This window comes from Cryptomeria japonica, chromosome 9 (assembly GCF_030272615.1).
Source record: "Cryptomeria japonica chromosome 9, Sugi_1.0, whole genome shotgun sequence".
Classification (NCBI taxonomy): Eukaryota; Viridiplantae; Streptophyta; class Pinopsida; order Cupressales; family Cupressaceae; genus Cryptomeria; species Cryptomeria japonica.
In genome coordinates this window covers 28250343-28394521 of record NC_081413.1, presented here as the reverse complement: position 1 = coordinate 28394521, position 144179 = coordinate 28250343, and the positions used below count along the sequence as shown (strand labels likewise).

Genomic DNA, 144179 nt, shown 5'->3' with positions numbered 1-144179 from the left:
AATTGACGATGTCCAAAATGATGACAAATAAGCACGCACATTGATGCAATAGGATAAGATCGATTAAAATCATGACTGGATAGTGTTGTTGACAAGACCAAATTTGAGAGCGAGACAAATGAAGAATGTAGAAGAATGACTCGATGCTCGCAAATGATAAAGACCAAGTACGAATCATAGGAGAAATGTTAATGTGACGCAAAAACCTAAAATGAGGCAATGCGCAAATGTTAAAGTATGACTCCGCAAGCGTTGACCATTTTTAGGTGTCTACATTTTGCCCCTCTTTGAGACAATGCGATTGTAAGCGTTGTTTCAAAGAACAATAATGAAAATGCCCCAGACAATGATAATGACATATGCATGAGTGGACCTATGAGACCACCACAGCCAGGACTAGGAGGGACATCATCCGTGAGACATGGCAGGGATGAAGAGGACAGAGGGAGCACCCAGTGACAGAGGCACATGCTCCTTATGACTGACAGTGGACATCATGTAGCTTGACATTTTTGTAATCAGCCTACAGGCCATACTTAGGACAGACAGTCCAATTTTGTACTCCAATATTGTTGTGATATATGATATGATATGCATCGATATGATGGGATGTAAATGTGTTATGACTGATGTTACTTTCTATGTATGGATGACTTATGCATTGTTTATGTACCATTGTGGAACATGTATGGATGCATATTTTGTTTTATGTGTTTTGATGCATTGATAACATGAAATGGATAAAATTCTTGATATGATGCTTAATGTAATGCAAATGTACTAACCAATGAATGCAGGATGCAGCATGTATGTTTGGAGATCGGAGCACTAGACTGAACTGACTATCCAAACTGACGGAAGAAATGTTAGTAAGAAGAAAATGAGATGGAGGATAGTTAGAGATGAAGAAAAACTTGCTTTCACAAATGCACATAAGTAGGTGAGAACCTTTATTTGATATGGCAAAATGGATGCGTAGCATCATGGCATTGAAGGCCAGAGCTGAAATGCAACCCTTTTTGCAAAAGACAGACACATCACAAACAAACAACAATCACAACAAAAAAGAAAAGGACCATGAACCATCCCGGTCACTCTAAATCACTCAGTTACATCATCGAGCAACATAGGAACATGACTGAAGCCAAAGATAAATCGGTAAAAAGATAAGATGCACAAATTCCAACAAATCAAACAAACATCTTGATCTTCATTGTCAAAAGTCGAAAGTGTTGATAGGACAATCATGCTGTCTGGTTTCAGGACATGCGGTACCCCGTCTAAGACAGGACACAGTCTGGTTTCGAGTATACCACACCCTGTATAAGACCCATGATAGTGTGCCAAGGACAAATTGATTTTGAGGTTGATTGATATGACAATTCTGATCAGTTTGAATGTCTGAATTGATTGAAAAAGTTCATCTGTTTAAGCGTGATTTCATTAAAGCACAGTGTATGATTGCGAGTGTCATTGGAGGGATGCTCAGTGATTTGTCTTATACACAAAAGGGATCATTTATTGACAAAATGCTTGTTTTTTTGGATTTTAATGTTTTGAAATGTTTTTGTTTGTTTTTCAGGACTTTATATGACTTTTTAAGAATTTCTTCAGGACAATTTTTTCAATTTTTTTAGAGATTTTTTCAGGACATTTTTAAATGTTTTTTATGATTTTTTTCAGGACATTTTTCAATTTTGATGATCTTTTCTTAGGACATTTTTCAATTTTTATGATTTTTTTAAGGACATTTTTCAATTTTTATGATTTTGCCCCCAGTGTCTAGCAAGGCAAGGAATATGACAGGTGAATAAATAGGCTTTCTGAAATGATGGTGGATAGAGAGAAGACAAAGGCCTTTTATCATGGAGACAATACAGATGCAATTTTCAAGGGCCATTGCGTGATGGGACAAGAGACTGGATATGACAATGTAAATCAGGAACATGGCATGAGGGACATGTCAAGAGGCTTTTGAAACCATGTTTAAATTTTTGCGTCCTTTATGTCAGATCAAGATCAAGGAATGAAAAAGAGTGTATGGATAGTGATAAGATATGGATAGGATAAGCAAGACCAAGAATGGATAAGGGACATGGAATGAAGGTCGGGATAGGATACGTGATAGTGGCAAAAAGTTGCAATAAGCCAAGGAATATGGATGAAAGGTTATAATAAGCAAATGGATAAATGACCAAAAGCTATGATAGACTAATAGCTGCAAACAAGATGCATGATGCTCATGAAGATCGTCAGCCTTGTCAAGATCAAAGGTGGAAAGGGAAAATGGACATGAGGGACAATAAGATATGAAGGGTAATGACAAGGGTTCGATAGGATGATGAAGGGCAATAGGATATGAAGGAGGAAACCTGCCCCCAAGTGTGGTGTGCAAGAAGTTCATAAATTACGCATGACGCCTGTTTGCCAGGTTTTCATCATGGTACTTGCCCAAAGTGCCTGTTTACCAGGTTTTCACCAGTGGATGAATTATTTTTGCTTTACTTTTTTTTTTCTTTTGTCTTTTTTTTTTTTTTTCTTTTTTTTTTAATTTTTTTGACTTTTTCAATAGAAGATGGACACATGATAGGGGATGGAAGAAGGACTCAAGCGTCTTTTTGTTTGGATAAGAGCCTTGAAAAAAAAAATGGACCATGACCTTTAAAAGCATGCTCAAAGACATTGGTAGGATAAGGACATGGAAAATGAGATGAAACTAAGGCAAGGATTTATGCAAAGGATTGGATCAGAGGGATGGAAGGATGGAAAATATGCATTGGATAATGCATAGGGTATTGGAAGAATTGTACTTCACTGGATGGAAATGAAGGCAAGATCGACATTGGCACACACCTTGATGGGTGGTGGATTGATGGAGAAAAAATGTATTTTGGATATTGAGATTTTGATGAAGGAATAGCTAGGTATTTGTGGACATAAGGGCCCAAAATGGAAGAAGGAAGTGATGGAGGAACAAATTTGAGAGGTTTGGATGGAGGAATAGCAATTTTGGATGCCAAGTTGGATTTTTATTTTTGTGCTTCAAGAAGCTGCTTAGGGATCCACATGGTTTTTGATTTTTCATGCTTTTGTGGTTCCTTGGAGTGCATTGCTTGCACAAGGGATTTAGGAACCCATATAGATTTTGACTTTGCTTTATTTTTCTCAGTGGGCCTTTGTGGCCTTTTGGATATTTCTTTTTCTTTATAGATCATATTGTTCTTTGCTTTGACATGTTGATCCTTGAATACATGTGGATTGCTAGACTTATGACTTTTATACTTGGCATCCAAATTGCTTGGAGGGGGAAAGGAATGCATGGATGGATATGAATGAAGTGGACTTCTTTTGGATTGATGAAATTTACTCAAGGATGTGTTCCTTTGCTGATGTTGCATAGGAGATGGAGGGATATAGGGACCTAGAATGGATGGAAGCGATGATGGGGAAGGTGGACATTTGGATTTTGACTTTGAAGGGATACCAACGCCTTGAGTGTGAGCTCTATAGCCATGACCATTAGTATATTCTTTCACATGAAGGGATTCTTGCTTATGGAGATCTACTCCTTTGCCTTTATGAATATCTTGACTTGTAGGATACTCTTTTCTTTGGGAAGAAGACGTGAGTCCATTATGAGGTGGATAGGATATGAGAGAAATAATGAGATCTTGAAGTGGATCGGATTGCACCAAAGTGGAAGAACCCATTATGCATGTCGAGGGTTCATGAACATCTTGCACTGACACATTAGAATCATGAAGGGGATTAGGATCATGAGGGGGACTAGGATTGTGTAGTGGACATGGTTCAATGACAGGCTCTTCAAGAGATGGAATGGGAGGAATAATGGGATCATCAAAAGAAATGCGATCTTGGAGTGTATATGGAGCATTAAGACGTGGAGATGGAGGAACAAGTGGATCTTGTGGAGGATCTGAAGGAATAATTTGATCTTGACAAGGAGGAAGATCATTAGATTCCTCTTTAAAGGTGCTTTGCTCTTGACTTTTAATGGGATCATCGGAAAGGATGGAAAGGATATCTTGATCTTTCTTAGGAAGTGGAATGTCAATGGGATTTGAAAGGACATTGTGTTCTTGGATAGAATGGACAGGAATAATGGAATCATCATGAGTGTCTGGGAACATGGGGTCCTGGTCAACAATTGGATGGGATGATAAGGTTTTAGGATCTTGATCTTGATCTTCTTTAGGACTCATTTCTTCGTGCTCTAGATTATCCTCTTGACATGGGGTTGGACTTTGGATATGCATGGAGGATTCTGAAAAGGAATCAATGTTTTGGCATGAAGGAAATGCACTTTGAACATTTGTGATTGATTCTGGCAAGGAATAAATGCATGAACATGAGGAAGAGAGACTTTGAATGGGTCCTCTAAAATAGGTAATGGCAATAAAGTGCATGGTGGCATTGGGTCTTGTATTTCTGAAACATGACAAGGATGTGCATCATGAATTGGATTATCTTGGCAATCAATTATGGATAGCCCATGGATAATTGCATCCTTGGGTGTATTGTTTGATGAGGATAATATGGAAGGTTCTTGTGAAACTTCTAGAGGTGTAGGGATAGATGCCACTAGAGAGTCAATTTGCTTGTGGGGGGGTGAGGCATTGCTAGACATAGTTGTATTATCTTGATCTTCCTCAAAGAACTCACTTGGTAATTTCCTGAAGAGCATTGCAATAAAGCCACCTTTCTTTCAAGGTTTTGACATAGTTGTATCTGGAATTTGAACTTGTTTGGAAATGATTGGGTCTTGGTTTGATGTCATGTTTTGATATTGGACTTGGTTCAATTCTTCCGACATGTTTGAAACTTGGCTAGGTGTGTGCTGCAACCTTTGTTTTTGAATGTTTGGTTGTTGTTGTTGACATTGATATTCCACCATTGGTTGTATTGGTTGTATATGTTGGATCATTGGTTGTGATGGTTGAAAATCTGATTGATAGTAAACACCTTCTTGTTCTTGTTGTGGAGGCATATAATGTCTAAATTGATGTTGTCTCTTTTCTTGAAATTGTTTCATCATCTCTATTTGGGAGAGGAGAGCTGGTATGTCTGATCGTTCAAGAAGAGATCTTACATCAATTGGCTTAATCTTTAGATTTCGACCTGGAAGTTTTTGAAACATTTTGGACATTTGTGATCTATTCTTTTCAATGTTTTTCACTCTTTGTTCCAATATCTCATTTTCTTCAGCTAGCCTCTCCTCTAGTTTTTGTATTCGAAGATTTGTTTCATCATAAAAAGTTTGATCAATGTTGCTTTGTTGTTGGGTTGGATAGAATTATGATTGCCTTTTCGGTTGATATGTCAAACTTTGTTGCATCATTGGTGCTTGGAACCTTGTTTCAATAGACATGTCACTATGCAATGCAATATTTTTGGAACTTTTCAAGGGCAATATATGATATGCAACTAAATGCGAACTAAATGAATGAGAATGCAATCTATGGCAAGAATGCAACCTATGTTTTTGGTTGTTTTTCAAGATTTTGACAAACTTTTTGGAATGCAAACCTAAAGACTCAACCTTGGGAAGTTGGAATGAAGCCAAGACCTCAAAGGACAAAAGGACCAAGTGACAAAAGGACAAAATGACAATGTCTCCCCTAATATGCTTGGATACTAAGCTAGGTTTGACCAAATGATATTGAGGACAAAAAGACAAAAGTTTGATAAGGTCTAGACTTCTTAACAATGACTTAGGGTTGTATCAAAGATTTGCATTACTCAAGTATGACAAAACCTAGTTTTGGCACTATATGCAAAGGGACAATTACTATGCCAGTGACCCTAATATGATATGATAATGACCTAAGCTTAATGAAGAAACTTAGGGTATGCAAATGCAAATGTATGACAATGGTATTACTCTAATGCAAGAAGACACATGCAAATGGATGACCCTTATTGATATGCAAAGGAGTATGACTTAGGTGAAACCTAACCTTGGTAATTGATAATGAATTTGCAAAATGCAAACCTAGGATGAACCTAAATCTAAGTGACATGAATGTTGAGACAAGATTTTGAAAAATGTTTGACAACCATGTTTGAAGGTGTTTTGAACTTTGTTGGATGAAATGTTCTTGTATTTAACCTTGTTCTGAATCAATTTGTCTTGTTTTTGAAATGAGACACAACTCAACTTTTGACAAGCAAAGAAGACAAGATATTTTAACTTAGACTCAAGACAATCATGCTCATTCACACATTTCTTATGGTAGGTAAGGACAGTAGGTACTTGAGAGGTAGACTCGTTATGAGATTCAAGGAGAATACAGAGATGCTTGACCCCACGGGCTCCCCTCCATGGCACTCACTTCTCAGGGCAGCCAAGCATCAGTCCCCATGGAAATCTCCCCATGGCAAACTTAGTATCTCTTCCAAGTATCCGAACTTGTCCTTCTCAAGCAACTACAAGGGTTTTTGGCCTCTAAAAACAAGGTGTTTAGTAAGGATTTATGTTAAGCATTACTCCTTGATGTCACGCAAGCATGATTGAGACATTAAGCCCATCAAGATACCAAACAAATGTAGTCATGCAAGCACAATTTAGACCGTGAGGTCCTACTTAGATGTTGATATGAGAAAGAGTCCAAGGGTCATCACTTCCCAAGTAACTGCAATTCCCACGTAACCCTTCCTTCAAAGCATTCGCTCATCGGGTATTTGTTTATAGTGAGTTAGAATGCCAAGGAATTCTAGCCGTACTCACTTTGGTTCATTCCCTTCTCACGATTATCACTTGCTTGCAAAAGCAAAGTGGTCGGGAAGGTAGGCCCTCTAAAGGAGACACACAATCAAAGACACAAGCATGGTATCGAAGATCTGGATTTCTGATCACCCTAAAAAGGATGAGAGCATACTCTCCTACTCCAATGTCACACTCAACAATCAAAGCAAAAACATATTCATTCCAACCTATTTAAAAATCACTAGGTGCCTAAAACATTAATGACAAACACCAAGTTTAGTTGTTTCTCCAAGGCAACCTGCAAAACCCAAGTTAGAAGTTTGAGGTATTTATTCTTTGACTATCGATTCTGCATAACACATGTTAGTAGTTTGATTTGTTGTCTTTGCCATGCATACGCCAAGATGCTGCACAGATAATTAGTACCAAAAACCAAAACACAGAAAATAGAATGCAAAATCAAGACAATTTTCAAGTAAAACACTGCATTTTTACCTTTGTTCTGGACTTTACACAGGCGTAGAACTCAGGACACAGGTGTAGAATGCATGACACAGGCACAGAGTGTCTTCAACACAGGTGCAAGTTAGTTCACACAGGCGCAGAAGTCTCCAGAAAACCCTGCACGACCCTGTTTTTGGGTTTTTTGGCCTGCAAATCAACTCAAAAGCACTCAAAGACACAGTAAAGGGGTTAGATGGTTAGTGTTCACATCAGGTTCACCAATTAATGTACGTTAGGAAATAGGAAATCATCACAAACAAGATAAATATTAATCATTAGCTCAATCACAAAAACTCATTGCAATGATCTATCCTAAACAACACTCAATAGAGACATGAAATAAAAACATTCAAAACTAGAAATTAAGCAAACCAAAGGTATGATTTGAATGCTCCTTCATGCAGCTCCATTGTCCTTCTTTCTTCTCCAAATAGTTTTGTTGTGGATCTCACCTATTAGTGCATGATCATGACATGAAAGCAAGTAAATAAGATATTGCTCAAGAATACTCGAAGCGTGATTAACTAGAAATTCGATAATCTGATTAGGGGAATTGATTGAAGAAATTCATCCAATTTATAGACAAATTGGAGAAATGATCAAATTAGCATGATAGTGATTCGAATGGAAATTCAAATCAAGAATAGCAAAATTATGACGTGTGTATGACAAATTGCTATGCAAGGATTTATGACAATTTATGACAAATTGCTATGCAAGATTTATGACAATTTATGACAAATTTCTATGCAAGATTTATGACAATTTATGACAAATTGCTATGTCATTCCCATGAATTTAGGAGAGAAATAGGAGGAATTTAAAATTAGATGAATTAGAAAATTAGGAAATTAGAGAATTAAGAATTTAGGAATTAAGAAATTGATGGAAATTAGAAATTAGGTAAATTAATTAATAATTTGTCATTTATTAATTAATTCACAAAGAGAGGAATAATTAGCCAATTAAATGAACATTTAATTGTGACAAGAAGACTTAGGATAAATAAATAATTTATTAATCCTAAAGGAGGAAATAACAAACCAAGTTAAATGATTAAATCACGAAACCCTAGAAGATGAATTAGGCCTTGATGAAAGATAATTGACTCGATCATGATTTTGATTAACAAAGGACCAATGTGATAAAATGATTTGATTGATAAATGCACCAATTGACGAGGAACAATGACTAATTGATCCAAATTGACATAATTGAGATAGACAACGATCGATGATAAATTTATCGCAAGATGACAAGATCGAACAAGAGGACAAGAATCGATGACAAAATAGATTGCAAAATGACAATATTGAAAATGACCACGATCGATGACAAATCGATCGCAAAATGACAAGATCGAACATGACAACGACCGATGACAAATCGATCGTTAAAACGACAAGATTGAAAATGATAAGAATTGATGATAAATCGATCGCCAGATGACAAGATTGATAAGAGGACAACGATCGATGACAAATCGATTGCAAGATTGACAGGAGGACAAAACCCTAATTAGAATTGACGATGTCCAAAATGATGACAAATAAGCACGCACATTGATGCAATAGGATAAGATTGATTAAAATCATGACTGGATAGTGTTGTTGACAAGACCAAATTTGAGAGCGAGACAAATGAAGAATGTAGAAGAATGACTCGATGCTCGCAAATGATAAAGACCAAGTACGAATCATAGGAGAAATGTTAATGCAACGCAAAAACCTAAAATGAGGCAATGTGCAAATGCTAAAGTATGACTCCGCAAGCGTTGACCATTTTTAGGTGTCTACAACTAGAATAATGGACCAGCAGCAAGTTTTGAATCAATGGGATGCATATGAGGCACAAAACTTAGGACCTGCCACCCAATTCGATGTTGCCCTTATGGATAGATACACACAGTTGATTACTCAGTGTCAAGAGGTGGCAGATACAGTAAAGGAGTTAGAGGAACAAGGAGGACATGCAGATGAGGCATTGAAGAAATATAAATTTGGAATTAAGCATGTAGCCAATCTGCCAGTCCAAGTAGTTGCATGTATAATTGAAAATTATAAGGCATTTACCAAGAAATAAAGGATAGGCACAGAATTGCTAAAGATAGCAAATCTTTTTTTTTATTTTAAAACTGCTCCTCCTACTCAAGTCCCAATTTTGAAAGAAATCATGCATGGTTATGAAAATGTGGCTCACCCAGGATGGTTTTTGTAATGCTCATGTAGCGTCCGTTTTGTAGTTGTTAAGTGGAGTGTCCAGGCAGAAACTTGCAAGTTAACTGCGACTCCTAATTTTAGTTCTTCATTTAGGGTAGAGTTATTTCCTAAATAATAGGGTGAAAAAAATTCTATAAATTGAGAAGTTGAATTCATTTGTAAGGGTCCCAAATTGATGATTTGTGGACTACTTAGAGATTTTTAGAGATTTTTGTAGATTGTTAAGAATTTTGAGTTATTTTTGTTATACATTCATGGAGATTAATATGAAAAGCAGCTTGTAGATTGCCTGATTTACATCTATATTCTACCAAATTGTTCTGTGTAATCGGTAACGTCTATTATTTTGAGTTAGCAACGTGGTAATCTTTTTGTCTATTATGATATGAACCATATTGCGCACGTCAGTGGTGTATGGGAATTACTATGATAGGCCATATTGTTGATGATTCTATGTCCACAAATTTGTGAAATTGATGATTTTGCAGGTTTTATGGAAGTCCGTTGTTGAATGCTAACTTGGATAATATCTGATAATTGCTCAAATTGCAAAGAACTAATTGAATAGTTTATTAAGTTATCATTGTATTCATCTTTATTGTTATTTTCTTGTTTCCCTTACGCTTTGCATTTTATTTCCCCAGAGAATCTTAAATCATAAAATACAAAAAAAGAGGAAGTGCAATTGTTTGTAAACCAACGAGATTTAGTTCTAACAAGCAAGGCCCTTTACAGGTATAACCACATCAACCATTGAGCTATCCATCACCATCGAGACCTGACTACAGAGACCTTGGGGTAGTGAGTTATTCTAAACTTGTTAATTTTTAGGAGAGGTGGTGAGTGTTTGCATAAACTACCTGACTGTTAGTGGGTGTGTCAAAACGCACATCAACAATACTAAGATATAGGATGATCAAGGCAGCCTTGAATAGGTATAGTTCTAGGACACAAGATAAAAATAAAAGAGAAAAGATCAATCTTACAAATAACATACACATGGCCAACTGACATCTCTTGCCAAGAGTAGGACATGGATTTGGATAGACTACAAGACATGGGAAGGATACATCTTGGTGGACAGGTGATGGATTTGGATAAACTACCAGACATGGGAAGGATGCATCCCAATGGGTATGATTGGTGTAGGAGCACCCTTCCAAGCTCTTCCTCCTTTGTTTTGTTGGTGTTATGCTTCTTTTGAAGCCATTGTATATGAATAAGAGCCATGAGCTCATTTGTTCTAGACTAGGTCCTAGTTTTAGGTCCTTAGTGTTTTGTTGTTATTTCTTGTGCAGGAGAGGTTGAGTGTGCCTTGGATGTGTGTGTTAGGCCTTATTGGCATGTTACTATCTTTAGGATAGCCCAAAATAGGCTTAGGATTCATGAAAAGCAACAATGGCAAAGTTTCTTAAAAGATGCAAAAGTTGCATGACAACTTTTAAAAGTTGTCAAGCAACTTTTCCACCCAAAATGGTCAAAGACCCTTGTTGAGCATGGAGAGCCCTAATTTTGGCACACCAACTGAGGTATGGGTAGTATAAGTATTTCCAAACCCTAAATGAATGGGTTGGATGTCATACATTGTACGCCCTAGCAAAAAGATCAGACTGAGACTGTGAAACTGTTACCAGTCAATTTGAATGAAGAAAACAAGCCAATTAATGGATTGAGAAACATCTAAATATGTGTGGAATGTTTGTCATGGTGTAAATACTTTCATTTCAAGAAAATAGTTTAGGTTTTTATTTGCAGATTGAGTGTGTTTGTAAATAGTTTGTAAATAGTCTTCTTACTGTGCAATTTTGGATAGGATTGCGTAAATGGCTGCATAACTCCATTCCCCATTGTGGAACCACCATGAAACCATGGGGAATGAGAGTACAGGCCTTATACCATACTGAAAAACAAGTAGGGCCCCTGAAAATGCAGGGAGGCCATCAAGAGACCCAATCCTAGGCGAGACTGAATAGTGCCCGACTAGGAAAGGGTAAGTTGTAGAGGTCTTGGAGAGAAAGGTTGGACAGAGGAGAGTACACCCTTTGGAGGAGGTGTAGAGGAGTGTTTGAAGCATCATTGGTGTGAAGGAGGAGCCTCCACCAATCCAAACAAGGTGGATAAAACACAAAACACTCACTGTGACCCAGGCAGACCATAAAACCCTCACAAAACCCTTAAAAACCCCAAAATTCGCCCTAGGCACTGTACGGCCACTTGGAGGCCCAAAACCTAGAAAATCCTTGAGCCCTTTCCAATTGAATGGCATTCAATTTTGGGAGTTTGGGTTGATTGTGCATTGTTTGTGAGAGGCAGCCCTAAAGGACTGGGTAGGAGGCCTAATTGGTCCTAATCCTTGTAGCCCTATTTGAAGGCAAAAACCCAAATTTGTGAAATCGGTAAGGGGTTAGAATCTTGAAACCTCTTGGGGGAACATGAATGGGTGGAAAGACCATGAAATAGACCTATTACAACCTTTCTAAGACCTTGGAAAGTGTGGAGCAAGCCTAGCCCTTATTAGCCATAGTAAGGGGTTTTGAGTCTCATGAGTAGGTGAGACCTTAGGAGCAGCATAGCAACTCATTGGTGGGTGGATTGGGCAAGGTCAGGGGATTCCTCAAGCAAAGGGAATTCCTAGAGACCCTAGGGTGTGGAGAGAACACCAGGTGATCCTATGGAAAGATCCAGGAACATAGACTAGGCTAGTCTATCCCAAACCCCATCCCATCAGATTGGTATCAGAGCAAGTAAAAGACTTGTTGGACTGTGTATGTCTCTATATACTGGTGAATCAGTAGGGGAGAGCAGAATGGTTACTAATGCAGAGCTGGCTAGAGAAGTAGAAGAGCAGAAGGAGAAGAACAGACTCCTTGAAGCAACTGTGAGATAGATGAGGGATAAACTATAGGAAGTGGTGGATCACAGAACACATGAACCTTGGGATGAAGACACCAAGGGTAAAGGAAAGAGAACCATTGTCATAGATGACATTATACCTAAACCAGATCCCTTGTTTAATGAAGAGCCATTTGTGAAGGCTATCAAGGCTTTGAACACCAAAGCTTTTGAAGGATGGACATAGACACTGTTATGGAATGGATTGAGGGTATGGAAAACCACTTTGAGTGTGAAGGAGTGACAGAGGCTCAGAAGGTTAAAGTTGCCAAATCAAGATTAAGGGGAGCAACTTTGACATGGTGGAAGTACCTGCAAGAAGAGAGGGTTAGTATGGGGAAGCTACCTATTGAAAATTGGAAGGCCATGGTGAGCAAGATCAAGGAGAACTACTTACCAGAGGATTATGAAGTCCAACTTCATAAGAAGAGACAAGGTTTGAAGCAAAAAGATCTTGATGTAACCTCCTACACCGAATAATTTCAAAAACTTTGTCTTAGATCCAAAGTTCAAGAAGATGAATCTATTAAGGTGGCTAGGTATCTAAGCGGCCTAAAGTGGAACATTCAGGAGGAGATAAGCCTATGGACTCCTACTACTGTCCAGAAATGTCATCAGCTTGCTGCCAAGGTAGAAGAGAGGAACAAACGGAAAGGAGACTCCAATAACAGGGGTAGAGGCAGAGGTAGAGATCAAGTGAATCACCGAGGTGGTTATCAAGGCAAGTCAAATGAGCAGAGGAACCAAGGAGAAGCCAAACTGACTGAGCATGGTAGTGAAACCAATCTCAGAGGAGGACATACTAGAGGAAAAGGTGCACAAGGTGGTCCAAGTAGAGGTAGAGGTACCGGCAGAGGTAACTCCTACTTTGCAACTATGAAGTGTTACAATTGTGGACAATTGGGACACCCGGCATATAGATGCCCTGACAAGCCTACATCATCAAATAGTGGAAAGAGGGTTGCTTATGCACAAGAGGACTCATCAAGTAGCAAGACACTAGATGTGGACCAGATTGAATCAAAAGTTGGTGAGAACTTGATGTTCAATAGGATTTTGATCAGACAGCCGATTAAGGAGGAACCCAAACATAGGAGAGCATTGTTTAGGGTGAGATGCAAAGTTCTTGGTAAAGTGTGCAAGGTGATAGTTGATACAAGCTCAGCTAACAACATCATCTCAGAAGAGGCAGTTAGGAAGTTGAAACTCACAAGAATACCCCACACCAATCCTTACAAGGTGAGTTGGTTGAACAAAGGACAGAGTGTGCTAGTCAATGAACAGACTTGGGTAGAGTTTTCTATTGGAGGATACAAGGATAAGATCCTTTGTGATGTGTTACCTATGGATGCATGTCACTTATTGCTAGGAAGACCCTGGCAATTTGATAGGAAGGTGATCTATGATGGAGAAGAGAACTCCATTTCCTTTAAGAAGGATAGCAAGACTTTCAAGATTCAATCTTTGACAAAGGATGAAGAGGGCACTTCAAAAACACCTAGTGTTTTAATGGCTATTGGTAAAGAATTCTTAAATTTACTACATGAGGAGGAGATAGTGAAGTGTGCCATCTTTGTGAAACCAAAGGAGGAAGAAGACAAGTTGCAGGCAGAAGTACCCAAGGAGGTGAAGCAAATGTTGCAAGAGTATAAGGATATAGTGAGTGATGGAACACCTGCAACACTCCCACCTAGAAGGTCTATAAGCCATCAAATAGACTTTGTTCCCAGTGCATACTTACCTAACAAGGCTGCATATAAACTCACACTTGATCAGAATAAGGAAGTAGCAAGGCAAGTGCAAGAGTTATTGGAACAAGGACTGATTAAGAAGAGCATCAGCCCATGTGCAGTCCCGATAGTGCTAGCATCAAAAAAAGGAGGTAAGTGGAGACTTTGCACTGACTCAAGAGCAATCAATAGGATTACCATAAGGTATAGGTTTCCTATTCCTAGAATAGAGGATTTAATGGACTGTTTAGGAGGGGCTATGTATTTTACCAAGCTAGACCTTAAAAGTGGTTATCACCAGATTAGAATCAAGGAGGTTGATGAGTGGAAGATTGCTTTTAAAACCACACAAGGTTTGTATGAATGGCTTGTGATGCCATTTGGGCTTACTAATTCCCCAAGCACCTTCATGAGGTTGATGAATGAGGTGTTGAAAGACTTCACGGGCAGATTTCTGGTAGTGTACCTAGATGATATTCCCATCTATAGCAGAACCAAGGAAGAACACCTTGAGCATTTAAGGTTAGTTTTAGAGAGGTTGCATGAGGAGAAGTTATCCATCAACCTAGAGAAGTGTGACTTCTTGAAGCAAGAGTTGGTTTACTTAGGATTTATGGTGTCTAAGGGAACCTTGAATATGGATCCAAGCAAAGTGGAGGCAATATTGAATTGTCATACACCTAAAACAGGGACTGAAGTAAGAAGTTTCCATGGATTAGCTCAATTCTATAGAAAATTTGTGAGGAATTTCAGTGATATATGTGCACCAGTCCTTGACACCATTAAAGGAGGTCTTAAAACCAAGTTTAAATGGACTGAGCAGGCAGACAAAGAATTTCAATTGTTGAAGCAAGAAGTAGCCACAAAACCTATCCTTCTCCTACCTACGTTTGATAAGCTATTCACTTTGGAGTGTGATGCAAGTGGAATTGTAGTAGGTGGTGTGTTGAGTCAAGAGGGAAGACCTGTGGCATTTTTCAGTGAGAAGCTTAATGAAGCAAAGAAGAAGTACTTAGCCTATGACCTAGAGTTGTATGCATTAGTGCAGTCTCTAAAGAAATGGAGGCATTACCTACTCCCAAAAGAATTTGTGGTGTTCATAGGCAACCAGGCATTGAGTTACATTAATACTCAAGAGAATCTTAGCAATAGACATCTAAAATGGATGGAATATCTCCAATCCTTCACCTTCACTATTAAGCATAAGAAGGGGCAACTTAATAAGGTGGCAGATGCATTAAGCAGGAAGTTGTTGACAGTTCGAGAACTACAGTTGCAGAGCATAGGAAGAGAAGGTTTCAAAGACCTCTATGAAGGAGATGAAGACTTCTCAATAGCTTACAAGGTTTGCAAAGAGTTTGAGAACCATTTCCATGCTGAGTATGCAAATTACACTCTCCAAAATGGTCTCTTGTTCAAGGGTAATTAGCTATGTGTACCAAGAGGATCCATGAGGGAGAACCTCATCCAAGAAAAACATAATGGCAGTTTGAGTGGATACTTTGGAGTCAACAAAACCTTGGATTTAGTACAGAGGTACTATCATTGGCCAAAGTTGCCAAGAGATGTGAAGAGATATGTAGAGCAATGTGGAGTGTGTCAAAGAGAAAAAGGTGGATCAAGCAATGTTGGTCTTTATCAACCATTACCGGTCCCTAACAGACCTTGGGAATATATAAGCATGGACTTTGTAGTAGGACTCCCCAAGAAAAAGATAGGTATGGACAACATCTATGTGGTAGTAGATAGATTTTCCAAGATGAGCCATTTTATCCCATGCAAGACTACACATGATGCAAGCTATGTTGCACATCTCTTCTTCAAAGAGATTGTTAGGATTCATGGACTCCCTTTAAGCATTGTTTCAGACAGGGACAACAAGTTCATGGGCCATTTTTGGCAAACATTATGGAGGAGACTAGGAACTAACTTGTCATTTAGCTCAACTTACCATCCACAAACAGATGGTCAAATTGAAGTCATCAATAGGGTGTTAGGTAACTTGTGGAGGTGTTTAACTAAGGAGTATGGCCAAACATGGGACCTAACCATTCCTCAAGCAGAATATGCATATAATGACAGTGTGAATAGAACCACTGGTAGAAGTCCTTTTGAGGTTGTCTATGGCAGACATCCAAGAGGAGTATGTGAGTTGAGAGACCTTGGTAGTTTGGAAATGAAGAGTGGGCAAGCAGAAGACTTCACTCAAACCATCAAGGAAGTTCAAGAGCAGGTTAAGAAGGCCATCCTTGAATCCACTCAAAAACTGAAAGCAAAGGTGGATGAGAAAAGGAGAGAAGTTTAGTTCAAGGTGGGTGACTATGTGATGGTCCATTTGAGCAAAGCTAGGATGCAAGGTGGTAAGCCTACCAAATTGCAGATGAAGAGGGTAGGACCTTGTAGAATCCTATTGCAATATGGTAAGAATGCCTACAAGGTTGACCTACCTTCAGATTTAGCTATATCACCAGTCTTTAATGTAGCTGACCTAATCATGTACAAGGGTGAGATAGAAGGGCAGACTGAGAACCAAGCCAAGGTACTGCAAGACCTTGATGTTAATGTCTTACCATAGGTGAAGAAGCCTATAGCAGAGGAGATCTTGGAATCAAGAGTGAAGAAGTCCACTAGACATCAAGTCTACAGGGAACACTTAGTGAAATGGGCAGATCAACCAGTATCTGAAGCGACATGGGTGGAGGAGAGCAGGTTCAAGACACTTGGAATAGACCTGGCTCTCATCTCTTCTTCTATTTCTTAGTTGTGTGCAGAGAGGGAGTATAATGTAGGAGAACACTTCCAAGCTCTTCCTCCTTCTTTTTTTGTTGGTGTTATGCTTCTTTTGAAGCCATTGTATATGAATAAGAGCCATGAGCTCATTTGTTCTAGACTAGGTCCTAGTTTTAGGTCCTTAGTGTTTTGTTATTATTTCTTGTGTAGGAGAGGTTGAGTGTGCCTTGGATGTGTTTTAGGCCTTATTGGCATTTCACTGTCCTTAGGATAGCCCAAAATAGGCTTAGGAGTCATGAAAAGCAACAATGGCAAAGTTGCTTAAAAGATGCAAAAGTTGCATGACAACTTTTAAAAGTTGTCAAGCAACTTTTCCACCCAAAATGGTCAAAGACCCTTGTTGAGAGTGGAGAGCCCTAATTTTGGCACACCAACTGAGGTATGGGTAGTATAAGTATTTCCAAACCCTAAATGAATGGGTTGGATGTCAGACATTGTACAGCCCTAGCAAAAAGATCAGACCGAGACTGTGAAACTATTACTAGTCAGTTTGAATGAAGAAAACAAGCCAGTTAATGGATTGAGAAATGTCTAAATCTGTGGAATGTTTGTCATCATGTAAATACTTTCATTTCAAGAAAATAGTTTAGGTTTTTATTTGCAGATTGAGTGTGTTTGTAAATAGTTTGTAAATAGTCTTCTTACTGTCCAGTTTTGGACAGGATTGTGTAAATGGCTGCATAACTCCATTCCCCATTGTGGAACCACCATGAAACCATGGGGAATGAGAGTACAGGCCTTATACCATACTAAAAAACAAGTAGGGCCCCTGAAAATGTAGGGAGGCCATCAAGAGACCCAATCCTAGGCGAGACTGAACAGTGCCCGACTAGGAAAGGGTAAGTTGTAGAGGTCTTGGAGAGCAAGTTTGGACAGAGGAGAGTACACCCTTTGGAGGAGGTGTAGAGGAGTGTTTGAAGCATCATTGGTGTGAAGGAGGAGCCTCCACCAATCCAAACAAGGTGGATAAAACACAAAACACTCACTGTGACCCAGGCAGACCATAAAACCCTCACAAAACCCTTAAAAACCCCAAAATTCGCCCTAGGCACTGTACGGCCACTTGGAGGCCCAAAACCTAGAAAATCCTTGAGCCCTTTCCAATTGAATGGCATTCAATTTTGGGAGTTTGGGTTGATTGTGCATTGTTTGTGAGAGGCAGCCCTAAAGGACTTGGTAGGAGGCCTAATTGGTCCTAATCCTTGTAGCCCTATTTGAAGGCAAAAACCCAAATTTGTGAAATCGGTAAGGGGTTAGAATCTTGAAACCTCTTGGGGGAACATGAATGGGTGGAAAGACCATGAAATAGACCTATTACAACCTTTCTAAGACCTTGGAAAGTGTGGAGCAAGCCTAGCCCTTATTAGCCATAGTAAGGGGTTTTGAGTCTCATGAGTAGGTGAGACCTTAGGAGCAGCATAGCAACTCATTGGTGGGTGGATTGGGCAAGGTCAGGGGATTCCTCAAGCAAAGGGACTTCCTAGAGACCCTAGGGTGTGGAGAGAACACCAGGTGATCCCAAGGAAGGATCCAGGAGCATAGACTAGGCTAGTCTATCCCAAACCCCATCCCATCAATGATGATGGATTTGGATAAACTGCTAAACATGGAAAGGATGCATCTCGATGTTCAGGATGTGGATAGATTGATGGATGACAAAAGACAAGTTGGTTGTGAAGAGCCTATAGATGGGAGGAATTCCACTTGGATCTGGTTAATATGTTGTGGATGGGTGGTTGGATTACACAAAAGTCAATGTAAGCGCAAATAGATAGGAAAAGCTCAGTGTGATGGAGATCATAAATAGATTGGATAAGATGGGAGGGGGATTAATGATTGAATATGATTGGATGGGATGGGTAATATGATGGGATTGGTTTGTGAATATAGGATAAATGGATGGGGACCAATGACAAGAGAGAACCAAGGCTTGGTAAGAGGATGGATGGAGGAAGAGATTGCTTAGATAGGACATGGAGGGATTAAGTAGATGGATAGTGATAGGATATGGAGGAGTAAAGGATGAAAGATAGGTGGAATGGGGATCCAAGAACTATGGTGCAAAGGAGTGCCATGCCTCACATTAGAGGTAGTTCAATTAAGAATAGAAATATGGTGGATAAAGACGTATGAGATGGAAGGTTAAAGTGTAAGAGGTATGGATGGAGGAGGAATGAAGGCTTGCAGTTTCCAAAGCATGCATTATCTTTTTTTGTTTGCTTCTAACTATTTTTATCAAGATCAAAGATAGTAAGGAAGGATGGGTTTGGATAGGATGAGGAATATGAGATGGAGGATATGGATACGATAGTCAAGATCAAAATTATGAAAGGATGATGGACATAGATAGGATGCAAATAAAAGATAAGGAATATGGTTGATGTGAATGGTATGATGACTTGGATGAATCTTGCCCCCAAGTTTAGAATGTAAGGGGGCGAGTGGATTACACATGATGCTTGTTTACCAAGTTTTCATCATGGTACTTACCCAAGGTGCCACTAGAAGTGGTTTTCACCATTGAATGGTTTTTTTCTTTTTTTTTATTTTCTTTTTTCTTTTTTCTATTTTAATTTTTGGAATAGTTTGGATGGATAAGGATGATAAGAAGTGGATGTGGAAGATAATGGATTCATAAATTAGAGTCAAAGGGAGATGCAGGGAGGACTCAAGCATTGAGTTCCGTGGATATCATCCCTTGAAGATGCACTATAATATACCAATACAATTGGAGACATGCTCATAGATGTTGGTAGAAATAGAAGGGGAGATGGAATGGATGGAAGATGGAGGGGGTATAAGGATTTATGCACAAGCTTGAATTAAATGGATGGGATTATGGAAAATGGATGGGCTTGTGAAAGACTTGTAGATAAATGGATGGGGATGTTGGGAAGATCAACATTGGCATACACCTTGAAGGGTGGTGGAGTTGTGGAGGAGAGGATTTTAAATTAGATGGATGATCAAATATGGGTTTTGAGACATGAGGACCCAAAATAGATGGAGATGATAGACTTAAGATAGTGGATTTTGAGATGTAAGGCCCCAAAGTAGATTTTAAAGATGGAGGATTGGAGGACTTATGAGTGGAGGGGTCTTTTGGATAAATAGGTTTGGATGTCAATTTGGATTTTGCTTTGAGGTGCATTTCTTCTATGAGTAGCTTGGGAATCCACATAGTTTTTTATTTTTCCTTTTTGGGCCTTTGTGTCCTTTTGGATTTTTCTTTCTTTTGGATCATATTTTGCTTTTCTTGAGCATGTCTTTTTGAGGGTACATGTTGATCCTTGGATTTTTGGCTTTATGCATTTTAGATTTGGCATCCAGATTGCTTCCAATAGCAATAGTATAATGGGTACATGAGGATGGATGACTTAGAGATTTTATAGATGGGATGATGGAGGGAGAATGTTGGAAGGAATTCAAGGTGTGCCTTTATTTATCTTTCTTAGGGATCATTTGAGGTAATGGAGTCGTGGATGGAGGGATGTACGAACCCAAGATGGGTCGAAGGGATGAAGGGTTTATCTTTGTAACATAAGGACCCAAAATGGATGTGGATGATGAAGGAATGGACTTTATGACATAAGGACCCAAAAGGGGTTTGGAATATGGGTGATGGAAACATTTGGATTTAGATGAAGGGATTTTAGATTCAGATTAGATGGAAGGTATACCAACATCTTGAGCATGAGACTTGTATCCAAGGCCATATGAACTTGTAGTTTCTTTGACTTGAAGGGGTTATAATATGCCTTGTTCATGGAGGCCTAACCATTTTCCTTGGCAATTCATTTTTTGAAAAATTCTTTTTCTAATAGGTTACTTATTATTTTGGAAACAAGATGCGAGTCCATTTTGAGGGGGGTGGGAGGTGGAAGGAATTGTAAGCTCTTAGAGGAAATTAGAGTGGATGAAGGTGGAAGAGCCAAGTTGATAGGTATGGGATTCATGGATATCATGGATAGGAATGATGGTATCTTGTGGAGGACTTGGATCACATGTTGGATTAGGATCATGTGTGGGATTAGGAGGAATATTAGGATCTTGAGATGGATTGGTATCATGACATGGAGATGAAGGAATACTTTGATCTTGACTTGGGATGGGAATATGTGGTGGAGTGGGAGTGATGATTGGATCTTGAGATGGAAGGAGATCATTTGATGGAGGAATTATTTTTTCTTGATATGGAATGGAGGGGATGGGATCGTGAGAGGGACAGGGATCATGAGATGGAGTGATTTGATCTTGAGGTGGAGAGAGATCTATGTTAGCAGGCTTTGGAACAAGGTCATGACATGTTGGGGATTGTGGGGATGGTATGATGGAGGAGGATATGGAAGATTCAACTTGGATATATTGGGGGATGGTAGTATAATGAAGCATAAGGGAGTGAGGTGTGTCTTGATGGGGAGAGTATGGAGATGGATGCATGACATGAGGAGATTGGGAAAGTTTGGTTTGAGGTGGGTATTTAATCTCCTTTGCTAGTATTTCTTGGATAAAATTATGGAGAAAGAAATTAGAGGATGTTCATGATGTGGATTTAAGAGGATTAGGATTATGTGAATGTTTGGGATTAGACAGAAGATTGGGATTATGGATCAGGGAATTAGGATTAATGGTGCATGGGCACTTAGCAATTTTTGTTGAGTTTGTTTCCAGGATGTTGGAATCATGTTTTTAGTTTTGTAATAAGGCCAAGAGACCATTAAGTGTGTGCTCAAATGATTGTAAGGGCCTTAAGAGTATTTGTGTATCCAATGTTGGCGTGTGAGCTCTTAAGGGTGCCAAGTAGAGCACTTAATAGGATAAGTTATTTTTGGGTTAATGTAGGTTGGTTGATGTTGTTTAGAGTTTTTTAAGGTCACATGAGTCATTTTAAAGTGACCAAGTTTGGGTTTGAGCAAATTCGCTCACCTATGCAACAAATTGCAAAAGTTGAAAAAGTTGCTCACAACAACTTTACAACATTTTTAGACACCAACGGTTAGTTGGTTGACACATTTGCTTATGAGCATATGTAACTACTCCAAGGCTAGTATAAGGCTTGGAAATACCTAATATAATTGGTTGTTGAAGTTGGTTGAATATCTGAAGCAAATAAACAATTTTGGTTTCCCATTTGTGTGTGTTCTTCTGAGTTTTTGTTGTTCTTTGCAAGTTTGTACGGCCTGTACGGATTGACATTTCCAAAAAGGGTCATGGATTGTTAGACTGGTGTCTTACCTTCATTTTTTTTTTGATTTGGAGTCTTGAAGTGCTATAGGTTGTGAATAAATTTCATTTTTGTTGCAGGTGGGTTCAAGAGCCCTAAAAACTAGGGTTTTGAGAGCAAAATGGCTCCAACCTAACATTCCACAGTGGATACCCACTCTAAAACTTTTTTGAATATTAGGTTGCAATGTATTCTATGTTTTCTTTTTGGTTTTGAGATAGGGGAAGCCAAATCAGAGATTTGCCACCATACCCTAAGCTTGACACGTTGAGTTGGCAAGCATTACGAATTATGGATAACAAGCCCTAATTGGGTGAGTTTGGTGGGTGGAGGTGAAGTATCATTGGAGGGGAATTACATATGGAAGAATAGACCCAAAACTATCATTGGTTTACTTAGGCAATCGGACTGGTGAAGGATTTTTGAACAATCCCTATTTTTAAGGCCTAGAAAGGGGCAATTAGGCCTAGTTAACTGGTAAGGGTTAAATATGTTAGTGACAAAACCCACCTCTGGTTTTGAGATATTATATGTAAAACCCAAAAGGGTGTCTATAATGTAAAAGAGTTCATAGGGTTGTTCAGGAATTTTAACCGGTAAATGTAGAATACCTCGCTGACATGGCTACTCGAATTAGGTCTTTGGTTAGGCCTAAAAGTGCAGTTTGGTTGTAAAACACCAAACCGGTAAGTGTAAAATCTCTTGAGTAAGGAATAGGGTTGGGAATCCTTCCACAACCATCCATCCTAATGTGGGTAGTATGGGGAATGAAGATCCTGAGGTAGAGGGGTTGAACTCTCCAGTTGAGTGTGAAAGGGAGTGGGAAAAACAAGGTCTCCTAAGCAGGAAAATGGAACTCACAAAATAACAAGTGCTTATCCTAACCTAAGGACCTTGGGAAGGTCAAAGAGGGTAAGTCTTGCAGACCCTTAGATGGTGTGAGGTTTAGAATCATTGGATGGTTCTTGTGTAGCTTAAAGGAGATACCTAGATAAGGTAGCACAAACCGGTGAGAGACAACTCACTCTACATCAATTAAGGTTGGGAGAACTATGGTGTAAAGGATTTGGCTGGTGAGTGGATATGCTAGAGGTGTTGTAATAAGATGAGGATTGGGATGTGTATGGGGGAAAGATTCAGGTATACATATTGAATTGGAGTTATATGTGGATGAGGGATAATACAAAGATATGGATGAGGAATAAGATGGATTTCCCTTGTCAAAGGTAGGGGAAGGATAAGAGATGTGATATGAATTGGGATTGACTTGGTAAGTGAGTTTGGGTGGTAGATATGAATAGGTGGAAGTTGGATAGAATTGAGGCATGCATGAGCTAGATGGGCATGGTTGATAGGGCGATCCTTGAACTTCCGTAACAATTTCTTCAAACCAACCCATGATGTTTGAATGTGGGTTTTGGGCAGCCATCTTTTTGCTTTTATGAGAGTATGTAGACCATGCAAGGGTAACCTCAAAATGACAAGAGTGGAAGATGAATTGAGATTGGACAGGTAGATTTGGTCAAGGGATAGAAGTGGATATGATGTGATAATGAGGGCTAGGACTTAGCAAACTTGGATTATATTTTGGACTGATTTAATTTAGATTGGATTGGACCATGTCCTTTAATTAGGAAAATATTGATTTGGATATCTTAGTCCCTAGATTAGGACATAAATGAGGTGTAGGGGTCAATGATACAGGCCACAAAGAAAGGTAACAACCAAGCCAGGCTAAACTCGGACCTTAGATTAAGATTAGACCAAGTCTTTTTCTACTTAGGATATAATTCATTCCTAATAAAAATAAGGCAAAGGATTAGGGTTTTGATCTACCCAAATAATTAGGATCCATTAACAATATAATTGAGATATATTATTTCTCAAGCACGAGGCTAATTAGGGATTTGACAAATAATAAAAGGTCTAAGTCAAACTTTGCAAAGTGTTGACCTTGGATTGGGAGGTTGATTGATTGAAACTAGATTAAGGTTGTTGATAGGATTGATGTGCTAAGTCCTTGGGGATGGAATGAAAATGATTATGGTAGAATGGATTGATGATAGGCAGAAGAAGGGGAAGGTTACCCAAGATTGGATTGATGATTGGCTAGAGATATGAGTTGGGGATTGATGATCATTAGCATGGATGAAAATCGATTGGGGATTTGGTTAAGGCAGAGACATTGAAACAAAATCAGAGATGTTTAATCTCAGAGATGCAAATGCCATTCCTCAGGGATGGAGACATCGAAATAGAGGCAGAGGTGTCAATGTACAAATGAGATGTTGCTTCTCATGTTTTGATAATTTTGGGATAAAATTTGGAAATTTGGTTAAAAGTTTGGCCATTTTGGAAAATCTTGGATTGTTCGTCTTGGTAAGAGATGCCAATCAATGAAAACATGTTGGCCAAGGTAACGCTTGAAACAAGCGTGAAAGTGAGGAGGGCCTATATTAGCTTGATGTTACAAAATTCACTGGTATAAACATTGAATACACACAAAAGACATACAACTTAGGCAGGAAAGTGGAAGCCATTCAATGGAGCCTCTGCAACAATAGAATACCACAAGAAAGAGGATAGATAGTGATTTTGGTAGCACTGGCTCGCCCACCACAACACTCACTTCTTGGGAATACTAGATTCTCATACTTCAAAGATCCAAAGATCTTTTGACTGAGGAATTCCTATCTCATCTTGAATGGGTACATGAGAGGTATCTACGAGGTACAATCTACACACCCTGAACCATCAAATGTAAGGATTTTTAGCTACTACAACAAGGTTTCTAGTAATGTTCTGAGAGATCTTTGATCCAATGACATATTCTTGAAGAAAGCCACTTAAGGATCTAATTGAGCTTATCGGTGTAGAGAAGGCCTCCACATACATCGAATTCACTCAACACTTTAGCCACTTGACCAGTATATTTATATAGCAACTCATAAAACTGGCTCGAGATCACGTTGGGAGAAACAATATCACTGACGTGTCACAATTTTGAACTACTCTCCTAGGGTGATGAGACCCCCAAGAGGCATTTATCTACTCAAAATAAAAAAAAGTGGGTGTAGTTAATCACCTTTCTCTTACACCCAAGGTCCATGAAGATGAGGGTAGAGGATACTAGGTGTAATGGTGGGTCAACCCTACCAACATGCAAGTGCACAAGACACATAGAACACATGTTCATTTTAACCCCAAAATATATGCTTTTTAATCTAATGCATGAAAGAAATCTAATTTAGTGGAAAACCAAAAGTCTTTGACAAACGTTCTGCAACAATGATTAGTAGTTTGATATATGTCTTGGACAAATGAGAAAAAAGCTGCAAAACCAAAACCTAATTAGTAATACTTAAAAACTACTTCCCACAACACAGATGCCAAAGGCTAGGCTCATACACTAACATATATGTAGAGGTTGGTTTAAGGCCCTGACACAAACAGGTCATAAAGCAAGAAAAATTTCAAAATTTAAATTTGAAAACTAGCGAGATTTATACCTTTGCGGAGACACCAAAGTACTAAGTGCAAACGTCAACATCTGCATAGACACAAAAGCATTGAGCATAGATGTTAGTGTCTGTGTAAACACCTAAGCGGGATTCCAAAAAGCTTTTGTTAATTAGACTAAAAATAAGCAAATAAACTTAAGTTTTAGCTAAATGTGATGGAAAATAATAGAGCTAACTATTGTTTTTTTTTAACTTATATTTAGATTATTTTTTGGGGGTTTTTGATCAAATTATTAAACCAAAAATAAAAAAATAAAAAGAAAAATTGTTAGAAGCGAAGATGTTGATTAGCACTACGAAGACGTTGATTTGAATTCTTGCAAAAACAAAGTCAAGTGAGATATTTGAATTCAAATGTAGACATTGATTAATCTCCGTGAAGATGTTGAAACTGTGTGCGGAGACGTCAAAGTGTAGTCTGAGAGGCTGTTCTACAAACCTATGAGAAAAACACTAACAACAACATGAAAAAATGTGAAATTCTAGGGACTTGGTGACTGCTCTTCTTAATGGCTCAATAATTTAGACCTTGAAATCATGCCCTAGGGATTGGACATCCAACCAAGTAATTATCTTTCACCATGAAGGTTCATTTAATTGTCAACCTGAGGCTTATACTTGAAATGGGTTTGCAAGGTATATGCATGAGAAAGACTAAAACAACCACTTTTCCTATTGTTGGAATTAGAATGTTGGAAATGAATGACTGAAATACTTGTAAAGAAAGCTAACTACCTTCTAAGAATCAACTAAGGAAAACATAATTTATCCATGATCAACAAATAGGATTCTACCCAGTTCATAGAGGCTACAGGACCAGTCACAGGAAATGTTCCAGTGGCTATAGGAGCAGTCTGTGATCAGAATAATACTAAGTACATAACAAAAAATAACTGATAAAAGAAACCAAATGAGTACTCACTAAGTGGGCCCCCTTAGCAAGCATCTAGATAACTGAACCAAACGACTGGATCTTAAACCATCATCTTTATTGATTTCAAAGTACTTGACAACATAACAATTTGTTGAACGTCTATTTCTTTCTAATTCATAACTGTATTACTATAGCTAAAAACTATCTTTTTCTCAACCAACACACAAGAGAGGTGAGAGGTTTATTTAAAGCATAAAATCCCTAACTAACTAGCATACCACTCCCAAGGTTCAAGGAGGATACTTTTATTGAACAAGGAGAAAGAAAAAGGCGGAATTACAAATGATGAGAATTAGTCAAAGTTTGTTGGAACATCAGAGAGAATCTAGTATAAATTCAATCCTAAATCTACTCCTTCAACAAAGGAAACCATTAAGTCTTCAAATAAGTCATAATGAACCACTTCCAACCACCAGCTGACTTCTTCAACAATGATCCTTTTTGTCCCTTCCTTGGCCAACGACTCCAACATCTTTATTGTTGAACATCTTGGACCAGTTCAACATCCTTCTTTAATCCTGCATGAAGTCATTAACGTGCACAAATATAGGCTTAATTATTCCTATTAGAATAACATTCAAAATCTACATGTCACATTACCACGGATATCCCTCATAGCACTATTATCTCTCATACTGCATCAAAAAGGAACATATATCAAATGAGTTTATGTCATATGACCGTATCATTAGGACATATAAAATAACATCACTTTAGCAAAAGGTTCTAAAATCAAAAGACATAAATAGACTCCTAATGTCCCAGAAAAGGCACATACACATAGACAATAGAGCCATTCTTTTTGGCTCATCATTTCCCCCCAACTTAGAATCTTGTTGGTTCTCTAGAAGATGAGGATGTTGCATTCCTTCCCTTTGCCTGTGCTCTGTAATTAATAACTTGAGTATCTCCTGAGCCTCCTGTAGCAATATTCTAATAAAATCCCTTGTTCTTTTCGAGCCTATCCCATCTAACCTTTTATGTTGTCTCATCAAATGAATTGGCATACCTGTTGCAATCTAGTATTGGCCATAAAAGGATAGGTGGCTAAAAGAGTAAAGGAAGCCAATTATTCATTTTTGTTCATCCCAACTAGAGGTACCATGAAGTCCTTTTCAAAGTTGCATACTAGTTTTTCAAAGAGTGTGGCTCTTCCATTTGTAGTTCTTATGTAAGATTGTTCCATCTTCTTGCCACATGTCCTAAAGCTGACTGTGCCTCAGAGGCCCTTATTGATTCAAACTCCTGATATGCTTCTTCCCTTAAGGCTAATATTTTGGGCCTAAAATCAGGATGATACAAAATTTTCTGCCAATCATAATACAATTGCCTTGGATTATTACTCTCTACTCTTATCGACAGGGGAATCTTAAGTTCTTCTTGCTGATAGGTTTTAGCTTCTTCACCCCTTGTATGCTCATTTTGAATCCAGGACATTAATACCCTCAAATGTATGTCACCAATATACAATAAAGGATTCCATTCCCTATCATTAGGTACTGTATAGTTGTGTAAGTAAAATTCACAAAGTGAATTTCTAATTATAGCAAGAGAGTTCTAGTAAACCTAATAAAATTCTTGAGCAGTTTCCAAGGAATGATCTCTATCTGAAAGAACACTGGACATTTTAAAAGTAAGGAAGTCTTCCTTTAAGTACATAGAATATCTACCCTAGGTGGTGGTCTACACTCAAGAATATTGGGCACCATATTCACCACAGTGTCTATTTTCCCTTTAAGAGTGATAATATAACTATATTTCTTTTCAATTTTCTTTTGCAGCTGTCACTTCTCATTTTCCACTCTGCCTCCTTATCCATCATATCCAGGTATAAATCAAATGCAACTGACATCCATGAAAAAGGAGTGGGACTATGTCTAACTACTAGAAGAATTCTCTCACCCTTCCTCTGTTCTTTAGTTGATTTTTCTTGCTTTGTCACTTGCTCTTGTTGTATTTCTTTTTCAATGACAGAGTTTTTCCCTTCAACTACAGGAACTTCCTCCTATTCTATTATCTTCTCCACTACTTTTGCTAAATTATTCAACCCATCCATGTTCTCTTCACCACAGTATTGTCCTCTCTGAATTTCTTGTTGTTCTACAATGCTCTGCTCTTCCTTAGAAGTCTAATTTTTTTCAGAAGTTGCACCTATTTCTCCTTCCAACTCAACTTCCTCTTCTTTTTCTTCATAATCTGAGGTTTGAGAGGCTAATCTTGAGGAATCAACCGGAATAGGTCCCATGTATTTTACGTCGGAGTTTCTTTTGAGCTTCCCTTTAAGCCTATGACTTCTTCTTTGAGACTTAGCTGGAACACCCTTATGAGTTCTAGAAATTTCAGATTCCTTTGTACTCTCTTTAGACGAAAGAGTTGCAACAAGAGGTTTTGCAACTCTTTATTTCTTTCTTCCAAGGGCCTAAGTTTCTTCTTCTAATTTCTCATCAAGTTTTCGCTTTCCACCTTGCTTCTACTGTAATCTCACAGGGTTCTTCATACTATGGTTTTCTTTTTCACAAATTTCAACTTCAGTTGACTCTATTGGTTTATCCTTCCCCTTTCGAGTGGAAGCCCTAATTTTTCTAAGAATGTTCATTAAAAGATCTCCACTAGTTCCTACAGGAACTAACTCAACATTACTTAGAAATTATTTTGTTGCAGGAAAATCTGCAGCAGAGGAATCTTTAGAACTTGAGGCTCCAAGGGTCATTTTCCTTCTTTTTCTGTAAACCCTAGTATTTACTTTTGCAATTCTTTCCTAAACCTGATAATTTTCTGCCCTAAATTCATGAAGTGACACAAATTCCTCCCAGGACAACTGAGATACATACCTTAATTACCGTTCCACTAATAATTTAATTAAATAATGGTGGCAGACAAAATTTGCCCTGCCTTTCTGGGTTTCAACGGCCATAATCATCAGGAGATTATATAGCACATTTGGAATGTTCATCCTCATTCCATGCCTGAGATTACTAAGAATCTTGAAGTATATTGAATGTAAACAAGACACTCTCCGTTCACATGTTAAATCTTGATTATGTGAACAATTGCTGCCATCCATTTATCTGGCAAAGAAATTCTTCTGACCCCTTGTTTATCAACAATTAGTGGATGATCTCTAGGTCTTGTAAATTCTACTTGGGCACTCCTGGCATCCTTTGATTTTGGATATTTCTCTCCTTCAGTAGGTAAATCAGTTACTTTTGCAATTCTTTCTTCAGTGGCCAAGACTCTCAGTCCTTTAACATTTGCTTCTTCATTAGAGAAGGTCATGGCAAATTCAGTGGTTATTTCTTCATTAAAATCTTCCAACTTCAAAAAGTAATTCAGCCATCCACTCTGAACAAACTCCTAACCACATACTTGCTCTTGCATAATAGAGGTATGGACTGTGGGTTCATGCCTTATCAAAGATCCCCCCATTGTGCTCTTTTAGTGTGGTTTACATAATTTTATGAAATCTTCTATTTTATCTGCTTACTAGTGTCACTTGTAGCTCTTAACTTGTTATTTTCAAAGAAAAACACTTCTTGAGTGAAAATAATTGAGGATGACTATTGGTAATCACAAGGGTGACAAGACAGTGCAATTATGACTCTTAAAGGTCACAAAATTAATCAGAACAACAATTCGTACAAGGTTTTCAAAAAACAACGTGCATAAATGTCTTATTCGCTCAAAATTTGATTTTCATGAAAAGCAATATATAAAAAACAAAGTGATGCAAAGTATTGATGAAATAGGATATGAAAAAAATAGATCACATGCAAGAAATCAATCACACGTAGGAGATCAAATTATACATAGGAATGAATCAAATCACGACATACTCCCCCCAACCTAAATTGTGCCAAGTGTCCTCACATGGTAGAAGAGAAATAATAGCAATGCAATGAGGAATATACATGGCAATTTGAATGCAGTGAATGATTGCATCTAATAGGAAATAATTGAAGTGTCAATTTGTGACGTAGCTAGAGTGATGTGGTGTAATGCATGTCAGAGTCCTTTTCATATACATGTAGTTAACTTAATGATTAAACTTGAAAAGTGGATAAAAAATGAAGTGAAGTGAAGTGATATGAAATATACGAGGGTGAAGTGGAGTGAAATACGAATGTTATTACGAAGAAATAACTTCTAGGAATATGGAAGTTTTTATTATGAATCATCTTTTTTTAATCAGAAGGCAGGGCTGAAGGCCCACCATCATCGGCTGCAAGAAACTCCAAGCGTGAAATTGTAGGAGAACTAGTGGTTGAAGTAAATTGTTGCATGAAGGCTTCTTTAGATGAGGGCTTGCAATATAATTTCAACTTGTGCCCGTTAACCAACAACTTGAATCTTACAGGATTAATTGTTGTGAGTTGAACAACACCATTGTCAAACACCTATGATATTTCATATGGCCCTAGCCATCTGATGTGAAGCTTACCCAAATTATCTTGATATCTGGAATCATATAGTAGAACCCAATCTCCAAATTGAAATTTTTTTTCCTTGATATATTTACCATGTTATTTGATTCGTTGATTCTGCAGGAGTTATGTGTGTTGCAGGACAATTGTTCAGAATTCATTTAACTCATTGAGTTGCATAATTCTTGCTTGTTCTGCATCATTAATGTCCATGCCCAATTCAACTGGCGTTCTTAAAGTTTTGAGCTCAAATTCAATTGGCATCATTGCTTTCTTTCCATAGAACATCTCAAAAGGAGTAAACCATGTTGTTATTTTCTATGATGTCCTATATGCCCAGACTCCTTCAGGTAACCGAGCTGCCCAATCTTTTCTATGAAGATTAACAATCTTGGTTAACATGCTCTCAATTTCCCTGTTTGTAACTGCTGCTTGTCCATTGGCTTGAGGATGATATGGTGTAAATTTCCTATGTCTGATGTTCTATTCATTTACTAATGTTGTAACAAGTTGAGAGGTGAACTGTGCTCCTTGGTTTGTAATAATTTCTCTAGGAACTCCATATCTTGTGAGGATTTCTTCATATAAAAATTTAGCAACCTTGTTATCTCTAGCATGTGTCATTGACTTAGCTTCTACCCATTTTGTGACATAATCAGTACAAACCAAAATGTAAGACTTACCATTAGAAGGTGGATCAATTGGTCCTACAAAATCCCCATGTGTCAAATAGTGTGACCACCACTTGAGGATGAAAGGGCATTTCATCTGATCTGGTTGGTTGTCCCATCCTCTGGCATCTATCACATCGCCTTGTATGCCTCGATGCATCTTTATGAAGGGTTGGCCAATAATATCATGTGTTAAGTATTTTGATAGCTGTTCTTTTGGCTACAAAATGTCCCCCACAGGGTTCATCATGGTATGCATATAGTATATCATAAGTCTCATCTTCTCTCACACATCTTTGCATCACCTGATCTGGTCTTGTATAAAATAAAAATCTTACTATCCAAGTGAATTTAAAACTTTTCTCAACAAGTAATTTCTTTTCTTTTGGAGAAAAATGAGAGGGTACCTTTTGAGCAACCAAATAGTTGGTTATATCAGCATACCATGGTGTTTGGACAGTAATAGAGAATAGATGCTCATCTGGAAAGGAATCATCCAAAATGGGTGATTCTCGATTTGTAGCGAGAAAGAAAATCCGCAACTACATTTTCTCTTCCTAGTTTGTCTATGATTGTTATATCAAATTCTTGCATTAAAAGAATCCACCTAGCAAACCTTCCTGATATTGATGGTTTATTCATAAGATATCTGATTTTTGCATGGTTAGTGTGGACATAGACTTTATATCCAGTTATATAATGTTTGAATTTATTGAGAGCATATATAACTGCCAACATCTCTTTCTCTGTTACTATGTAGTTAAATTCAGCACCTTGCAAGTTTTTGCTAACAAAATAGATTGCATGTTCTATTGATGTCTCTTTTGTTGGCAGTGGGCCAACATCCCTCGCAGGGATTCACGACATGGTTTAACAACCTCCTGTGGATTCTATAAGTCTAGTAGTTGTATCGAGCATTGACAGGTCAATCTTTTAGTGCAAATGCAACCCTAGCTTGTAACAAGTGGTATCGGAGCTTGGTCATGGGTTCGAATCACATAGGCCGCGACGAGTGATGTTGGGAGTGGGATTGTTGGCAGTTGGCTAGCATCTCTTGCAAGGATTCACGACTTGGTTTAACAAACTCCTGTGGATTCTATAAGTCTAGTGGTTGTATCGAGCATTGACAAGTCAATCTTTTGGTGCAACGACAACCCTAGCTTGTAACATCTTTTTGTCCTAGAACAACTCCAATTGCATGATCAATTGCATCGGTATGTATATGGAATGGAAGTTCCCATTTAGGACCTTGAAGCACCGGTGCATGAGTTAATGCTTCCTTCAACTCAGAGAATGCTTTGTTGCATGAATTTGTCCACTAGAATGTTGCATCTTTAGTGAGGAGTGTATATAGTGGTGCTGCAATTTTACTGAAATATTTGATGAATCTTCTGTAATAACCTGGATGACCTAAGAAACTCCTAACATCCTTATGTTTTGTTGGTACATGCAAATTATAAATAATTTCAATCTTTGTTGGATCTACTTGAATTCATTTATGACAAAGATAGTGGCCAAGAACAACACCTTCTTGAATCATCATAAAACACTTCTCACTATTTAAAGATAAATTATGATCCACACATCTCTGTAGAGTCTTTTCTAGGTTACTCAATGTTTCTTCAAAAGTACCACCATAAGTAGTGAAGTCATCCATGTATATATCCATGCAGTCATGAGAAATATCTGAGAACATGTTGATAACTACCCTTTGAAAAGTGGTTGGGGCATTGCATAAACCAAATGGAAGAACTGAGTAGGCATAGGTCTCCCATGAGAATGTGAAAGTTGTCTTGTCTTGGTCCTTAGGGGCTATTCTTATCTGGTTGTATCCACCAAAACCATCTAAGAAGGAAAAATATTCCTTTCCTACTAAGGAGTCCAATACTTGGTCAATAAAAGGAAGATGAAAGTGATCCTTCTTGGTTGCAACATTAAGCTCCCTATAATCTACACAAACTCTCCACTTTATATTTTTCTTGGGAACAATAACTAGAGGCGATATCCATTCACTATCAGAAATAGGATATATAAATCTTGCATTGAGCAACTTCTGCAATTCTTGCTTAACAATTTCCCTTAATGCAACGTTGGTTCTTCTTTGAGGTTGCTTTACTGGTTTACAATCTTCTTTGATGTAGATTCGGTGTGTGCATAATTTAGGATGTAAACCTTTCATATCTGTGTAGTCCCAGGAAAATGTTTCTTTGTGGGACTTTAATATTCTTGTTAAAGACATAGTAAGTTCTTGGATAAGGTGATTATTGACATTCTACCATTTTTTTAGTGCCACTTCAACTTGCTTAACTACCACCATAATAGATGTTGCAGGAAAATGTGGAACTGTTATTTCATGGGGCAACAATGTATGTAGTAAATCTATGGCTGCAGGAGATCCTGCAAAAGTGGCTGACAATAATGATTGTAGAGAACATGCATTTTGTGCATTATAGTCACAATTTGATCAGGAATTCCATATTGATTTTGCAAAACATTAGAGAGCACATCCTCTTCTTCTTGAAGTTGCAAGAAGGGGTCTCTCCTTATCATCATCAATTATCGTATTGTATCGACTTTATCAAATTCTTCTTCTATATCTGGCCAAACTAAATGCTCGTCCCCAAGTTGAGGTTGGGAAGGTGAATATAATGCAAGTGTTTTAGTTTTTGTCCCATCAGAAATGGCCATGTCCCCTGATCTACGTCCTATGAAAGCATCTGTTGTGGCTAACCAGTGTCTACCCAAGATAATAGGATAGCCTTCTAAAGTTGCTTTGGGTGAGAAAATGACAAAGTTAGCTAGATATTCCCAAGAATCCAATGTTTCTACAAGATCTTCCACCATACCATCTTGTGTAATAGTAGAACTATCTGCAAGTTGTAGGGCAGTAGTTATAGTCCTTAGGTTAGTGATATTGAGTTTCTACATCACATCCTTTGTCATAACATTTATAGCTTCCCCAAGGTCAATAAGAGCATTCTGAACTTGAACTCCATTGATAACTACTGCTACAAGAGGACTTCCTGGATCTGAATACTTAGGGATAGAAAATTTCCCTAACATAAGGTCTGCTAATTGGCCTACAACATGAACCGTAGGTAGATCTTTCTTCATTCTTCTTGGGTTTTCCAAGCAAGCTTCCTTAATTATCTTTCCATTTATTGGAACATACTTTATTGCTTGAAACAAAGGAATCTTGACACATACGTTCTTTAATTGATCCACAATATCAAATATGGGTTCTTTTTGTTTGGTTGGCTCTACCTCTAATATTTGAGGAAATGGAGGTATATTGCTTGATTCTTGTTGTTCTGGCCTTGTTGGAATTGGTGCATTTTTGACACATTGGTAGATATGACCTTCATTAGGCATTTCAGTTATAATTGGAGGTGAAGGTGCAGGAAGAGTTGTCCCGGACCTTAAATGGATATCACTTAAACTAACAACATGGGCAGGGTATTGATTTGGATTAGTAGCCGTATATGGTGAAAATGGATACAATAATAACAATATTGAAAGGCTAAATGAATTCAACCACCAAACCCTAGCCTAACAATCAACAAAGATCCACCATAACATATGAAGATTACCTAAGACAATGCAAATCAAATGAAATCACAAAGATTATACCATTACATGTCCAATAGGGTTTTGATCTCCATTCTTCCTATCTCCATTGATCTTGCTTGATATATTTGCTCTCAGATTTTATATGCACAAGAGCTCAACAAAGAACGGAATGTGGTTGCTAGTAGGATAGTAGCGTAGTCAAAATGATCATTAGGGTCTGATAATGAAGGAAGCATCTCCTTAAATAGAAGACACAATATGAAATGGAGAGATAAAATTGAGAGGTGTAAAAAGGAGGTCGGCTAGGATTAGAGGGTAGGTAGAAGAAATAATAAAATAATGAAAGAGGTAGGTAGTGTAGGAATTAAGAGATGAATGACATGTGTCATGTGTAGAAAAAGATAATGAATTAATTAAATAAATAAAGATTTATTTAATTAATGGAAGAAATGGGATCAATTAAATAAATAAAATATTTATTTAATTTAAGAAAAGGATAATTTAAATAAATAAATGTATTTATTTAAATGAGAAATAAGGCAAGAAGAGGATAAATGAATTAATTAAATAAATAAAGATTTATTTAATTAATAGAAGAATTAGGCTTAAATAATTAAATAAATAAAATATTTATTTAATTAGAGTGGACAATTTTGAGTGTCTACATTTTGCCCCTCTTTGAGACAATGCGGCTTGTCGCGTTGTTTCAAAGAAGATAAGATGAACTGATACAGAGTTGCCCCAGTATGGGAATGATATGCCCCCTCGAGAGATTGGATGAAAATGTCTGAAAAGATTGCAGACAATCTCTCGATAAGAAAGAAAGGCTAGAATGGACTGACCGAATAAAGTGACAAAGTCACGGGATGAGGAAGACTGACTCGGGAAATGAAGGCTAAGGCTAGGGTAGGCTATAAGATAGACCACGGGCAAAAGACATCCTCATTGTCATCTACACCTTCACGAGATCAAAGTGCAGAGCAAGAAAAGAGCAGCAGCAGTCAGCAGCGATGGCTTTCGTGCATAGATTCGACCACGTTCGACAATTTCAGAGGCCAGCAGAGGCAGGAGAGCCAGTAAGTACCACCAAACCTCCTCGTACTTTGACGTATTTATTTTTGTCATTAATGCATGCTAGTTAGAGCAATAAATGCGCTTAGGAATAGGGTACAAAAAAGTCTAAAATCGTGTAACCGCGTCTGCGTCAGTGTCAGGCGCGTCTGTGTCCGACAGGCGCGTCTGTGTCGGTGCCAGGCACGTTTGTGTCCGGAACCGCATCTATGTCGAATGCGGGCGCGTCTGCGATGTGCAGGGGCGTCTGTGTAGTATAGTCGCGTTTATGCACAGCCTAGGCACGTATATGTCATACAGGCGCGTCTGTATTTTTCAGGCGCGCTTGTGCAGTCTGTAGGCGCGTTTGTGTCAGTCAAGCACGTTTGCATTGAAAGAATGCAAGTTTTGGTCGCCGAGGTCAAATTGGCAGTTCTGTGATGAACATATGCTGTCGATTGGATAAGCTGCTGAGAGGATACACTCAAGCAGGTCCTCTAGGAAGACTAGGATAGATCAAGGCACTTTGTGATGAACAGTGAGTACCAAGATAGAGTACTTTGTGATGAACAGTGAGTACCCAAAGTATGAGCAGCACTTTGTGATGAACAGGGAGTGCAAATGTGAGTAACACTTTGTGATGAACAGTGAGTGTCACACACGTAGTACTTTGTGATGAACAGGGAGTACTACTAGGATAGAAGCAACACTTTGTGATGAACAGTGAGTGTCACTAAGATAGATAACCATATGCATTTAGATAGCGAGTAGCATTTTGTGATAAACAGTGAATGCCACTATAACTAACATGATTGAGTTGTTTGACTGAAGGAGTATTTGCCGATGCTAGAGTCACGGGAGAGATTCCCATCGACGCAGAGGTTGCGACCTGAGTTGTCGTTTCAGGATAGAGCTGCCATCGAGGATATGGGTTTGAGACATATATTGTATGTGCCTGAGTTTCGGGCAAACATGGGTTTGCTGACTGCGCTTGCTGAGAGATGGCACTCGGAGACGTGCACCTTCCATTTGTCGATGGGTGAGATGACAGTCACCCTTGAGGATGTCTACAGGATTCTGCGGATACCGATTGATGGAGATTTGATTCCATATGATCATGATGGAGATCGGGAGGCCTTGAGACGGGTGTTCCAAGATCCCGGACTGGAGATGAGGGCAGGACACGTGGCATGGGACACCATGACCGCCACAGGGTTAGCATTGTCGGCCGTGATCAGAGGAGCGATCAGTGGATTTCTATGCCCAGACAGGGCGACACGGGGATTGGCAGTGGGCTGGGGGGGAGCACTGGAGACACTGGTGACACATCACACCAAATATGCCTGGGGACCATGTGTGTTGACCCACTTATATTATGAGCTTCACCAGTTTGTATACCATGGGTCAGTGGGATTGGGCTGCGGGGTGACACTACTGCAGGTTTGGGCCTATGAGCATCTGCCGATTACCCGACCGATACACTTCAGGGGTAGAGGTCATGGACGCAACTTTGTGCATTTGTATGACATGATCACCTCGCAGCCACGGATTGGCAGGTTGGAGCATTGGCGGCGGGTGCTGGATGATATCGATGTGGTCATATGGAGACCATATCTAGGCTGCGAGGAGTGGGAGGATGATGCAGTGGAGCTGCCATACACCTTCCGGAGCAGGTACCTGATTGGGCGGATGCCCTATGTATTAGAGAGGCAGCTTGTGGATAGGGTATGCAGGCAGTATGGCAGGATCCAGAGGATGCCACGGGGCTCGGGCATGTATGCCCGCACAATCAGAGATCAGGTGCAGTTTGGGCCTTTATTGTCATATGATCAGGTGCTGACACAGCTGGCAGAGATGGTGCCTATACCCTGGGATATGTGGCCAGAGATCGAGGACACCAGGATGGATGCAGAGTATGCAGCATATTGGGCAGCGCATCCATTCACCCGATTGACAGATCCAGGAGAGCTACTGGAGGGAGATGGAGGACGAGATGATGATGATGATGATGGTGGGGGTGATGGGGGTAGAGGCCGACGGAGGCGGAGGGGGGTAGTTGGGGAGAGGAGAGTTGCACCTCGGAGAGAGGGTGGACAGGAGGGACAGGCTCAGGTGGTGAGGGGTCGCGGTGGATTGCCCCTACAGGTACCGGCAGCATAGGGTCCCAGGCAGAGACAGGGACAGGGACAGGTACAGGGACAGGTGCAGGGACAGAGGCATGTACAGAGACAGGTACCCGTACAGGTACCGATACAGGGGCAGGCACTTGCAGAGGGAGAGCCATAGGTAGAGGTAGAGGGGCCTGACCCAGAGGAGGATGAGCTGATTGAGCTCAGGGAGATCTGCCAGGGCCAGGCAGATGAGATACAGGAGTTGGAGAGGGAGAGAGATCGGCTCTGGACTAGGTTCAAAGATACTGAGTGGGAGAGAGATCAGGCGATCCAGCGCTATACCGAGGCTGAGACAGCGCTGAGGGCAGGGAGACAGGCGGCGGAGGATACAGGGGCAGGCTATGCATATGTCCTGCGGGCAGGAGAGGAGATTGCCTACTGGAGGGACCTTTATTATGGTGCAGTGCCGGCAGATCAGCGGGCGAGGAGCTTCCATAGACCGTCGCGTACAGCGACAGCTACGGGAGGGAGTCGGAGGAGGCAGGCATCGAGTGGTGGGATCATGGGTCCTCCACCACCACCAGATAGAGGGGATAGGAGGGATGATCCTGGGGCGGGTCCTTCGAGGGCTCAGATTCCGTCGAGGCCAGGTGGCTCCGAGGGAAGGAGTTCATCATAGCCTTAGAGGACTCCCTATGTATCAGTATTGTACCATTTTTGTATTGTAGACACCTGCGGGTGATTTTGTAGCCATATGATTTTTTGACATCATTGTATCATGACACTTTTGATTATATATATGAGATGATTCATTTTTGCGGCAACTATATGCATGTGTACCTATGTGATGAGATGTTTAATGATGTATGTTTCTATGTGATGCTTATGATATGGATGCAAATATGTATATGATGCAATGCAATATATTTTGTTCTTTTATGTTTTATATATGTGTATGCATGATGCAAATGTGAATGTAAGTAATGCAGATGAATATGATAATGCAAATGTAAATTGTGCTAACAAGTGTTGTGTGCAGGATGTGATGCAATTGTGATATCTATATGTATGTATGAAATGCTTATATGTGGTAATGCAGGTGCAGCTACATGAAATGCAAATGTTTTTGGTGTGTCATTATACTCAGTCATGTGATAGCAGACTACAGAGACTCGAGAAGGATGATGGAAGTCAATCAAGAAAGGGGGATGGAAGACAGAAGATATGAAAGTGAAAGAGCTTCTTGTGCGTTATCATCATTGAGCTTTATTATGGCAAGTAGGTTATGAAAATCGAGGCATATGTTCGACCCAGAAAGTCATTGTACCTGTTTGCATGGAGATAAGACAGTCACAAACAAGGAATGCCCAGTTCATACTAGACTCACAGTGTCCTCATATCCTTGGACAAGTCATAGCATTACTAAGAGACAATCCACAGATAGCAAAAGAAAATGGGTGATGATACCCCATCCTTGCCTTTCTAGTCAAAGACATCCTGGAGATAGAATCTCTAGTCAGAGACATCCTAGAAAAGCTAAAAGACATGTCACCAAAAAAGATGAAATCAAAAGAAAACCAAGACTCGACACCAACATCCACTGTAGTCCTCAAGTTTAGTGTCTCTTGTCACCTGTATAAGTCTTATTTGATTGTGGTCACAATGTTCACTTTCACAGAAAGGATAGATAGCACTGAACCATAATATTGTCTGAGTCTGTTGAAATATTTGATTTGTTGAAGCCCATTGTTGTTGCTGTCTCATCTGAAACTGGCTGAATCCATGAAGCTGATACTTTATTGCGAAGAAGATGAAACTTTATTGCGGACTGGCGATGTAGATGTTGCTTTATTGCGGATTGTGCACGAATAGACTAAAGAAAGCTAGAAGAAACTGTACTCCTCAAAATATGTGATGTTCTTAGTTCCACACCCATCACTAGATGTGGGATTTGCCTTAGCCACAGATAGGATCTGACTTGTTATGGATAGAAAGGGAGGTTTATTATGAACGGCGAACCAATCTTGGGTAAATCAATAACAAGCCATGATGGGAATGGGTAAGTTTATTATGGATGAATAGGTTGTGAGTGTGTGCAAAGTGAAATTATGAAAGTGAATTCTGAAGGAGGGAGGAGCAATGTCTCTACGCATGGCGCTGGTGACCCAGTTTTCACCATGGTACTTGCCCAGGGCGCCACCGAAGTGGTTTTCACCGTTGGAGAAATTATTTCTCTTTAATTTTTTCTATTTTTTTTCAATGTTTTTGTGTCACAAGGCGCCTATTTGCCAAGTTTTCACCAGGTAACGATTTTTTTGTTTTTATAATTTTTTTGTATTTTTGAATTTTATTTTATTTTTTTGTATTTTTAAATTAGGATATTCTGAAGAGCTATATGTAGAACTTGCGAAGGTGCATGTTGTTGATAGGATCCTCCAAAGGTTCACCTTCTGTAGTTGAGAGCTGATATGCACCTGATCCATATGCTACTGTAATAATTTAGGGACCAAGTCAGTTTGGTTCGAACTTGCCCTTCTTCTCTCTGTCTTGTTGATTTTTAGGATTTTCTCTGAGAACCAAGTCACCCACCTCAAATGTGCGAGGCTTGACCTTGTGATTGTAGCTACATTGTTCCTTGACTGAATGATGTGTAGCTTGAGTGACTGTCTTCCTTGATGAAGGAACTGCGATAGAATTACTAGTGTGTGGACTACACAGGCCCGTATGCGTGTCATCTGAAGAAGTTTGGGCATCATTGATAGCAAAGTCCTTTGAGGAAGCTCCATTAAAGGTCCATGATGTATTGCCAAAAGGGAAAGGATGTACAAAACAAGTGGATGAGTTATGAAGGCTTATGATTGTGAAAAGAAGTGAAAGTAGGATAGCATGATGGAGACTTAGGATCAACAAGTATTCTTTTTGATTTAAAATTTTAGAACTTTTGCCCCCAGTTATTTTGATATTAGGGGAGATCAACTCTTGTTCCTTTTCCCTCATAGGATTTTTATCCTTGACTTTGATTTTTGCAAAGTCCAGTATCTTTTGATTTTGATTTGGACTAAAGGATTTTTCTTTATTTTTGACTTTTAGATTTTTCCTTTCAAAGCTTGATTTTTGATCCCCAATTAGTAAGGGCTTTTGTAATTCTTGTTGATCCAAGTCTGGAAGCGGAGTGGAAATGGAATGAGCGGATGATATGGTAAGGCTATGTGAGTTCTCAAGAGGTTTGGCAATATGCTCAATAGATTCTTCGCAGGAACCACTCTTAGGACTATTGATATCAAGAGGTGCTTGCACCACTAGAGGAGATTTGCATTTAGACTTAGTAGCCACAACACTAGGTGGTTCACACCCAATTCCTTGGCATTGAAAATTGTTTGTAGGTTGTTCTTGTTGACAGAATACCTTAGGAGATAATGGGAGTTGGTCAACATGAAATATATACTCACCACATCCTAGGTCTTTAATCTTGAACTTTTCTTTTAGCTCTGCTTGTTTGGCTGTAGAAGTTTTTAAGGATTCAGGATCCACATATGTTGATGAAGGAATAGCTTTGCGATTGACTGGGATTGTTATTTCTGATTGAGGTTGCAGATTGTTGCAATATATGAATGGATTTGGATCTGTTTTGACGGTCACTTCAACTCCATTGTGTGGAAACTTGATACATTGATGATATGTAGATGGGACTACGCTCATTTCATGAATCCATGGGCGTCCCAAGAGTATGTTGTATGTGAGATCAATGTCTAGGACTTGACAAACCACATCCTTTGTAACTAGCCCAACTTTGAGAGGCAAGGTGACTGTGCCTTTGGATGAACGTTCTTCATCATCATATGCTTTGATACTAATTTTGTTTGTAGAATTCATAGCTTTGTCAGAATATCCCAATTGCTTAATAGTGCTCAATGTACAAATGTTTAGACCAGCTCCTCCATCTATCAGGACTCATTTTATTCGATGTTTGTGTATGACGGCTTCAATGTGTAATGGTGCATTATGTGGCTAACTTACGGAGGTGTCATCAGCTTCTGTGAATGTAAGGGAGTGTGGAATGGAAAGGTATCCCACCATGGCTTGAAATTGGTCCACGTTTAGATCAGTAGGAACAGCAGTATCTCTCAAGATTTTATCAAGAATGGCTTTATGTGCGGGAGATATGCGTAATAGTTCAAGGATTGAAATGAGCGTGGGTGTCTTCCCTAACTGTTCTACAAGGTCATACTCAGGTTTGGTTGATGAAGAGGCAGTGTTTTTAGCTGGAGCGCCTTGCAAAGTAATTTTACCTTGATGGGTTGTAACGTGACATTCAGAGGTAGGTTCGAAAGAAAATCCAACACCTTTTAGGACAATCTTGGGTCTCTAAGTAGGATTCTCAGATGCTTTGTCCTTGATGATAATAGTAGAGACGTAATTGTCCATCGAGATATTATTGATAGTTGAATCATAATTGTAAGGTACTCTAGTATAGTTGGCTTGGTCATCTGTGGCTTTAGCTTTTCCCTTGTCATGTTTTGGGAATGGTTCCTTAAACATCTCATGTTCTTGATTAGATGAATGTCCCTCAATCTCAATGTCACCTCTATCAATGAGATCCTGTATGATGTTCTTCAGTCGATGACAATTTCCTGTCTTATGACCCTTGCTCTTATGAAATTCACAATACTCATCATCATTCCACCAATTCGGCTTAACCTTTGGTTCATATGGAGGAAAATCTGGAACTGTGATTACCTTGTTTGCCACAAGCTTCTTGAAAACTGACTCAAGTGGTTCTCCCAATGGAGTGTACTTCCTTCGTGATCTGGAAGTTGTTTGAGTATTTACTTGATTGTTTGTAGAACTTGATCCTGAAAAGATGAATTTAGGTCGCACTGTGTTGGCATCAACAACACCATCATTGACTGTGTTCTTGTTTTTATTCCAAAATATTGGCTTGTCTTTTCCTTTAAAGTCATCTTTGTTTTCCTTAAATATCTTAATGACTCCTTGTTCAATTAGGACCTTTTCTGTTGCTAAGCCTTTTTCAATGACATCCTTGAAGGTAGACAAACAAGCTTTCCTTAATTCATAACCAATCTCTTTGTTAAAATTTTGGGTGAACATCTCTACCATTTATTTTTGTGGAATCTCACAAGAGCATCTGCTGGCTAGATTTCTCCATCTTTGTAAAAATGATGCAAAAGATTCTCCCTCTTTTTGCTTGGTGTTGCACAAAGTAGTGACTGATATGTCTGTCTCTATATTGTAGGAGAAATGTTGAATAAATGCTTCTGCTAGGTCACCCCATGACTTAATACCAGGTGGAAGTTGGGAGAACCATTCCATAGCTTGATCACCTAAGCTTTGTGGGAATAATCTCATCAAATATGTCTCTTCTGCTGCTACCTCAATGCAAGCTGTGAAAAATTGTCTTATGTGTGCCTTAGGATCCCCTTTTCCTCTATACTTATCAAATTTAGGCGTCACAAAGTGTGTAGGAAAAGGAGGCATTGGAATGCTCTTGTCAAATGGATAAGGACATATGTCTCTCATTGTGTATGTTGGCTTCGGTGTATTTATGTCCTCCATTTTCTTTTATAAGTCCCTGATTTGTTGCTCCAAATTGCTCTTAGGTGGAGATCGACTTCTTGAACCATATCCCATGTTTGAGGCATCAATTGGAGGAGGAGCATGTTGCATATATGGATGATATTGATCATACACATGTTCATATGGAGGAGGTCTGTAATGATGTTGCATATATGGACCACTTGGTATAGATTCATGTTGAGGAACACCATATCTATTTTGTGCATGTATACCATATTCTACAGGCATGCTATGTTCTATTGTGTTGCCCCCAAATTTGACACGGGGTTTTCTTGTGTCCAAATTTTGAGCATGCCTTTGAATGTCCAATTGTTTTGGTTGATCCATAGCTTGAGCATATCTATCTGCATAAGACTTCCATAATGGTCTACGAAGGTAAGTATCATATGTTTGACCATGTGTATGTGGGACTTCTGGTTTTTGAAGCAAAGCTGATGGTGATTCAGATACCATGTGTGGTCCTCTATTTCCTCCACTATTAGGTCTCCTTTGATCCATATTGGAGTGAGGTTGTTGCAAAGGTCTATGTTCCATTATTTGAGACATGTCAAAATCATGAGGTATCTTGGCTCCACTTTGTGCCATCATGTGTAAGAAGTATTGTCTATCTCTCCTCATTATTTCCTCAACCAATCGATTGAAATGGGGATTCATAATGGATTCTTCCACATCTGTTGAATGTATTGAAAAGTTGTCCACGTTGTCATTGTGTGTAGCATTGTTGTTTGTAGTGTCTGCGTTTTCCACATTTGGAATGTTTCTATAAACATCCATATCAGGCAATGTAGTGTGCTCAGGATTGAAAAATAAATCGTTGTCATACTCATAAGAACTCATGTTTGCGGACTCTTGAGCCTCTTTAGTTTCTCTCCTAGATTTTTGAAGACAGGTTTCAACCATGAACTAGGTATTAACCAAGATGTGTGAGACTAGATGAAAATGGAAAAAGTATGGAAGACCAAGAGTTGGATGAAATGAAAATGAATCTGAGGTGTACTTGCAATGTCCAAAGTGTAAGACCAAGTATGTATGTAGTAGAGTAGGTGTGACTTCCAAGAGAGGATAGTTTCTCTTGATGAGGTAAGTTGACCTTGACTCTAAGTAAGACCAAATGAGACCCAAAGGTAAGAAACCTTGATGAGGGACCACTTAGCAAAGTGTTGTTGTATGTAGTATGTTGACAAAGTATGATGAGGACAAGCAAGTGACCTTTTGACTCAAGTTTAGACAAGTATGAATGTAAAATGAGATGTGAAGCAATGATGGACTATGTGAGACCCAAAGACAGGTTGAATGCTAGATGAAACCTGAAGAAACAACCTAGGAAGCTCAAGTATTTCGAAACTGATTTCTTTTGTTTGCTGGACTGTGAAATTTTCTTGCAATTTTTGAACACAAACGCGCCTGTATACTGCACAGACGCGGTTATCCAACGCAAACGTGTTTCTATTCAACACAGATGCTATTATAAACACAGACGCTATTCTGCCCTTCACAGATGCGTTTATATGACCCAGACACGGTTAAAACAGACACAAACGCGTTTTTGTAAAATTTGTGTAATTTTTCCAATCTGTGAAATCGTTTTGTTGTGACCAAATCTGACTATTTGACTATTTTTCGTGACAAGAGGACACAATGTTGATGAGGACTCAATGTTTGCAAGTGTTTAGACTTCAAAATGACTCCAAGAAAGTGTGTTGTTTGATGTAAAATTGTTTTGCATACACTTGAAGACACAAAAGACACAATGTTTTGCTGTTTGGTCTTGAATGTTTGAATGTTTAAAATAAGTCAAGCACAATTCTTATGGCTAGCCAAGACAATAGTTGTTGATCCCACATAGGGTTTTACCCCCGAGGCTACGCTATTCAGAGCGGATACTTAGATGCTTGACCTCACTGGCTCCACCCTCGGCACTCACTTCTCGGGTCAGCCAAGCATCAATCCCCATGAAAACTCCCCATGGCGAACTTTGTATCTCTACTAAGAACCGTATGTGTGTGGGCCGCTACCAGAGGTCCGACCTCCTGCCCCAACAACTAGAAGGATTTGGGCTTCTAAAACAAAATGGTGCTAGTAAGGGCATTCGCTCGTGTGGCCATACATGCGGCACTTTCAGCTCTGTAAATACAGAAGGCTCCCAGCCGGTAGGGGTTACACCCTACAAATGATCAAATAAATTTGATCAAACGGGTTTATGGGGAGACATAGTGTCGGTATGAACTAATCAGCACACGTTATTCATAGTTTTCACCATGAATACATTTGATTATAGTGGTTCGGAAGAGGTGGGTTTTCCTCGCTACCACTTGGGTCGTTCTCTTCTCACTAGTAGTCCTAATGACCACACGAGAAGATAGGCCCTCTAAAGATTAAACAAAAAGAGCCTATTGCTCAAGACACAAAAGACAATGATTCAATTTTAGTGCACCAATGGAAGTGTTTGCTATTCTATGAAAACAAAGCACACAACAAAAATTCAAAACCCTAGCCAAGGACCTGCAACAAAATTTGTTAGTAGTTTGGGTTGTTTGACATAATCACCCCTTCCTGCAAACACACAAGTTAGGTACATTTTAGAAACCCAAAAGACTTTGTGACATAGGGGCCTTCAACAAAATGTTTTGCTTCCAAGACAAGTTGCACCAATTTAGTTAGCTAGATCTGAAAGTGTTAGTCCAAAAATAAACCAGATCTGAAACCCTAAGTACAAAATCCAAAAATTGAATCAATGAAAAATTCAAAATTTTGAAACAGTAAATACACAGACGCTGTTACCCTCAACACAGACACGTCTGGATAACACAGACGCGCCTAAAAATCATAGACGCTCCTTTCCGACACAGAAGCGGGTAGAAATAACACAGACGCGTTTCTAAAACACAGACGCTCCTTTCTGAAACCTGCAAAATAAAATTTGTCGAAAACACATACGCGATTCCAGATCCCGCAAACGCGCCAGAAAATCAAAGACGCGATCCGAAAGTTCACAGACGCAGAAAAAAACTAAAATGCTGTCGAAAAATGTCCGATCTGCAACTTCAAAAACGCAAAATCTGCAACAAGGAGGTTAGATGCAAAGGGACAAGAGTCCCACCGGGCATGCCAAAATGTATATGGTGAAAATGGGTACAATAATAACAATATTGAAAGGGTAAATGAATTCAACCACCAAACCCTAGCCTAACAATCAACAAAGATCCACCATAACATATGAAGATTACCTAAGACAATGCAAATCAAATGAAATCACAAAGATTATACCATTACATGTCCAATAGGGTTTTGATCTCCATTCTTCCTATCTCCATTGATCTTGCTTGATATATTTGCTCTCAGATTTTATATGCACAAGAGCTCAACAAAGAACAGAATGTGGTTGCTAGTAGGATAGTAGTGTAGTCAAAATGATCATTAGGGTCTGATAATGAAGGAAGCATCTCCTTAAATAGAAGACACAATATGAAATTGAGGGATAAGATTGAGAGGTGTAAAAAGGAGGTCGGCTAGGATTAGAGGGTAGGTAGAAGAAATAATAAAATAATGAAAGAGGTAGGTAGTGTAGGAATTAAGAGATGAATGACATGTGTCATGTGTAGAAAAAGATAATGAATTAATTAAATAAATAAAGATTTATTTAATTAATGGAAGAAATGGGATCAATTAAATAAATAAAATATTTATTTAATTTAAGAAAAGGATAATTTAAATAAATAAATGTATTTATTTAAATGAGAAATAAGACTAGAAGAGGATAAATGAATTAATTAAATAAATAAAGATTTATTTAATTAATAGAAGAATTAGGCTTAAATAATTAAATAAATAAAATATTTATTTAATTAGAGTGGACAATTTTGAGTGTCTACAGTAGCATAAACTTGTTGTTGTTGTGGTTGTTTATTGTTAGGATTTGGCATGGGTTGAGCTGGCAATTGAATAGGTTTAGGCGGTGCAATAACATTTGGATAGGTGGAGGCATTAGGGCCTGTTGTTGAGATTGTTGGAAACTAGAGGACTGATTTGGCCATTGTTGTCCTCCTCTCCATTGTGGTGTTTGTTACCAGTTTCCTTGAGGTGGTTGCCAATTTCCTTGATTTTGTTGATAAGGAGGAGGGGAGTTCTGATAATTGGTCCATGTATTCTAGGATTTGTTTCAGTTTTTCTAAGGGAAGTTCCCATAATAGGGAGGATACTGATTTTTCCATTGATTACTAGAATTGTATGAATTGGAATAAGGACCATTAAAGGATAAAGGATCAGGTGGCATACCTTGTCATGGAACCCATGGTCTTTTTTGAGCTACACAAAATATTTGGTCCTCTTCTCTTTCAACGAGTTTGAATTCCAGTGAGGCATGATGGTTTTCAATATTCGTTATTGTCTTGCATTTGCAGTCTCTTTTCTTCTGCCTGCAGTGAGGGCAATATTCAGTTAGGACTGCTTCTTCCTCACGCTTCCTTTTTCCTTGAAGTGTGTCCTACTATGTGGCCATATTATTTATAATATCTTGCTTGAACTCAAACAATAAGTGAGTAATCTCCATCCTTGAAACTCCATTGGAGGATTTTCCTTTAAAAACTTGATATCCTCTTCCTTTTTTCACAGCTACTCGAGAATGGTTATGGCATATTTTCTTTAGATCTTCCCAAGACATTTGAGAGATATCTCTCCCTCCTATCAAGTCCAGAGCTTCAATACAGTCATCACTTATTCCTCTAAGAAAAAGCAACTTTTGAGATTCTTCATTAAGAGTTTAATCTGAATTTTTCTTTAGACGGAACAAGAACCTTGCAATTAAATATTCCAAATTTTCATCATATTTTTTATGCATCCTAAAGATGTCATCTCCCCTACTACCACTTCTGCAATATTCTTTATATTTCTCAAGAAATTTTGTTTTTATATCTTCCCAGTTGTCAACAACATCTCTCCTAAGACTCATTAACCATCTAAGGGTTCCTTCTTTCAGAGTAGTAGGAAACAGTTTTAATCTATGAACATCATTAGTGTAATCATAGCTTTGGTAGAGGATATCAAATTCAAACAAAAAGGTGTTTGGATCCTCTATTACAAGCCCATAAAACTTAGGGAGAACTGAAGCATAGATATTCTTGAGGTTATTATTATCATGTTGATCAGTGATATGTAATTCAAAGGTAGCTTTATTAGGTTAATTTTGAGCTACCATCCTTGCTTGATAAAGTATCAAGGAAAATGGGTCCTTAACAAGTTCTTGGTCTACAGGCTCGTTAATGTTGGCAAACAACTCAGCTAATGGGTTTATATCTTGGTCTCCTTGCTCAAATAAATTATGAGGTTGCTCAAAATTATTACCAGGATAGGGGTCGTTAGGAACAAACCTCCCTAAAGCGTCTCTTCTCCTAGGCATACAGTGGTATTATGGGTCATTACTTCTAGAAAGGTAAATGAAAACGTGCTTTTTAACTAGTTAAAATAGAGTACAACTATCAATGACTGCAAAGGTTTCTAGTTTGACACCATCCCCAACAATGATGCAAAACATGATTTCTCTTCTTAATGGTTCAATAATTTAGACCTTGAAATCATACCTTAGGGATTGGACATCCAACCAAGTAATTATCTTTCACCATGAAGGTTCATTTAATTGTCAACTTGGGGCGTATACTTGAAATGGGTCTGCAAGGTATATGTACTAGAAAGACTAAAACAACCACTTTTCTTATCGCTGGAATTAGAATGTTGGAAATGAATAACTGAAATACTTGTAAAGAAATATAACTACCTTCTAAAAATAAACTAAGGAAAATAGAATTTATCCATGATCAACAAACATGATTCTACCCAATTCATAGTGGTTGCAGGAGTAGTTCATGATCAAAATAATACTAAGTATAGAACAAGAAATAACTGATAAAAGAAACCAAATGAGTGCTCACTAATTGGGCCCCCTTAGCAAGCATCCAAATAATTGAACCAAACGACTGGAGCTTAAACCATCATCTTTATTGATTTTAAAGTACTTGACAACATAACAATTTGTTGAAAGTTAGTTTCTTTCTAATTCAGACTATAACTGAAAACTATCTTTTTCTCAACCAACACACAAGAGAAGGTGGGAGGTTTATTTAAAGCATAAAATCCCTAACTAACTAGAATACCACTCCCAAGGTTCAAGGAGGATGCTTTTATTGAATAAGGAGAAAGAAAAAGGCGAAATTACAAATGCTGAGAATCAATCAAAGTCCGTTGGAACAACAGAGAAAATCTAGTATAACTTCAATCCTAAATCTACTCCTTCAACAAAGGAAACCACTAAGTCTTCAAATAATTCATAGTGAACCACTTCCAACTATCGGTTGACTTCTTCAACAACGATCCTTGTTGTCCCTTCCTTGGTCAACGACTCCATCATCTTTATTGTTGAACATCCTAGACTAGTTTAGCATCCTTCTTTAATCATGCATGAAGTTGTTAACGTGCAAAAACATAGGCCTAATTATTCATGTTAGAATAACATTCAAATTCTACATGCGACATTACCATGGATATACCTCATAGCACCATTATCTCTCATATTGCATCAGAAAGGAACATATATCAAATGAGTTTATGCCATATGACCATATCATCAGGACATATAAAATAATATCACTTTAGAAAAAGGTTCTAAACTCAAAAGACATAAGCAGACTCCTAATGTCCTAGAAAAGACACATACACATAGACAAAATAGAGCTATTCTTTTTGGCTCATCACTTGGGTTCCCACCTGGTGTGCCAAAGTGAAGAGGGGAAAATCTAAAGCTTAATAGTTAGTAAAGAAATCAAATAAAACACAAACAAAACATTCAAATGCACAAATCAACCATTATACCTTATTTATTCACTTCTTTTATCGATTGAGCTTGATGAAGTAGAGGCGCCCTATTGCTCCACTTGATTTTCTCCTTGAGATGGTGGATTGCTCTCCACTACACAACAAGAGGGATTGGATTCAAAGGATGATTGTGGATGATATGGATTTACTATGGTAAGATTTTGGCATTATGAGGGTGCTTTGGATGGATTTGGAACTTAAAAGGCCAACATAAGATTGTATGAAAAGTGGATGATTTGTGAGTAGTGGAGACTCCAATTTATAGATTGGAGGAGGCCAAAATGAAGGGCCAATATTGATTTGAAATGGAGGGCTAGGATTGAAATAAGGTAGGAGAGGATTGAGAGGACAAGATGTGGGATCCAAGAGATATGCCATAACGGAATTTCTTGTCTCCACACCCATTAAGGCACATGGGGAAGAGTTCCCCAAGTACATTGGGAAGAGAAAAGGAATATTAAATTCCTTGGGGGAAGGGAGAAGGAATTAAAAATTTCAAAATAAGAGATGGTGTGGGAAGAATAAAGGGATAAAGGAATTAAAAATTTATTGGGAAGAGGGGGCGTGGGGAGATTCAAACGATTCGAATTTCCTTGAAATGACCAAAGTGGGTAGCATTTAAGGTTGGAAGATGAGATGGGAAAGCCATTTATGGCAAAAAGTTGATTCATTCCTGGTGCAAGAGCACCTAGTTTTTAACTAGTTTTGTTATTGCATTTCCAAATTTTGGAGTGATTGATCATATTTAGGATCAATGTTTGAATAATGGACTATTGATAGGTCCACAAGTGTGTTTATAAGTCATTTGAAGGGTGATTGTCACCAAGGGGTGCTTGTTTTCTCAGTTTTGGCCAATGTGCCCTTGTAAGCCTAAAATGACATTATTTTGCAAAATAAGGTAAAACTAATTGTAAGGCCTTATTAGGAATTTGGTCATATTAGTTTGATGTTAGGGAACCATCCTAGGAGGTTTGTAATGAATAAAAATGCTTAAGTTGCAAAAATGCAAAATGGAGCAAAAGTTGTCATTGTTGCTTGACAACTTTTTGAGCAACTTTGCAAAATTGAGAAAATTGGTGGTTAGGAAACCGATGAGGGGTTAGTTATGACCAAGGAGGAATATAAAATTCTTTTTCAATGATTTTACACAGGTTGGAAGATCTAGGAGCAAGTTTGAATAACGTTTGAAGACAATTTCCTGATTTTTGCATAAGTTGTTGTCATTTTGGTTGCAACAGTCCATACAAAATGGATTGATCTTATTATTGTCCTTCCATGGTAGCTTAGTAAATGATATTGTGTTTCTCAAGAAGTGTGTGTATCCTTTCTTAGTGCAGGTTTGGTGTGTGTTTACAATTTCTCTTATACTGCATTGCTCTCGGTCTGAGCAAGGGTTTGAGACCCTAGACATTGTTCTTTTGGTGTAAATAATTATTCATCATGGATATTATTACACTTTACTTAAGTTAACTTAGGATAATGAATCTCATCATAGTTTGGATGTGAGACACTTAGGGAAGTGTGCACATAGGGATGTAGCTTGTAGGAGAAATTCCACCTTTTGTGGTCTTATCTTGTTGTTACACTCCACATTCAGGTGGGTCATCCACCTCTTGTGTAATATTATATTATTTCTCCTACCTACCCCTACTTTTTCTTACCTACCCTTATTTCTCATTGATCCACGTTTCATGATTGTGTGCTCACATATCCATATGGCCTTGCCTATATAAGCAGACCCATATTCATTGTATTGGTTAATCCAGTTGATCATTTGCATATTGATGAGAATACAATTTTATTCTTGTCACATTGTTGTCTCTCTTTTGTGCTTTTCATTGTGCCCTTGATCTTGGCAAAATCTCACATGGTATTAGAGCCATTGGGGCTTCATTGATTGGTTTTGGGAGACATTCTAGGAAGGCTTCTATTTTTGGATTTGAGGTACTGCGCGTTTTGGAAACATCCTATAGCATTTTCGACCTCACCATTGTGTCCGAGAGGCCATTTCCATAAAAATTGAGTATAAACTCGACCTATTTTGGCGAAAGTTGGATTTTGGGTGTGGAGAAAAATTTTGCCCAATTCGGGCGATACAGTACAAAATTTTTCGGATTTTTAAAAAATAAAAAAATATTTTTTTTTTCTGAAAAGGCAATTTTTATTTTTTGAAAAAAATAAAAAAAGAAAGAATTTGTTGGGTTTCAGGGGGGTCATTTAACCCCACCCCAAACCTTGTCATACTGTGCAGATTGTTGTCTGCAAGCACCGTACCCACCGTATAGCAGATCCAGCCATCGTGCAAACCCCAGCCACAGCACAGCTCCTGATGACCATGACTACTTCGGTCCTCAATGGCCCCGCTCACCCCGTCTGATAGCCCCAACAACGGTAGCAACCGCCTCCTCACCAGTCATCGCCACCGACCACCGGGCACTGCCACCACCTTTGGCCACCGATCTTTGCCCACCGGCAACCACCCAACCACTAGGCCCAATCAGCATAAAACTGACAAATCCATGCCCGCCATGTGGCAGGAGGCCACTGGCTCGTGGAAACCCTCTGACACGTCAACAACACCTTGTTAGTCGCCCAATCATCTTTTCCATACAGTCAACTAGGGGGTGCGACGACCATTTTGATGGTCATACGACCGTCAAATTTAACATAGTGATTTGTTGACATTAGCCTGTGTCAGCATTTTTTTGAAAATTTTAGACCTCTCTTCGTTGAGCAGTTTTGTTTTTTTGGTCAACTTTGGAAGCTCATAACTTGCTCAATTTTGCTCTTTTTTTGGTGCAATTTTTTAATTATTTTGGGCTAATTTTTCGTGCTCTCCGTAGTGATGTGATTATTTTTTGATTTTGGTGTACAGGTTTTTTCAGAATTTTTGGATTCTCTCAGTTGTACCTATCCAATTCTCAATTTTTCAACTTCAAAGGCCTCATTTGAGCTCATATGACCTCCTTTTCAGGTGTCGTTATTTTTGAAAGTGCATATTTTTCGTTTACTTTCATAATCTATGATCAGTTTTTAGAGATTTTGAGTGGATATTGTACTTTCAGATATTGGTCTTCTTTGGCCTACTTGGTACTTGTAATTTTCTTAGATCTTAGTTTAGATCTCTTGCATTATCAGTTTGAGTCTCCTTTGGCCTTATTGAGGCAGTTGTAAAGTTGAAATCAGAAGTCCACTTTGCCATTTTTTGCAAGTGGCCCATTGTAAACGCACTAAGTATAAAGTGTCAAATCATCATTTTGGTGGGGGGTTCTTTGATTGAGTGAATTTGGGGGGGTGTCTTGTTTGATTGTGCCTCTCTTTCCTTGTGCTCTTTCATTTTTTGTTGCTACGAGTCCTCATAAATTTCCACCTTTAACTCCACATAATTATGCATCTTGGAAAATTAAAACATGGAGCAAATTAATGGAAAAAGGACTCGCACATTACATAGATGGAACAATAGCAACACCACATGATCCTAAGGCTGATCCTAATGCTCAGTTAGGATGGCTCACTAAGAATGGTTGATACCATGTTAAGACATGGACTAGCTAGGACTCGAACCTAGGACCTTCCATACGCTACTGGAGTGCTCTACCACTAAGCTACTGGCCCCTCTTGGACCAATCCATCGTCGATTTTGGTGTGGCTTATTTCCAACACCCCCCCTTAAGCCATACCTATTGTATGCTTGGGGCTCCTAGCCTAGACCTGGCTCCGATACCATGTTGAGACATAGGCCAGCTAGGACTCAAACCTAGGACCTTCCACATGCATACATTGCTACCGCTTCCAATCCACAAACATTTCGGAAAGCATCATGGGTTCCTGAGTGGGACCAAGCTATGGAGGAAGAGTATAGTTTCTTGATGAGGAACAACACATGGAAGTTAGTCCCTCTCCCTAAGGGTAGAAAGATGGTTCGATGTAAGTAGATCTATCAGACCAAGTTTGCAGCGAATGGTAATGTGGATAAGTATAATGCTCGACTTGTTGCGAAAGGTTTCTCTTAGGTTCCAGGTGTTGACTATACTGAGACCTTTGTGCCCATAGCCAAGATGAACTCCATTCGCTTGACTCTTGCTATTGTTGCAGCTCATGGTTGGGTTGTACATCAGATGGATGTGAAGAGTGCTTTTCTTCATGGGGATCTTGATGAGGAGATTTATATGGAGCAACCACAGGGTTTCATCCAGGATTCTTCCTTGGTTTGCAAACTAAGGAAATCTATCTATGGCCTTAAGCAGGCCCCCATGGCTTGGTATGCAAAGATGGATTCCTTTCTTCTCTCAGCAGGGTTCACCAAGTGTCATTCTGATCTGAATATCTACATTTTATGACATGATGACTCTCACTTAATACTGGTGCTCTATGTTGATGATTTGATCATTACAGGGAGCACCGCATCCATCATTAGCAGGGTCAAATCTGCTTTGCATGACAAATTTTCTATGACTGACTTGGGTCTTTTGCACTACTTTCTCGGGATAGAGATTTCACAGTCACCTTCCAAGATTACAGTATCGTAGCCAAAGCATGCTCTTGATCTACTTGCACGCATTCATATGGCTGATTGTAAGCCTGCACCAACTCCCTTTCTTTCAGGAGTCAAGCTCGAGGCTCAGTTCTCTTCTCCACTAGTTGATGTTGTATTGTATCGTCAGCTTGTGGGTAGTCTCATCTACTTGACTCACACACGCCCTGATATTTCATTTGTAGTTGGCATGGTTTCTCGCTTCATGCAGGAATCACACGAGCTTCATTGGAAAGCCACCAAACACATCCTTCACTACATCCAAGGTACACATCACTATGGGATTCACTATGCAACAGGCACAGGACTTCGCTTGGTTGGTTACACAGACTCCGATTGGGCTGGCGATCTTGATGATCGTAAGTCTACTTTAGGTTACAACTTCCACCTTGGTTTGGGCCCCATTTGTTGGCTGAGCAAGAAGCAACATGCTATTGCTCTCTCTTTGATTGAGGCTGAGTATTGAAGGGTTGTTAACACAATGAATGAGACCATCTGGCTTCAGCAAATTCTCACAGAGTTTGGGTTCACCACTCCACAAGTGACAGTCATACATTGTGACAATCAGAGTGCTATTGCAATCTTGAAGAACTCGATCCAGCATCAGCGGACCAAACACATCGAGATTAATATGCACTACATCTGAGAGATGATTCAGGAGCAAGTCATTGATTTGCAGTATTGTCCTACAATGGAGCAGGTTGCAAACATATTCACCAAACCTTTCACCAAGAGTAAGCTCCAGCAGTTGCAGACCAAACACATTGAGATTCATATGCACTACATCTGAGAGATGATTCAGGAGCAGGTCATTGATTTGCAGTATTGTCCTACAATGGAGCAGGTTGCAGACATATTCACCAAACCTTTCACCGAGAGTAAGTTCCAACCGTTGCGGACCAAACACATCAAGATTCATATGCACTACATCCGAGAGATGATTCAGGAGCAAGTCATTGATTTATAGTATTGTCCTACAATGGAGCAGGTTGCAGACATATTCACCAAACCTTTCATGGAGAGTAAGTTCTAGCAGTTGCAAGCTCTCTTAGGGGTGTTGGATGTCTCATTAGGGGTGTCGGTTGACTTCTCCTTCCTCTCTTATGGGGGGGACTTTTTCCTCTTTGAGGTTTCGTCCTTCTTCTTTGAGAGTCTTTTGTACATTCATCTCTCTTTTGGGGGGGATTTTTTTCCCACTGGATTTTCTCCCTTTCTCTGTTTGTGAGAGATTGCATTGCATAGGTTTACTTGCATTTGCATATTTTACATGGGTACCTATCATGGCCTAGTAGCTAGGACCTATTTTGCATTGTTGACTTGAGTCTTCATTCCCCTAAGTTGCACTTAAGGGGGGGTGGTGTAAATAATTATTCATCATGGATATTATTACACTTTACTTAAGTTAACTTAGGATAATGCATCTCATCGTAGTTTGGATATGACACTTAGGGAAGTGTGCACATAGGGATGTAGCTTGTAGGAGAAATTCCACCTTTTGTGGTCTTATCTTGCTGTTACACTCCGCATTCGGTGGGTCATCCACCTCTTGTGGAATATTATATTATTTCTCCTACCTACCCCTACTTTTTCTTACATACCCTTGTTTCTCATTGAGCCACATGTCATGATTGTGTGCTCACATACCCATATGGCCTTGCCTATATAAGCAGGCCCATATTCATTGTATCAGTTAATCCATTTGATCATTTGCATACTGATGAGAATACAATTTTGTTCTTGTCATACTATTGTCTCTCTTTTGTGCTTTTCATTGTGCCCTTGATCTTGGCAAAATCTCATAGGTTACGACTTGAAATTCCATTGTGTTTGTTCAATGGCCCTTGGTATTCAAGTCATGGAACCTTCTTAAGATGTATATATTCTTTGGAATGTCCTGGAGGTTGTTTGGAAGCCACTTGCTATCATATCCTAGGCGAGCTCTGCCATAGCTCGACTAGGAATATGATTGTCATTTTTGTCTTTACTTGCAGGGATGAACAAATGTGAATGTGTTGAGTGTTTGGAATGAAATTATGAAGCATAGAAAAGTTTCAGAGAAGAGATGGAGGTGTGACAGGGTATAGATACCAATAAACCCTATTGGAGAAGACTGTTAACTCTAAAACCCTCAAAAGTGCCATTTTTGGGATCCGTACCAGTACAAACAGACCAGACAGCCTACTCTGGTGAATCCAAAAGTTTGTCCAAAAGGGTACTCGGATCACCAAAGATTTTGGGGGGTCTTTTGGAGGTTTTTTGAGTAATTGCACAAAACCGGTAAGGTAGGGCTAATAGGGGCTCTAGGGCTACTAGGCCTAGAAAATAGGAATAAGAGGAAGCGATGGAAAAATGGAGTGTATCCAATCAAAGAACCACATGAGTGGAATTAAAAAACCTACTATACACCCCCTGAGACCCCTTCAAGTGTATGTTGGAGGTTTGGATAACTAGATGGTTGGATTTACTCTAGTGAATCCCAGCCAGACTTGTGAGTAATAGGAGCGAACAAGTTGATAGGGAGCACTCCAAAGGAGTTTAATTATTTGAATTGTTAATGGACAAGTGAAGAGTGATGGAAGCCCACTAAAACAACCTTTACCTACCTATTGAGCGAGGTGTAACTCTTTTTGTGAGAACCTCACCATCAATTCCTAATCATGGTGATTAGGAATGTGTAATTGATTAAGGGTAATGATTAGGTGGGGTAATGAGGGATTAGAGTGCAAGTGGGAAAGTTAGGAGGATGTGACATGAGGAGAGATAATGAGTGGAGGAATATTAAATTGGAGGAAATGACAAGTAGGATTAATTAGGCTAGATGATAGGATTAGGAAAATTGATTTGTAGGAATCACATGATTAACTTAGTTAATTAAAATTAATTAACTTAGTTAATTAAAATTAATTAACTAATCAGGGTTTAGATGAAATAATGATTGGAATGACTTAGAAGAAATAGGGAATAATCAATTTATTGATAAATTAATTATAGGACTATTGTGATAAAATTAATTAAATTTGATTTAATTAATCTTAAGAGGAAGGTGATCAACACAATTAAATTAATTAATTATGTGGAAAGGCTTAAATTAATTAAATATTAATTTTATTAATTTTAGACATCTACACAACCTTCAACTAAAACTAAAATAAATTGTTGTGCATGGAAACACCGATGGAGACATCGTGCTAAGGCTCATGAAGTTGCCTCTCAACCCATTTTCTCCCTGAAGACTCCAAACGTTGACATGATCCCATTTGTCCAACCTTCACCTAACCCTATGGAGGAAGTTCAACCTAAATCTCCAAGACATAAAATGCTTAATAAAAATGATGTTTCATGTTCTATTCCAATTAAAGATCCCATTTTTATTAATCTTGATGATGAAATTGATGAAAATGATGTTCATGCTAGTAATGTTGATGATAATGATGATGAATATTAATATGTTGATGTTGATAATAATTTATCTAAACAATTTTGCAAGATTTAATCCTAGCTCCTAGTAATAGACAAAGTGATCCATCATTAGAGGATGGTCCTTGTTCGGAAATTGTGGTAACTACATCTACCGTGCTCAAAGTTACTCCTCTTGCATATTATATACCTTCCCAAGACAATGTTGAGCAAGATTGGGATGCAAATGACTTGCTTGATTAGCTTCTCTCTCTCTCTCTCTCTCTCTCTCTCTCTCTCTCTCTCTCTCTCTCTCTCTCTCTCTCTCTCTCTCTCTCTCTCGTTAGTAACCTTCCTACTTGTTCGTAATCTTCCTCTATATGTTTCTCAATTCTTCTATTTTTTGTCCCTAGTGTTGTCTTCTTGAGGATGATGTAAAGCGTTGAGATCTCTTTTGGTCTCTCCCATGTTGACTCAAAAGACACATGTGCCCTTATTCCATTGTGGTTCTACTTTCTTTGGGGGGTGAGGACAATTCAATGCAATATATATATACATTATATACATTATTTATCATAAGAGCATACTGTCCCCAAAGTTAAGTAGAACCTTTATGTGCATTATCCTTTGATTTGTTCTCCCTTGGGGGCATATCATTGTGATAACATGCTTGTCTTTTTGGTGAATGCATACTACCTTAAACAATTACTTCTGATAAGGCATGCACAATCGCTTTAACATGGGGGCATACACTCCGCTCAATGTTTCTCTCTTTTGCACATCTCGATACTCAAGTTACTTAAAGAACTTAGCCTTTTGCTTAGTAATTTTGGTATTTTTTCTTGTCATGACTCATAGTAAGTGAACCTTACTAGGATAAGTAGTCATGGTTCTCTTTTCTCTCTCTCTCTTTCTTATAATGCCCCTTTTATCTTGATCTTGAAGTTGTGAGATACCTAATGTCCACTAGGGGCTTGGTGCATCTCGCCTCCTTAGCATCTTGATAGAAGCCTTTCAATGTGAACCTTTGTATTTTACTGTGGGTATGCTTAGTATCATATTCCCACTAACACTAAATGTAGTGTCCTAAATTGTGTACTCCCTTACAATTTTGTTCACATTTGGGCCCTCACCTTGGCATTCATGCTCTAAGGCTTGGAAGGGACCTATTTTGCTGATACTATGCAAATTTATCACCATTTTCACTACACACCTCATCTTGCCTTCAATTTTTGGTCTCTAATTGGGTAGAATCAGAGCATGACGCCCTAGTTTCCTTAGGACCAAAACAACTAGCACCTTGGTCCTCCCAATTAGGACCCAAATTTGGGCCCCTTAACGTTCATGTGATTTGAGTAGGAATTCTGGCTCTATGTTGCCTCATGTTGGAAAATTAAGTTGTTTTTTGATGAGCAAGTATAAAAGGAGGTCTACCCCTCTCATTCAATCATTCAACAATAATATTGATCCATCAATTCAAGCAATCAAGCATTCAAGTTCAAGTGAGCAAGCAATCAATCTTCTTTTAAGCATTGGAGCAGAGATAAAGTCAATATTCAAGCATTGGAGTTGACAGCATTGGAGTTGACATTCATGTTCTATGTTTTTAAAGACTTCATGAAACCCTAATTCCATGTGGAGACAAACAAAAATTCACACAGAGGTATAACATTTGTGTTTCAGTTATTATTCAACATCTCCCTCAAAAGGAGAACATTCCCACTACTGCAATTCAATCATATTTCATTTCTATTTCATGGTTAATTCCAAAACTGTGCTTTGACCCAAGGCAAACCCCTATTCCCAACTTATTTCCCTTCTCTATCGTGCGCAAGAGAAAGTATGGAGCTGCAATCTTCTAAATTGGCTTTATTTATAATGATGAATGAATGCAAAAAGTGCAGAGGACTAGAGCGACCACCATACCCATCCCGACAAATCGGGAGGTCCTTCAGGGAACAGATCTGAATACATGTACAATCCTTAGATATAGGTTCATGGCTCGATCTGACGATTGTAGCCTACTGTTCATGTGTTTTTACATCAATTCTAGCACATTTACCCTAGTTTCAACATTTTCACAATTCAACTTAAAAGAGAGCAATCCAATTCAAAACCTGGTAAATCCAATAGAATTCTCAACCCTTATCTTTGCTAATTTGTGGCTAGATCCATTATATTTACGTCCTTATTTAACGTAATTGTAGCGTCCTAAAATTGCGACACTTGCAATTTCGACTGCATTTCGGTCTTCACGATGGCGACGCAACACGCAACCTGAATGGAGACCCCAAAACTTGCTCACGACACTGAAAACTGCATTTTTCATGCACCCTGGCCTGAACCTCCTTGCACCCTGCTGCCCCGGGAGGTGGGACCAAAGCGCCCAGCGCCCTGGTCCCTGGGTCCTATTTTGGGCCTGGTTTCCTAAGTGGTATCGGGTCTTTTCGTTTGCAATTTGGAAAATTACATTCCCTGGTCGGCCTAAGGTCGGGAAAATCAGTCTATCAGCCCTAATTGACAAGTATATAAATGACATTTTCCTCTTTCATTCGATACGATGGAAAAGGCGTGGAAACTATACTCAAGCATTCAGGCATTCAAGCATTCTTTCAAGCAATTGATCATTTCAAGTCTCCATTCAAGGCTAAGTGTTGCATTCAAGACAAGGATTCAACCATTGAAGAGGAGATCATATACTACATGCTACAACATACAACATACAACATCTAAACCTTCGCACATAAGGATACAAACATCCTTAGAACAAGGTATTAGTACTTGTTTTACAGTCATTTACACTTACAGCTCTTGCTCATTTCTTGGTTAATTCCAAAACCGGGGTTTGACCTAAAGGCAAACCCCTAATCCCTAACCCCCCAATCGTCTTCGCTTTTCTGTGTGTAGGTTGCAGGTACGCGGCTGAAATTGAAGATCTGGAATCCTTGTGCAGAGACGAACAGATCCCCCTTCGTTTCGCGGATTTTTCGGAGGACCGTGGCGCTGGGCGCCATCGTCCCGACAACTTTTGCTCAAATTTGCAGGACAGCGCCGTATCGACATTTTACTGCTAATTCTAGGTCCGTAGCTTCATCCTATAACCCGAACTCAGTTTATAAGCGAATCTTTATGACTTTCTATGCATCCTTAGCTTAATTTCCTTAATCAACATTCTTTACAAAAGAGGGTAGCCTTGCTTTCCAAACCCTTGAAATTCATTTAGCATCCAATCTTACATTGTGTGGGATTGAATCTTATGAGTTTCAACCCCTCTTTTGAATGTAAAGTCTTCCCCCTAAGTGAAAACCCATCGAATCCTAGCGAACCTCCCTTCTCTCTCCTTGGAGTTAGAAGAGGGGAGACCAACTAGGGTTCGATCGCGATTTTCCGCTTTACATTTTGGTGAACCCGACATGAACATCCTTTCTGATTTTTCATGCTTAGATCTGAAAAAATTGATTACATTTCCATGTTTGATCTTTTGCAAAGTTTTAGAGGTGATTGCATTAAAACCCTAAAATTTTCTTTTTAGTAATTGAACTTGCGAAATGTCTAAATGTTAATGCCTGTTTCAGATCTGCCTTTCTATTACAAATTTTCAATTCATATTTGTGCTTTAATTCTGAAAATTAAGTGGTTAAAAGTCAAAACCCTAATTTTTGAAACCCTCTTGACTCAACCTTTGTCCCACAATTTGACCAATCAAAACATCTCCAAATCAGCTGTAACTTTGGATTCCACAATAAAATCACAATATCTTTCATCCCTGAAAATTTGGAAAAAAGTTGCGAGGACCGTGTTGCACTCCGAGCGCCATCGTCCCCGACATTTTTTCCAAAATTTCGGGAGCAAGATCTTGCTGTATTTTCCTGCTAAAATCCAGAATTTTGGCTGATTTTGTCAATTATAACACTTTCAAAATTACAGTCAAAGTTAGTCTTGTGATTGCTTGGTCTAGGGCTCCTAATCATTCAAAAATTATCGAAACTAAAATTTTGTGTCAAAATTGTGTTCTTACTGTCTTAGATCTGAAAATTGTATTTGCATTCATTCGAAATTTCAGTGCTTTATTCAAATATTTGCATGTTGTGACTTTTGAAATTAAGTGCCTAATTACAACAACTTTGATTTCCGCTTTCAAAATTGAATTTTGCGTGAAATTGAGTCAATTTTCAAATTTCAAAATTTGCATTGCTCTTGACATTCCCTCTAAAATCATAAAATTCAAAATTTCAGTTTCCCTCTCTTTTTCAAAATTCAAATTTTGCATTTTTCGACAATCTTGATAGGGTTCAATTTTGAATTTGCAACTTTAATTTGGCCTATCTACAGATCGTAAAATCCCTCAATTTTTTCAGATTAGCTCTAAAATCATCATACCTTTCATCCCTACAAATTTCGAAAAAAGTTGCAAGGACCGTGTTGCACTCCGAGCGCCACGGTCCTGAACATTTTTTCTGAAATTTCGGGAGACTGTTGTGATTGCATTTAACAGCTTAAATCTGGAAGATTGGCTGGTTTTACTGAAAATTGCTACCTCTAAAATCAAAATCTTCTCTCTCTCTCTAGTGCATGAGTTTTACAACAATAAGCCCTACTTACACTATTCCCGTTAGACGAAGCCGTAGAATTAAGTCTTTCCGAGGTTTAACTACCGAGGAGATGGAACCTAATTTGAGTAGCCTTTTTAACGAGGACATGGGTAATTCCTCTAATCCTCCTAATGATGAAGAAGCTCCCCATGAAGTTTCTGTTGAACAACTTTCCAAATTGGATAACCAATTTGACGATTTTCACCAATGGATGTCTCATGAGTATCCCGATAGTCAAGCTCTTCCTTTAATTGAGGGTCTAAAACGTATGCTTCAAAGTGATAAGAATGGAATTGATGTTTTACGTGGTATCGCACACATTGTGGATTTGAATGTGATGCCTATGAAGAGTTGTGCTGAATCTTTAGGTTATACACAACCTCCTACACAAGTCAATCATTCTATTCCTTTGACCACTTCTATTGCTAGTATACCTACCTTTACATCGAACATCATGGCTACCTCTATACAAGACATTCCTCCTGTGATTACCAGTCATGGGGGCAATCCTCCTTCTTCAATTAACCCTATTCCTTCATTTAATCCGACTTCTTCATTCATTCCTTCAATAAGTGTTCCTATTACATCTTCACAAATGAACATGACACAAGGGGGCAATTCATTTAACCATTCCATTCCTCCTTGTAGTGTTCCTCCTATCCAATCATCCCCTATGGTTGACTATCATAGGGTCCCACCACCTTACTCTTTACCATCTTTCAATAACATCACACCTCCATCTCAATCTAACACACCTAATATGAACTCTTCGACTGAAGCTACCATTAATAATCTTGCACAAACTGTCTCTTCTTTACAGCAACAAATTGCCTCTATGAATCAATCTAAGTTTAGTGTGCCCACATTTGATGTTGCGAGCCCACTTTCTCTTGACATTGTTCGAGCTATTCCTCCTAAGCATGTTGAAATCTCGCATTTGGAACTTTATAATGGTAAAGGAGATCCTCTAACGCATGTTAAGACTTTTCAAACAATATGTACTGATTTTTCTTATGACCAAAGGTTGCTTGCAAAACTATTTACTAGAACATTAAGAGACAAAGCCCTACAATGGTATTGCTCGTTGCCTTCTTATTCTATTACTTCTTTCGAACAACTTGCAAATGCTTTCATTCAACAATTTCAAAACAATATAAGTCCTAAAGTTACTTTGATTGATTTAATGCATTGTAAACAAGGTGTTAAAGAAAAAGTGACTGATTTCATTGGTAGATATAAGCATTTGTATTCTCAAATTTCTTTTCCAGTGCCTGATAATGATATTCAAAGAATCTTTATTTCTAATTTGCAAAAAGATATTCGAGACAAACTTCTGTTTTCTGAGTTTACTTCTTTCCAACAGTTGTGCGCCACTCTTCACAATTATCAACTGACTGTGAGTCAAATGGAACAATCACATCCTATGGCTCCGAGTGATAAGGGTGATAGCAGTCAACAACCATTTGGGAAGTTTAAACCGAACAGAGATTCCATCAAATTCAATGAAAACATCATCAACAACAATGTGAATGCAGCATCAAATGTGCCTCCTATTTCTAAATTTTTCAAGAAAGAAAGAAAGTATACTCCTTTGAATGAATCATTGCATGATATTATGAATAAGTTATTGGGACAAAATGTGCTTACTCTTCCTCCTGTACGACAAATTGATCCTGCAAAGATTACTTCACCTTATTTTGATCATAAAGCTTTCTGTCATTTTCATCGTCAGCCTGGTCATGATACTGAAAAATGTTTTTCTCTAAAGGGTAAAATTCAAGATTTGATTGATAATAATATTATCTTTGTTTCTGGAGTGAATGATAAAGGCAACACATCTGTAGCTCCTCCTAACCAAAATCTTCAGATTTTCACTGATCCATTGCCTTCTCATACCTCTAATGCAATTGAGGCTAATGATTCCTCTTTCTCATCTGATGGTCTTGTGTCTATGACTCCGAATGTGATTAACTTTGTAGAGCAGCAAGAAAACCCTAAAGAACCTTCCATCACATTTGATTCTAGCGAAACCATTAGGGCACCTGATGGTCCTTTATACATAGTTGCAAAAGTCAAGAATATGCCTTGCCGTGGAGTGCTTATTGATCCTTCGTGCATGGTTAATGTTATTACTGAAGAATTTCTTTTTACTTTGCAATTGAATCAAGTGATCTATGACAAAACAGATGTGATTGTGAAACTATCTAGTGTTCCTATTGATTACTTTTGGCCCAAACAATTCCAATCTCTTCCTCCGCGAAGTGATCATCTTTTCAAATCTTATCAAAAGTGGAAAACAGATATGATCCTATCTCTAAGTGAACCTAGAGCACCTAAACTTGACATTCCTATCATTCTTGAGAAGGAAATTCTTCCTTTGAAAGATAAAACTAATGTCTTTCCCCAAGAAGATTCCCAACCCGTCCCTATGGATGCGACTATGTCTATGCCTAATAAATCTTCTAAAAATAGACCTATACCTCCTCGTCATGATGGACTTGGTCTTCTTCCTAAACCAAAAACTCCTCCTTTATATGGAGCAGTTCCTCCTCCTGCCTTCTATAGAGAGAAGAGACCTTCTTCTTCTCCTATTATCCAGCCTAAGAGACCACAACCTAAACACCCAAGTGATAGGGATGAGAACATTCCTCCTCCTCTATCTTCTACACTTCCTACTAAGACTAGACGTAATCGTTCTGCACGGGAACGTCGACGAAAGCGTCGTCTTAGGGCTCAAGCAGCTGCTTCTCAAACTTTGCAATCTCCAAAAACACCTTCAACAAGCATTATTCCATTTTCTCCTCAGCCGGATATTGAGCCTAAATCTCCTAAACATAAGATGCATGATGGTCTTGATCCTGTACGAGTTAAAGATCCTATTTTTATAAATCTTGATGATGATATAGATGAAAATGTTACTCCCTTTGCTTCTGATAGTGAATATGAACTTGTTGATGTTGATAACCATTTATCTAATGAATTTTCTAAAGCACTTATCCTAGCTCCTAGACAAGAACAATGTGGCTTGGAACATGAACATAGCCCTTGTTTGGATCTTGTGATAGCTCCATCTGCTGTGTTGAATGTTCCTCCTCTAGCGTGTTCCCTGCCTTCCCGAAACATTGATCAGCAAGATCGGGGGGTAGATGACGTGCTAGACTAGATACATTAGCATAGCAGATTCTCTCCTTCTCTCTTTTGTTACTTCTTCTATATGTTATTCTCATTCTTCTATTTGTCGTCCTTAGTGTTGTTTACTTGAGGACGATGCAAAGCATTGAGATCTCTCGATCTCTCTCATGTTGACTCAAAAGACACATGTGTTCCCTTCTTCTAGGTGACCTTCCTTGATTGGGGAATGAAGAACAATTATGCATACATACATATGATATATATACATGACTTATCATACAACATACTGACCCCGAGGAAAGCGAAGTCACCTCGTGCTTTGTGTTTTGTGTCTATTATCCTTGGGTTTATCTCACACTTGGGGGCTAAATCTTTGCGATAACGTGCTCCTTTTCCTTTCTCATTTCTTATGTGTATCACTACGTTAAAACAATCACCCCCGTTGAGGCGTGTGCGATCGCTTTAACGTAGGGGGGCATACACCCTGTCTATCCTTTCAAAGATACTTGAAAAACTTCTTGGCAAACTTAGCTTTGTCTTGAAGATTTTTGGTATTTCTTTTGCATGACTCATAGTGAGGGAACCTTACTACTGACAGTCATGGTTCTTCCTCGTGATCTTCCCTTTTACTTTGTCAATCGAAGTTGTAAGATCCTTAGTCCACTGGGGGCTTGGTGTATCTTGCCTCCTTGACGTGGTGAAAGTCTTTCAACGTTGTTTCCTTGTACTTTACTGGAAGTATGAGCATACATACTCCCGCTAAAGTGGGGGCTAAATGTAGCGTCCTAAAATTGCGACACTTGCAATTTCGACTGCATTTCGGTCTTCACGATGGCGACGCAACACGCAACCTGAATGGAGACCCCAAAACTTGCTCACGACACTGAAAACTGCATTTTTCATGCACCCTGGCCTGAACCTCCTTGCACCCTGCTGCCCCGGGAGGTGGGACCAGAGCGCCCAGCGCCCTGGTCCTCCAGGACCAGGGCACCCAGCACCCTGGTCCCTGGGTCCTATTTTGGGCCCGGTTTCCTAAGTGGTATCGGGTCTTTTCGTTTGCAATTTGGAAAATTACATTCCCTGGTCGGCCTAAGGTCGGGAAAATCAGTCTATCAGCCCTAATTGACAAGTATATAAATGACATTTTCCTCTTTCATTCGATACGATGGAAAAGGCATGGAAACTATACTCAAGCATTCAGGCATTCAAGCATTCTTTCAAGCAATTGATCATTTCAAGTCTCCATTCAAGGCTAAGTGTTGCATTCAAGACAAGGATTCAACCATTGAAGAGGAGATCATATACTACATGCTACAACATACAACATACAACATCTAAACCTTCGCACATAAGGATACAAACATCCTTAGAACAAGGTATTAGTACTTGTTTTACAGTCATTTACACTTACAGCTCTTGCTCATTTCTTGGTTAATTCCAAAACCGGGGTTTGACCTAAAGGCAAACCCCTAATCCCTAACCCCCCAATCGTCTTCACTTTTCTGTGTGTAGGTTGCAGGTACGCGGCTGAAATTGAAGATCTGGAATCCTTGTGCAGAGACGAACAGATCCCCCTTCGTTTCGCGGATTTTTCGGAGGACCGTGGCGTCGGGCGCCATCGTCCCGACAACTTTTGCTCAAATTTGCAGGACAGCGCCGTATCGACATTTTACTGCTAATTCCAAGTCCGCAGCTTCATCCTATAACCCGAACTCAGTTTATAAGAGAATCTTTATGACTTTCTATGCATCCTTAGCTTAATTTCCTTAATCAACATTCTTTACAAAAGAGGGTAGCCTTGCTTTCCAAACCCTTGAAATTCATTTAGCATCCAATCTTACATTGTGTGGGATTGAATCTTATGAGTTTCAACCCCTCTTTTGAATGTAAAGTCTTCCCCCTAAGTGAAAACCCATCGAATCCTAGCGAACCTCCCTTCTCTCTCCTTGGAGTTAGAAGAGGGGAGACCAACTAGGGTTCGATCGCGATTTTCCGCTTTACAGTAATGATCCCTAAGGCTTAAATATTAACGATTTTCATACATCTAATGTTGGAAACCCTAATATTTTTCACCATTACATGAATAAGGACTTCCATTTTGTTAAATGTGCTTATAAGACAAGTAACAACTAAGTAAAGAAGATATGACCACCTTTAGATCATGCAATATGATGATCTTCTCCCTATTTGAATCAACACAAGTCATAGGTTTTTAAAGAAAAAATACATGCGTCTCTCAAGAAGAGTGGAACAGTGCAAAAGAAATATGGAAAATGTAGCACAACCTTTACTCTCCCTTGCTTTTGAAAAAGTATATAGATGTTATACTTAGATTTGTCTCACTATTAAATTCAATTCCTAAGACTCACATTCTTCAATTTGTACCCTCCAATATATTATTTAACTATATTTTACTATCATCATAATTAATGTACCTCCTTTTGGTGCAAGTGGTAAATGGTTGTCAAATTTAAGATAAAATGTAAGAGTTTTGTTAACACGCACATTATTACACTCCACTCTTTACTTCCATTGTAGAATGTCTATTGATATTAACAATTGTATTGATTGACCTACAATTAAATTTAAAAAACTAGTATACTTATATTTAAAAAACATAGGTAAAATATGCAGAGAGATATCTTATAATAGAAGAGAATCATCTGTAAAATAAATGTTCTTCTAAAATACTAAAACACCAAGAATACAAATCCATTAAAGTCTTACATGCAAAAATCTATGAATCTAGCTGGAGACAAGTGGCGAGGGTTCTATTTTATTTGGAGTAATAAAATAACACCTCCACAAAAGATGAAACATGACATATTACATGCATTTACCCATCATTTGCATGTCAAATTGTTTCAAAATGGATTTTTGTTTACAGACATCTTGATGTCATTGTAGATGCATCTCGACATAATAATTTCACCAAGAGGCAATCTACAATGGCATCCATCTTGTCTGTAAACAAAAAAAATGCTTTTAAAAAAAAAGGGACGTTTGAATGCATGTCTTTCCAAATGTCGCATGATAGTTGGTAGTGGCGGCACGATAGAGGCAACATTGTGGTTATTGCAATTGTAATGCCTCCCTTAATGCACCCTCACACACAATTGTAACGCCTCCCTTCCTACACCCTCGCAACCATAATATGCAACCACAATCTGCAATTTGTATGTGATATTTCATATAGCCTCCACTAGGTTTAGGTTTTAAATATCGGCCTTCAAAAATATTATAAAGAAAAAAAAACTTCAAAACATTGAACACCCAATAGTGTAGTGGTAACAACACCATGTATGAGAGAACACAAATTTATGTTATGATTGACACATGGTTATTTCAATAGCAGTCATGAGTATACACTGCAATAATTCAACAAGCTGGCGAAACCACATAAGAAGGGAATCTGTCAAAAACCATTACAGAAAAGTGGACGCCAAGGAAATTAATTGTGGATCATGGCATTACATCTTTAAAAGCAAATAGAAGGGATTAAATGGTCCAACTTATAGCATTTCTATAAAAAAAATTATCGCATTTTTCTAATTTTTTTCTCTTTGGCATCATTGAGAGCAGGCAGGGCACCACCGTGCCATGCAAACTGATTCTTGTCACAGTCTTTTCCCTTACAAATTTTTTTGAAGTGTCCAAAGCAATTGAACATATTTGTTTTGTGTATATCCCTGCGACCATAATATGTTGTGTAAGAGTGAGAGTTTCTCTTAGGCACTTGATCAAATACAATATGCCCACTGATTATCACTCTGTCTTTGGCAATAGTTGTTTCTTTTTAATATGGTTTTGCATTTGAAATGCATGTTTGTGCACTTCCCATTGTTGGAGTACATAACTTCAACTTTGTAGGCAATGAGGATGTTGGCAAATGTTGTGGAAATTGGCTTTGAACCTACCAAACTTGTGTTTGCTTGGAAGTTTATGAAGTCTTTTGAATGATTTGATCTTGTGCATTCTCTACAAATGTTTTAACCATTGTGTTCCATTCAATGACATCTCTTTGTGACATTTTGTTGAACAGTTCACAATATTCACCTTTGTGTGCTATTGGTCTCTGCATAAACTATTACTCTATCTAACAAAGTTTCTTTTTCTCTTTCGAAGTATTCTACCAAGCACTCTGAGATTCCGTTTGTGTAAGACATAGAACACGACCGCCAAAAAGAAAGGTAACTACTTCATCAAGCTTCTATCTTTCAGTAGGGATATGGCTATCAAATTGCTTCACACGTTGTGTCATAGCACATAAGCATCTCAACATCTGAACACAATGGTCGCTATTGTTTGAAAGTTGTTCAATGAAAATCGTAACTAAAAGGTCTCTCAAAAAATATTTTAGAATTTTTTGACATAGGATTTAAGGATACAAATTGCATGTTGCAGGTCACAATTATTTTATGCACAAGTAGACTTTGGAAATATAACTTTCAAAATTTGTTTTGTAATGATACAAGAGCATATGTGTCTAGGATAAAACCTATCTAACAGAAAAAATCTATGCCATTATGCACCAGATTTGGAGTGAATATTCTTCCTTTATCTACCTTTTTAATCTCTCTACACTATTCTTGGGAAATAATGCTTTGGTTACTGATAATGGACAAATCTCGTTCCCTGAGTTATGACAACAAACAACTTTATTGCATTCTACATATGATTTAGTAAACACAAGTCAGTCATTCTATATAGTAATGTTGAACACGATGCAACCTCTCTCAGTGAGTTTAACAATTTTCTTGAATATAGAGCCTCTTTTTAATTTTCTTTTATCAATTTTTTTTTTCTGTAGATATCTTTAATAAAATTATATTATTTTTAAATATAAAGGAAGTTATAATTGAAAGATGAAAAAATAAGTTTATATATTTTTATATTAAATAATAATGCTATTTTAAGAAATATTTAAGAAATAAAAATCAGTCTGCAAAATTATATGTTACAATGATATAATAAAAGAATAAATCAAGTATATTTTAGTAATATGGTCGTTTTGTTCATTGTAAGATTTAATTCATAGAAATCATCTTAAAAATATATTATTAATCAACCTTGCTAAAATAAAGACAATAAAAATGAGTTTCATTGTTTCAATTGAATCTATATATAATTTTGATTTTAGATATCAAAGTAAACCTGCTAAAATAAACAGAATAAAAAATAAGATGAAATTAGTACATTCCAAAATTAATTCATATTTTGATTTTTTCATTGATTCTATTAAACTTGTATAGAATTCTTATCAACAAACTTACTAAAATGAACACAATGTAAAACATGAAAAAATTAGTGCATTCCAAAAGTTATTCTTTATTATGATTTCTCAATATTTTAACTAAAGTTAGAGAGAATTCCTTTTGAAAACAAACTTGCTAAAATTAACACAATGTAAAAAGTGAAGAAATTAGTAAATTCTAAAATTAAACATCATTCTATTTTTCTCTATGTTTCAATTAAAGCTATATAGAATTCTTATAGACAACAAAACTACTAAAATAAATACATTGAAAAGGTGAAGAAATTAGTACATTCCAAAATTAATCCTCATTTTAATTATTTTAACGTTTATATTAAACCCATATAATTTCTTATTGACCTTAAATTTTCTAATTGAACAAAATGTAAAATGTGAAGAAATTAATACATTTTGAGATTAATATGAATGTGTTAAACAAAGGGAAATACCAATTTTGGAGGTAATTGGATATTGATAAATGTAATCTTGAACCATAGAAGAAAGGCAAATGAACAATATTCAATTAGGATTAGGATTAGGGTTTAATTAGGGTTAGACTTAAAGTTCAAATTCAATTAGGGCTAGTGTTAGTGTAAGAAACAAAATTATGGATAGGGTTATAATTAGGCATAGAGTTAAATTTTAAAGCTAGAATTAGAATTAGAGATAGGGTTTAGAGTTAAATTATGGTTAAGGTTACCTCGTTATGGTTCAATTAGTGTTAAAGTTAAGATTAGTGTTCAATTTTATTAGAATTAGTTTGGTGTGTAATTCTGGTTAGGGTGTAATTGGGGTTATAAGAGAAATTTTTGAGTTAGGGCCATATTATGATTATAGTTCATATATGGTTAGGATTAAGGTTAGGGTTCAATTGAGGTTAGATTTCAGGTTCAATTAGGGTGATGGTTAAAGTTAAGTTATGGTTCAATTAGGGGAAATTATTGCACTGAGGTTAGGGTTGACTTTAATGCTAGTTTAAAATTTGGGTTAGGCTTTAGTAAAGGTTTAAATCTTGGGGTTAAATTTAACTTAAGATTCGGGTTCAATTAGTGTTATAAAATAAATATCCAATTTACTTAGCGTTAAATTATGGTTAGAATTCAAATAAGGTTAGATTTAGGATTTAGTTAGGGTTAGGGTTAAATTAGGTTTAAGGTTATGGTTCTAGAGTTGGGCTTAAAGTAGGGTTGACATTCAATTATAATTATGATTAGGGTTTAATTAGGGTTATTCTTAAGGTTAAAATTCAATCAAGGTTAGGGTTGGTGCAAAAAATAGCATTATGAGTCGACTTATAATTATGGTGTTAAAAAGTTAGAATTAGAATTAGAGCTAGGATTAGAATTAGAATTAGAGATATGATTAGGATTAGTATTAAATTATGGTTAAGTTTTGGGTTAAGGTTTAATTAAGGTTAAATTTAAGGATATAGAACAATTTGGGTTAGGGTTCAATTAGAGTTATAAGAGAAATATTTGAGCTGGGTTTAAATTAAGATTATGGTTTAATTATTCTTAGGGTTAGGGTTAGGGTAAGGTTTCAATTAGGATTTGGGTTTAAGTTTAATTAGGTTATGGCTATGGTTAGATTAGGGATGAATTGGGGGAAATTATTAAGTTAGGGTCTGAGTTTAATTAGGGTTAAAATATTGGGTTTTAATTATATTTAAGGTTATAGATGAGTGACAGTTAGGGTTAGTGTTAGTTTAAAATGTGATTAGAGTGAAATTAGGGTTAGGGTTAGATTTTAACTAGAGATTAACTACTAGGGTTAAGCTTAAAATGAGATTTATGGTTTTAAATAGGATTGTAATTGTTATTACAGTTTCTCTTAATGATAAAATTTTATTATACATTATAGTAAACTTATCAATAAGGTTTACTTAAGGTTAGGGTTAAGTAGGGTTATTGTTTAAATAGGGTTGATGTTGGTGTAAGTGTTAAAATAGGATTATGGTTAGGGTTCAATTATATAATGGTATAAATAGCCTAGTTAGAATTAAATTATTAATTATAATCCTATTGTTAACCTTAATTCTTTCTCTAATAGTAAACCTAACCCTAACCCTAATAATAACTTAGCCCTATCCCAAATATAACCCTAAGCCTATTTCTATCTCTAACCTTGCTCCTAACCTATCACTAATCTCAAACTTTAACCCTAAAACAAACCATAACCATATCATTAACCCTGTTTCTTTCTAATTCAAGAAACCAAAATGAGTAAAGAAAAAGTTGAATCTTTGATATTTTTCAAAAACGGATATGTTAGTGGCGGCAGTTCTGAATGTGCTTCAGGAGGCATAGCTACCATTTGGAATCTTAATTCTGTTAAAGGGTATGCTATCATTTAGTACAACAACTTCTCTTGTATCAAATTTGAGCATTTAAAAGATGGTACTTCATGGGTTCTCACCAACATTTATGCTCCCAACACTTTGAAGGCTAGAAATTCCTTCTGGAAAAAACTCGTTCAAGCTACGGACAGTTTCAGAAATCTTAGTTGGCTGATTATGGGAGACTTCAATACTCCTTTAAGAGAAGAGGAGAAATATGGAGGAAGCCCCCCTCAGCTAGAAAGTAGGTTGGCCCTTATGGATTTCATTAATTCCCAAGCTCTCAATGACTTGGATATTCAGGGGTGCAATTATACTTGGACTAATAGGAGAACTGGTAATGATCTTATCCAAGTTCATCTTGATAGGACTCTTATTTCTGATGACTGGTATAATCATTATTTTTGTTCTCTGTCAGCCCACATTCAGGTTGGATCAGATCACTTTCCCATCACTTTCATTGCTGACTCTATCAATAGAAGGAGAAACTTCCCCTTCAGATTTGAAAAAATGTGGACCCTTCACCCAGACATCAAATGTAATATCCAAAAATGGTGGAGCATTCAAGTTGAGGGAACTGCTATTTATAGAGTTGTTAAGAAGCTTAAAAGTGTAAAGGATAACATAAGACTCTGGAATAAATCCAGCTTTGGGAACATTTTTGAGGCCAAAGGCAAAGTCCAGGAAGACCTTAAAGAAATACAAGCTCAAATCCAGAAAGATGGTTTTAGTACTGTGTCTATTGCTGATGAAAATGACTCTCAAAAAATACCATGTTATCATTGCCAAAGAGCAAACCTTCTGGAAGCAGAGATCTAGATGCATTTGGCTTAAGGAAGGAGACAGGAATACAAGATTCTTCCATATGTCGACGATCAAGCATAAAGCAGTTAATAGGGTCACTATACTTGTGGTGGATAATGGGGAGATCACCAAGGAGGATGAAATTAGGAACAAAGCTAAAATGTTTTTCTCGGAACTGCTAAGAAGGGATCACAGGTTGGATGCTGAAGCTCAATCTTCTTTTCTTCATAACATTGCTTGTCTCATTGATGAACGAAAGACGCCTCCCTTTCTTCCATTCCTTCGATTCTAGAAAGTAAAAATGTTGTCTTCTCCTTTGATGGAAACAAAGCGCAAGGCCTGGATGGTTTTCCCATGTTCTTTTTTCAAGATTTTTGGGACATTGTTGGGAAAGATGTTTCCAGTGGGGTCAAGGAATTTTTTGGGGCTAGAAAACTTCTAAAAGAAATCAATGGCACTTTTATTTCTCTCATTCCCAAAACAAGGTGATGACTCTATGGACAAATTTAGACCTATCAGTCTTTGTAATTCCTTTTATAAGATTATCTCTGAGGTTCTTACTTCCAGATTACTGTATGTCCTCCTTGATCTTATAAATCACCAACAAAATGGTTTTGTACCTGGTCGTCAAATTCTTGACTCGATTATTACTGTCCATGAGAACATCCACTCTCTTGTTAAAGCTAAGAAGCAAGGTCTCATCCTCAAGCTTGATCTCTCCAAAGCCTATGATAGGGTTGACTGGTCTTTTCTCATGAAGGTTCTTACGTCTTTTGTTTTCTCCTCCAGAGTTTTGGATCTCATCACCCATCTTACCACCTCTGCCTCTTTTGCTGTCCTTGTCAATGGTTCCCCTTCTCCCTTCTTCCAAGCATCTAGAGGTCTAAGGCAAGGGGATCCTATTTCCCCCATCCTCTTCATTATTATGGCAGAATGTTTTGGAAGGACTATGTAAAATATGGTTTTGCAAGGCTCCTTTAAGGGTCTTCACCCTTCCTCAGTTGATCTTGTTTGTTCTCATCAACAATTTGTCGATGATACTATTATCATGGGGGAATCTAGTATATCTGAAGCTAAAATCTTGAAGAATACTCTTTGTAAGTTTGCCTCTGCTTCTGGTCAGCTAATCAATTGGACAAAAAGTGAAGTTTTTTTCATCAATTCCCCTGAGAGAAGATAACAAAGAATCAGTAGAATCCTAGAGTGTAGGATCACTGATCTTCGTGCTACCTACCTTGGTCTCCTCATGGGCACTGCACCTCCTGAATCCTTCTGGAGTTCTTTAGTGGACAAATTCCATAAAAAGTTAGCTGGATGGAAAGGAGCCCTCCTAAGTCAGGTTGGAAAGCTCCAACTTCTTAAATCTTCTCTTCAAAGTATTTCGATTTATGCTCTTAGCCTCTTCAGAATTCCAGTTAAGTATACTGATGCAATCGAGAAAATTCAAAGAAGATTCCTTTGGTCTGGGGCTGAGGACAAGAAAAGAATATCTTTGGTGGCTTGGGACCAGGTTTGTAGACCGAAGAGCAAAGGTGGTCTGGGCCTGAGGAGAATCCGAACCTTAAATGAAGCTCTCCTGTCCAAACAAGTCTGGAGAATGTTTCATTCAGATACTAAATGGTGTAAAATTTGGCGAAGTAAGTACTCTCTTCAGTCCTCTTCTCTTTCTTCTTTTATCAAATTGGATCTTAGCATCAATGGATCCCACATATGGAATCATGCCTCTAAATGTAAAGAAAGTTTAGCCAAAGGAGTGATCTGGAAAATTGGAAATGGTAGGAAAGTTAAATTTTGGGAGGATCCTTGGCTTTTTGATAAACCTTTAGTAGAAATCAATGAATGGGCCCCCCATGCTCCCTCTTGTATTAGAAATTTTGGCTCCTTAGTTGCTGAGTATTGGACTGACAACAAATGATAGAATATTGAAAGCATCCATCCTAGCCTTTCTAAGCTCAAGATCCATCTGTTTGCTATTTGGTTGAACAAAGAGGTGGATTCCCTGATTTGGAAACATGATCCCAAAGGTACCTTAATTGTTTCCTCTATGTATTGTGCCTTGTTCCCCACTCCTTTAGGTAACCCTTATTGGTCTAAAGCCTAAATTAAAGGCCTTACCCCCAAAATTAATTTCTTCTTCTGGACCATCCTCCAAAAAAAAATCTTGACCCTAGACAACCTAAAAACCAGAGGCTTTGCCTTCCCTAATAGATGTGCTCTGTGCCTTCAGGAAGAAGAGTCTATGGACCACCTTACCATCCACTGTTCCTTCTCAGCCTCAGTCTGGGAAAGATTTCTCAAAAGTTTTAGTATTGCCTAGGTGTTTCCTAATACTATCAGTGATCTGTTTTCCTCTTGGAATATAAAATGGACTAACTCCTTTTTGAGATCTTTGTGGCAAATTTCTCTTCCTCACATCCTGTGGGGACTATGGAAAGAAAGAAATAATCGGATCTTCAGGGATGTCTCCCTCAATTAGGATATTGTATTCCAAAAATTTCAATGGGCAATTTAGGAAAATATAGGGATCATTGAGGGTCCTTGTTTCTTGAACAACTCTCTGGAATCAATCATCTTAAGTGCATGGAATATGAAGATTGTCGACAGACCTACCCCTAACCATAATAAAAGGATTGAAGCAAGATGGCAAACCCCCCCTTATGGTTGGTTCAAAGTCAATTTTGATGGTGCTGCCAAAGGTAACCTGGGTCCTTCAGGTTGTGGAGCTGTTCTAAGAGATGACAAAGGAATTTGCAAGGAAATGGTTGTTGTCCCTATTGGAACTCAAACTAACCATAAATTTGAAGCAATGGCAGCTCTCCAAGGTATCCTCCTAGCCAAAAAATGGAATTATCCCTACCTTTGGATTGAAGGGGACTCAAACAATATTATAAATTGTCTTAAGGGGATTTCAAAACCATCATGGTCAATCTACAATATAATCATCACTGCTATAGACCTTATTAGCATATTTAAAAAAAACTACATTTCCCACATTTACCGGGAGGCCAATGGCTTTGCTGACTGGGCAGCCAATACGGTGGTTAACACAGAGGAAATGATTACGTGGACGGGAGAACAAGGATTCCCCGAAAATGTCAGACAAATCATTTTTAATGATCGATATAGAAGCACTCCAAAGATTCTTGATGGACGAGATAATTATTAAAAGGACTAACTGGAGTACTTCGAGTCATTATAATAATGAGAGACTCGTTCATTATAATACCAATGCCATTAGTTCCCATGCTTTCTGGGTAACTTTGATAGTTCCGAAAAGCTCTTCAGCTAATTTGCTCTGCAAGTTTCAAAATTTGGCTTTCAACAATGACAACATGGGCGGTAACAGGAGGTGATATGAACCAAGTAGCTGTAAAGAATGAAAACAAAAGGAGGAGGTTTGGGGTATTCTGCAGAAGCGTGGTTTCTCAAAATTCATGGAGAGACTCCATAGATGAGATGACATGGTAACCAGTTTTTTCTACAAAAACTGGAGAAAGGGCATGCTGAAAATGGGAGACTAAATGGTGGAAATTGATGAAGATTTAATTGCTCAAGCCACGGGCCTCACAAGAGAAGGGTGCAACTTCTATAGAGATAGGAAAGTCAGCAATCAAGCTATTGAAAGATACCTGGATACCAAGAAGGAGAAAAAATGACTGGTAAAGTTGAGCAAAACTTACTACCCGCCTAGGGCTTTTGCCAAACCTTGGTAGGAGGTCCTCTTTGTTTTAATGTGTTATATCACTTTAGATGGCAGGTTCACAAAAGTTTATGGTTATCACTTTGTTCTATTGAATCACTTTAGGCATAATGAAAAGGTTAACTTCCCATATTTCCTGCTCTTCTCGATGAATGCTACCATTAAGGCATACAAAGAAAACCCAATGGGTGATACTACCATGCATCAAGGTCTTATGGTCCTCATTTATGACCATCTCAAGGGCAACCAAATTGCTCGGATGCAACCCTCTGTGGATTCTGAGGATGAGGGGTTTGACCCTACCTTCTCAGAGGAAGAGGAATCTGACAGTGATCCTTTGACTGATACTGAGGACAACATGGATGTCTCAGATTATGAAAGTGGGAAGAAGAGGAGATACATCAAAACTAGACCTTCATCCTCTAAGGGCAAAAATCCTAAAGGTAGATCCCAGATTAGCATTTCTTTGGAAGAGGAGGTCTCAGATGACTCTGAGGAGGAGAGCCCTCAAGGGCTACTGAAGAAGAAGACAACTAGGCCAGGAAAAAGCACAAGAAGAAAGAGGAGATTGTTAGGGAACCGGAAGTCCACCGGCAAGTAAGTGCCCTGGATGCTAATCAGAATCTGGAAAAGGAGACCATGGAAGAGGCTCTTAGGGTTGTAGACACAACCACCATCTGGCACACTCCTAAAGAGGAATAGGCAACCCCTGGAAAAGCTGACCCCCCCGCTAACCCTCCCCCCGAGGGCATGAAAGGTTTCATGGAAACTATGGAGTGGCTTATTAATGGCTATAAGAAAGCTGTGGACGAAAACAAAAAACTTTGCAACAGAGTCTTGATCTTGGAAACCATCAATACTGGGGAAGGGAAGACCATGGCCAACTATATGAAGGACTTGAAAAGCACCATTGCTAAAGTCGAAAACATAAGAGATGCCTTCAACCCCAGGTTTGAAAAAATAGAGAAGGATTTGCTGGAAAGGAAAAATCTTGCTGACGCTAACGACCAAACTCTCTCGGATACTGTTAGCAAAGTTGGCAAAATTGAGGAGTGTCTGAAGAGCATTGTTGAACAGAGCCTAAGCATCTTGAAGATTTTAGCTAACAACACCAACACCCTTATCAACAAACTGGATGAAGAAAAGGAAATCCTGGACATTGACCTAGAAATTGAAGGAACGGGGTAAGTTCAAGGTCCCAGAACCCGCACCAGAGGTAAAAAGAAGGAAAAGAAACCCAACAAAGATCTGGAAGACCTAAAAGTTGTCGGGGCCACTTATGACGAGCTGGTGATAAAGGCGGAGGACCTGTTGAAGAAAATAACTGTGTAGCGCCTTCTCTGTTTCTTTGTTGTTGTTTGTTTTGTTGTCCCTTTGGTTTGATGGCTTTATTGCCAGTCTTTATGTATGTGGTTCTTAAGAACTGGACTTTTTGGTGTCTTATTTTAATCTCCTATGTTAAAGGTTTCGAGTCCTGAAAACCTATTTTTTAAATTAATCAGAACCCTATTTCTATCTTTATCTCTAGCCCTAACCCTGATCCCAATCTAACCCTAACCCTAACCCTATCCTTTATCATAACCCCAACCCTAAGCCTAACCATATCCCTAATATTAACCTTAACCTTAATTGTACCCTTAGATCATTATTCTATTTGTAACACTAACTATAACCCTAACCCTAATTAATTTAATATATTCTATGTTGTGTCATGAATGCTACTAGCATATATATATATAAAATATGCCAAGAGATATCTTTCTAGAGGCACCTATTTTTAATCAATTTCTCATATAAAGGTCAAATAGGTGCCTCGAGAAAGACATCTCTTGCCTATTTAATATATATTATTAAATATATTTATATATGCTAGCATATCCTAACCCCAACCCTAACCCTAACTATAATCCTCATTTAATTTCAGAACTATTGTAACAATTTTGATTAATAAATTAAGCCTAATCATATCACTAACTATAACACAATCCTTTTCTATAACACCTAACTCTAAGCCTAAACCAAACCGTTACCCTAAACCTAACCCTTAATTGTAATAGTATCAACAAACCTTACTCAAATTCTAACCCTATAACCAATCATTATCCTAACCATTTCTTTATTCTAACCCTATTATTATTCTTATTACTATACTAATATTTAATATAAAATCAAATAATTATGTTAATCTCACACTAATAATGAATAGAATATTATACTAATTGATGAGCCAAAATAATGGCTCTATTTCGTCAGGTTTTGTCATAAAAACTCTTGCTTTAGACATGGACAATGCTTAGGTTATAGAACTTCCCTAGTTGATGTCTTTTTAGTAGTATTGGATCTGATTTATCCTAGATCTGATGATCTTTACATAGTCAAACTATGCAAATTATCTGAATTAATCCTAAAATATGGTTTAATTTATGTTATGTTAGCATCAATGGATACACATGCTTGTGTGCACATCAACGCCATGATGCAGGGACGCCGAAGATGAGAGGATGACTAAGTTGGCCATTAAAGAGACACATCATCATGCCTTTGGATGCAGACCTAGTCAAAATGGAGTAGTGTTGAAGGAGCTCATAACCAATTGACCGCTTCTTCAACAGAGCAATTAGTGGAGCATTCATGATCGTTCCTGATGAAGCATAAATCTAGGAAAGGAGGTTGCTCTATATTTTCTCAGCAGTGGGATAGTTGTTTGTTCTACATTTATGTGTCGACTTCTTCTTTTGATGTAATAAATCCTGCTCACCTATTCCTTTGGAACGTGGGTTGATCAGTTGGAAGTTTGTTAAAAGTTTTTATTATAAACAAAGGTCTCTATCTCCTCACGGGGATAGATAGTGTGACCATAGAGTTAGTAGAATTTTGGTTTCCAAACTTAGGTATACTGAAATCAACTTGAAATAAATAAGATGATGGTATTCTGAGCTTATCAATTGTTATCCGAGTTTTGGACATACTCACTTAAGGGGGCCCACTTGGTGAGTAGTTCCTATGCATTTGTTAGTTAATTTCCATTTTTGTTATAGTTATTGTTTTGGTATTCGACTATTCTTGCAGCCACTGGAAAAAGTTCGTGTGTCTGTTCTTGCAGCCAAAGCAGGCAGAGTAGTCCATGTCTACTGACCAGAACATTGTCATGAATAGAAGTTGCTTAAGTTGCTTTCAATTGTGAGCTTTGATAAATTGTTAAGTCATTATGTTTCTACATATTTCTTTAAGAAATTTCCTTTTCTTGCAGTAGGACAGAATGAATTTGACTTGAGCTTAGTGCACATATAGTGTCGACCCATTTCAAGTTCACGACCTTGGTCGATAAAGCAAATGAATCTTTGCCACCGGAGAGGTAGCTGCTCATAAAGGATGGCCAATCCGTAAGCTGAGGTTTCAAAACCCAGTTACTATTCTAATTGTGAGGACTAACACTAATAATCAAATATTATATTAATATTATATAGGGTTAGAGTAAAGATATGATTATGATTATGGTTAAGGATCATAATTATAATATAATAATATATTATTATATGAATATTTATTCACTTATTTCATGTTGTGCTACCATTGCTACATAGAAATATCTTTTCAAGGCACCTATTCAACTTTAATGCAAATGTGAAAAATATAAGCACCTTGAGAAGATATCTCTCGATAAATTTTATATGTATTATTAAATAAAATATATATAAAAATAAATAAAAACAAATTTACACAAAAATAAATTAAAATTAAAAAAAATTATAAAATTTTAAAGTGAAATCACAACTTTTATCCCATAAATTAATTTCGATATATATATATATATTAAAAAATTTCATCAAACTATTTTAATTCTAAATCTCATTGATTCATTTAACAAGTGAATCAATCATATGTGACAACTAGGACTTAGGCTTTGCAAATTCATTTAGAGCTGGGAATGAAACCTATGAAACCTGTCGTCGATCTATTTTGGCAGGACATCAATTGCGGCGATTAAAACATTTTAAAATTTTTCAACTCTTCGTTTCTTCGTTTGCAAGACTTGAAAATTCGTATACTGGGCTTTTTTTTTTGGCTCAAGCGCGGGATCTCTATCATAACTTTGTCCATCAGTTTGCTCCAGGGTTTATGAGGTAGCACAAATCTTTAATTATTTAAAACCAGGTTTACAAGGTAGGGTTTTATAGAAAATGGAGAGTTTTGTGATTGTTCACAATGTGGCGAAAAGACACAATATAGGAACTCTTGCACGCAGCGCGACGGCCTTCGATGTATCGGAACTCATTCTCGTTGGCAGAAAAGACTTCAACGCTTTCGGTAGTCATGGATCAACTCTTCATATAAATTTTCGCCATTTCTATTCACTGCAACAAGCTCAACAATACCTTAAGGTGCACTGTTCTTACTCGATAAATTAACCTAATACTTAAGCCTTTTGTGTTGATTTCTGAACAAAGATTAAACAAAGGAACGCATTACAAAAGATATATATTCTATTTAAAAAGAAAGACTTCGAGAGAAATTACGGTACGCGGAATAGAGAGTCGAATTCGTAAGCGGGTATTACAATCTGTATGTGTTTTGCAGTATCTCTGACATCTCTTTAAGAATTATTAGGTAATTGTTTTTCTTATAACAAAGAGGGGTTTACATAGGGCCTCGGACTAAAAAAAGAAATACATGATGACCTATAGCATAAATAAAGTAAAGAAAAATCCAAACCGTAATCCACATGAGATGGGGGCAACTATTCAAAACATAAAAAGACCTCTAGCCATGAACCAAACACCAGCAGCACATTATATCCAAAAATCAACAGAGCCAAAGTCAAGGAACACTCAAGATAGCCGAGATACTCCCCAGCCACTTACACTGACAGTAGCACCAACACTCACATCCTATTTTTCAACCTCTCACCGCATCTATCACCAACAATTAACCTGTTTAGGCACCAACTCCCCGTGGCCACCAGAGCCTCAATATGTATACCATGAATAGTCTCAGGTCTTTTCACAGCCCCAGTCAACATACCTCCAGCCAGGGATGTAATTTAGTCTCTAACCTTCCACCGTTGCCCAAGAAGTTGAAGAAGTTCCACCCACTTCTGAACTTCCTCCAATGGGATAGCCACTTCCAATTCAGCACAGAAATCCACCATTATAGATTCCCTAGATTGCACATAACCTTTATCTTTAATACCTCTTTTTCCCAGAATACTCTTAACAAGGTTCAACAACACAAAATCTTGGCAATGATTTTTTTTTCAAAGCATGTGTTTAGAATTTTTGCCTCGATGAAGAGGATCTCTCCAATCCCCACTGAGTGCTTGTGTGCCAGACATCCACAAAAAAAAAGATACTATCACCAGGAAGAGTCACCGAGAGCACCGCTAGAACCCACACTTTGAAAGAAGCAAACACAATATTGCAGAGAAAGCAAATGAAACCTGTTGAAGATAAAAACAACTCACACACATCAAGCCACTACCCTAATCAATTTTTGAACATATCACTGCCAATGGATGTTGCCAGGGAAATCAACAACCTTAGAACATTATAACAACCCTGTATTTTTAATACTTGTTGGCAGTCACATTCGTAGCAAACTGAAGCAATGGTTTTTTGGGTTGAAATGGCCTCAAATTTTCAGAAGTAGAAGAGGGGTCTACTGACATTGTGTTCGCTTCATTTTCACTTTCACTACCCTCATGACTGTCTCTACTGCTGCTGCTCATTTTGTGGTGTTTTTGTTTATAGTTGAAATTCTGAAACCAGATCAATGAAAATATTTTTCAATCTGCAAACTTACCATCAAGTTAAAAACTTAGAAAACTAAAAAAAAATGACATACCTTGACTGTAACTTCAAACTTGCAGCTGAGAACTTGTTTCAGACTTGAAGCAAAACAAGAATCAGTCCAATATCTCCTCTAGTCAATCCAGTCTCTCCTCTAGATCATGCCAATCACTACTGCTGCTGCTCATTTTGTGGTGTTTTTGTTTATAGTTGAAATTCTGAAACCAGATCAATGAAAATATTTTTCAATCTGCAAACTTACCATCAAGCTAAAAACTTATAAAACTAAAAAAAAATGACATACCTTGACTGTAACTTCAAACTTGCAGCTGAGAACTTGTTTCAGACTTGAATCAAAACAAGAATCAGTCCAATATCTTCTCTAGATCATGCCAATCTCTTCTCCAACAAGCAAACTCTCACAGCAAGGAGCAAAAATTGAGAAAATGAAAGAGAAAAAATGGTTGCTGGGTTAGTGTTTTGTTTTGGTTTCAACTCTTAATGTCATTTTAGGGTTCATTTGTGGGTTAAAAGTCCTTGTAGGCCCCCCACAGAACAATAGAAGCAAAGAATTTTTTTTTTAATGTTTTTTTTTTGTTTTTAAAGCCTGAAATTGTTCCCATTCGCAGGGGATGGCTAGCTGTCCTTGGGACGGCCAGGGGATGTTTTGACATCCTCTTGCTGTTATGGGGAATGGCTAGCCGTCCCTGAAAGGCTGGGGACGTTTCCTGGGGTCTTTGGTCTAGCGGGGATGGCAAGGGGACGCCAAGCCATCCCTGAATCGGCTAGGGGATGGGGATGCCGGGTTCTGGGGCAGGGGACATGTCCCTGTGTAAACTTGCTTTTTTCTTTTTTTGAAGAAAAGCTCTGGGATGATAACTGTGAACACATTTGTGAAAGAGGAGATTGAGTGTCTCTGAAAACATTGATAGACACAGATGTATTCTCAGGTTTTATATAAATGAATTTTCTTCAGAACATAGATCACTTTAGAATGCTAATCCTCAGAGAAAAATGGATATTCGATCTCCTATATTGCTGAGCAAAATGCTCACAATTATTCTTTTTCTGAAGTTGGGAAATTTTATCATTGTAGGAAAATTGGCTTAGGTCATGGTGAAGTTGTTACAATATAATACAGAAATATCCATAGAGGACAATACCTCTATGTTTCATATTAAAGGAGCCAGAACCAATCTTCAGCAAATGATTTTCTGGCTTCAAGAATTTTGTGGAAGTAGTCACCTGATGTGGGATACAGCTATAGGTACGGGAACATCATTTAGAAGTGGGTACAGAGATATTATTTTAAAGTAGGGTACTTGAATATTAGATTAAGGGTATGACTAAATTACATTCAAACATATTCACCAAGAGTACCTGAATGCAAGTTTTCTGGTAACTATGGTTAAAAGTTAAAACAAGACGGTTTAGATGGGATACCTAATTCTTTATTCTTATTCATCATTGGGTAAAGTTTGAGTTGTTCAACCTGTTGTGACGTTTTCACACATCGCCCCATTGCAAATGGGGACCCCCTACTTTTTTTAGGTCCTTTCGGTCTTTTTGTTTTGTTTTTGGGTCTTTTCGCAGCAGTCTCATCAGTCCTTTGTGTTTGCAAGTGTTTGGGGGTCAATTTGATCAAGTCTGCAGCTCGTTTGAGCAATTTTGGCTAAGTTTGGAGCTCGTTTTGTCTGTTTTAGGGTTTTGCCCTTTAGACTTGGATTTGAGGCCTTTCCTTTAAGGTTTTGGAAAAATTGAATGTCGCATGGGAATCAGGGCCCTTTAAGGAACCTACTCGTGAAATTTGAGCGAATTTTGAGCAACTTTCTATTTTTAGAAAGTTCCTTTTTTTTAGGGATTTCACAGCCTCTCGGATTGGGCTGATTCTGCCAAAAATCAAACTTACTATTTTTAGTAATTTCTATTTTTAGTAGGTTTCTATTTTTAGTAAGTGTATTGCGTCCTGTTTTGGGCTCTAACTTTGACATTTTGAAAAGTTTCTATTTTTGGAAAGTTCAGTTGTGATAGGTCCCCACAGGCAGGCGATGAAGATTGAGCGTTCACTATTATTTCTAAAGCCGAAAGAGTGAGCAAAATTTGGCTGTGTGTGGGAATCAGTCTAGAAATGGAAAGCTTGAAGATCATCTAAGTCCAGAAAATTCACCTCCTAGAGTGGCATCCTGAATTTGGAAATCTCAAATTTAACTGTCTCAGAAGCAAAGATGGTGAAATCCTTCCTCCAATGAAATCCATGCCCAATTGCCAAATAGGGTGTGCCTAAAGTGGAGTCATCAAGGAAAGTTGAAAGGTGTGAGAAATCCTTGGCAATGTCAAAATTCTGCCCTAGGAAAAAGTTGGGCGCTAAAACCTCATGCCCAAGGATAATGAAGAAAATGTGAGAATCCATGCCTAATGGGAAACAACGCCCATGCCTTGGGAAGGGCGCCAAATGAAGTGAGTCAAGGAAAAGTCAAAGGCATAAAAAATCCATGGCAAAGGAGAAATAGCGCCCATAGAGGAAGAATGGCGCCAAAATGAGGTTAGCAAGGAAATTCACAAACAATGAAATTGCTTCGTGCAAATTGCACCCATGTCTTGGTCAAGGCGTCAAATGGAGGTCAACATGGAAAACATGAAGATTGGAAAATTCCATGCCTTAGTAAAAACAACACCCAATGATAAAGGAAGGCGCCAAAAGGGGGTGTTCAAGGAAATCTTCAAAAACATTAAAATTCCTCCTTCAATACAAAATTCCGCCCAAGACATTTGCATGGCGCCAAAAGGGAGGTCAACATGGAAAGCTTGGAGGATGTTGCATTCCTTCACAAGGTAAAAATTCCGCCCAAGGAAGTCAAAGGGCACCAAAGGGAGCAAGGCGTGGAAAATAGGTAAAACAATGAATTCCTTGCCAACATCAAAATAGCGCCTTGGTATGAAGTAAGGCGCTGAAGTTAGTTTGCCAGGGAAAGTCTCCAAAATTCATGAATTTCCTCCATCAAAAGTGAATTCCACGCCCAAGTTGGAAAATTGAGGAAATTTTCTAAGGCATGAAAATCTAGGGGTCAAGGATGAACTGAAAAGGAAATCCCCTCGCTAATATTTTTTGAAAAATCTATTTTTAGATATCAATCTTGTCAGAATTTGAAATTTTTTTTCAGATTTGGACTCGTGAGAGAATTCTCTCTATCTTGGACCCAGGTCCTAAATTTTAAGAAAGGTCCTAAATTTTAGGAGATGGTGGAAAAACGTTGAAAATCTCTCCCAAAGCAAGGAAAGTTCGAAAAACTTCAAGAAAATTCTTCATGGATCAAATTCTTCTCTCCTAAAGTTTTCTCTCTCAAGGGGTTTCTTGCCAAGTGGCAGTCGGGTCAGTGCATGTTGAGTCAATGGAGCATCTTTTGCATACAACCGTCACATAAAGGCATAGTGGCGGCACACTTATTGTTGGAATATTTTGACTAAGCGGCAGCTCGATCAATGCATGTTGAGTGCATGAAGAATCTTTTGCATGCAGCCGCCATATTTATGATTTTATGACATATTCCTTTCGCATGTCGCCGTCGCATGGAGAATATGGGATTTATTTCTGCATGGGGAATATTCATTATTTTTGGGCGAATTTGATTCAAGGAGTGCATTTAGTGCACAAATGGATGCCATTTTGGGCTTATTTGAATTAATTGTATGTGGGCTTAAAGGGTATTAATTGCTGATTCCCACCTTGTTGCACCTTGAGTGGAGAATCTTTTAGGGTGAAACCCTAATTAGGGTTTGCATGTAGCCAAGGCATCAAGCCTATATAAAGGGGTGACCCCCGTCATTTGTACAAGGGGAGATTTGTATGAAATTGTTGCCATAAGTTTTTGAGATAATAACAGTGGAATATTGTCCTTTGATGGTGTCTGCTTAAGTCATTTTTCAAAACTTGCATGGTTTCACATTCCACACTTAGAATAGAATTTTATTTTCTCAGTTGTTAGATAAAGTGCTTTGATTTCAATGAAGAATGTAATGGTGTTTGATGAATTTCCATGGTTCATACTTTTTGCATCTTGCTGATTGTAAGTTGCAGTGTAAAGTTAGCCCGAGCCACCAAATTTGTGCTAAGTTCGATTGTGAATAGTTGTTTGGATTGCCCTGTGCTGGGTATTCAAATGCACTTTCTCAATGTGAAAATCCTTCAACATCCTTAGAAGGTTGCACCGGTTCTTGCGGAGTTGTAGTTAATCTTCGTGAAGCGGAGCTTGGTTTATTTGGAATTTGTCCACCGGAGCACTATTCATTGATATCATTGCCCTTAGGAGGAGTAGATTTAGATCCTTCTAAACCCTTTTACCCTTTATTTTCAGTTCATTTTAGTTCGTTCGAAGCAGAAGCATCACAAAATTGCCATATCCGATGATGAAGTTCCACGCCACAGCAAAGAAGTGAAAGAACGATCCAAACACAACGCCCCTTGGATTACCGGCATATCACATCAAGCCAACTGAGTCACATCCATTGCATAACCGGAATCTTGGAGTTAGCCGTTTGATCTTATCGCAATCTTAGCATATGGTGTAACTTTGATCAAGAGAGAGTGAAGTGACCACTAGGCAACTTCATTCTGTGTTCGACGTAGTCATAAAAAACACGTCAACACAACCATGCTTGGCAAAAGGTAAGGCTACACACCGGTGCCAGAGGCTGCTTTTTAGCAAGCGTTTTGGTCCATGATATTAGGATAGTTTTTGTTGCTGTTGGTTGGAGACTGTTAATAGTGAAACATCTAGTTGTGAAAATGGTACAAATCTCATGTCCATGCAACCAATGTGTTAAATTTTCAGTTTCACCAAGTCAGTGAGATATGAGAGAATTTTTGGAGAGTTTCCTTTCTTGATGGTTGGATATTGACGAAAGACACTTGTGGTTTGCAATAACAGTGCAACTGTGCAAGCATCATGCCTGCTCTCATCCAACAGTTCCACCCTTTTATTAAATATAATATATAAACTTATTTTGGACTTTTGAGACATTAGAATTTGTGATATCTTCAATATTCTGTTGAAACCATAATTTTGCCTCTGTTTTCTTTTATGATGATCATGAATTTATCAATAATGTTTGAGAATGGTTTTCTTCATTGCTTGGAAGCCAATATATTAGGATTTGATTGCTTTTCTTTATTCTCTTTTGAAGTCAGGTCTAGATTGTCTACTTCACAAATGTAATACCTCTGCTGTTGGCTCATTTTTACCTTGATTTGGCAACTGGATTTTGAGGGTTTATTGTATGATGCATGTGTTAGTCTCGTGTTTAAAACTGTCAACACTATACTTTTCTTTATTTCTATCGATACACTTTTATTTATATGTATATGTTCATGGATGCATGGATGTTGTTATCAATGTGTTGGCATTTTGAAAGTTACTCATTGTTATGTGGTTAATTTTTAAGATGCAAATGTTATGCTTTCTATGACTGGATTATCATAGTGCTTTATTTTTTTGCTATCCTTGCATGTATTGGGATTATAGATGTGAGTATTATAGGAACTCAGTATCTGTATTTTAATTTCTTATCATATTTCCATGATTGGATGGTATGATTATATGTTTTATTTGATGTTGTATCTGTTGGCTGAATTTACATCGCTTTGGCTATTATATATGTGGAGTAGCTATGCTTGATGTGTGAAGTGTGTAGGTACAAGGTTATCTCCTCATCTGGTATGCAGGTCTCAGTTATTTGCCCAATGGTGGTTATATCGGAGATGACACATTGGGCTTTGTGGTTGCTAAACCCTAAATGTGTGTGCGTGTTCACTTGTGATTGTGCGTTCCCTCCTTGCTTTATTTGCATCAATGATTTAACCCTGCATGGTTATGCTATATGATGCTGTTGGGAATCGGGAAATAATTAAATAAAAGGGAAAATTGCTTGGAGAGATTCGGTCTGAGCCTAAAGGACATGTCATGTTTTGGATTTATTGGATATTGCCTGCGGTACATCCTTGTGTGGTGAGTGGAATGTGTACACCATCCTCACTTAGCCAATTCAATGGGCTATTGGGTGATGAGACTTCTTGTCCTAGATTTGAAATTTGTGTAATCGACATGAGATTGCCTCTAATCGTTCTTGTGACTGAATGAGACCTTGGTTATGTGCCCATGCTTATTTTGTATGCTCAATGTATGCTGTCTGCAAGCCTTACTTCCTTGGTTGGTGTGAGTGTTTTTATTACTCATGTGACTCTCCTAGAATGGTGAGGTGGACCTATAGTACACATGGCTGGGTGGCATGGAACCATCGTTCTATGGGAGCAACATTGAATAGTGCATAAGTTGGAATGAGGACTTATATCTTCATTATTGTATTTCAATGTATTAATTTGTAATATGAAAATTTAGGACATTTGAGTCCTCTTTGTAATTGAAATTTTATTTAATGCTCTTTGTGTTGAAGAGATGTAAACCATCACTCAAGTGGTGTCGTATGTTATATATGTATGCTTTTCTTCATTGTTCCCATCTTTGGAAACTAAATTCCATGCTTGTTATATTTCTCTATGTTTGTGGAAGAATGAACTCAATTAATGTGTTGAAGACTGGGTAAATACATTTGAAGCCTTTATATGCTCTTTCCTAGTTGGAGTATTGTTGTGACGTATTCACACATCGCCCCATTGAAAATGGGGACCCCTGCTTTTTGCTTTCTAGGGTTTGTTTTCTAGGTGTTTAGGGTTTGTCTGTTAGCCTTTGCAGGATGAGTGTTGTTAAGGGGATCGTTGGATTGCAGGCTTTGCTTGAGCCAGGGTGAGTCCATAGGGCCCCGGAATTAGGGTTTCTTTGAGAGTCTTCCTTAGGGCTTGGTTTTGCTCTTGTTACTAATTGTGTCTTGCTTGGTGAGTGAGTATCATTCTTGAAGGTCCAAGCTAGGTCAAGTTGGTGAGTGATAAAGTTTGGAATGTGATTCTGATCTTTAAATGTCCTGAAATTTGGCTAAGTCTGGAATGTCCTGATCCTGAAATTTGACTAAGTCTGGAAAACTGAAGAATCCTCCAAAAACTAGATTTTGCAATATAACTCCTGGAGGTCCGAAATCACTCTCAAACATCCTGGAAGTATATATGGAATATAACTTAAAGTATAAGAACTTATACTTAAATGTTATATTCCATAAAATAATCTTGACGAAGAGGCTTAAATGTCAAAATTCGCTCCTGACCCTTCCAAAGGGTCCAGAGCGAAAATTCACCAAAGACTCAAGATCTCGCCTAAGTCAAAGAGTGGTCGAGCAAGTTTGCAAGGATATGGAAGGAAATGGATCTAGGATCAAGTCTAAGACAAAGCCAAGTCAGTTTGAAGGTGAATTAAGCCTAGAATAGAAATTTCGCTCCTGACCATTCCAAAAGGTCCAGAGCGAAATTCTTGAAAACACTCATTTTCCCCTTTGCTAAATTCAAGACCAAGATGGAGATGAAAGGAGAGTAGTCTATGTTTGCCTCCCAAAGAAAATTAGAGTTGAAAAAAGCAAGAATTAAGGTCAAATCATGATTTTCGCTCTTGACCCTTCCAAAGGGTCCAGAGCGAAAATCCTTGTAGCTCTTATTTTCTTCTTTGTTTTGGCTAGGTGTTGGCGTGATGTAGAGGGTCAAGAGCGAAAATCCTTGTAGCTCTTATTTTCTTCTTTGTTTTGGCTAGGTGTTGGCGTGATGTAGGATAAATTGGTATGTTCTTGCCTTGGGAGGGAGTTGGACACTTTGAAAGATGAAGATTTTAGCCAAAAAGTGAATTTCGCTCCTGACCCTTCCAAAGGGTCCAGAGCGAAATTCATCATAAACCTTTTTTGCTCCCTTGTTTTGGCTTGAAACCTTGCTCCTTTGATGGAAAACGATCTATATTTGCCTCCAGGAGAAAATTGAAGTTTAAAAATGAACAATCAAGCCCAAATGGTGAATTTCACTCTTGACCCTTCCAAAGGGTCCAGAGCGAAAATCCTCCTAAGGCTCATCTCCTCCCTAGTTTGACCAAATTTTGAGTTGCAAGGCATCTTGAAGGGAAGTATGGGCATGTTTGGACTTTGGAAATGTTTGAAAGCCTTGAAAAAATGAAGGATTCTAGCCAAGAAGGTGAATTTCTCTCCTGACCCTTCCAAAGGGTCCAGAGCGAAATTCCTTACAAGCCTACCTTTTTGACCTTGCTTGGGCTTAAGACTTTGTTCCTTGCATGAGAATGATGTTTAGTTACCTTCTAGAGAAGATTGGAGGTGAAAAGATGAAGGATCAAGTCAAGAATGACATTTTCTCTCCTGACCCTTCCAAAGGGTCTAGAGCAAAAATCCTAAATCCACCTATTCCTTTCACATTTGTGCCAAGTCAGGCCTAGACAAGGATGATAGAAGCCCTTAAGATTGCCCTTGAATGGATTTTTGTCTCAAAAAATGATGATTTTGGGCTAGAGGAAAAATTTCGCTCCTGACCCTTCCAGAGGGTTCAAGGCGAAATTCATTATAGCTCCCGTCCCTGGCCATGATTTCTAGCGAAATTCTCTTTTCTAGTCACTTTGAGGTCAAGCGAAATGTTGCAAGCATGGGAGAGGGATCCAAGGATAAGAGTCCAAGTAAACAAAGTGAAAAGAATGGAATTGAATGAGGATAAACAAGCAAATCATGAAATTTGCTCCTGACCCTTCCAAAGGGTCTAGGGCGAAATTGTGCAAAACCTATCTTTTCCCTCAAATTTATGCTAAGTCTAGTGTGGGTCAAGATTAGAGGTGTCCTTAGGCATGTCCTTGAATTGTCAAGAGTCATCAAATATGAAGAAATGAGCTCAACACAAGAAATTCTCTCCTGACCCTTCCAAAGGGTCCAGGGCGAATTTTCTCAAAAACCACCTTTTTTCCCAATTTTGTGCCAAGCCTAGTGCTGACTAAGGTGAGTTTTGATGGAAGAGGTCCTTAGAAATAACTTTGACTTATCAATGATTATCAAATGTGAAGGAATTGAGCCAAATGGTGAATTTCACTCCTGACCCTTCCAAAGGGTCCAGAGCGAAATTCCTAAAATCACTTATCTTCCTTGCAAATCAAGTCAAGCTTTTGGTTTTTATGGCTTAGGGAAGGATGGAGCAAAGTTTCCTTGACCTTGGAGGTGAGTTGAATGGTAGAATTTGTCCTAAAAAGTGATTTTCGCTCCTGACCCTTCCAAAGGGTCCAGAGCGAAAATCCTAAAAACCATCTTATCCTCCAAATTTTGTGCTAAGTCAGGCCTAGACTAGGGTGAGAGAAGCTATTTGGAATGCCTTGGAAAGATGTTTGACCTTCAAAAGTGTGAATTTTGAGCTAAAAGGTGAATTTTGCTCCTGACCCTTCCAAAGGGTCTAGAGCGAAATTCTTCATCTACCTATTTCCTCCTTTTGTCAAGTCAAGACTTGGAGTCCTAAGGCGAAGTTGAGGTTAAATTGATGTTACTTTACCCTACAAGATGAATTGAAGTGAAGAAAATGAAGAGTTGTGACCTAAAAGGTGAATTTCGCTCCTGACCCTTCCAAAGGGTCCAGAGCGAAATTCTTAATTTCACTCAGATTGCTCATGATAAAGATCAAGGCGAAGAGTTGGTTGTGAGGTAATGTTGAAAAGAGGTCTAAATGAGCCAAGAATGCAAATTTCACTCCTGACCCTTCCAGAGGGTCCAGGGCGAAATTCTTATGAAGCCTGTCCTTGGAAAGAATCTTGAGCAAACTTCATTTTGATGTCTTCTTGTTGATGATTTAAGGTATAAAATGCTATGTCGAAATGAATTTATTATGTGTCCTTAATCATCTTTTGGGTTTGTTTTGCAGAGGAAAGAAGACCATAACAAGGACGACCTTCTCCAGTCTAGCATCATCAAGGACGACCTTCTCCAGTCCAGCATCAACAGGGACGACCTTTTCGGTCTAGCATCATCAAGGATGACATCTTCCAGTCCAAGGTACATCATCCATCCTGCACATCAAAGACAAAGGAAGATAAAGCAAGGGTTCGTTGAAGAAGCAGATAGTTTCAGAAGAGTTAATTCAAGCTAGCTTCGCAACGTTGAAGAAGCAAATAGTTTCAGAAGAGTTAATTCAAGCTAGCTTCGCAACATCATCAAATTGAACATCAGCCAAGTTCCGAGTGTCATGCAAGGTGGTGTCCCAGTCATCACTCCTCCATGTTGGGTTGATCCACCTCAGCGTGTCCAAATACCTACCACGGCTATCCATTGGTCGAATATTCCAGAGAAGACGTGTCCAAATAATGCAATTATTTCATTGGCTAGAATTGAGTTTGTTGCAACAAACCCTAATTAGGGTTTTCATTGTAAAATCTCGGCCATTGATCTCAAGCTGATCTAAGCCATCGAATTGTATTGAGGGCACTATATAAGCCCTGACTCATCATTTGTAAAGGCTAATAGTTAGTCAATTGTTGATAGTAGGTGAATAGTTAGCTAATAGTGAATAGTCAGTTGATAGAATAACAATTAGAGTAGAATAGCAAGAGAAGGCAAAGATTGTTGCCAAGATGTTGTAAAAGACTTGTAAAACTTCATTGAAGAAATGGTGAAATCTATGGGTCGATTCAACAATTTGCATGGTCTTTATACTTCTCAGATTTGATTTCATGTTATTAGATGAGTGGAAGAAATGCGTTTGATTGATGGTGAAATTTGTATATCCATACTACTAGCAGTTTGTTGATTGCAGACTTGCCTTGTGTAGTCAACTAGAATCATTTAGCTTAAGCTTAACTTCAATTGTCGCTTCTTCACTGATATGCATCAACCTGATGGTGTCTATGCTTATAGCGATGATCTGAACATCATAAAGCTTTCCTCCGAAGATCGCACTAACCTTGTGGAGATGGTCCTGGGATGTCAAAACAAGACTTAGTTAGAATTTCACCAAAGGTTATTCATTGCTCCTACATTCTTAGTGTCAGAATTAGATCCTTTCCTCACCCTCATCCTTTTTCTTTTTTTTCAAAATCTAGGCCAGTGAAATCTTGTGATTCCAGCAAATCAGACGTTCAGGTCATTGAGTGTAAGTCCCCTTGTGATTCCAGCGAAATCACATCATACCACAAAGAGCTTATCCACAAGTAGAGATCCTACATAACAGGAACCTTGAAGCTTCTCCGATTGATCCTTCTGCAATATCGTCAACATTCGGGAGCTTTATTCAAGAGAGGATAAGGTACCTTTAGGTATTTTATTCTGTGTTTGGTCGTGTACAAAATACACATCAACAAGTATTAGAGTTCTTGGAACCTTGATATGCCATTGGGGAATTAGAGTTCTCTAAGCCCTAATTCACTGTCGAGATATTAGAGTTCTCTAAGCTTTGATACCTCGTTAGAGTATCAAAGCTCTTTGAATCTTGAAGCCCCATTGAGGTATTGGAGTTGTTGAGACTTCAGTACCAAGGATGTCCTGGTTATATTGGTATGTGAGTGTAACAAAATGATCATAGTGAAGTTTTCTATACTTGGGATTTAAAATTCATTATTGTGTTTTTGCTATCATTGTGCCTTAGAATTTTTTGTGACCACCTTTTTGGGTATTGGAGTCGGGCCAATGGCAATATTGCTTTCATTTAGGGTTATTGGAATTAGGCCAACACCAATACTGCTTTCATTTGGGTATTGGAGTTGGGCCAACTCTAATACCCTCTCTTATTAAGTCTTTTGTGTGTACTCCAATACCCTCTCTTAGTAAGTCTTTTGTGTGTGCCACCTCCTTGGTGTGGTGATTTCATTTGTGTAAGTGTCGTTGTGATAAATAATAAAACAGTTGTGCATCTTAATGTTCAGTGTGGCATGCCAATGCCTTATCTTAATTTTCTGTATTGTTAAGATTAAAAAATAAAAATTGGTTTTCTTGGCTAATGCCCTGGGGTTGGCTTGGGGCACTAGAACCAATATTTGTAGATTATAACATACATGAATATGAATATAGTGGCATATGTATGCCAATTAGTTTATTTTAATATGATAATCATATCTACTTGAATTTGTGCTAAATTAAGGCTAAATTAAGTCAATCCCAAATGGGGACATTACAAGTGGTATCAGAGCATGTTCCTGCTCAGCTGGGGCAAAAGGGCTGCCAGCTTGGATTAAAGAAGAAGAGTCTATGTTTCAAATGTAAAGAACCATGGAGCTATAACCATCAATGCAAAAGAGGACAAATACTATGATAGAAGAAGGCTGTGATGGAGAACCATCCAGTAAGAAATCAAGGCATTCTTAGTGAATGTCAGGGGCATTCTTAGTGAGTGCTAGGAACATTCGCAGTGAATGTTTGGGGGCACTCTTAGCAAGTGCCAGGAGCATTCTTAGTGAGTGCTAAGGACATTCTTAGTGAATGTAGAGGATACTCTTAGTGAGTGTCAAGAACCTAACTATATGTGTTTCCGTGTGTATGCTCCATGTTTGCATATGTTTGCTCCGTGTTTTGTGTGTATTCTCTGTGTCTGTTTCATATCTGATGTATTTTCAGCATGTTTATTTCATGTGTATTTCCAAAGCCATTTCATATTAAGAATCATTTTGAGCACTCCATGATCATTGTTTGAGGACAAACAATCTTGAATGGGGGAGACTGTAATGTCCCCACTTAGAAATATAATCTAATAATAAATAATGATAATAATATTCAAATACAAAAGAATACAAATAAAATTAAAATTAAAATATAAAACAATATAGTTAAATATTTAATTAAGTTAATGAATGGTCAAGAGGCATGGAAGGAAAAGTTGTGACTCCCTCAAACATAATTTATAAAAGGGAGAAAAGAACCTCATTTGAGAAGGGGGAGAATTTGGAAATGAGAAGTGCAGATCTGATTTTGGAAGGGTGTCCCTTTCAAAGGGCAGAAATAATGAAGAGTTGCACTGTTTCAAAGGGTGCAAATGGTGAAAGGGCGCGTCTCTTGCCAAAGGGCATACATGATGAAGAGGTGTGACCTCTTTCTCACATTGAGAGATGCAAAGGGAAGGAATCAAAAGCATCTAGTGACATCACCATAGATCAGATCAGATCAGAACTGTTATTAAGTTACAGGCAGTACCATCCTTGTTCTTAATGGTATGCATGGGGATGTGCTGAATATGTATGCTTAATATATGAGGCCTGATAATGTTGTTATGCAGAATTTAGTAGTAATATCAATATAGACTACAATATGTAGGGGACATTACAAAGAGGTGCAATTTATAATTGTATAAAGAAAGATAAATATTAAGGACATGGGATGTGTCTCTTACCAGGGGAGTTATCTTTCCAAAGACATCATATAAGAAGGAGAATTTCAATGCAACACTCCATAGCATATCATATCGGGTGACTTGCCAAGTATGTGGAAGGTAATAGAAAATTGAACTGCCAACACAGAAGGGACATGGGTGCATATGCAGTGGCCAATTCTATACATCGTCTCCAATGTTATTTCAGGGAGGCTTTAAGGATGAAGGAGTATACCGGGGCAATTCAGTCATTTATAGCCTTTGAAGATTAAGTAGAGAGTGAGAACTATCATCATGAAGAATCTATTATTCTAATCTGTTGCAGCTGCTGAGCAGTAATGCAGTAATGATTTATAACATTAAGACATACCTGAAATATACAAATCAGTGGAAATTATCGAGATAAGTTCTATACTCTAAACTATTCTTAAAATTTTAAATTAAATATTATAATGAAATGTATTCAGTACTGATAAAATTATGTTTATTAATTACAATTCTCACCTTATTTTAAAAAAATTGATGTCTCAGGGCTAAATTAAGGCAATTCCCAACTGGGGACATTACACTTGTTCACTTGTGTGCATGCTTTGCAGAGGTTATTGTACATATTTCATGAGTTTTATCTTTGGGTATGTTTCTAAGTATCTCTCTATTATTAGATTTTGTGAAAATCCAAAGATGTTGCCTTGTGCGTGCAAGATAAATACAGATGAAGTGGAACAAAAATGACAATTGTAAATGCCACTAGATATAGACGTCTGGGAATAATGCAATTAGAGCCATAACTCTTTCTAGCATGCTTTTTGAGGATATCTATATTACCAGATTTTTCATCTTTCCTCCTTAATGTAAGATGGAAATTTTATGGTTGTGAGTCTTGTGACAAATGTAAGATGAAAAATATAAGTTAAATGGAACAAAAGATCACATCAGTAGATATACCAGACAATAGGAATCTTTTAATATAGCAACGAGTAAAAAGTGAAATTCCATTTATATTTATAAATATGGATTATATTCGGAAATATGTAACTGTTCCAATTCTTGTAGATGATACCTTATATGTTGGTTTCAAATGATGGAGCCCATTCAATTGCTCAATTAAGAATTTCCTGTTTTTTCAGCTTTATGAAGGCCAAGTTGTAAATTGTAATAAGAAAATGGTTATAAAAAAACAAGATAATTTTAGACAAATTCATAAAGTGGTTGTAAATGTTGACGGTCAAGATTCAAGTAGGACCTTGTTTTTTTGTTTGACATGAACATTAGATAAGGCCATAACAAGTTGTTCAATCTAAACCTGACTGTCAATATGAGAACAACTAGTTGTAGGACATAACATTTCTTTTTATGATTTGCCCCTTTGGTTTATATATTCAAATTTTTATTCTACAATTTTAGCTTCTATCTGCATCATATTTTTCAGGCTTTCTAGTATTCTATTTCTTGAATGTTGAAGTATCTAATACCTTGTAAACTCATCTGAGAAAAACTTTGGCTGGGATGTGTCCTGGTTAAATAATGACAACTCTCTGTGTGTCATTTATATATGTGTTGCTAAAGGCTTTTGTTTGTTGATTGTCTAGTTCTGACATTGCTTTCTTGACATATTTGTATTTATGTCAAATGTGAAACAGATGATTTTATTCTTTTTCATTAGGGAAAGGACTGTGACATTTGTGGGGTGGAAATTGCTGATGGAGCTCTTGCAGTCCATGAACATCCTTTCAGGAAAAGCACCGCATTCTTACTTGGGAATGAGGTAACTTAATTTACACTACCAAGTGACTGCACTTGCATGGTTTAAGAATAGAAGACAGAGATTGCAAAATTGATGATTTTCTTGAACTATACTTGATCTTCTTGAAGTATACAGTATATTCTGACTTGTAGTTTTGGTAAAATTTATCTCTATTACGGTGCAATATTTAATTTACTAGCAGCAGGTTTAACATTTGATTTTATATTTCTGAATTTTTTTCTCATACTTTTTTATCACCAACTTGTTATGCACTGTAAAGAGGCAATTTGACATAGGAGTTGGTCTGTTCCAGGTTCTCTATGATATGCCTCATTTATTGTTTCCCAAGTTTTTCAAAAAGTGGTTTTGATTTTCTTTTATATGTTACTTATCTTTTTTGGTGCTTATCTTTACACTTAGAGGCAGAAAAGTACAGAGCACAGGTAGACCAAACAACATTTTTTAGTATTTGGTATTATAAAAAAAAGATTTTACTTTGAATAGAATTTTTGCACAAGTTAAATTTTAAGTTATATTGAGGGTTTTTCTTTAAAATAATATCCTAATAAGGTTTTAGTTAAAAACACACAAGGATCTCCTTAAAATAGTAGGCCATCCTCTGCTATAGAATGCCCTACTATTTTAGGGTCTGCAGCTTTTTACACAAACCCACTTAGGTAAATAAATTATTTTAAATTTATAACATTTTTTTATGATTAGCATTTTTGTAGGGTATTCTATCTAATTTTATCTCTACACACTTATTTGACTTGAAATTGCAAATTTAGTTCTTCTTCTCTATTTTTACAATTAGTACTTCACTTATCGGATTTTCATTTTTTGTTGAGATTTTCATTTTTAAACCTGGGTAATTGAATTCCATTTACTTTTGCCATACTATGTGAATGTTGTGTAAATGGAGTGTTACTCTGGTTAGGAGAATGATTGGAGTCAATTAAGGGTATCATCTTTTGCCAATTCTTTTGCAATCTACATTGATTAGGTTCAGGGATTTATTAGAGTACACAGTCATATTGAGGATGGCTGTACTTTACATTGTCTGTTTATTATTTTGCTGCCTTTTGTAGGTGATGTGATCCCATCCCATTCTTCAGAGGGATCACATGGACCATTAGGTGCTCTTGCTCACTTTTTAAAGTTTTGCTAGTCAGTGGTTAGCCCTAGCTTTTGTTATTGATACTTTTACAGATGCGTTGTCTTTGTTTCAGTGTTTTTATAGAGGTAAGTTGGTGGAGATCATCACGTTGTACATGGTAACCTACCCACTTGGGAGTTTGGTTTACAGGGTCAATATTCAACTGTAGCCTGCCTCTCAGTTACGAGTTGCAACTTATGTACACTTCCTTCTCCGTTCTAAGTGCCAACATTCATTTAACCTGCTATTCCTTGAGGATCAGACTTTTGAAGTGTCTGTAAGGTCTCTTGTGATGAACAGGTCACTGATACCAATTGAAATTTGGGCAATACTGCTCTCACTGTACAATGTCCAAAAATACTGGGGCCTAGTTGTTGACCCTGAATTTGATGAGGTTCTGCTACCCTTGGACATTGGTAGAGGACAACAAGAAAATTGTTTTGATTCTGTTGATGTGGTTCTGTGACATACGACAGTAGTGTGCAAAACTGCTTTAGTTGAGGTGTCGCTAGGATGAAAGCAGTTAAATATTTTTGATTAATTTAAGAGTAGCTTCTGTGTAAGCTGGAGGATGAAGCCATCTTAAGACGTATATGCCATTAACCATAAGTGACATGATATTCTATAGAAATGCAATAGTTAGGAACATTTATCAGGTTGGCTTATGGTGGCTAATCCTTTTTAAAGATGTGCAACGTTTATTTGAAGGGCTAACATTTGTCACTAATTAGGAAACTTAGTAGACATCTTAGAACTTGCCCAGTACTCACACGACTCATGAGATTTTTTCAAATCTGAGAAACTCAGCCATTTACAAGTGAGTTCTGGTGAATTTTACAAAGAAACTTGCAGTGAGTACCCATGAAGACTTGGCAAATCTGCAGCAGAAACTCATGTATGCAGAGTTTTGCTGAGTTGCCGAGTCTGGTGAAATTTGGGTCTGCAGAGTTTTGCTGCATCTGCGAATTTTTAAAATGTGGTTGACATGATGAAGCACAGTTGCAACCTGCCTTGAAACAAACTCACTTTGAGAAATTGTTCAATGGAGTAAAGTCAACTCTATCATCACAAAGTTTACAGTATATACTACCATACGGGGAGAATTATTTACAATATCGGACTCCATAACAAAGATAGCAGCAAGATTTTATGTAATACTATCAATTGTACTGTTCAATAAGTACAATGGTTATGTTGATAGGCACTATACACACACACACACAATCAAAGCACTTGATTTTATTCAAGTCCGTCCTTGGTTGTGAGAATCCTTCTTCATCCTTTGCCTTACCCTTGATATTCTCTTTTCCTTTATTTTCTGTCATTTGTCTAAAGGGGGCTAAATTCTCATCACCAGCCTTCTTGCTAGCTTCTGACTCCATTTGAGTTTCCTCTTGGAGAGAGTCATTCCACAATTTTTGAAAGGAAGGAAAGTTCTCTTGGACACAAATGCCCTAAACAAATGCTTTCCACAAAGATGAGAACTATTCAAAGCTAAGTGTAGAGGACTCCTCAAAATCTAACTCTCCACTCCGAGTGAACCTTCAGGATAATACGATCTTTGAGTTTGCTCACTTAGAAGATAATGTGTATGTAACTACAATATGCTAAGAGAATAAAATTCTTAGACTATAGACGATGAAAACATAGGTTATGAGGATCACTTGGACAACCCCATATGTTCTCTGCCTAGGACTCATGCACGGGTCAAGGTTGATAGCATGGCGTGCAAACGTCTTGTACGGACTGTTGACGTGTATTTTATACACAATCATACACAGAATAAAATACCAATAGGCATCTTATCCTCTCTTGAGAAAATAGTCTCTAACTGCTGAAGATCTGCAAAAAGGATCAGTTAGGTGGACTCCAAGGTTCTTTTAGTGGGGTCTCCACGTGTGGACAAGCTTTTTTAGTGGTATGATGTGATTTGCTGTTTCCTCCAAGGGGTCTTACGTATTCAAAGCTCGAAGATTTTACTAAACTAAAAGGAACTTTCAAAAAAAAAAAAACAAAAGGATAGGGTTTTAAGAGGTCTAATCTAGCCTAACCCTATGAATGACTTAGCATGGACGAGATTTGGCAAGACTCAACCAACTTCAATTTTGCCATAAGATAACAACTCAATTGAAATTAGTGCGATCTTCTAAGGTAATATGATGGTATTCAATGCATCAAAGACCAAGGATACTACTACGAAGGTACATATCCAAGACACGGTAATGATTGAAGATTAAGGACATCAAAGTGTTCTCCAGTCGACCACGCAAGGCTTTCCTACAATCAGCAAGAAGCTAGTGGTTTGGATTGCGAATCCTACCAAATATCAAATCTCACACTTAGTCTTTCAAATTAACAATCTACTTCGATTGAGCATGATTCAAGTACGCCAAACAACCATGAAGATAACTCAAGAAATTTGCAACAAAACACCATAACTTCAATATTTTATTGATTTCCAAGTCATCATGTACAACAATTGCTTGAATTTCTCTCTTCAAGGCTCAACCTTGCTACAAAATAAAAATTGCTTCTAACTCTAATCTCTCTTACATCAACTATTGACTCTTGCTCTATTGACTATTATCTGACTATTACCAAATGAAATGAAAAATGGGGGTATAAATAGCATCCCCAGTTACAATGAAAGGTCCAGATTGAAAACAAATCAACGGACAAGATCATGACACCTAAACCCTAATTAGGGTTTGTTACAAATGACCTCCTTTTTACTGAACAATATTAAATACATAGCCAAATATTAAATTCGGCACAAAAACCTAGGAGGTATCAACCAATGAGAAATAAGATGTCATGTCATCTGTAACAACCTTTCATCTAGAATCTTATTCCCTTTCCAATTCTCTTTCTTAGCATATGCAATAAATTTTGTCACGATTCCTTCGATTTCTGTGATTGGAATCTCGGGAAGATTCTTGATACTCTCTTCTAAGTGGATAACCTGATCGAATGCATCTAGAAGAGCTGCGTCCCAAGTAGGTTCAAGTTCCTTCGTTCTATCAATCAGGAGCATGGTGGCATACATCTGATCATACTGCTCATGTGTAACATCTGCGTCCTTGCGAAAGATGATCTTGATTCTATCCTCAAATTCTTGCATATCCACATCTGTCTCGACCTTGATCCTTCTGCCAAGAATGGTACGAAGTACCTCAAATACTCTGTCCTGGATCGGATTGATCACCTCCTCAACTTGGCCACATCTAACACTGATGTCCTCGAAGAGAACACTCTTTATATGGAGTAAGGTTGACCACTGAAACAAACTGTGAGAATCACCTTCTAAGATCCTCTCCTGTGCTAAAATTCTTCTGGATGTGTGTCTTATAACTTTCAAGACAGGGATGGTAACGTCCTTGGTATGGGCAAATGCAGCTACTGTTACCATCAATCTGTGGATTATCTCAAGAACTTGGATAGCCTGATGAGTGATCTTCGACATCCTTGTAACAAACTCTATGGCCACTGTATGAGATCTATCCATCCAACTACATGTACGCTGGACCAGGTTCCTGAATCTCTCTGCTTCATTGATTGATTGAAGGGGCAATGCTTGCACTGGTGATCTAACTGGATCCTGACGTCCCAAAGGTTCATTGATGTGATTGAAATATGTCCTCCATGCACCTCTCTCTCTCTCAAGCTTTCTATTCTTTTCCACTTCTTCTCTAAGCTTGTCTTTCAATGCTTCAAATGTGTCGGTAGCATCATCCATTGTCTGCTCTGCTGTGGACGGTCCTAACTCAATAGTCTGTATATGATAGTCCTCTGCTAGGATCTCACCCTCATATTTATCTGCTGCCGGTGTAGCTATCTGCAGTTTTCTGGATCCAGTCTCATCTCGAATCATCTTGGACATCTTCGTAGCCTTCTTCTTCTCTGTTATCACATGTGAACGTCCAACAAGGCTCTCTAAATCAATTGCACTGTCTTCGTCCTCTACGACGATCACCTTAGTCAATCTTTCTTTCAACCAATCTGGGATATTCGATCTTGTTTCTTGAACTTGAATCTCTTTATGTACTATTTCTTCTTCTCTGGGAGGAGATGTCATTTCATTATCATCATCTAAATCATAGTCTTGGAGAGATCCATCGGATGAAACATGCTGTGCCCGTCCTTCCTCCTGCCTGTCATTCTGTACCATAGACTCCATGGACTCTTCCACTCGAATTGTTCTATTCTCTGGTCTGGAAGAAGTACCTGGTGCTTGATCTTTGTTGGCCCCTTGCTTTTTCTTGGAAGGCTCTTTCTTTTCTGATCTTTCCTTTCTCTTCGAACCTCTCGGATGGAGATTGCCCTCACTGGCACATCGAAGGTTACCTTCACCTGAATTCCTAGGATTAGGATTGCCTTCACTTACGCTAGCTCCACCTTCGGCTGGTTTCTCTTCCAAAGTAAAAGACACAGCTACGCCTTGTTCTCTCAACTTCTGATGCTGAACGTCTACCCATCTGCGAGTACAAGACAAGACTGGTGCCATCAAAGCATCTAAATCCACGAGCTCAGGCTCATTCCAATTCAAACTTATTGTTTTGCTTTCTCTATCATAGGAAGACTGGATGTGCCTGCCATTGTCTTGAGCTTGGTCGGCCACTCTGTAAATCCTGCATTTCCTGATGAAATCCAAAGGCAATCTAGAATGTATCTTTCGTTTCACTTCAAGATCATCTAGGAGGTTCATCATAAAATCTTCAATTTGGTGCTCATGTCTAAATCTTCTACCGACCGTCTCCTCTAAATGTCCATGTGGATCAAAGCTCTCTCTCCAAGCAAAAGATGAAAAAGAATACAAGGCTAACTCCTTCTCTGCGTCATCCATGGCTAAGACATTAGGACATACCTCAACTGAATTACCCAAAATAATAGGTACCTGGACTCCATTCTGATGTCTGTGTCTGAATGCCTTCACATATGCTGCCAACTGCCTTGTTACTTCAAGTAACACAATTCTGTCTGTCGGGTACCTCGGCAACATGTATGGAGGTAAAGGACATCCATGCACTCTAATGTAAGTGAACTTGGGAAACTGAATGAACCAAGCACCGTACCTCTTGATGAACTCCTGGGCATCCTGAGATAATCTGTTGTGAATTCCACCTTGCAACGTCCTTGTGATGTTCATCGTGAAAGTATCATTGACTAACTTGTAGTTCTTCCCTGGCGGATGATGCAAGTAAGTATAGGATTCACAAGCTCTGACCTCGCCGGGTCCTCTTCCAATCACTCCTCTGTGAGGTAGTCCTGCGTACTCAACACTCCTGATCAAAGCATAGATGACGTATGAACTCATGTGGAAGGACTTAGTAGCCCTGAGTCTCCTCAACTGTACGTCTAAGCAATGGCTAATTATCCTAGCCCAATGTATTGTACCCTTTCCTTGAACAATCACCTGGATGAAGTAGAACATCCACTTCTCAAAATAGAAGGCATGAGGTGCTCCTGTAACTCTGTTGAGCATGGTAATCAAATCTCTGTACTCCTCCTGGAAATCAATCCTGTGCGGTGTGTTCGGTACCTTGCTTAGACGGGGATGACTCTTAAGTAGCCAGTTCTTATTGATTATGCTTAGGCAAGCATCTGGATCATCATCGTACACTGATCTGGCTCCTTCAATGCTCTTGTATATCATGTCCCTGTGCTCTGGAAGATGGAAGGCTTCACTTATGGCTTCCTCTGAAAGGTACGCCAAAGTGTTTCCCTCATTGGACACAATTGTCCTGGACTGTGGATTGTAGTGACGGGCACACTCGATCATCAACTCGTGGCACTGAATAGCTGGAGGAAAACCGGCCGCCTTGATGATGCCACTCTCGATTATTCTCCGGGCGACAGGTGATGGCTTGCCGATGTAAGGGACCTCTCGAAACTTCTTTGTGCTAAAGTTCCCCAAGTTGGTATCTCCAATGTTGCTCCACTTTGACACGATCTTGGTCTCCACTTCTTCGGTCTTCTGATCTTCTTTCATGAGAGCTGAGCGACTGGTGGATGCTCCCGCCTTCGGGGTCGCCATACCTACACAACATTTCATTATAAGAACTCGATTTTGCAATGAATAACGTAAATAAGAGAGAGAAGTTTTTAGGAAACGTCATGATAAGTCTCTAGAGTTATCATTTCCTAAAAAACAACGATTGAACTAGGAAATTCAAAATTCAACTTCAAAATTTGAAATATGACGATGAATGAATGAAACAATAAAAATTAAATCGCCATACCTCAATAGAGAGCTAACTCTAGAATGCAAAAAGGAAAAGATCGCCTAGGCAAAATTGAAGTATAAATGATCTTCAATATTATCTCCTCAAAAGATCAATTTAGCCACCTTTGGATCTCAACGTGATCTCCAAGTCCTTAGCAAGTTCGCTCAAATGGATCCTCAAGTTCGCACAAACAAATCTTCCAAGTCTCGCGCCTTTGTCGTGGTCTTCAATCCTTGGGAAATTCGCTCCAATGAAGTCTTCAAAATATCGCATCACCCTTTAATAGACTTAGCGCCACCTTTGGTTTAAATTCGCACCACACACATGAAACACTTCGCACTATCTTCGCTTTTCCTTAATTCGCATGTAGAGGGCAAAAATGATTATGTGAAAATGATATCTCTCACCCTCCATATATAGCGCTTGTATCCATTTATCCCTTAGGCCGACTTGGAGATAAAACCACTTTTTAAAATGATTTTTAAATTAAAATGACAAGGCCGACCTCCCTTTGTAGCGCTTCAAATTCGATTTTTATTAATTAATTAATTAATTATTAATGCCTTACGTTTTTTAATTTGCAAATTTCGATTTTAATAAAGGCAAAAATAATTAATAAAAGATCAACGCCATATTAAATGCTAATTAAATTAGATTTTCAATTTTATCGAACTTAGCATTTAAGGAAATTTGAATTGTTTATTTGGCGCCAAAACTATGAAAACAAAGGGGACGTACCTCATCGCTCTGGTCCCTTGGAGAGGGACAGGAGCGATTCATTATTTTGTCTTGATTTTTGCATTTTCTACGTTCAACTCCTTCATCTCCACGTCCAAAATCGATCATTTTATCAGGTTCTTCAAATTTGATTGCCTTGCATGCGTTCATAAGTGCCCTTGGGTGTTCATCGCCCTGGTCCTTGTCCAAAGGACAGGAGCGATCTTCAAATTTCCACATTCAATATGCATCTTTGACCTTCGATCTTTCATTGTGATGTTTTCCAAACGCCGTCCCTTGCCTTGCTTATCCTCGCCTTGCCTCGTTTTGAAGGAACATGAATGCTCTTGATAGGATCGCCCTGGTCCTTGTCCAAAGGACAGGAGCGATGTGAGTCTTTTAGCTTGACTTAGCAACGTTTGGACGTTCAAAACTCTTGCATGTTATCTTCAAACGATGCCTTAGACCTTATATAGCCTTATGAAGCCTTGACTTAGCACGAACTTGGGGCAAAATTGAGAATCCAAAGCAAATCGCCCTGGTCCCTTTGAGAGGGACAGGAGCGATATGGTCTCCATGTTCAAAACGATGATCATTTTACGTTCAAAATTTCTGTGTATCATCTTCAAAAGGCACGACGGACCCTCTAAGACCCAGCAAAATCTTGTCCTTACGTAAATCTTGCATGAAATGACCAATATACTTGACATCGCTCTGGTCCCTTCCTGAGGGATAGGAGCGATCTAGGTCTTAGTGTGCAAATCTCCTCATTGTGATAACCTTTAAGCGCTTGTGCTTGATGAAGACGCCTTGAAATGTCCTTCGCCACCTTGTCTTGACTTGGATCGATCTTAAACTTAAGTAAAAGGCAATATAACCATTGCATCGCCCTGGTCCCTTGGAGAGGGACAGGAGCGAACTACCTCTTGTGGCTCTTATTTCACTTTGTCAGGTTCCAAGTTTATATTTAACGGACTCGTCATGCTCTACTCCATTCGTCCATGCCTTGACATTGTCTGCAACTTAGCCAGAAAATCATTTATACCAAAAATCGCTTTGGTCCCTTCCTGAGGGACAGGAGCGAACTAGGCCTTTTGGGACCCCTGTGGACGTTTTAAAATCTTCAATTTGTATTCAATGAGTTCATCTCATGCTTTCTCTTGCTTTTGAACGTAAACTTGCCTTGGTTTTTGCCTAGATTTTGCCTAATGAAGGACATCGCTCTGGTCCCTGGGAGAGGGACGAGAGCTACAAGGTACCTCGCCCTGGTCCCTTGGAGAGGGACAGGAGCGATTTGGTCATTCTAGGTCATTCTCCTTCATTTTTGCATCTCAAATTATATTCATTTGGTAAAGCATCTTCCTTTGGACCCTTTCAAATTATCAAGTCATCGAAATCTCGCAAGGACAAGGCAAAATTGAATTTATAGCTCCGGTCCTTCACTGAGGGACAGGAGCGATTTTTCTCCTGGAGGCATTTCTGTGCTCATGAAAATCTTCAATTTATATTCAATGGAAAGATCTCGCCTCTCTCTATCATTTCCAATTCGTAATTCATCTTGACCCTGCAGGAATAGTAAGATATTTGAGAACGAGCTCTCGTCCTTCATTGAGGGACAGGAGCGATTTTGCTCCTACAGGCCAAAATATCATGATTTTACACATTTTATCACTTCACAAGGCGAAAACAAATCATTTGAAATGCCTAGGATCAAAAATCAAAAAGGTCAAAATTTGGTCAAAAATATTCAATCGGACAAAAATTCACATTTCACTTTCAACACTTAGACAAATTAAAGCTCTGCATCAACATTCCAATTGAAAATTAGACCATTCTGGCGAATTTATTTCATTCAAAATTTGCATCCTAGAAAAGGAAGCTCAAAAAAAGCTCTCAAAAACGACTGGATTCTGGCCTGAAAAGACAAAATTTAAAACCCTAAGGCTTGACCCTAAATCCAGACGACTAACTGACTAACAAAATCCTAAAAGCGAAGCGAAAAGGCGAGCGAAAAACGAGCAAAAAGAGGGGGTCCCCATTTGCAATGGGGCGATGTGTGAAATGGTCACAACACGGACGGAGTACGAAAGTCCGTACCAGATGGCTCTAGATAATAGTTATTTATGTTCTATAAGCTGAATATGATGAAATGAAATAACATAGCAGAAAGGAAACAACAAAACTTAATCGAAAGGACAAAGAGGGTAGCGAAATACTCACAATGGGTCCACAATATGAAGCCCTCCAACCCAAATAGTAGTGTCCTTTGCTAAAACTTGCACACATAACACCAAGGACGAAATGGTTGGGGCAGCTATGTTTAGAGGTTTGCCATGGTCAAACCTCCTTTTTGGTGTTTCTACCTCCCCGGACAACCTAGAGATGAGATTGTGACAACAAGAAGAATGCGATGGAAAATATGTTAGATTAATGACAATGAAATGAACAACTAGTTAACCCAAAGAGTTACCCTCCTTCAAGAACAAGAAGCATGACAACTTGTTGGAATGAAGGAAGCAAGGATCTCCAAGTTAGCGATCAAGAGAGCTTCATGGATGCTAAAGAGAGTGATTTCGATAAACTAGAGAGCTAGATGGATTGAAAATGAGGTCCAAAAAGGCAATATTAAGGGATTGGAAGTCGTTTCGACGTCGGTGCAAGTCTAAAGAGGCATTACATTGCTAGAATTAGCAAGTTAATGTCCCATAGCTTCAGTCATCGTTTTTTGTGGGACGAATGTGCAACATGCAGACGTCTCTGTGGTGCGCATGCCGAACCAAATGGTCAGGAGACTAAGCTTGACAGATGGCAAGGCAGGCTGATGGAATGGAAGTTCGATCGTCTTTAATTCAGCTAAAGAGGAGGCCTATGTGACGTGAAATTGCACAGGTGCAATTACAATATTACATTTTGCCCCCAATTTAGCAAGCATATCAAAAAGAGATGCAAGCTAAAGTAAAGAGAGAAAAGGGTTAGAAAACATATACCCAAGACGCAAAGGGGAAGCTGAGTTTTTAATTTTTGTAGAGTTGTCCCTAGGGAAGAGATTTGAGTCAAACCTTTGTAAGACGATACTAAGCTGTATCATTACAAAATTGAAAATTTAGACATAAAAGATCAACAATCATAGGCATTGGACATAGATTATAAGACAATGATCATTTAGACATAAGATCATTAAGACGGGGCCAGTATGGGTAGCAAGTTGTGTTATGCTAGATAGCCATACGATTGATAGGAGTGTGACTACTACAAATTGTTGCAAGGTGTGTGCCCTTGGTCTCCTTGTGCTGTGCAACGCAACTCTCGGTTTTGTGACATGGCTTAACTGCCTCTTGTGGATTCTATAAGTCTAGTGGTTGTATCGGGCATTAATAGGTCGATCTTTTGGTGCAACGACAACCGCACTTGTAACAAGTGGTATCAGAGCTTGGTCATAGGTTCAAACCCCTTGCTTGCGTTGGGGGGGGATTGTTGCAAGGTGTGCGCCCTTGGTCTCCTTGTACTGTGTAGTGCAACATTTTGATTTGTGACATGGCTTAACTGCCTCTTGTGGATTCTATAAGTCTAGTGGTTGTATCAGGCTTTAATATGTCGATCTTTTGGTGCAACGACAACCAAACTTGTAACACAAACTATGCTGTACGATAGCCACAAAAAAGATATAGAGATTAAAAAGACATAAATGCAGTGGTTTGGCCCTTGCGCTAGGAAATAAATAACATAGGTAGACTTATTTCGAAAAGAAATATGTGACAAGAGATCTGGAATAGCTAAGTGCAGATATGATAGCCCCCCCTTAGATGTGTTACACAAAAGGAACAAAAATCATTCTAAGGAGAAGAGATGTTGTGCCATGAAAGCATTAACGAGATGTCTCCATGGAATGCTACCTTGGAACAAATAGCATATGATACCCACAATATCTACAAAAACATAAAGAGATAGAGGGATCTGATTATTCGTGGTTAGTAGAATTTGAAGAAGAGCACATGAAGACAGATAAAATAAAAATTTGGGTCAACATGGAAGAAGGCCTAAATACCCCTACCACTTTGCATTGTCCCTAAATGTCAAAACTCAAGATACAACAAAAAGAAGAATAATAAAAAAAATAGAGGAAGTTATCACAGATATTGTATGCAAGTAACTATGGAGTAACTTGGGTCCTTCAAGAGAGCACAAACATATAAGGACAAGTACGGAGGAACACGAAACAACAAATACACTCTAATCTAAAGATAAGGGAAGCACTGCTCTAGTAGTCATCACTTATTTGATCATTGCCCCCCCAATCTTGATCATACAAGGAGAGAGGACAAGCCCGAAGAGACATGATCACCAAAGCAGTACTAGGCGTCTCACCAGCAACAAGAGCCAAGGATGAGGCTGCCTCGACATTCTCATCCAATACCTCTTGTGAGGAAAGAGTCAATGATCGTGTGAAGATAGTTGACAATGCTGGAATCTCCTCTAGAGAATCAAACATGCACCTCTCCAAGGAAGAGGGAGGTGACTCAACTAGAGACCTTTGGAAGAGGGGCAGTGACAAACTCCAAAGAAGGTGGAAGCTCCTCAAAAACAAGAATTAATGTAGATAAAGAAGCCGTAGGAGATGATTTCTTATGACGAAATTCAGCAATAGGGGCAGGTTTGAGGACCCCAGGAAAGCTGTGATGAAGATGCGGAGAAGAAATAGGAGGAGCACACAAGGCCACACTAGACACCACTTGCATATGGAGCATGTCTATGGGCTGCAAAAATGGAGGGATATTAGGAAGAGAGGTGATAAGAGGTGGTTCTAAGGAGGGAAAAATGAACACTTGCACTTGCTTTGGGCAAGGCTCATTAACAACCCTGAAGCAATTGGAAGCAACATAGAAGACAAAGTAGAGATAGGAGTGGAGACAACAGGATTAGCAGAAACTGGAATAGGAATGGAAGTAACGAAAGTGGAAATTGAAGACTCACCCTTAGTCTTCAAAGAAGCTTCATGTTCTTTAGCCATTGCCTATCAACGATGCTTACGCTCATGCGCAAGCTGGTTTTGACGTAGATGGGCTCCAAGAACAGAAGCCTAAGAAGAGGCTATAGCATCTCGCATCATAGGTGGGGCCTTCTATGCCATTGCTGAGGGAAGTCAAGGCTCAACTGATGAAATAGGTGGTGCCACAAATGGAGGAACTGTAGACTTAGATGTAGACACCTTTCCCCTTTTTCTCTAGGAGTAGTCAAAGGAATAGGAGGACCCCTTGGAGGTCGAGAGATAGGTGCCAAAGGTGAAGGGTGAACACTTGTCCTTGCCATACAAAGTAGGGTGAGGGATATCCACAAGGATGGGAAGCTCAAAGGGAGGGCGAGACTTCGACTTTGGCAACATGGGTGCCTTTCCTATTCTTGTGCTAGCCACAGTCAAAGGAACATAAGACACCATTGGAGGCTGCGTGGTCTTTAGAGGACGAGGAGGTGTACTTTGAAGACTGGGCTTGTCTTTAATTCTCGACAAAGAGGGAGCAAAAGATGAAGCACGTTGTTGCATAGGAGCAGACTAAGATGGAGAAACAAATCCAGGGTGAACTAAAGAAATAACAGGTTGGGCCGACTTAGGTGCTAACTCCTTGGTCTTGTAATATGCTATATATAATAGATCTCCACGGGGTAGCATAGGTCCAACAAGAGCAGGTCATAAATGATCAAGAGAAAAGCCCCCACTCAACACTAGTGGCTTATATCCAGTGTTTAGGATAGTATGCATGGTGTCCTCATGAGGAAGCTTAAGACAATTGTGCATGATTGAGGGGATTGCATCCATAGAAAATGCCTAGCTTCACTTGGAATAAGTTAGACTCAAGAATGACAACAATTGTGCTATAAATTGCCTTGGGTCTCACAAGGATTGGCAAGGTAGTGCATCACATAGTAGGAACAAAGAGACCAACATGTGTACAAATGATGGCCTTACACTCGTCATATTTCATCCTGTGCAATTCGTTGATAAAGAGGTCCTCGTTTGTGATCACATCGTCTTTGCAAGAGGGATCAACCATAACACCTGTGACAACATTACCCTTTATCTTAGCAGGGATGTAAAGAGGAGCAAACTCTCCTCAATATGGTGAATCATGAGGTGTGAATGATATATTAAGACTTTTGACCTTTTGACTCGAGAGAGAGATCAGAATGATAGTAACCATAGTCACTTGTGGATAGTCGGTTGGTGGAGGGGAAGATTACATAGAAATAAAATTAGTTTAATGCAGGGGAAAAGGATTGATGTAGATTTGCAACTCATTGTTTGTTTTATCAACAAACTTATTTGCTTTTTGTTTCTATCTCTGACTCGGATGGTACCGTTGTTTGTGTGGTCTTGGACTATATGTCTTAGATGCACACAGTGCTCAGTATCATGCCTAGGCACACGGTGATATTGATAGATGTTAGAACCATCATACTAATGAGGGTATGGTCTATTGTCTTGGAGAGGTTAGATCTCGGGAAGGGTTACTAGGATATCCTTTATAACTTTTGCAGGACACTCAAATAAGAATTAGATAGTTTGGTAAACACTCAATTGTGTTGAGGCTCCTATGTGTTCTTCTCAATTGCTTGAGGAATTGTTATTACATTAGCAATTGCTTTGTTTTTCTTGGACCCACCCGAGGAAGACGTAGCTCGAAAGTTATTAGCACGAGAATTGTTGGTGGAATACAACAATTTGAAAGTATTTCATAAGCAAATTATTTAGATTGCGAAGATAATTTATGCATCATTAGGTGCAAACTGGGCGAAAATGTGCTTGATGATTTGGTGGATGAATTCTATTATTCTAATTAAAACATGTGCAAATAAATTTATAATCGGGTATAGATGTTAAAGAAGAAATTTGTTAATACTTTGAGTTACTGAAAATAAAAGAAGCAAATCACACCTATGCAGTTGAAACTTTCAGCAACAAAACAAAAAAGTTAGTAGTTTGGTATCACAACTTGAAGCGTGGCCCACCAATTTTCTTTAGAAAGATACACACATGAAAGCTAGCTCAATGGATCAAAACAAGTATTGAATAAAGCTTGAATGGGATTAGAATCAATAATTAGTGAAGGAAAAATATATATTCATGCAAAAATATTAAATAATGCAAGAGGTCAAGTCCATGCATGATGAGCAACTAAGTTCATGTGACTTGGATTTGTGCAGATAGAGGCAAAGCTATATATAACTACTCTAGTACACATATCACTGGTTAGGATCTTTTGTTGCTTAAGTTGTAACTGTTTTTTGGCTGTTAAAGTTCCTCCACTTTGTGTCTATTTGATTACTGTTGACTTTTGTCATTCTTGGACATTAATATAACTTTTCTTTATCTTGACATATAAAGCTAAACCCAAGAAAGGAATATGCAGTTATAACCTAGGACGAACCCTTAAACAAGATAGAAGTAGCTATAGCATGGATACCCAATGTGATTTTTTTATCAGATAGCTTTCAGACAGAAGCTCTATACAGTTTTTTCTTGAGCTAGCACCTTCTTTGAACCAGTATATGTAGCTGCTTGCTCTATTGATGATTAATATATTGTTATAAACTGTGTTACTGGGTTCTCTTGGAACTCCCTGATACCTCTATGGGTCGGGTCCAGGGTCGATACGCCATTGGGTTTGCCTAGTTTCCCGCTCAGGCACTGAAGGCTCCATGTGGGTCCTTGGCAGGACATTAGGTGAACTCAAGTGAATGCAGGGGGGCCACCCAAAGAAAATAGAAATTAAAAAATTATTTTTTAAAAACATTTTTGTAAATAAAAAAGTGCCAACTACCTAATTTCCCCCTTAAGAGATAAAATTGTGGAAATGATGCATGCCATGGAGGTTTTTGTGGCTTCAAAGGTCCTCAACCCCGTTGGGGTCTCCATTCCTAAGCCCCTACTAGTTATTGGGATCTCTTGTCACATAAGAAACTTGATTACTATGAGAGGATGATGAGGAATTGGGATCTAACTGTTGAGTGTGCTGATTTAGATTTTATTGTTGCACAACTTGCCAAAAATCTTTTAGATTAGGCAGCTTCTACATATGAGATGGCTACTGGAAGTGGCTTTGTAACTCATTGTGATTCAATTCAAATTAAATTGAACCAAGTGTTGACTTTGATGCTCTCGATTGAGAGTAATATGAAGATTATTGAATATTTATTGTGATTTTCATTGTGTATTGTCATTTGACAAGTAATTGAATTATGAATTTATGAGTTGTTTTTTTTGTTGCAAATTATGAGGTATTTAGATATTCTGTTTATTGGCAATTATGAGCATCACTGTCTTCATATTTTATAGTTTATATATAGCTGAACCATACCTGAACCCAAGGGAAAAAATCTATACAGCTGTACCCCTACCTGTACCCATCCCCATTCTAGGACTGACCACTTAGGTGATATCTTTTAAAATTATACAAAATATTTAAATCTTTTATTGTCTCAAAAAAGATGTTTCTAAGAGAAACATAAACAGGAAAATTGGTTAAGCCCCCTGTAAAATGACACCGGGTAATGTAACTCATGGCAAAATTGTAAATGGTGAAATGGCACAAAATGGCAGCAGGATACAACATGGCAATAAAACATAGGGGTTACAGCTATGAGATGATCCCTTCCACAGGCTTTTCAAGAGAAATCATGGTGACCTATTTTTGGGACATTCCTTGCCTCATACATGAATGTTTACCTGTCTGGTTTGGTGCCACTATATTTTCTTTGTAACGTTGCATAGATTCAGTGAATTTCCAATTTTCCATATGCATAGAACTAATAGAGAAATTGACAGGATAACTAATGAATTGATTGATAGTAGATATGAAGAGGATTGGTATTAGCTTGCAGTAGATAGATGACTGTGAGGGTGATTGATAACTAATGATGCCTCTGAGAGAAAACATCTGCGATGGGATTTCATTTAACTGGCCTGAATAGATAACTAAATATGCATCTGAAAGCAAGCAATTGAGATGAGTTCTATTTTGGCGTCCTGAATATGGTGGCCTGAATATGTGACAAACGTTGTGTCTGAGAGTGAAGAACTTAAATGTGATAACATTGTACTGGACTGAATATACAATCATGGCATTTTGAGACATGGTTCTACCTGACCCTGGCATGGTCTCAGTTATAGTTCATTTATGGGGTCAATAGAAGGCAAAGTCGGGCATTTCTTTTGTTCTTCTCCATATGAATGTTTTGTATGTTGAATGGGTGATTTTCGCTTTGTATTCTTTTTTTCTGGTACAGCGTAATTTTTTTTGTTTGCATTCATATTGTTTCTAGGATTTATTTTTTTTAACATCAAGGTGGCCTGAAATGAGATATATCAGGTAATCTTTTATCCCAGACTACAAAACCCCCTTGATTTCTACTTGAGTCTTTTGGGGCATAATCTCCATTGAGCTCAGGTAGCAGTCAAATCACCTACTAAATTTGGATAAATTTTAAGAGACCAACAATAAATTGAGAACTACAAATTAGTCATTGCCCTATTTCTGTGATCCATGATTCCTAGATAGTTGTCCGATTTTTTGATTCTCCTTTTTTTTTTCTAAAATCTTAATCTCTGTTGGTATAAAAATGTTCTCTTATGCAAGGAGTTTAATCAACAATTTGTTTTCCACCCACAAAATCTCTAATGTACTTATACATGTATTTCGTAATGGACATTGGGAATATTTTAAAAAGACATACCACATTTAAAAAAAATCTTTCTCTTTTGGTATAAAAATGTTCTCCTATGCAAGGAGTTAATCAACACCTTGTTTTGCACCCACAAAATCTCGAATGCACTTGAACATATATTTTGTAATGGAAACATTTTAAAAAGATGAGTACCACATCATAGTGTTACAACCTTATTTTGGAATTCAAGATGGTGTTGCTGCATGATGAAGTCCTGTGTTTACCAGCTTGTGTTTTCAGCTTTGTAAGGATTACAATCATAATACCCCTTAAGTTCTACAAATTCTTGTAGTTTCTTTGATATCACCATGCACATAAAATTTATCGAATTTATAAATATGCTGACAGATGTTTTATTTCTGCTTCTAGACCCAGCAATTCTATTGTGATACTGTGACCTACATTTTTATAAACTTATGCTTGCAGATGTTTTTTTTCTATACATGCTAATACAAGACTATTTGTTTCAATGCTTTTTAAAGGGGACAGGACTTTCAAGCAAAGAGATGGAAATTTGTGACTTCTTTGTTTACATATCACAATATGGTTGTGGCACGGCTTCACTAAATGTCACTATAGCAGCATCCATTGTCCTCCATCACTTTGCAGGTAATCAATATGTAAATATTTTGAACAGTCTTACAATTGAACTCATGTACTGTGTCCATGTGGGGAGAAGCAATCACCGACCTTTTAAATAGCATAGATCGTTGATAGCAAAGGTTGATATGAAGATATCACTATGATATCACTGTTCCAATTGCTAAGTTGCCGATTTGGGTTCAGGTTCAAGTTTGGGTTTGAAGAACCAGTTTGCTGGTACGGCAAAATTTTGAAATGGGGTTTGGTTTTGTTAGTACAAACACACACATATTAATACAGTCTATAAGCATGAATTAAGATTAGAATGCAACATAATATCATATAAACAACAAAAACACCATAAACTTGTAATCATAGCATCGTGATCATAGTTCATACCATCATAGCATCATATACTTCAAGTTCAACATCAAAATATTAAAATGATAATATCAAATTCAAGTATCATTGTTTCAAAATTCAACTTGCAACAATTGGAACATTATACCAAGTTTAAACCATCTAATGGATTCATCTTATTGTTGCAATAGCAGTCAAGAATAGCACTAAGAAGATGAAAGACTAATTGCTAGTCAAGAATAAATGCAATAGCAGTCAAGACTAACAACAAAAGTCTTTCACGGAAACAACTAATGCCATTGAAGATGAAGAAGAAGAATGAGCAGTCAAGAAAGTGAGCTCAGGAAACTGAATATTTTTGTTGCTTTTCATAAGCCGAGGATTGTAAATCAGAATGAGCTAATGCATAGGTATTTTTCTGTTGTGATTGAGCATTGCTCTAGTACATTGTATAAGGTTAACAAGTAAGAGGCCAGAACTTAATTGTTTGCTCTTAATTGTTTGCTGCTCTGTTTTATCTTGCTTCAGACATAAAAAATTCGAATAAATCTATCAATTGTCTGTTGTTGTTCTTAATAATTTTAAGTCTTAAATCTGCATAATAACTTGGAAAACAATCACACAAATCTGCGAGTCTGAACTCATTGCTATAAATTTTTGCAAAAAAATGTTAATTTGGGCACCCAAGTGTCCAGGTTTACCCTGGGTTTGCCCTGGATGAACCAGCTTGCCTGGGTACGAACCCTGAGCGAACCCAAAGGCGAACCGAATCAGGACCTGAACCGAAAACAAACTGGACCAGAACCAGGGGCCCAAGGCAACGAACCAGAATCTAGCATTTATTCTTGATTCTTACTAACATTATGGAATATTCTTGCTCTTTTATCTGTGCATGCAGTAATTCAATCTAGTTTTAGAGCACAATTTACACTACTTGACTGCCAAGGTGAGGTAATTATATGCTCTCTCTAGTTGTAATTACAATCTAATTGAATAAAAGCAGAGAACATCTAATAGGGACCAGAGTATCCTTGCAACAGTATCTATCCACTAGCAAGAGATATGTGTTAGGGATGACAGTTTAGGGACCAATTTTTGGGGACGGTAGTACATTTATACATGCATATATGTGTGCCTACATCCATACATGCATGGAAACTCAAATTTTTACAGGTTTAATTATACATGACATCAAAATCTAAGATTAGACATTCATAAACTATTATAATGTAGCAAACAAATCAAAGGTTTTAAAATGTAATTTACATAGTTGATAGCAGTACAGTAGCAACTAAAAATTAAAGGAGAAATTTTTGATGTCATTGTTCAAACTCAAAGTTTCTGATAGGCATAGTACTAAGTATAATTTGTACCTCATATGTGTTATTAATTTCAAAGGAGCCCTTTAAGTTTTGGTCACTTTGTATATCAAGTTGTGGCTTGTCTAATGGATCCTTGACCAATCCTGGCTTCTCCTTTTCAATCCATTTAATATCTATCTTACCAGGTACGCCCTTAAGGCTTCCTGCAACTGTACCAGGTATGTCTAGGTACAGGTTCGCCCGGCGGTATGCTTGGGTATGTACTGGGTGTACCCAAAGGCGCTGAGCACCAAAAAAAAAAAAAGATTGACTTCTTTTTTGCATCCAAAAACCCTAAAATGCCCCTAAAAGCATCATTTCGCCCAACACAAAAATCATTTTGCTCTCTTCAATCTCTCTTTCCTCATTTTCTCTAAATTTTTTTTCTTGGCGTCATAGCCCCTGAACCCTCTCTATCATTGGGTTTTTCTCACATCTAACACCTTGTGCAACTTATCATTGCTGCCCCGCAAACCCATAAGAGTCTTCACTCTGAAACCCCCACTAGTTATTGTTTACAAAATCTGATAGACAATTTACCATTTCAAATGTAAATTGTAATGTAAAACCATTAGGTTTGTAGTGAAAATTTTGCAAGTAGGTGCAATGGCCTTAGTTCATTTGAGAAATCAATTAAATGGAGTAAAACACAAAGTTGTTTATTTTGGTGATTCCATTTCATGCCCATTATTTGATTCCGACTCAACAAACTGAGGCTCTGGGCACTATTATTGTTTTCGATATAGAGAGAAATGGCTTGATGGAATTGGCTCCAGATATATTTGAGAACAGTAGGAGGTTAACCACAACGAAATATTTATACAATCTTGAATTTGTTGCATTAATTAAAAGGAGCTATTTCAATCATGTTCTATTTATAAAAAGCAAGTTACTGTCAGATATCTCATAGATGGATCATTTATATTTATAAGCTCTAGAGATATTTTTGGAGTAATCATTCAGTTCAATGGGAGCTATTTTTTAATTTTAGCTAATTTATATACAATTGTAAACTTTATTTGAAAGACAAGTCAAGTAAACTTGATTTGTTTTAGTGGTGAGATCTACATGCAAGGTTCCAGGATATATGTGGAAACCTTGTAATTTATAAATAAATGCTTTGCAAATTATAGGAACTAGTGGTGAATTTTGTTATGCTATAATTTCATTGTTTGAACTATTTTCTCTGTTTTATGTGAGCAATCAAATTCTGAATGTTGACAAATACAAGTTACAACTCTAGACATTGTACTAATTGTGTTTCCTGAATGAGTGATATTTGTTGAGTACTCCACCATCAATATTCTTGTTTATGAATTTTTTATGTTTTTAATTTCAGCAATTCTATCTTTCTTGTGTGCATGCATGTATTTCTGCTCTCTTATGATTTCATCGGAAATTCTAGCAACCATAAAATCCCCCAAAACTTAATATATTGGTCTTCGATGTTGTTTCAGCCTAATCTATACACAAATGAAAAATATTGTTTTCCATGTTATTTATTTTCACAGTATGTTAAAAATTCATATCAGAGATGTTATTTATTTTTGAAATAAGGGAACCTCACTTTATAATAGAAGAGTGGTTTCCTCCTGTTCTGCATGCTTTCTGTTTTGTCCCACTAGAAGAAAACTCTTTTAACAATCATAAAGCACCATGTCTGTCATTAATTTGACAATCATGAAGCTCTGTGACTGTCATTAATCTGTTACATGGATAACTATCTAGTCACTTTGTATATTTTGTGAAAGGTGTCTCAACCTTGATTCTAATGCTAAGATTGCAAAAAGTGTGATTTTTTTTAGGCTGCAGGAATCAGGTAGCCCCCTCCCCCATAAACTACAGTGCACGTGACATTGGCACGACACACCCTCCAGTACCACGTGGGCTGGGAGGAGACTGAACTTCCTGAACAAAAAGTGTGATCTTTGGATATAAAATGGAAAAAGTCAATTTCTGGGCCTTAGGGTTGGGTTTTTGCTAAAATAAGAATTCCTGGTTGCTCAGCACCGCGCATGTGAGTGCCTGTTGTGCAGATCTTTTGATTTCTTTAATTTAAAGAAAAGAAAAAAACAGCCCTGATCAGCCCACTGTATCAAAAGTTACGGCCTCAAAAAAATTGCAGAGGAAATGTAAAAAGTTGTTGGACACATAAAATAGCTATTAAGAAGAGTTACAACTATTGATCAACTTATGATTCACATTATGAGACATCATAAGGCCTCTTTTATTGGGGGATAATTTGGATGCCATTTTTGGGTGGTTTTAGCTTATGGGTTTGTAATTACCATTTGATGATTTTGAGTTTTGTATCTCCTATATATTAGGTGCTTGAAATATAGGCTGTGTAAAGCTTTGTAAATAGTAAATACTGCTAAATTGTAAGACGACTCCAAATCTCTGGTTGGTGATACTCTTGTGAAAGCTTGCTTTGTAAGTGTATTATAATTGTGGTTTACTGAATAGTACATTGAGCTGCTTTGGAGAGGGGGGGGCTTTTCTTCTGAAAGGGTTTTCTCCACACATAGTAGCATTATACTATATATTGTTTAACTTATGTTTTCTGTAATTGTTAAAAGATTGAGATTCGCACAATGCTCTTTAGAATATTTGTGTAGGAAGCATTTCTGCATGCTCTGCTTCCTTTTAGTATAGATATAATGGACATCATTGTCATCTTTCTCCAATGATTGCTTCTATTACAATAGTATTTTATTGACCAAGCACAAATGAAATATTTTTGTAAGGAAGTAGTAGATAGTGGTGTAAACTGGAAAATGTTAGTTAATTAAATATATTCATAAAATAAGTTTATAATTAGACATTTGAGTATCAAGGTGCAGAACGGGCAGACATTCTCTTGACATATTCATGGGTGTGTAGTTGTACCCTGGTTCCCAGGATATTGTTGAAATGCTCTCTAGATGCTCCAGAGATGCTCACACGGTCCTCTGTATTTCCTGTACTTGGATATGTTGGGGGATAGCCTACATCTCCAAGACAAAAAACATGTTGCATACCATGCAATATAGTGCCATCCTGAAGCTAGTTAATGCTAGCAACCAGAAGCCTTTAGACAATGTTAATTGTGGTGTACGCAAGGTTAGGTTATAAAACTTGATATGACAACCATTTTACTAGCCGTTATGATTTTTACGCTTTAGCTTGAGCATTATTAAGATATATGAAGATGAGGCTGAAACTACATGCTAATTGGAGGCACTAGTATGCAGGTGGAGTAAAACTGGGACCATATGGATTGGTCCAGTCTGATAGATATTAGCAAGTGCATAGTGGAGGCATTCCAGTGAATACTCAATACTTTCCATATTATAGTGAATCAGAGAATTGTAGCGATCTGCTTTGTACAAGGAGCCCCTAATTTCCAGCAAGAATGATCGTTTAATATCTTCAAACGTGGATCTTGTGCCCTGAGTAAAACCAGTACTATAGTGTATTTTTTTGAAGTGAAAAATCGTGATGCTAAACTTCATTTCATTACTGCAGAGATTTAAAAACTGAAATGTGTGGTTTACCTTGAAATGAGATGCTTGTACTTGCTATTATTATACTTATGTTAAAAACTTCAACATAAAGATTGTGGAAGTTTGGTTAGTTCATTTTTATTGGCGGTGGCTATTCTCCATACAAAGTACTATGCTGTACAGCCAACATCTAAGTCTCTTTCAGGAATATTGGGGGACAATCTAAGCAGATACTTATTATCTTGTATGATTATTAGTATTTCTAGGATTTGTCTCATGTCTTCAATTCATGTTTGTCGGTATTTTGTGAAGCAATATATTCTTCTCTCATGAGACCATTTCCTTCAGTTTGGGCAGGCTTTCCTGAAAGAAGGCGAGATGGTCAAAAATTTGTGGTAGCTGAGAAACCAGCAAGACAAGGTCGGAGAAATTTCTGTGCAGAACCAATTGAAGTTATTGCAAAAGAACGCAAAGATAAGAAAGAGGCTGGCTCACATGATTGGTTGGATGATGCTGGAACTGACAGAAGTAATCAGCATAATGAGATGATTGAAGAGTCCTTTTCTTGTATGCATGAAATTGAAAATAACACTGAAACAAGCCCATTAGATATGTTGTTTCATTCTGATTTGTAATTATGGTGTAGTATTTGGCAACTGGCATTATACTTGCTGCAGGTGGCAGCTAGTACATGCTTGGAAGATATTATGGAAGCACTTCTCAATCTGCTAAGAACGCTTGTTATTATTAGCTGCAGAAGTGTGGCATTTCAAGTGGGCTCATTAAAGTTTTACTTTTGTACTTGATTAAATCAGACAACCTGATAGTCACTAAGGATAGATTTACTCTTGGTCATTTGAACAAATTCAATCACAATGTAATCATTACAATAGGCATGGGCAATGCAAATTGAAATTTGCTGTGGATTATGTTTGGAAGTGCAGTTGTGGCTTTGGTTCTTTCCATATCTTTGAGTAAATGTGGGAGTTTGTTTGTCCAGAATGAAGTATTTTGCCAATTATTTGCTGTACATTGAGAGTGAATTAGGGCGAAGTGTAACGTATCACTAATTATTATCAATCATTGTACCTTATGACAAGTGGTCTATACATCGTTATATGTGTCATGCACTCCTTATTGTCAACCACCTATTGTTTATTCTATTTAATCTCTGTATTTTACAAGGTCTTAAATGATGTAGATGGACATTTTAGGTATGTAAAATTAAAACTGGATATTAATGTTCAGAGCTAAAATGGAACTGAATTCTTTTATTTTTTTATTTTACAAACTGAAACAAGATTACATGCTTATGGAGAAAACAGAATCCTAAAAGATTCTATCCAACTGCCCTAGATTTACTGACTACCCTACAGCTAATCTATTCTTAACAGCACTTACACAGCTGTTCTCTTGTCCCGTCCTTTAAGGTAGAAAGCTTAAATGTAAGAGTAATTCCTAAATATATGGCTATCATTTCTGCACAACACTCCCACTCACATATTTCTCAATAGGGTTGTACTTGTACATTTAGTCCTTTACAAAACTCAAAGCTTGTTACTTGGTAGTGCTTTCATCAATGCATCTGCCACCATTATTTCAGTTGCACTGTACTCCATTTATATGAAGTTTTTCTAATTTGTTCACAAATGAAATGATACTGTAGTACCTGTGTGCTTAATTTCTCATGATAATTTGAATGTTAAATGATGGCAATGCTACTTTGGCTGTGTTGACGTGTATTTTGTACACAATCATACACAGAATAAAATACCAACAGGCATCTTATCCTCTCTTGAGAAAATAGTCTCTAACTGCTGAAGATCTGCAAAAAGGATCAGTTAGATGGACTCCAAGGTTCTTTTAGTGGGGTCTCCACGTGTGGACAAGCTTTTTAGTGGTATGATGTGATTTGCTGTTTCCTCCAAGGCGTCTTACGTATTCAAAGCTCGAAGATTTTACTAGTCTAAAAGGAACTTTCAAAAAAAAATGGAAAAAGGACAGGGTTTAAGGAAGTCTAATCTAGCCTAACCCTATGAACGACTTAGCGTGAATGAGATTTGGCAAGACTCAACTAACTTCAATTTTGCCATAAGGTAACAACTCAATTGAAATTAGTGCGATCTTCTAAGGTAATATAATGGTATTCAATGCATCAAAGACCAAGGACACTACTACGAAGGTACATATCCTAGATGCGAAAATGCTTGAAGGTTAAGGACTCAAAATGTTTTCCAGTCGACCACGCAAGGCGTTCCTACAATCAGCAAGAAGCTAGTGGTTTGGATTGCGAATCCTACCAAATATCAAATCTCACACTTAGCCTTTCAAATTAACAAACTACTTTGATTGAGCGTGATTCAAGTACATCCAACAACCATGAAGATAACTTAAGAGATTTGCAACAAAACACCATAACTTCAATATTTTATTGATTTCCAAGTCATCATATACAACAATTGCTTGAATTTCTCTCTTCAAGACTCAATCTTGCTACAAAATAAAAATTGCTTACAACTCTAATCTCTCTATTTCACTCTTAACTCTATTACCTATTACCAAATGAAATGGAAAATGGGGGTATAAATAGCATCCCCAGTTACAATGAAAGGTCCAGATTGAAAGTAAATCAATGGACAAGATCATGACACCTAAACCCTAATTAAGGTTTGTTACAAATGACCTCCTTTTTACTGAACAATATTAAATACATAGCCAAATATTAAATTTGGCACAAAAATCTAGGAGGTATCAACCAATGAGAAATAAGATGTCATGTCATCTGTAACAACCTTTCATCTAGAATCTTATTCCCTTTCCAATTCTCTTTCTTAGCATATGCAATGAATTTTGTCACGATTCCTTCGATTTCTGTGCTTGGAATCTCGGGAAGATTCTTGATACTCTCTTCTAAGTGGATAACCTGATCAAATGCATCTAGAAGAGCTGTGTCCCAAGTAGGTTCAAGTTCCTTTGTTCTATCAATCAGAAGCATGGTAGCATACATCTGATCATACTGCTCATCTGTAACATCTGCGTCCTTGCGAAAGATGATCTTGATTCTATCTTCAAATTCTTGTAAATCCACATCTGTCTCGACCTCGATCCTTCTGCCAAGAATGGTACGAAGTACCTCAAATACTCTGTCCTGGATCGGATTGATCACCTCCTCAACTTGGCCACATCTAAAACTGATGTCCTCAAAGAGAACACTCTTTATATGGAGTAAGGTTGACCACTGAAACAAACTGTGAGAATCACCTTCTAAGATCCTCTCTTGTGCTAAAATTCTTCTGGATGTATGTCTTATAACTTTCAAGACAGGGATGACAACGTCCTTGGTATGGGCAAATGCAGCTACTGTTGCCATCAATCTGTGAATAATCTCAAGAACTTGGATAGCCTGATGGGTGATCTTCGACATCCTTGTAACAAACTCAATGGCCACCGTGTGAGATCTATCCATCCAACTACATGTACGCTGGACCATATTCCTGAATCTTTCTGCTTCATTGATTGATTGAAGGGGCAATGCCTGCAATGGTGATCTAACTGGATCCTGATGTCCCAAAGGTTCATTGATGTGACTGAAATATGTCCTCCATGCACCGACCTCTTTCTCCAGCTTTCTATTCTTTTCTACTTCTTCTCTAAACTTGTCCTTCAATGCCTCAAATGTGTCGGTGGCATCATCTAAAGTCTGCTCTGCTGTGGATGGTCCTAACTCAATAGTCTGTATATGATAGTCCTCTGCTAGGATCTCACCCTCATATTTGTCTGCTGCCGGTGTAGCTATCTGCAGTTTTCTTGATCCAGTCTCATCTCGAATCATCTTGGACATCTTTGTAGCCTTCTTTTTCTCTGTTGTCATATGTGAGCGTCCAACAAGGCTCTCTAAATCAATTGCACTGTCTTCGTCCTCAATTACGATCACCTTAGTCAATCTTTCCTTCAACCAATCTGGGATATTTGATCTTGTCTCTTGAACTTGAATCTCTTTATGTACCATTTCTTCTTGTCTGGGAGGAGATGTTACTTCATTATCATTATCTGAATCATAGTCTTGGAGAGATCCATCGGATGAAACATGCTGTGCCTGTTCTTCTTCCTGTCTGTCATTCTGTACCATCGATTCCATGGATTCTTCCACTCGAACTGTTCTATCCTCTGGCCTGGAAGAAGTACCCGGTGTTTGATCTTTGTTAGCACCTTGCTTTTTCTTGGAAGGCTCTTTCTTTTCTGATCTTTCCTTTCTCTTTGAACCTCTCGAATGGAGATTGCCCTCACTGGCACATCGAAGGTTACCTTCACCTGAATTCCTAGGATTAGGATTGCCTTCACTAACACTGGCTCCACCTTCGGTTGGCTTTTCTTCCAAAGTAAAAGACATGGCTATGCCTTGTTCTCTCAACTTCTGATGCTGAACGTCTACCCATCTGCGAGTACAAGACAAGACTGGTGCCATCAAATCATCTAAATCCACGGCCTCGGGCTCATTCCAATTCAAACTTATTGTTTTGCTTTCTCTATCATATGAAGATTGGATGTGCCTGCCGTTGTCCTGAGCTTGGTCGGCTACTCTGTAAATCTTACATTTCCTGATGAAATCCAAAGGCAATCTAGAATGTATCTTTCGTTTTACTTCGAGATCATCTAGGAGATTCATCATAAAATCTTCAATCTGGTACTCATGTCTAAATCTTCTACCGACCGTCTCCTCTAAATGTCCATGTGGATCAAAACTATTCCTCCAAGCAAAAGATGAAAAAGGATACAAGGCTAACTCCTTCTCTGCGTCATCCATGGCTAAGACATTAGGACATACCTCAACTGAATTACCCAAAATAATAGGTACCTGAACTCCATTCTGATGTCTGTGTCTGAATGCCTTCACATATGCTGCCAACTGCCTTGTTACTTCAAGTAACACAATTCTATCTGTCGGGTACCTCGGCAACATGTATGGAGGTAAAGGACATCCATACACTCTAATGTAAGTGAACTTGGGAAACTGAATGAACCAAGCACCGTACCTCTTGATGAATTCCTGGGCATCCTGAGATAATCTGTTGTGAATCCCTCCTTGCAACGTCCTTGTGATGTTCATCGTGAAAGTATCATTGATTAACTTGTAGTTCTTTCCTGGTGGATGATGCAAGTAGGTATAGGATTCACAAACTCTGACCTCGCCGGGTCCTCTTCCAATCACTCCTCTGTGAGGTAGTCCTGCGTACTCAACGCTCCTGATTAAGGCATAGATGACGTATGAACTCATGTGGAAGGACTTAGTGGCCCTGAGTCTTCTCAACTGTACGTCTAAGCAATGGCTAATTATCCTAGCCCAATGTATGGTACCCTTTCCTTGAACAATCACCTGGATGAAGTAAAACATCCATTTCTCAAAATAGAAGGCATGAGGTGCTCCTGTAACTCTGTTGAGCATGGTGATCAAATCTCTGTACTCCTCTTGGAAATCAATCCTGTGTGGTGTGTTCGGTACTTTGCTCAGACGGGGACGACTCTTAAGTAGCCAGTTCTTGTTGATTATGCTTAGGCAAGCATCTGGATCATCATCGTACACTGATCTGGCTCCTTCAATGCTCTTGTATATCATGTCCCTGTGCTCTGGAAGATGGAAGGCTTCACTTATGGCTTCCTCTGAAAGGTACGCCAAAGTGTTTCCCTCATTGGACACAATTGTCCTGGACTGTGGATTGTAATGACGGGCACACTCGATCATCAACTCGTGGCACTGAATGGCTGGAGGAAAACCGGCCGCCTTAACGATGCCACTTTCTATTATTCTCCGGGCGACAGGTGATGGCTTGCCGATGTAAGGGACCTCTCGGAACTTCTTCGTGCTAAAGTTCCCCAAGTTGGTATCTCCAATGTTGCTCCACTTGGACACGATCTTGGTCTCCACTTCTTCGGTCTTCTGATCTTCTTTCATGAGAGCCGAGCGACTGGTGGATGCTCCCGCCTTTGGGGTCGCCATACCTACACAACATTTCATTATAAGAAATAGATTTTGCAATAAATAACGTAAATAAGAGAGATAAATTTTAGGAAACCTCATGATAAGTCTCTAGAGTTATCATTTCCTAAAATACAACGATTGAGCCAAGAGATATTCAAGAATCAAAATCTCAAAATTTGAAATATGACGATAAATGAATAAAACAATAATAATTAAATCGTCATACCTCGATAGAGAGCTAACTCTAGAATGCAAAAACAAAATTCGCCAAGGCAAAATTTGAGGTATGAAGTAATCTTCAATATGATCCCCTCAAAATTGACTTCGCCACCTCTGGATAGAACGTGATCTTCAATTATCGCCTTTGACGTGGTCTCAAATGGATCTTCAAGTTCGCACAAATAAATCTCCAAGTCTTTAGCAAATTCGCCTTAAGCGTGGTCTTCAAATTCGCACCACCCTTTGATTGCTTACGCCACCTTGGATGGAATTCGCACCTCTTCAAACACACTTCGCACTTCACACAAGATGATACTAGCGCCACCTTTGGATGAATGAAACTCGCGCCACCTTTGGATAATATTCGCACTATCTTTGAACACACTTAACACTTTTCTTCGTCTTCCTTAATTCGCATGTAGAGAGGTAAAAATAATGATGTGAAAATAATAGTTTTCACCCCCCTATATATAGCGCTCTCATCGATTTATCCCTTAGGCCGACTTGATAAAATATAACAATTTCAAACGATTTTTAAATGATTTGCAATGACATAACAAGGCCGACTTCCATAAATGAGCGCTTGAAATCGATTTTTTTATTAATTAAATAATTAACTATTAATGCCTTGCGTTTTTTAATTTGCAAATTTCGATTTTAATAAAGGCAAAATAATTAATAAATGTTTAACGCCACATTAAATGCTAGTTTAAATGGATTTTCAATTTTTAAATCGAACTTAGCATTTTAAGGAAAATTTGAAATGTTTATTTGGCGCCAAAATTATGAAAATGAAAGGGACGTACCTCATCGCTCTGGTCCCTTGGAGAGGGACAGGAGCGATTCACCATCTTTGGCATGATTCTTGCGTTTTCAACGTTCAACTCCTTCATTTCCACGTCCCAAATCGATCATCTGGTGGTCCTTCGAATTCGAATCTCTTTCTTGTGCGAGCAAATGCATCTCATGACCATTATCGCCCTGGTCCCTTGGAGAGGGACAGGAGCGATCCTAAGGTTTTAGCTTGAAATTCTCCATTTTGGTACGATCCTTTCCTTGTATCATCTTCCAAATGCCTTTTAAAACCTTGTGCGTCCTTGTCTTAACGTGATTTTCAAAGAATATCATATGTTTGGCCTAACATCGCCCTTGTCCCTTGGAGAGGGACAGGAGCGATCTTCATGTCTTCATGTTCATCTTGTATCTTTGACCTTCGTACCTCCATTGTAAGGCGAATAATATCATTGCTTGTGTCCTTTGCGCACGTCCCACTCGCTTTTGCAAGGTACCTTCGATGTTATAAGGATCATCGCCCTTGTCCCTTGGAGAGGGACAGGAGCGATCCATTATTTCTCCTTGATCTTGGCGACTTTTAAACTTCGATCTCCTTTGCAATGCCCTTCAAAACATCGTCCCTTGCCTTGTTTGTCCTCGCCTTGCCTCGTTTTGAAGGAACATGAGTGCCTTTGATGAGATCGCCTTGGTCCTTGTCCAAAGGACAGGAGCGATGTGAGCTCTATGTTCATTTTGGTGATTATTTTATGTTTGCAATCTTCGTGTATCATCCTCCTATCATACCATGGATCCTCCAAGATGTTGCGAAACCTTGACCTTACGTAAATCTCGCATGAATTGGCCAATATATCCAATATCGCCCTGGTCCCTTGGAGAGGGACAGGAGCGAAGTTTATCATTGCGAGCTTGTTCTTGTTTATTTCAACTTACAATTATCTTCAATGCGTGTAATAACGTCCTTTCGATCCTCTTGGTAGCTTAACACTTGCTTGTCTTTTGAAATCGATGCTTTAATAGAAATATCGCTCTGGTCCCTTGGAGAGGGACAGGAGCGATATGGGTCTTAGAGTGCACATTCCTTCCATGTGATGACCTTTACAACCTTGCGCTTGATGGAAATGCTCTAAAATGTCTTCGCCACCCTTCGTCTTGACTTGGATCGGTCTTGAACCTTGGAGGAACGACCTTGAACTTGCGTAGAGAGTATTATCATCATCATCGCCCTGGTCCCTTGGAGAGGGACAGGAGCGATCCTTCCCTTGTGGCCACTATCTCACTTTGCCTGGTTCCAAGTTTATATTCAACGGACTCGTCCTTCTTCCCTCTATTCGTTCATGCCTTGACATCATTTGTAACTTTGCAAGAAAAGCAATTATATCAAAAATCGCTCTGGTCCCTTCCTGAGGGACAGGAGCGAACTAGGCATTTAATACTGTTATGGACGTCCCAAAAATCTTCAATTTATATTCAATGCATTCATCTCATGTTCTCCTTCGTTTTTGAACGTAAACTTGCCTTGACCCTTGTTTGGATTTTGCAAAATGGAGGAAATCGCTCTGGTCCCTGGGAGAGGGACGAGAGCTACAAGGTACCTCGCCTTGGTCCCTTGGAGAGGGACAGGAGCGATTTAGTCAATATAGGTCATTTTCCTTCGTTTTTGCATCTCAAATTATATTCATTTGGCAAAGCATCTTCCTTTGGACGTCCTCAAATTGTTAAGTTATCAAAATCTTGCAAGGACACAACGAAATTTGAATCGTAGCTCCGGTCCTTCACTGAGGGACAGGAGCGATTTTCTTCCTGGAGGCATTTCTGTGCTCATGAAAATCTTCAATTTATATTCAATGGAAAGATCTCGTCGTTCTCCATCACTTCAAACGTAAAATTTGTCTGGACTCTGCAAGGATGATGAGATATTTGAAATTGAGCTCCCGTCCTTCACTGAGGGACAGGAGCGATTTTGCTCCTACAGGCCAAAATAACAAGATTTTTCACATTTTAACACTTCACGAGGCGAAAACGAATCAATTCCAATGCCCAGGATCAAACTTCAAAAAAGTCAAAATTTGGTCAAAATATTCAATCAGAAAAAAATTCATATTGACGGTCAACACTTAGACAAGTTTAAGTTCTGCATGAACATTCCAATTGAAAATTAGACCATTTTGGCGAAATCATTGCATTCAAAATTTGCATTCTAGAAAAGAAGCTCAAAAGCTCTCAAAAAAGACTGGATTTTGGCTTGAAAAGGCAAAATTTAAAACCCTAAGGCTCGGCCCTAAATCCAGACGACCAACTAACTGACAAAACCCTAAAAACAAAAGCGAAAACGAGCGAAAAACAAGCAAAATGAGGGGGTCCCCATTTGCGATGGGGCGATGTGTGAAACGGTCACAACAGGCTGTCACACTTAAATTTTGTTGGTTGGGTTTGAGCAATCCCAGTGTTCTGCAATAATGTTCTCAAACATATTGATTCCTTTGTTGCTTGACATACTGATATGTACTCTGCTTATGCACTTAAATATAAATTGTTGGTTGTTTCTTGCCAATGAAACTGTACCTCCACTAAGGAGACAACAATATCTTGAAGTTTGACTTCTTGCTATCACTATCTTCTGATTCATCTCTATCACAACCCATAAGATTTAGAGATTTTTCTGAACTCCGATTCAATGTAATCCTGTGCATGGTTGTTTGAAGATATCTGAAAATTCTTTTGATTGCTGTCCAATGTTGTCGTTGAGGATTGCTGGAAATCTGGCTTACTTTGCATACAATGCGTGCAATACAGGGACTACTAAAAAACATTGCATGTGTTAAAACTCTCAACAATGTTTTCATATGGAGTTGTACTCATATGCTCTGTTTCTTCCTCTGTTCCGTGGAACATTTCTTATGAAAGGCTCTCATGTGTTTCCATTGCAGTGCTTGTTGGCTTGCAATTTTCCATCCCAAATTTCCTGAGAATGTTCCTAGTGTACCTCTCTTGATTAAGATAGATTAAAATTTAAATACCCAAACAATAATTGATTTCACCATGATTGGTCATCTGAAATTTTGTAGCTATTTGAAACTTTAAGTCTTAACATGTTTAGATCATTGCTCTTTTTGTTAGTGTAACTAACATATAGATCTAAAAATATCATTTACTCACCAAAATACTTGATGACATTTGAATCAGCATTGCAACAAAAATATCCTTATTGTTGGAGAAATCCATCTGTATGCCCATACCATGCTCTGGAGGACTGTTTTATGTAGCTTGCATACCAATTTGTCCTTTCCTCTTGTATGTAGCCTGCTGGTTGCCCAATATAAATATCTTCCTTTAAGAACTCATTTAAAAATGTTGTTTTTATATCTGAATGGTCTATGTGAAGATTTAAGATTTCTGGTAGAACTTTGATGGATATTATCTTGACTACGGGTGAGGTGTCATGATAATTCAAACTTGCAATTTGGGTATATTATTTTGCCACCAAACGAGCCTAATAGTGGTCAACTGCTCCAACTGTCTCATACTTTGGTTTGAACAACCACTTACACCTGACTGTTATACTAGGTGGAAGTTCCAAGCCTGATTTTTAACGAGTGAATCATATCCAACATCCATTGCATGCTTCCAGTCTACAGCATAATCACTTTCAACTGCTTCTTGATCACCAAGTGGTTCATTAGCTTCAACATAAAGTGCATATGATTGTTGTGCCTTTTGTGTGGGTTTTCTTAGTCTTGCTGGTGTTGAACAGGTTGTACCTGTTGTATAGCTTCAGGTAGATATGCTCTTATTGGTCCAACTGGAGAAGAATACTCATGCTCAAGTTCTTCAGATGTGCAATAAAAGAGGATTCCCATTTTTGTAGCCCTTACATTCTCCACTACTGTTGGTTTATGCAAACCTGTTTTTTCATTAAAATAATTACATCTCCTCTTATTAAAATCTTATGTGTTTTGGGATCATAAATTCTATATAAGATTTTGAATCTAAGCTGTAATCAATTATCAAACCTTTGTTGCTCGTCATCTAGTTTCTTTCATTCTTTATTTGATGTGTGCCTATGCCAAACAACCAAAACTTCTTGAATCCTTGACATTGGATTCCTTTCATTCATAGAGTGTCGTCTGATGAAATGCAACAGTTAGTAGCTAATTTTGTACATATAGAGCTGTAGAAATTGCTTAAGCTCAAAACACAATAGATAAATCACAAATCACTACTCTTAAGCATGCATCTACTTTCAAGTAGAGTTGTTTTTTACTTTTGCGACACCATGATGTGGTGAATAAGCAACAAGATACTCAAACTATATCCCTTTACTCAAATTGTTTTTAAAAGCATTGGAGGTATATTCACCTCCATTATTACGTCTAAGTCATTTAAAAGGTCTAATTGTTTCTAATATAAGGCTTTGAATTTTTTTAACATTTTTAAATTTAGATTAATTTTGAATACAAGAAACAAATGCTATTCTTGAAAAATCATTAATGAAGGTGATAAAATGCATGCTCCTCTGTGTGCCACTATTTGCATTGGTCCACAAATGCCCAAGTGTATTAGCTTCACTTGATCCTTAGTTCTTATAGCTCTTGGCTTTGAGTTGGGGAATCTATGTTGTTTACCCAGTCACCCTTCACACATTCCTATCTCAACTAGCAAATGTAAATACTAATCCTCTACAAACCCCTACCTTTGTAATAATTAAAGTGAATGTGTATTCATAATTTCATATGTCCAAATCTATGATGCCGAAGGATTAAATTTGGTTTTTCGTCATAATTTATTACCGATGCCTCTTCTAGCGTTGTTGTACACAACTGCTATAAATTGCCATCTCTAATTTCTTTAGCAATACTTATTCCTGCACCATTTAGAACATATACCTTGCTGTCAAACTAGATCAATCTAGTTGTATCAACAATCTTACTATCAAGAGGCTTTTCAATAAAACAGGGACATACCATACATTTCGCTTTGCTTCTATGCACCATTGGGCATCCTCAATGAGACATGGTCAACTCCTATCGTCTTGTTTTTGTTGTTATTTCCAAGAGTAACAATCTTTTCTTTGTGTGCATCCTTATATGAATGCAAATCAATCTCTCTTGAGTCACATGTAGAGTTGCTCCTGACTCTAAGTACAAGCACTTTGAAACACCATATTTTGGATATGTAATCATAGATGTTCTTGGTCATTGGTTTAAGCCACATTAGCTTTAGTTGCCATCGTTTTCTTCATCTCATCTACCCACACCAATCATTTTGTGTATTGTTTCTTAAAATGCCTTCACGTCCCACAATGTAAACACTTATACTTCTTTTTCTCCTCTTTAGCGCATTTACAATTTTTTGAAATTTTTTACTTGGAGGACCTCTTGATTAAACCTGCATCCTTCCTTTTGATTTCTTCTTGAAACAACATTGCAACTACTTGCTGAAAGTCCAAATTAGCTTGAGTTTATAGGTGTAATACCCTAAAAATGGTCATCTAAACCATGAACCCCTAATCTTGACAACATCACCAAGGTCCTAAACAAAGACAACTAAATCAATCTTGAACACATTATTAATTCTTTAATCATCAAATATTACATGACAAATCAATTATTCAATATTAATTAAATATTTATTTAATTAATTGAATCATTTCCAAAAATATCATTTTGATCAATTATCCTATTTCAATTTATTAAATATCCTTGCATATTTAATTATAATAATAAATTTGCTATTTAATCATGCAAAAAGAGTTAATTTATTACAAAAGAGGAATTAATTACAAACAAAGAGTTGAATTGAAAGTTAAATAAAATAATTGAATTGAGAGAGAAATCAAACTTGAGATATTATTTCTTTTTTTAAATTTAGAACTTGAAATCAGAAAAACATTTTAATTGAATTATTCTCTAAAATTGGAACTCAAAGCTTTTCAGAAAAAGAAGTTCAGTTGCATTGAAAATACTCTTTTCTAGAATAAATAAAATAATTACCTATTTTTATCACAAATGCATAGAATTGATTTATTATTATTTCCAATGCAACTTGGACTTCTAATTTGAATGCATTTCAATTAAACTATAATTGGAATCTATCTCAAGGTTAACTGAACATGATTTCTCAATTATTTTCAATTAATCCTAAATTGAGTTTTTTTAGCATCTCTTCTGTGATTCTCTATAAATTTAGTCTTCAACTCTCATTCCAATTCACCCTAAAGATTTTTGAGAATACGCTTGGAGATTATTATCACGCTAATTTCGCTTTAGAGTCATTGAAGATTATTGTGCTTTTTAGATTATTTTTATCCATTTTATCATCCATTATTGCTTGAATTGATTATTTGCTTGAATTATTCATCCATCTTGCATCCATATAGTTAATATCATATAGATTAAATTATTTGTCTTGGTGTAGTCTAGTCACTGGTATTGCGTATGAAAATCTGAGAGCAATCTTATACTCGCATCTTTTAGAAGGCATTTAATCGTTTTGTTATGGTTTTTTACTTATTGATTATTGATTATTAACCATACATATAATGACTTAATTGAAGTGTTGTGCTTGCAGCTACATACCACTTTTTCACACACACATCTCTAGCGCCATAGTAATCCGATATCGGATTTTATTAGTCATATTTTAGAGAGAGAGAGAGAGAGAGAGAGAGAGAGAGAGAGAGAGAGAGATTAGGGGATAAACAGAGAGAGAGGGAGAGACACAAATTGTGTCGTTATAGGTCATATTTTGTCCTAAGAGGTCGTAAGACACAATATGACCCCTTAGGACACAATATGACATCTAGCAAGTTTAAAGCCACCATAAGCACCAACGTTGTGCTCCAAGTTCAAGAGAATTTAATTATGGCCACTAGCTTTGTAAGAAAATCTACAACATTATTTATAGTCTCAATTTTTTCTAACAAGACCTTACTATTGTCGATTATTTCTCACCAGAGTGATATTGAACTATCAAAATATCAAGGCAAACAAATAGCACTTTGTTGTCACATCTAACTCTAACAATCTTGCGTTCAAAACCAATAAGTTTGTATCAAATATTAATAATAAAATTGTCTCCTTATAGGCATGTATCACAACCATATACTCTACTTTTTTATTGGACAAATTAATTGTTGATTGTTTTTTATTCATTCAATTGATTAAATCTCAAAAAATAAAAATAACCACTAGTGGGTGTTCAACTATTGAAGATAGGTCTATCCAATTTGTATCAACAAATTCCTATATGTCTAATAACTTGTTCACATTATTAGTACCATGATAACACAAAAAATTATAAGAAGTTTCACACAAATATCTGATTACTATTTTAATGAAAGTCTAATGCTCTCTATTTAAGGTAGGCCATAAATCTATTCAAAACTCTCATTGCTTGGATAATATTTGGTTTGGTGTAAACCATTACATATATCAAACCATCAACAAAACTAGCATAAGAACTATTTGAGATTCCATAAAAATCATTAGTTTATTTAGGACAAATATCTAAATTAAACTTAGTGCCAATATAACATATAATACCCTCTATTTTACAATGATGTATACTAAATAATCACAATATAATATCCACATACTTACTCTGATTTAACCAAACCTTATGGTAGATGGTAGATTATAATTAATGGTAGGTGGTGGGACATTATTGTACGTAAAAGGTGGAAAGGATTTGTTAATGGTATGGTGGATATTTTGAGAAACAAAGGGGAGAGTAGAGGAGGGTGAGACATAAGCATATTGATTAATAAGATTAACCCCAATACTAACATGAGTGTCATAACCACTTTGTTTTGAGGAGTCGTATATCCAATCACTTCTGTACAACTAGCTACCATCATAGTGTTTTCATTTATTATGTGAGCTTGTTGAACATTTCTAGATGCTAGGAGGGTGGGGGTGAATTAGCATATATTAAAAGAACCATTCATTTAACATTCATTCCAACTATTCTAAGTGCAAAAGTAAACAACATCAATCATACAATAACACCAAGATTTTATGTAGAAAATCCAATGAGTGAAATGCCATGGTGAGAACTATCTCACTATATTAAAATTAATTAAAAATTTTTAGGCTCTAGGCCGAGGAAGCTCACTGCTCCTGATTTGGACTTGCGGGCTAAGGAACATAACCTTAGGGAAAAATACAATACACTTGCAAAACATTGAATTTCACTTCTTCAGGGCAAGATAAAATATATTTGATTACAAAGAGTAATAACTGTTGAACTGAGTAGAAGCTCATCCTCTGAAATGTTGATTACAAGTCACTGTTCTAAACATCTGAAACTGACTTCATTATTGCTCATATGCACTTGCACACCTTCACACTTATTTGACACACCATACACAACTCCTCATACAACACATATGATCAATTACAATTCTCCAAAAGATCTCTTCCTTTATATACCATCTTCTCAAAGAAAATACATCAATTAGGTCAACCTAATTAGATGTAATGTGTAGAATATAAACCATCAACCCCAAAAAAATCTCCAAAGAAATGTGTGTTGGTGTAAATAATTATTCATCATGGATATTATTACACTTACTTAAGTTTACTTAGGATAATGCATTTCATAGTAGTTTGGATATGAGACACTTGGGTGTTTGTGCCACATTGGGATAGTGTGTGTAGGAGAAATTCTACCTCTTATGGTGTTGATCTTGTTATTACACTATCATATCCACTTATTGTGGAGTGATAATTCCACCTTCGGTGGGTGATCCACCTCATGTGGAATATTATATTATTTCTCCTACCTACCCACACCTATTTCCTACCTACCCTTGTTTCTTATTGAGCCACGTCATATTTGTGTGCTCATACATATCCCTAGCCTTGCCTATATAAGCAGGCTCATCTACATTGTATGTAATAACGATAATCCAGTTGATTGTTGATCATTTTCTTTTGATGAGAATACAATTTATTCTTGTCCCATATTATGTCTCTATCTTGTACATTCCAATGACCTCTTGATCTTGGCAAAATCCAACATGGTATCAGAGCTATTGGGGCTTCATTGATTCGTCTTGAAGAGGCATTATTGCGACGTTAAGAGGCAGATCTGAGGAGCATCATCATTTGGAGGCGTCCTAGACCAGATCCGACCTCGCCATTGCGTCCGGAAGGCCGTTTCCATGAATTTTGATTATAAAGTTGGCTTATTTTGGTGAGAAATTTTTTTTTTCTCCATTTTTGCCTATATCGTACGGATTTTTAAATTTTTTATATTATTTTCGGAAAAAAAAATTGTCTGAAAATATTATTTTTCGAAAAATTGTTTGAAATCAAAAAAAATTCAAAAAATTCAAAAAAAAAAATCGAAAAAATCAAAAAAAAAAATTGAAAAGCAAGAAAAAATCAAAATTTTTTTTTGGTTTGGGGGTCCGCAGACCCCCGTACCCCCGTAATCTGCAGGTTGTTGCAGGTTTTCCGCAGTCCCGTACCTGCCACTGCCGTCCTCCGGTACCTGAGCGCTGCCTCCAACGCCGCCGGCCGGATCCCGCACAACCGCCGGCGCCGCTCCCCGCGTCCCGCCCAGCACTGGCTGCAGCCCCCGGCGCCTCCCGTGTCCCCGCCTCCCGGCGCCCGCAGCGACCGTTTTCGACGCCCGCCGTCCGTCGACCGCTCGCCCGCCTCCGCAGGTTCCCCGGCCTCCGCGCCCGCCTCCGCCTGCACTGCTTCCTCCCGGCTCCGCACGTAGTCTGCCGCCCAGCAGCGCTCCCCGGTCTCGGCTCCTCCCAGCGCCACCTGCAGGTTCTCCGCTCAGCCTCCGGGCACCGCCACGCAGACACAAACCGGCGAATACCGCGCCCGCCACGTGGCAGGCGGCCACTGGCCCGCGGGTACCCTCCGTACTGCCACGTCAACTATTCCATACAGTACGACTTTGTACAGTCAGCATGCCACGCCGATATTCCGTACAGTGACACGCAGTATTCCGTACGCACAGTCACTCGGACACGTCATCTGTCCGTACGGTACGGACGCCCAGTCAGTCAGGCAGCGAAGTTTTGGCGACGGTCATACGGCCGTCAAATTTAACATAGTGTTTTGCTGACGTCAGCGCCGCATCAGCAGGGTTTGAAATTTTATTGACCCCCTCTCATTTGCATTTTTGATTTTGCAGTTCAACATCAAATGGCCATAACTTGCTCATTTTTGCTCCTTTTTGGGTGCAATTTTTTTTGAAATGGGCTATAATTTTGTGCTCTCCGCAGTGGTGAAATAATTTTTTGATTTTGATGCACGGATTTTTCAGAAAATGCAGTTTTTGGTGACTGTCCCTGAGTAATCCCAGTTTTTGCAACTTCAGAGGCTTCGTTTGGGGTCATTCGACCTCCTTTTTAGGTGCCGTTTTTTTTGAAAGTGCGTATTTTTTTGTCTACTTTCACATGATGCTATCAGATTGATGTCACTGTAAGTAGAAATTGTACTTTCAGATCTTGGCCATTTTTGGCTATCTTGGTACTTGTATATTTGCTTGAATCTCAGTTAGATTCATTGCACTATTGATTGAAGTCTCTTGTATCTCATTTGAGAATTTGTAAAATTTGCATCATAAGCCCACTTTGCCTTGTTTTGCAAGTGGCTCATTGTAATCGCACTAAGTATAAAGTGCCAAAATCATCACTTTAGGGGGGGTACTTTGATTGATTGAATTTGGGGGGTGTCTCTTGTGATTTTGTGCTCTTGTGTTCTTTCCTTTTTGCTGCTATGGGTTCTTCTAAGTTTCCTCTCTTAACTCCACATAATTATGCTACTTGGAAAATTGATGCATGGAGTAAACTTATGGAAAAAGGACTCACTCATTACATTGATGGAACTATTGTTGCTCCAGCTGATCCTAAGGCTGATCCAGTTGGTCACTTAGATTGGCTCACTAAAAATATCATGGCAATTGGTACCTTAAGAAAGTATGTATCAAAGGATCTCATTTTTCATATTGAGAAATGCACTCTAATCAAAGATGCTTGGCAAAAGTTTCAAGACTTGTATGGTCAAGTTGATGAGATTAGGGGATATCAAATTGATAGTGATCTCACCATGTTAGATCCCAAGAACTTTGATACTATACAAGATTATGTCACTAAGGCAAATGAGTTGAGGGCACAACTCAAAGATTGTGGCATTGATAAGAAGGATACTCAATTGATATTCAACTTGATAGGGAAGCTTCCACAAGAATATGCAACATTTGTTTCTAGTTTCCAAACTCATAGGCTGACAATGGGTTCAAGCTACAAAATGCCTACATTTGATGCTTTCAATGAAATGTTGATGATGGAACAAACTAAGTTGATAAGCATGGGCATTCTTAAGGCTTCTTCTAAGTCTCAAGCATTAGTGGCAAATCAAGGGAACAAAGGAAATCAAGGAAAGGACAACTCAAACAAGAAGAAATGGCAATCAAAACCTAAGGACAAAGCACCATCTTCTCCACAACAAGGAGATTCATCTTCTTCCAAGAAAGGTAATTCACCAAAGAGAGAGAGACCTACTTGTGCTTATTGTAAAAAGATTGGTCATGAGGAACATCGTTGCCATACTAAGAAGATTGATGAGCTCACACATATCATCAAAAAGCATAACATTGATTTGCCTAAAACTTCCACTTCCTCACATTCAAAAGGAAAAGGGCAAGCATTCATGGCTTCTACAAGTGGACAAACTCACTCTTTTGGAACAAGAAAAGGACAAGCTCTATGTGCTACAACAAATCATACTTCAAAGAGATGGCTTCTAGATTCAGGGGCTTCTCATCATATGGCATCTTCACAGTCTATGTTCTCTACATTTGAGCCTTGCACCATGCCACAGATTTTGATGGGCAATCATACATACATGGATGTGATTGGGAAAGGATCTATTGACATTGGGGATAACTCCTTCAATGATGTATTGTGTGTACCCCACTTGACAAACAATCTCCTTTCTATCTATCAAATCACACATGGCGCAACTAAGAGAGTTGTGGAGTTCACACCTGACTCAGTTTTTATTAGAGACATGGAGACTAGAGCTATCATTGCAACTGGGGTGGCTGATCATGCATCTCGGTTATACTCCTTTTCAGATTTTGTTGATGATGATGATTTCACATTTGATGATTCTACACATGATGATCACACTTATTGTGATAGTTCAGATTTTGAGGGGAACTTTGGACACTTGAACATGGGGATTCTCACATGTAACCCAGTTCTTGAGTCTTGTACTTCATCTTCTCATATTGATATCACATCACCTATTGCACCTGATGATGCAGATAGTGCGACAGTTTTGCCTTCATGTGATTCAGTGCAGCAGGATTTACATTGTCTTCCAGCTTCAGATTCATGGGATGATTACTTGACAGATATTGCAGGTTTGTTTGTGGAATCCTACATTGCAGATTTGGGAGACATCATTGATGACATACATCTTCTCTTTGATGAAGATGATCCTTCTTCGATTGTTGCGAGGGCACACTCTGACCCTCTTGTTCATTCTCTACATGATCATTCTTTCGAGGTTGACATGATTGTGGATACTTATGTACAACAGTTGGAGGAGGTCTCTTTATGCTTTGAGGAGACACATGAGTCTTTGGACATTGTTCTACATCCATCTCCACTAGATCTTGGAGTGCCTTTTTCAGTAGTGTGGAGCAGTTCACCACCTTTGGAAGGGGTATCTTTCAGCATCGACATGGGGACACTTGAGCAGTTTTCAGAGATTCCTTTCATCATGATTTTTCTTCATACATCTTCCCTTCATGATTGGGGAGACTTCATGGATACACCTTTGGTTTTGTTTCTTCCTAAGGGGAGGAATGTTGTTCGACGTTCATGGAGCAGTTTCTTCATACATCGAGCTTCTATCATTGGTGCAGATTCTTCATTGAGGGAGGATCACAGTTTGACTTCTCTTCTTCTCTCATATGGGGGGACTTTTTCCTCACATGGGGTTTTGTTCCTCACATACTTCTTTGAGAGTTCTCTTGTATAGCTTTCATCTCTCTTTTTGGGGGAGGGTTTTTTCCCATTGGGTTTTTCTCTCTTTCCCCACTTTGTGAGAGCTTTCATTGCATTGGTTTGCATGCATTTGCATTTGTTCATGGGTACCTAACATGGCCTCGTAGCCGAGACCCATCTTGCATTGCATAGTTGCATTGTAGACTTAAGTGCATTCCCCTAAGTTGCACTTAAGGGGGGGTGTTGGTGTAAATAATTATTCATCATGGATATTATTACACTTACTTAAGTTAACTTAGGATAATGCATTTCATAGTAGTTTGGATATGAGACACTTGGGTGTTTGTGCCACATTGGGATAGTGTGTGTAGGAGAAATTCCACCTCTTATGGTGTTGATCTTGTTATTACACTATCATATCCACTTATTGTGGAGTGATAATTCCACCTTCGGTGGGTGATCCACCTCATGTGGAATATTATATTATTTCTCCTACCTACCCACACCTATTTCCTACCTACCCTTGTTTCTTATTGAGCCACATGTCATATTTGTGTGCTCATACATATCCCTAGCCTTGCCTATATAAGCAGGCTCATCTACATTGTATGTAATAACGATAATCCAGTTGATTGTTGATCATTTTCTATTGATGAGAATACAGTTTATTCTTGTCCCATATTATGTCTCTATCTTGTACATTCCAATGACCTCTTGATCTTGGCAAAATCCAACAATGTGAAAGGGAAACAAGAAATATGAAGCATCTCATGATGTCTTTACACCTTTCTATTAATCACAAATCATTTCCTTCAACTCCATACGCAACCACATGAACCAAAAACACTCAAGTCAGCTCTGAATAATATAACCGATAAAGCAAACTAATCAAACATACTAAAAATACAATGCAAACCTCCAAAACACTTGCAGATGCAAAATATAGTATCAAATAACACTAACAATACAAAATTAGAGAACCACAACACCAAGATTACCAAAAAGTGAAGGAATGCGAAGAATTCCTGCAAATAGGTATACCATCATTGTAGAATTGACACTTTGATAAACACTAAATCAACTACGGATCAAATGAGTTAATGAAACCTTGGATACAACATTATTTTGCATTCAATAACATCATATTACAACCATAATCAAAGATGAATCAATGCAGTAGAATGCGGACCAGAAAGCTGAACCTAGTCTGGTATAGTGTTCACTGAAATAGTCACTCTTAACCAAAATCTAC

At 38.1% G+C, this 144179-nt stretch overlaps 1 protein-coding gene across 1 annotated transcript; it reads left to right on the top strand.

The window, feature by feature from the left end:
- Positions 1-82429: 82429 nt before the first annotated feature.
- On the top strand, positions 82430-123883 carry LOC131056024 (uncharacterized). The gene is made up of 4 exons (XM_057990336.2): positions 82430-82952; positions 99272-99373; positions 117649-117775; positions 123303-123883. Exons 1-4 carry the CDS (start codon positions 82752-82754, stop codon positions 123587-123589), a joined length of 717 nt encoding a protein of 238 aa, XP_057846319.2. The 5' UTR covers positions 82430-82751; the 3' UTR covers positions 123590-123883.
- The last annotated feature ends 20296 nt before the right edge of the window (positions 123884-144179 follow it).

Excerpts from the sequence above, each read along its gene's own strand:
- LOC131056024 (XM_057990336.2), top strand. The coding sequence starts at position 82,752 with ATGGAGAGTTTTGTGATTGTTCACAATGTGGCGAAAAGACACAATATA. Across the intron at positions 82,953-99,271 it reads AAGCTCAACAATACCTTAAG|GGAAAGGACTGTGACATTTG; the intron begins GTGCACTGTTCT and ends CTTTTTCATTAG. Across the intron at positions 117,776-123,302 it reads TGTCCTCCATCACTTTGCAG|TTTGGGCAGGCTTTCCTGAA; the intron begins GTAATCAATATG and ends CATTTCCTTCAG.